Raw genomic sequence first — 144,179 nt, 5'->3', positions numbered from 1 at the left:
TTCATATTTCACTGAACTCAGTACGTCCTAGACTACATGCATGCATAATATTGAGTACTTTTATTGTGTACTTTTTGAGTAATCCTCTGTCAAAATCACATACAGATCACAAATTTAAGGATATTTCATTTAACTTTGACATGGAATAAAAAGATCATTTTCCATAAGTAGTCCATGATTCATATTATGATTAACTTAGCACTTCATAGACTACATGCATGAATAATATTGAGTACTTTTACTGTGTACTTTTTGAGTAATCCTTTGTCAAAATCATATACAGATCACGAATTGTGGATATTTCACCCAACTTTAAAATAAATAGATTATTTTTCATAAGTAGACCATTATTTTTATACTGCTGAAGCAGCAGTTTATCACTTTCATATTGTGCTGGATTTGTGGCAAGAAAACAATAAGCTGATTTAGCTGGCAAACAGGACGAGGGGTATAAACTGTGTCGCTTACAAGACTTGTTGAGAGCAAGCTGGTGCCAAAACTGTTGTTTCTGGCTTTTAATGTTCAACTTACCTGAGGTTGTTTTGGTGTTACAAAACACACACACATACAAGCATCTCTTAAAATGGAATGATCTATTTCACATACAAAATACTATTTACCTATTTTCACATTTTTAAAACAAACAAATAAAAACAATATACAAGTATACTTGAAAGGGGTGTTTTTAAATAAAACAATAAGTTATTTAAATCACACAATTTCTTTAAACATGAAACATTCCAAGTCTATGTCTGACTAAAATTGGTCTTGAAACACAACAGACAAAAATAAAGTCAAATCTGCTTGATGTCTTAAGTCATATGTGTATGAAAACAGACAAAGTAAAAAAATAATATGAAATTTAAAAAAATACAAAATAAATTAAAATAAAGTCCTATGTGCAGGCAGGGCAATTCCAGTCACTTGCCCTGCCGTCTCAGAGTTGGTCCTTACTTATCGCCAGGCACTGCTCATGGAACCACCTATCACAGCTATCACAATGTAACTGCAAAATGAAACAAGTGATTAAATAATCTAATTGATCTTTTTATCTGAAATAATGGAGTAGATGTAAAATAGAGGATAATTTCCCGTTATAAGCGAGGCAATCATTCTTTATGGTAATTTTGTCTTTACACGTCTAAATGGCATATAATGTACATTTTATTACATGTAGCAAATAGTCATTAGCTTACTGCCTCAAAGACTGGTGATGTATATCAAAATATACTAAGCCTCTGTCATTGGTGTAGATCTTTCCGAGGATGTTTTATTTTAGAACTATCAATATTTTATGAATCAATGTTACGCTTTACAATTTAAGTTAATTATTGCAACTAATTATATAATGTTTAATTTTAAAAAGTAAGGCATTTTTGACAATACCATACCATTTACTTACATTATAATACTATCATAAAACGTGAATAAAAAGTGAAATATCCTTAAATTTGTGATTTGTATATGATTTTGACAGAGGATTACTCAAAACGTACACAGTAAAAGTACTCAATATTATGCATGCATGTAGTCTAGGAGTCATCTGGAGCCAGGAGTGATGCCATACCACTTTTCTGCCTGGACGGACCTCCCAGTAGGGCTGCACAATTAATCACATATTTATTGTAATCACAATTTTGGTTGCCAGGATTAAATTAACCTGATCTTTGGCAATATTTACATTTAAAATGTGTGCTCTGCTGTAGGGGTGTCCCGATCCGACATTGATATTGGATATTGGTCCGATATCAACCAGAAAATGAATATTGGATTTTATTGGACTGTATCTAAAATCTCCAATATAAGCGCTCCGATAAGTTTTTGATGTTTTTGTCCCCACCCTCAGTTGTTCCCACCATATACTGACAGTAAAAAATAACTGAAGTGAACTTGAATTGTTGACGATTGTTCTCTGTTTGAGTAACATCACTTGATCAAGCCTTTTCTAACATTCCACACTACAAAATAAGTAATAAAAGTATGTATGATTTGTGCTGATATCATATCGGATCAATATCGGTATCGGCCTTTACACAAGGCAGCAATATCGGTATCGTATTGGAAGTGAAAATGTTGTATTAGGACAGACCTACTCTGCTGCATATTTAATCAGGCACTTTCTCAACCATTAGTTAGTGGCAGCTTTCAGTAATTTTGGTGGATTGATGAGAGCTGTGAGCTGTAATTGTTTCCAATGAGTTGCATTTTGTGAAAGCACTCTGTAATAGTGTATTTATTCAGAAAACCCTTGGTACATTTTAAATACTTGGGTTAATATCTTTTTTATGGTATAATTTTCATGTAAAGCTTCATTTTGCACCGTAAACTGTTCATATATTGTTTGTTTTTTAAAAAAAACAGTAGTTCAAAAGAAATACAGATTTTTCCCTAACACGATGAATAATTGTGATTATAATATTGATCAAAATAATGGTAATTATCATCTTGGTCAATAATCATGCAGCCCGACTCCCCAATCATTCATCGTTTACATTTCTGAGCATCAAATTCCCCCTTCATAAATAACAAAAACAACAACTTTGCAGATCTGCTGAACAGTTGAAAGTTTTTAATCCTTCTGATTAAACACATACAGTACAAACCTTTCAAAACAGCAAAAGTCTCATCATCAGTGAGCAAAATAAGGCACAGCGAACTGTTTGACTTTGAATGTTTTTAACCAATTAATTTCAACATTGTAAAAACTTGGCAATTGTCCTTTCAATTCACTTTTATTGGAACAGGGATTGTAAATCACACCAAGGCCTTGCAGTCACGGTGTCACCTCAGGTGTGATAGAGTGGATACACTCTGATGATGGCCTGTCTGCAGATGGGGCAGAGTGGCTGTGGTAAGCCCTGATATCATGTGTAGCAGCAGCACACATGTCCACAGTCCAACAGGGGACAGTTACGTGACTGGTTGAGGCAGATCACGCAGGTATTGTCTGGTTGGTTTTCCTGTCCATCTTGTCCAGTGGCGTTTAGAGCCTCTGCCATCAGTCTTTCAAATTCCCTTCGTTCCTGCTCCTACCTCCAGAGAGCTTTCAAATGGCGTTAGTGGCGAAAACAAATCCAGGAAATCACTGCCACCCCTGCTAGAGCAAAGAAACCGGATTGAACCTTCCACCAAAAAGTGGAAGACAAAGCTTCATCCTTCACATTGGAAAAGTCTCCAAGGCTGAGGAGGTACTTGGCTCCATTGATAGGAGGTCGGAGGCTCAGGTTTTCATCTCTGTCCATTATTAACTCGCCAATGCCTGTGAGTGTGGTGCCAACCTGGAACAGATAAGTCCAGTACTTTACAACCAAGAATCTATTTGGAAACATTACAATATAAATAACATTAGAATCTGACCTTGAGCATTTTCTCAGTCTCCATGTAACCAAAAGGCTTTACCCCACTGATGTGGTAGGATGAAGGAAAAGCCCAAACTCTGTCGTAGAACTTCTTCTTAATTATCTCCATGTAATCTCCAGAGGCATGGAAAGGGTTCTCGACCCTGACTGTGGTTTCATCTGAGCCCACCAACACAAAGGGTACCATGGAGGCTTCTTCCTGGATAACTTGGTCACTCTTGTCCCTAGAACAGGCATATTGAATCCACAGGATTAGGAAACACATTGTTTTTAAAATGTCTAACAATCCCTTAACTTCAATTCCAAAGCAACACTTTGAGGTTACCAGCAGTTTGAGTTACTTAGTCTACAGACTCAGATTACCTATTTTATTTCCATTTAATTGGCTTTACCTAACTAAATGTCATTACGGACTATTAAGTTCCCTGAAAACAGGCTTAATACGGAAACTGAGTTAATCTATTGTTATTAATTTCATATTTCTCTGCTGTAGTCTTTTAGACTGGTTTGAAATTCGACATATGATGCCACTTTAAACAAGGCACTAAGAACTGGGAGATTGCTTTCTCTTCCTTAGGAATCTGATATAATATTACTTGACCTTTAATTTAATTAAAGCATTTTAGAAATTCATTAAATTTGACTTTTTTGGAAAGCACACCTATTGAGCTACGTCAAACGACTGTGCATTATAACTGGAAAACACAGAAACACACTTGTAGTGTAGTTCATCGACTCAGTTTCTCACCATGGGCATGACCAGCTTCTCCACAGAAGCCTGTACTCATGCAACACGCCTAATGTGTTGTTGTAGAAGTGGCTCCTCAAAGGTTCACCAATTGACTTCACTGTACCTAAAAGAGTGGCAAAAAGGAGGGGAATGGTTAAAACACACTGAAGTGAATTGGTAACCAAACACATCAGCAGAACCACAATGACCTTCAATGACAGCATATTGGAGACGTCGTCCTGGAGTAACCCTAATAAGGTCTTTGAGACTCTCATCTATAGGGAGGTGTGGGGCTTTCTGAAATGACAAAACAAAACACTGAAACACATGCTAAAGTAGACAGTAGATCATTTTGGAATGGATTATTATTCATGGTTTCTTTTTGTGTGTAATACTATAATCATATGTCTTTATACTCAATAATCCTGTTAATAAAATACCTTCTCAGTCAGGCCAGCTTTTTACAAAGAACCAGGACAAACAGTATTAGAACATCTGATTTCAACTTCATCTAAATCTAAACACAACACAACCATGTGCGTAAGCAAAGAGACAAATCAGACATAAACAAGGCAATCAGATTAACACTAAAAGTCAGAATGAGCCAAAGATCACAAAGTCTATATCATTAACAAATAAAAATAATTATAATTTAAAATGAAACTTTATACACATTAAACTAAACTCGTTCATATACTAAATAAATCAAACAGACACCATAGACCCCTAAATTATAAAAATAAGGAATAAATCAATTATCTTATACATAATTTGTATTGCTTTAAATCAACGGTAAAATGTCATCTTTAACTAACGATAGTAACTGATCATTGGATTTGTAAATGTAAAACATCTTCTCATTAAACAAATACTGTTAGATATCAATTTTAACTTTTGAAAATCTGTGCTCTGACCTATATTCTTTGTGCATGTCTTTATCTTTGATGAGCTCATATTTGACCCTGACAATCACAAATGTCTTACGTATTACAACAAAAGAAGACACACATGCAGCCTGCATGTCCCAGCCGAAGGAGGAGAAAACTAGATAACAACATAGAATGAAAATGCTGAGGAATCTACATTTGAGGCCCAGGGAGTGAGCAGGCCCTGACGCCCACAGTTGTGCATTAGATGAGTGCCTGTTCTTCTATTGACTTGATATGACTTATTGATTCATTTTCTGTTCATCGCTAATAAATTGATTGATTCAGCAAAGCAAAACCTTTGACTATGTCTCTCTCTATGCAATACTGAACACGAGAGTCAGCTCAAAAACTCTAAAATTAGAGCTGCCAAGCGTCACCCTTTGAGTGTGACAGTCACGCAATTTGACCCATTCTCACACCACACGCCACACTGGGCATTTCTCACGCTTATATTTTTCCATTCATGATAATGAACTTTGGTCCTCGCTGCTTGCTGTAGTTTGAGTAATTCTGATTGACTGACCGAGATAACCAATCCCAGACCAAGCCATGTCTCATTTGTGCCTGAATCTAACCAACCACAGCAGGCGCCATGCAATAATAAACCAATTAGAAGCAACGAAGGCGGGTCTTGACGAGCCGTCTCTAACTAGTGCCTTCCTCACACGACAAGCGCCGAGTCGTCGACATGCTTTCAGAAAGAAAATTTTTAGTTCACTTGTTTATATTGCTGTGTGTGTGTTATAGTGTTAGTTTACTCGTCTAAAAAACTAACATTTTGTGTGCCTCTCTCTCTCACTCACGTGTGTGTCTGTGCTAGACATGAACTTCAATTAATTAAAACTCTTATTCAGCTACTACCAGTGGTATGAACACTGGTAGTAGTTGAAACAAATGCCTTGTCTAATCTAATGTTCAATTGAACTGAAAAATGTAAAAAGCTCACAGAACAACGCCGTAAAAAGTGGATTTTAAACCTACGTCTGCGGTCGGGAGGAGCAGAGTCTGCTGATGCTGTAGCGACCACTTCATAAAGTGTGTTAGCGAGCTAACTTTGTTTTTGTGGCTGTGTTTATATAGCATTAGGAATCCGTGTACCCTTGGTTCTTTGGGTATTCCGTTTTAAAACCAAATAAAAATAACAAATAAACGGTGTGGTTGTTTTGTTTTTCTGATTTAAAACCAAAACAGAAATACAGAAAAAACAAAAACCAGATACACAGCGTTTTTCTGTTTTTTTTTTTTTTTTAAATTTTAATTCAATTTTTTTTAACTTGTTCTGTTTGTGTGATATTTACGGATAAATTAGAGCGAGAACTGAAGTCCGCTACACCTTGTTTCCCTCCCCAGGTCCTGGACCAGGTCTCCTCACAGGACTGTTTAGGATTATTCAGCAGTTTTCTGGTCCTGCTCATGGTGGCTCGTCTTCTGATCGAGAGGTTGGGGGTTCGATCCCAGTACCTGACTATGGGTCGAAGTGTCCTTGGACAAGACACTGAACCCTAAGTTGCTCCCAGTGGTCGACTAGCGCCTTGCATGGCAGTCCTGTCCCACTGGTGTGTGAATGTGACAGTGACTGGGTGAATGAGCTGATATGTAAAGCGCTTTGAGACTGCTTCAGTGTGGTGATAAAGCGCTACATAAAATCAAGTCCTAAGTCCTTTTCATTCAGTGTGTGGATGTTTTAGCTCATAAAATGCTGATCACGCTGTAGTTTTATTTTGCGGTGTTACGATCCAAATAGATAAACTGGTGACTGACTATTAACTGTGAGGCTGGTGTGAGGAACAATAGATGTTAGAACTTCTACCAATTGACACTTTTGCAAAAAAAGTAGTAAAAAAAAAAACAATTTTGCACGTTATAAATACCGCTAACGGCAGCCGTCAATACACACGGAAGTTGATCATAAGAAATGAGACGCACCAGTAGATTTATTACACCACATATATGCATGTTTTACATAACATCCATTCTTTGGTTTTGATTTATTTATGTAATAATAACGTTTCAATTCACCAGTAATGTGACTTATGCGTTGCTTCTTTTTATGACCGGGAGCAAAAGTCACCAGTTTATCTGGATACTATTTGGATCATAACACTGTTCGGTAAAGTTGGCAGATATTCACAGATTCAGACTTCCAGCATCAATAACTCTTTAACGAAACATCATCGACACACAAATGACACCTCTGCCATCAGTGGAAGGTGGACAGCATGATACAAGATCATTTTTATCAAACGTAGCATAATAAAAGTCTGTCTGTCAGTCGTTCTGTGTGGTGAGATTAAAACATCAAGCTGACGTCTTATTTTCCTTTAAATATCCAAATATCACACAAACAAAACCAGATTTAATTTTAAAACAGAAAAACGCTGCTTGTTTGGTTTTTCAACCAAAAAACCAACCCGTTTTTTTTCAATTTTTTTGGTGGCGGGGGGTGGGGGGGCTTATAGATGCTACTCGAAATGAAGTGTTTTTGTGCCCCCCGCAGTTTTCTTAATGCCCCCCCAGTTAATGCTGCCTGGCGCCGACTCTGAGCCCTGCAATAGCTGTTAAAACAGGATTCCACAAACGTCCACGTGCAACAAATTTGTAGAAAACTGTAGATTAACATTTACAATAAAGAATAAAATCAAAACTGACATCAAGTTGTTCAACAGTGGCTCGACTTCTCCTGTACAGGTAGTAGGAGTATCCTGACAGGGTCAAACAGGTTCCCATACAGAATACAGCTGCAGACGTCACATCCATTTCCTGCACAAACAGACACAGTAAAACACATCAGCACAACTCTGACTTCATGTTCACGCTTTTTATAACTGAAGTTAGTTTAATTAATACAACTTAGCTGCTCATCTGCTCAGGATTCTAGAAAAATCAAAAGTGACCTTTAAAAGTTGAAAAAAAGGCTTAAGCAGAAGCATGGACAGCTGAGGCCAGAAAGCAAGTCGTACATTTCCTGTTAATCCCGTCTAACAGCGTTTGTTGTTTTATCCGGTTCTAAATATCTTGAAGAGAAGTTATACTTCTCATCATGTTGTTTTCCTTCTTCTTTGGGTTTTTCTTGCACCCTCTTTGTTGCACTACCGCCCTCATCTCAGCGGTTAACTCTTACCACCGTTCTTTAACCCCGGAAGTGTTTAAGTGGTGGCCACCATAGACATTATAATAGGTAGACGCCGCATCGACTGCTGCGGCCATAGATATCATATATAAAGGCTAGATGCCTTACGGCGGATTCTGCCATGGCATCACCGGTGGCCATCTGGCCCCGGCAGCTCTCTGACTGAGTCTTGTGGAACCAGAGGGAAGGTGAGTGATCTGCCGAATGTAAATACTTTTATCTAGCTAAAATCTTGACGGATTTGGATACGGTTTGCTTTCTTATAAACGTGGCTCCAATTCTGGATGTTTTCAAATGTTAAGATTGCAGCTTCTCCCTTCAAAAAACAACTTAATCATGGAGCATAGTTGTGTAAGGCTGATACCACCAGATTTCACTTGTTAGGAAAGTTTGTTAAAAAACATCTTACGTTATGTTTCCTTTAGAAAATTGCCAAGTGAAGATTGAAGTGAAGATTCCAGACTTTTGTGCAGCCTATGGATGCTCTAATCGCCGTTCTGTTGGAGCCAGAGTCTGTGGGATCAACTTTCATATGTAAGATACTACAACACTATGACTATATTTAGGATATATTTAGTTACTTAGTGGAAGTATGTACAATACAGGTCTTGTTACAAAGGAACAGTGGGGCTGACATAACAGAATTACAATATTGTTGTTGACACAAGGCTATTTAGAATATGTTTAATTGTTTTATCAATACTATGATACAATATTTTGAATTATTATTTATTTAAACTAAACATGTAATAATTAAAATTATTTTATCTTATTAGTGATATTCCTATAATAAAAGTATACATATATCTCATGTTGCCATTCTGTACGCCGAGTTTTAGTAGCTCATATATTGATTTGACATATTAATAACGTGTGTGTGTTCATTGCACCTATCTGAAGTCCAATGGGGAAATAAGTAAGTCATCCAACACTATTGACCGGAAGTGTAATATAATAATTCACAAGTGCAGTGTTATAACGACACATCTGACCTTTATAAAAAACTAAACCGTTTGAAAATTGGTAGAAAATTGAGCAAGTTATTGTTATTTAAAATTACATGCACAACTACTACACGATTATGGGTGAGAGAGCTGACCCTGACAAGATGGCCGCCAGTGCGGCCGAGACATCTAGCCTTTATATGATATCTATGGGTGCGTCAACGGGGCGGCTATCTTGGACCGGTGGCACTCACTCCTACAGTCATCCCTAGAGGAATGATGTGCTTACACAATTAAAGGTGTCATACATCGCTCAATTCTCAAGCATTTTTTACGGGGTTTGTTTGTAACAAACGTCAGAAATAGATAGATATGTAGACAGATAGACATAAGTAGAATAAAAGGAACATAGAAAACATTCAGATGTGCTCAGGGTTTTATTGACAACGTTGTTATAGGCTATACACTGTATTTGACTATTATTATTATTATTGTATAATTTTATTGCTACTGTAATATTATTATTGCTATTCTTATCATTCTCATTATATTATCATATTATTTATATATTATTATTACATTATTATTAGCAGTAGTATCAATAATAAAAAATATTGTTTATTATTAATATTATTGCTTTTATTATTGTATTGTAGTTACTGGATTCTTATTAGATTATTTTTGTTATTGCTATTATTATTATTATCAATCGTTCATTAATTATTGTAGGGGAATTTAAGTGTTGAGTGGTAAAACCAGCATTTTAAATATATCCAAGCAACTTGTATCATAGCTACATGTATGACGTTTTTAAAAATTTAAACAGTTTGGAAATCGGTTTAAAATTCAGCAAATAATTATACTTCCAGATTGAGAAATACCTTTTTGTGTCGTAATGTCCTTGCACTGATTCCTTTTCCACCACCGGTCCAAGATGGCAGCGCTGTTGACGTGTCCATCCACATTCGATGCCTACGTATATACGGCCATAGGATTATTACGTCACTCAGTGGAACATTGTAGTCAGTAAGTAAAAAAAATAAATAAAAAAAGGATGATTTTTAAAAAAAAAATCCGTTTAATGGAAGGCCGTTTAGGAAAAAACACAGTGAAAATGAAAAAAAAAACCAAAACAAAAAACAATGATAACCACAAAAACACAACGAAAACCATGGGTTTACACAATAGATGGCGCACTTGTACATTGAAATCCTTTCTTTTTTTTAAAAAATGCTTTTTTTGTATTTATTTATTTATTTTTAAATATATCTAAAATTTATATGAGATTTTTTTTTTCTCACATTGATAAAGCTCACCAGATATGTTTTTTCACAATGAAAATGCGTGTCTGAATTAAAATAAATAAATAAATAAATAAATCACATTACAAAAAAAAAGAACAAACAAATATAAAAAAAAAACATTGATGTGTAACCGGACGTTGATTGATGTGCAACCGGAAAGTAGCCGTTGTTGCCATAGATATGAATACTGTTGCCGGAAGGTTGCTAGAAAATAAACGTACTGCTACACGCTATTACAGTGATTCCACTCGCCAATAGCCGTATAGACGTACTGTACTGAACATTTCCTTTAAATTTCTAAATTCAATTAAAATAATACAGTAGCTTCATAAAAAAATAATCATGGACCTGATTAGTGAATGGTGTTCCTCGTAAATGTACCTTTTCAAAGTGAGAACTCATTCTGTGCTTTTCACACTCGGAAATCTCACTTGTCCCATCAATAATAACAATACATTTTATTTATAAGCACTTTTCAAAAACTCAAATACACTTTACAGTTGTTAAAACAACTACAAAAGTCAAAACAAAAAAGACTACCAACAATAAAGGTAAATAGAGAAAATACAGGAGTAGGAAGCAGAGGAGGTCTGTCGCTTTGATACTGCTTCTCATCGGTTTAACAAAAATACTCGGATATGTGCATCATTCCCGGGTAGAGTCTGAATTCTGTCCGCTGGAGACCCAGGTAGTCGGTGTTTTGGTCAACCAGTGTAAAAGTGCTCGATCAGCCGAAAATGACATCAGCGGAAAACCCTGGTCCCCTCCTCGAGTCTGAATCACATATTATAGTCTCAGTCCACGACTCACGCAGTTTGTTCCTTCACATCCACTGAGCTAATGGATGCTAACTCTCCACGTGTACCGACGGTAAACTCTCATGCACTGCTGCCAAACCGACACTTAAGCAGAGAAAGTCTTACCCCTGACCTCGGGCTGAATGTCCATGGGTTTCTCAGATGAAATGCTGTCAGTGTCCCGTTTGCCTGACTCTAAACCAGAATCATAAGAACAGCAGCACCACCTTCACTACCACCTGCACTTTCTCCTCTCTTCATAAAAGCTTCTTCCAAATAAAATACAGGTAAACACATATTCATGATTATAAACATATGTTTTCATGTCAAGTAAGCATCAAACTTACTTTAACTTTTAATGAACAACTTATTAAGACGTTTTCATGATAATAACCTTCAACTGTTAAACATTGTTTTCTTAACCTGGTTATATTTTTTAACCTGGTTACAGTAGATTCACAATATCCATTGATTATTTTTAAAAACAGTACTGTACTGGTTGGGTGTAGAAATGTAACAAATTACTTTACTTCTTTTATAAAGTGCTTCAGTACAAGTACAATTATGATTTAGAAATATACTAAAGAAAAAAGTACAAGTATCCATAAAAGCAACTCAGTTACAGTAATGTGAATACCTTGACTGGATTGTTCACCTACAACCTGAGTTAAATCACTTTGTTTACGGTTACATTATCCCATTGAATCAGGCTGATTTCTATAAACGTTACTAAATGCTCCTCAAGGATGGACAGAAAAAACTAAAAGTATGTTATTAGCTTGTTTCCATTTAAATCTGTGAAAAGCACCAAATAAAATCCAATGCATTTTTATTTTTATTTTATTTATTCAGTTTATTTCCGACATGGTTGCATTCACAGAAGTTTTGTTATTCCTTTTTTTGTTTTGTCCATGCCGAAAAAGGAGACGAGAGAAGCAGTTTGCCAATCATTAATATTATTATTATTATTCACCGGTATCCGTGAAGTTACCGTAGTATTGTAGTTGTTTCTAATGAAATCAACCAGGACTCCAAGCTCTGATATATGCTTTACGACGACTGTGTCCTAGAACTAAAGTATCCTCTTTACCTGTCCGTCACTAATGTTAAAGTTGTGCCGACTGCAAATCCTTAATATCTTTATATTCTAACTCGAAAAGTAAAAATCAATAAATGGATGAATATCCAGCGCTGTGGATGACGCCATTGTGATGAACTCTGACCTGGAACCAGTCTCTGTGTTTAAAAAAATAAAATAAATTAAAAAATTACGAGATAATCCCAACAGGAAAAAAAAAAAAAAAATTCGGAAAACGGATTTAAAAAAAAAAAAAAAAATTCGGAAAACGGATTTAAAAAAAAATTAATTCGGAAAACGGATTGAAAAAAAAAAATAAAAAATTCGGAAAACGGATATTAAAAAAAATATTATTTCGGAAAACAGATTTAAAAAAAAAATTTAATTTGGAAAATGGATTTTTTTTTTTTTTTACTGACCACAATTTTCCATTGTAGCTAAGGAAACTGGAACAGAGTTACATTGATGATTATGACTGGATAAACACGACATGTGAGCTCAATTCTTACCTGTAACAGCAGATGGCAGTAGAGACTACATCACTATGCTGTAATGTATTATTGTCATTGCACTGAGAACAACACAACGAAAACTTGTCGGCAGCAGTCATCATACACCAGAAATGTTAAAATATACTAAAACATATGTGGTTATAACTTGTAGATAGAAGTCAAAAGTAATAAATAAAAAACAATGTATGAAAAGCTGTTTAAGCATACATTTCTTAATAATAATTATATTCTTCTCTGCATTTTACCCATTTCCCCCAGGAGGTAGCAGTGAACTACCAATTGCACGCACCCAGGGAGCAATTGGATTGGAGTAAAGGAAGCTTCTCGACATCCCACAGTGATGGCCCAGGTGAGATTCAAACCGGCATCCCTCCAATTACAAGCCCGCTTCCTTAACCACTAGACCACCACTCCCAAATATCTGTGATATCAACAGGGTTGAGAGAGTTACTTTAAAGGTCCATATGCTATTTTCCCCCCATCTCCAATTCTTCTAAGAACCCCAACAACATAGTTTTTGAGTTTATTTTCCCAAACTCGCCCTTTTTTCTGGAGTTTTATCCCTCTGAAAAGTGACTTTCAGACCGTTCCTAAAAACAGGCTGTTTTTTGGGCCTTCATGCAGCATATTAAAACATTAACAGTGGCTTTCTTCTCCTCCTCACCTCAACTGACCACAGAAATAGTCCATTTAAGATGATAGTCCATTGTTTTGACATAGCGCAGTGTCACATTGGGTCACAAACACGTCAGATCATCCCATAAAAGCAACATAAGGCAGTACGCCTACTAAAAGTGAAACTGGTATTGAGCGCTCACGCTGCTCTTTGGATTATTTCTAAACTGAATGTAAATATATTAACTGTAATATCAACCTGCCCTTGCTACATTTGTTTTACTTGTGGGGTAGTTTGAGGTGATACTGAAACCCGGAAACATTTTGGAGACATACCGGAGACAGAGTAAATGTGGCCCAGTACTGCTACTATCTTTACCAGTCTTCTTAAGCACAGCTAAAAAGCATTTAATCTCCTCATTGGTTTGTTAAATTAATATGAGGTTTAAATTTTTTTATTTTTGTGCTATGTAAATTATGCTGTTTGTATGTACACTGTTCAATGTCACACTTGCTTTGGCAATTTAAATGTTTGTCATGCCTATAAAGCTTTTTTTGAATGTAATTAAAAATTGAGACAGAGCAGACACTCCCACAAACCTATGTACACTTACACCTGTGGTTAGATGCTTGAGAAACCCACCATAGACACAACACCTTAACCAGCTGAGCTGAAGAGAAAGAGAAATACCTGGACACAGGCTGTCACAGACACTCTCCCCCTTTCTTCTTCTGCTTTTTCTGAGAAACATGACCACACTTTCTTTGGATTTGTCATTTTGTAGCACGCCGCGCCTCCCCCGAAGAACTCTGACACTGTTCTAGAGCACAATTATACTTTATGAAACATAATCATTTTCACCTGCACCACACTGACGTTTACAGAAGACAGACGCCCCCACTCCGCAACCAGACCTCTTGCCGTACGGAATTAAATTTGACTTTGAACGCGGCTGGTAGGAAGGAGTCGCCTTGTGCCTCGACGGGTGCTGGTGCAAGGGTGCAGTTTTAATTCACATTGTACTGTGATATTCCTTCCTTTTTGGATCTAAATGAAGAATAACACTGAAGTTTCCATGCAGTAAACGCTCAGTGTTGAAAAAATATCACTATGATAAAGTGTCATCATTAAGCCTTGTATCCTAATAAAGGGGCAGGTAAAAGCAAATTCAGGCCTCCCATTGGCTTTTGAAAATATTTCAACCAATCAGGGAGCTTGATTTGGTTATAATTCCTCCTACTTCATTAGCATTAGGTCTACCAGTACTACTGGTGGATCTTTTGGCTTCATAGTACTAAAAAGTACAGCTTTGAGATTTTACTAGTGATATATTTGAAGTCTACTTGAACTACTAGTGACATAGGTCACAAGTAAGGTCTACTAATGTAGCCTGGGAAAAAAGACAGAAATCTATCTGTATTACAGCTATCTGGTAAAGGGGCTGAGTCAGGAATTGTTCCAGGATACCACTAATGCACTAGTTATCCAAAAACCTTTACAACAATACTGAATTAGCTTTTTCCCGCCCCCTCATTAGTATTTAAGGCTTACTAGTACTCCAAATGTGAGCACCAGTAGAGCTTATAACTATCACTGATCCCAAATGTATGCTCATACGGCTTTCCATAGTAATGTGCAGTATAATGTGAAAATCCACGAGTTAAATGTTATTCTCATTATTTTTCTCAGTCTTTTTCTTTTGATAATTATTTTTGTTATTATTATTCTCATTTCTAATCAGACCACATGTTTGTGTGCCAGCAGTTTTTGATATTTTTTTCTGAAAAGTTACATTCCTGACTCGCCAGATGTATAACATTATTTTACATCGATTTCCCCTCCCTTATAGTAAATGTTTAAAGAAACTAATAAAAAATAGAATTCACTTTAGAGGACATTTGTGAAAGAAACACAGACAGTTCAAGGTGTTTTAAGTGAGCCAGTATGTTAATGTAAATGTAATGTAGGGACACACAGTTGAAGGTAACGACTTTTCAAATCAATGAGGCTGGAATCCAAACAGCTGTGTTGACCTGTAAAGGAAGCATTGATTTTACTGATGGAAATCTTTATGACAAATGAGCTAAAGTTGGATTCAGCTGTGTGATGACCTCAGGCCTGGTTTATAAAGGTTCACTGATGTCCCAGATACTGATGTGAGCTGATAGGGTCATTCAAATGGTTATATAACAATGATTACAGTTCCATAGAATTAGACTGCAAACAATAAGATACACTTTATTCAATGGATAGAAAAACTTTATTGTCCATGGGTCTAAAATTTATCATGTGTTTGAAATATAACCTTTAGACAAGGATCTGGCCCCTCTTAATTGGGCTTGGAGGAGCGCTGGCAAAAAAAACTGCCCTTTTGTTATGGCAGTTTTTAAAGGATTCATTCATGTGAGGTTCACAGAACCTGCAGAGAGCCAGGATTAAGACGATTGAACATGAATTGTCATTTAACCATAACAGTGTTATAACAGTGTTATGGTTACATGACAAAAACAGTAGAACAGCTTTCATAAAACTTGTTTACACCGTAAGGGGAACTTAAACCTGGCTATCTTGAAGATAAATTGGAGAAGTTATCCCTAAGGCTGAGACCTTCAACAACATTAGGTTAAAAACTGTCACTGAAAGTCTTCAGTATTGAAAAAGGCTCTTATTCCAAGAAGGAGGAAACATTGCGTCCTTTTTTTTTTTATTAGCAATTGCCATATAGCCACAGCAAAACCACTGTAAAATGATGAACATCTCAGTGGGCTTCCAGAGGTCCTTATATGGCCACCAGTACAGTATGTTCTGCCTTTTGTTAGGAGTAAATGCACTGAACCTGAGCCAGATCATCAGGAACAGAAGATGGTTCCAATGTATCTTCCACAAGTGAAAGTGATAGTTGGATATCAAAAGACTTTTTTCACACAAACTAAACCTGAGCACTTCCTCGTAATGTTCGTATGGATAGAGGGGTTATGCATTAAAGACACTTTGATTACATGGGACTGAGTAGGTCACTTTATCAAATGTTTATGAAATACAATTAAGTCTATGATTGTGTCAATAGTATAATCAAATGTTAATCAAATCGGGTTTGAGGGATTTTCATTGAGGCGGTTTATTTGGTTTATAGTGTTTTTTGGGGAAGTTGTTCCCAAGTTTTTAGTTTTTCCTCCTACAAGGTACAATTAGTAGCATGATTGGGCACAAACCTATGCCCACTTTTTGGTATTTTGGTATTTACTTCTTCAAAACACATACATTTTTTTCAATCCAACTCAGTATTTTTTTTGTTTTATTTTTATATTCATAATTGATTTTTGCAAAACATTAAGTAATGATGAGAAAAATACAATAATATCCATATCAAATATCTATTAAAATATTGTTCATCGGACTTTAGAGTCTTCGTGCAGAACCTTTATTGCTTTGGCTAGAAGGCTTTCCCTTACCTTAAAAAACTCAACACCAAATCTAAAGTTGTCCAGTTTTATTTCACTGAATTGTTTTGTGCAACTTTCAGCAACCTTTAAAAATTCACTGACAACCTGTTGTTGTTAGTTGTATATTTACTGTTTGCTATGCACTTGACTTTGCATAATTTTTTGCTCAACTCCACATGTCTGTCTGTTTAAAATGCCATCCATCCATCCATCCATCCATCCATCCATCTTCTTCCGCTTAGCCGTTTCCGGGTCGCGGAGGCAGCATCCTCAGTAGGGAGGCCCAGACTTCCCTCTCCCCGGCCACTTCCTCCGGCTCTTCCGAGGGACCCCAAGACGTTCCCAGACCAGCCGAGAGACATAGTCTCTCCAGTGTGTCCTGGGTCTTCCCCGGGGCCTCCTTCCGGAGGGACGTGCCCTGAACGCCTCACTAGGGAGGTGTCCAGGGGGCATCCTAATTAGGTGCCCGAGCCACCTCATCTGGCTCTTCTCAATGCGGAGGAGCAGCGACTCTACTTTGAGCCCCTCCCGGTGACTGAGCTTCTCACCCTATCTCTGAGAGAGAGCCCAGCCACCCTACGGAGGAAACTCATTTCGGCTCATTAAAATGACATGTTATTATAAAAATATTATATATTTTTTAATCATTTATGTATTGTTTAAAAGCAAGTTCTCTCTTGAGAATGAGACCTCATTGTCTAAATGGGTCTGGCTCTATAATAAATAAATAAATGGTTTATTGAAGCTTGTTTTAGCTTGTTAAGCATTTTCGTTGCATGCTTGTTTATAAATGAATGTGAGGATCATTGAATGCATTTGTTGCAGCTTGCTCTGTGAACTAAAAGTGGGCTTGATTTTGGTTATTGATTCAAATCAAAGGAGGAGATCAATAATATAAACCACTACCATGTTCATATTTAAAATGGCGTCGGGCAAATTTGGAAGAATCACTTTGATAAAGAAAGTCTAATTAAAGGCTTTCCCTTTTTCAACAGGATGAGGCTCAAGAGGATTCTATTCCCCAATTCTTAAAAAAAAAAAAGAAGATTTACATTAACCCACATGATATTTATTGCTATCCAACTATGTTTACAGAATACAGTAAATTATATGATATTTGATCCTAACTGCACTTCAAAGATGTGTTTGACTGACCCACAAAGAGGTTTGACCTACAGCTGAACTGATGTTGGCCAGTTGTCTCGCGTTTAATGTCAGCAGCAACAGATGGTAGGATTCATGGGGTCAAAGGTCAACATCAGCAGTCTGTTGTCAAATTTCTATAAATCACAAATAGAATAATAGCAGGTGCATATTAACAAACAGCCGTAACATTTCTGTAACATTTATCATTCCATTGTTGATTGAAAAAAATATATATATATATAAAGCTGCATTTTTTCTCAGATAAAGACATTTAGTGTAGGCGTTATAGATCAATAAATCCAAGATCAGTTTGCTCAAAAAAAAAGATCTAAATGGTAGAAATTGCCGCTGGAAAGATTGTTTTGATCTCCACTGTAAACATCTGGTTTATTGACAATGACTGAAAAGTTACTTGTTTTTACACCGTCCTGTCTTTCTGTTTGGTGTGCAGTGCTCTCTGTCTCTATAGCCCCACCCACCCAGACGGAAATTGTCATGTTGAGATGCATGTGGCTTTAACATTGGGTTTGCTTTTATGCAGCAACTCCAACCTAAATTCAAAGCGGGACATTTCTTGCTTTGTTCAAATGTTTTAGTTATGAATGAATGGATCAGGAACTGTCAACCATGTTCTCCCTCAGTGTCAAATGTCTGTAGGGGAGATGGATGAAGGTTTGCCAGCCTAACCTAACAGCTGAGCAGGCTGTTGGACAGCAGGTGTGGCAACGCGAAACAGCCGGCCAAACTCAGCCAAAGGTAATTAAACTGGACGAAAAAAACCAAACAATAGCCACCAGGCCGTCTATTTCGGGAGCCGTGTTCTGTCTCAGGGTTTCAGTATGAATGAAATGATCAATAGTGTTAATCATAATAACACTAACCAATTAAAATAATGATTACAGTCTTAATTTGGGTTTTAGTTTGATTCGTACTTTTTTTTATTTACATTTTTAATGATTGTAATTTTTTATACAGTCTGAGGCAAGTTAGGTCAAGCACCAGTGAGGTCGTTTCAACATAAGGGGCAGGTTCTTATTGAGAAAGATGAACAGTTCAGCCTCCTCAGCAATCAGCCTGCACCTTGTTTCATCAATAATATAATGGAGACTGGGCTGAAGAGCCTTTGTCTTTCCATAGTTGTTGAAGGCGCACTGAAAAATGTAGTTGCTGTGACCACCAGGGAGGGCAGTCTGAGTTGGTTTAATTTCCAGTACATCAGTGGATTGTCCCAACACAGAATACATTATTTGCCATTTCAATACCTACACTTGTGGGGGTTGACACAGGTGTGCTTTCTTCTCGGACAGTGCTTCCCAATATTTTCTGTCTCGTGTACCCCCTTCACATTTTTGTCAAATCATGTGTGCCCCCTACCCAAATTCAAAACAATGAGTGGAATTTAAAGTGGATATTATGTGATTACTTCAATACTAAGTAAATACAGTCTCTTTAATAAAATTTTGCTAATAATTGTCTCCTATTGTCACAAGTGTGATAAAAAAAAATGCATGAAATAATCCTGTTTCAATAGATTACAAGAAAATATCTTATTTTATTGAGTTATAGTATAGTATAGTATAGTTTGTAGTGAATTTGTCAAAAATCTATCCGAGTACCCACTGCAATGTGCTCCTGTACCCCCAGGGGTTACAAGTACCCCTGTTTGGGAACCACTGCTCTAGGATTTCATCAAAAGTGCTTCCCAGTTTGTTCTGGTTTTCAGCCTCCATCTTTGGTGTCCTCTTTGCTGCCTCTAAGGTTTCTCCTCTGGTCCTCCTCATCACTGACCTCTGTCAGTGATGCATCCCTACCCTTTTGTGAGATTTCTGTATTGGATCAATAACAATAAATATATAGAACATTTAAAGTTTTTAGAAATACAATTACACACTTTAATTAAAAAAGAAACAAACATAAAAGTTGCTGACACACACACACGCACGCACACACACACACACACACACACACACACACACACACACACACACACACACACGCACACACAAACACACACACAAAGCAACAAAGACTTAGACAGAGAACAGGAACACAGAGACACAGAGGGACAAAGACAGATAAAGAGACATAAATGTTACTACATGAATGTTGCTAGTAGTAAAAAGTACATACGGCTTGCACCTCGTTTGCACATCTTGTTGCAGATGTTTGGGGGATATATTTAGCTCCACTTGAATTTCTTACATTAGCCAGTGGTGACTGCCTAAGGTGGCCCACAATTTTCTTGCCGCAAGCCACTGCATCACCTGTCCTACGCTACATTGCGATAGCTGGAGCGTATGAGCGAAACATCCTAAACCTTGAGACATCTCATTGCATTTATCATGTTACTGGCATTGGGCCTCGTGCAGCAATATTCTCTTACTTTTTTCTTATTTTTTTGTTAGGAAAAAAAATAGAGAAATCAACTCTGGATGCATCAAACGTTCTTAACTTCCAAATCTGTTCTGATTAGCATATGTGACGTCCACTAAACACCATATAAGGGCAGGTGTTATGCTGTGTGCAAACAGCTGACAACCAGAGAGATACCACCAAAAAAAGGAAGTAAGAAAAAAGAACTTTAGCAGCAGGGAAATTGTAATACCTTTAAATGATTAAATCAAACACCAGAAAAATGTAATATTTTAGCAAAACCAGCGTACTGGAAAAACAAATGTGATGCTATGGATGCTGTGTCAGCACAGGGATGCACAGTTGTGGATTAAAACCAAATAATTCTATACGAGGTTTTAGTATTAAATTAACCATCTTTAAATGTTTATTTTCACAGAAACATTGTGGCAAATGTTTTTACAGTAAGTGTTGCAAATCTGTCTATGGTCAGGGTTATGTTATATATAATAAGATATAGGTGGATTTTCAATACAATGTATTAAAAATGAAACAATTGTATGACTTAGAATTAATAAAGTGTTTCATGATGAAACCTCAACATCTGCTACCTTTTTAAGATACAGCTAGTCTTCCTTATTATCTTACCCTCTAATTAAAGTGAAACCGTGAAAACGTAGTATTTAAGAAGTGTTTTCTATCTGGTACCCCTTCGGGCTATACATTACCTATGAAGTAGCTCACAGTTTCAGAAAGGTTGGTGACCCCTGCTTTACGGCATGTCATGCAAAGTAATGATAGTGACTAAAGAATCGGATCGTATCGGACTACAGGTACGACTGTTTAAAATATCCAATTCCCTAATTTTGGCTGATACCAATACTAAGTATCAGATCGACGCAACTTTATTATATACAAGTAAATATTTCCTTTATATGAAAATATTCATCATTAACGTTCACATTTATCCAATTATAAACTCTATACTATTCCTCCATCTTGGTTGTGATGTCAGTGTATGGTGCAGTAATTACCCAGCAGCTTTCTACGACTTTAATCACAGTGTGCATGGGTCTGTGGATAGGCTTCATTGCTCCTTTTGCTGTGCAGACCCTGTTGCAGCAGTGACACTGAGAAGGTCTGTCCGACCCAGCGGTCCCCCCCTAATCACCGGCTCCCCATGCATGCCCACATTATAGAGGTAGCCTTCCTTGAACCCTCAGCTCTGTCCAAAACAATGTTTACAGAGGCTCTGCTTGACGCTCATTCATAAAAACATTTGGGCTTTAAAGCTTCCTCCTGTTTAAGCAGCTTTATCTGATGTTTTCTATTGACAAAACTGACGAGGACAGCCGCTGGGTTGGACAGGTCCTCTCTGTCTCAGCATCCCCCTGATTGTTACGGCTTGGAGTTGTGGATGAGGACCCAAGCACAGAGAGAGAATGAGGCAGCAGGCAGGCATAGCGTTCATAATACCAGTCCATTTTTAATGATCAAACTAACAAAAAACCAAATCCAAATAAAAGCCCAAGGAGGCACAAGGAAACCAGCGACCATAGAACAAAATGCAGCACCACGAGGGCTACCTGAAACTAGAATATTTACATTTCCTGAAGAAAATGCAAGTGAGGGTGCAGCTTCTGACTGGCATTGCAGTACGCTGCATGAGGGAATTTAGACGATCCATGCAGAAGATCCATGCATCCAAAATAGGGCCCCACTCACACTCCCATTTTGACCTGCTTGCTGGGTGTCGGAGGTCTGCTGGTGCCTGTGTTCAGCTGTCTTTCGGAGCTAGAAAGTGCTCCACCCTGGACAGGGCACCAGTCACACTCCCATTCACTCCTATTGAGCAATCTAGAGGCAGTCGCCTAGTATTAGCATGATCACTAGCATTAGAATTAGCCTAGCATTAGAATTAACCTAATAATTGCAATAACCAAGCAATACCATTAGAATTAACCTAGTAATTGCAATAACCAAGCAATACCATTAGCTTAGCAATAGCATTAGCCAACCAATAGCCATGATCTAGCAATAGCATTAACCTAGCATTTCCATTACCTTAGCAATAACATTAACATAGCAACTGTGGAACTCTTTGTGACTGTTTTCTCCATAGAGACTAGTAGCAAATGTAGGGACTTTATCTTGTGTTATTTGAGAGTTTTCTGGTGTTTTAAAGACATGAAAGCACATATCACTCGCTGCTTCTCACACAAGCAGCTGCAGCCGAGTCCAGCTGATCAGAGCAGACAGACTCCACACTGCAGATGAATTGTGTCTGTGTCTCCTCCTTAGATAATGTTTCTGTTAGTTTTACAAGCTATTTATCCTGTCTGTTATCACTCTCTCTCTCTGACTCAGTATGTGGGGTAGACTGTGCACACACTGAAAGTGGAATGCGCGCACACTGAGTCAGAGGTACCACCACAGACTCTCTTTCTCCTTAACACGTTTGTGCCTTTATTCTGTTGCTTCTTTACCTCGGTCTTCTTTTTTGTACTTGCTTTGCCATGTAACTGCTGTGCCAAAAACCACGCTAGAGACTTCTGCTGGTATATAATGCCATGGGACTTTCACTACTCTCAGATCGTGACCGTATATTGACTTATGACAAGCAGCTCGAACAGCCAATAGTAATGCTTCAAACAGCTCATGGAATCGCCCTGTTGGTGGAAAGAACTCTGATTGGATGATTGGATGAAGTCCAGCATCACGCTCCTGTATTTCTAAAGCTCATTTTCAGAGCATTTTAGATCACAATATGCTCAAAGATGATTATGGATTTTTGACCAAATTACACCAAAAAAATTAATATTGCAGCTTTAAAGCAGTCAAAGCTACTAAACAAAAAGCATTTGTAGACAGCTCTTTTTAAAGGACCATAGGGCAGGATCTAGAAATCAGACTCCATAGTGACACCACAGTGGTTAGGATAACTGCAGCCATCAGCCAATGCGCCGCGGGCATGTGCATCAACTGTTTATTAAGGGAGCACAGCTGATACAGGATGAATACCCTACCAAACCTGACGGGTCCCTACGGCGCCGAACGGGTCGGGTTTGGACAGATATTAGGAACTGTTGGTCCGATACGGTCACATAGTGTTCTTTGCTCGCATTGATCTTCCTTTCCTGCTGTAGCAGCCACAGCTGATGTAGCCGTAAAGAATGCAGCTTTAACCGCAACCGTGATAGCAGGATCCACTGGGCAGGGAGAATGGAGCAGAGAAGGGCAATTATAAAGGAATACACAGTTGAAACATTCCTTTTTCTGCACAATAACACGGATTATTCTTATCTTTGATACATTGACTGCGATGGACTGGCGCCCTGTCCAGGGTGTACCCCCGCCCAGCGCCCAATGAGAGCCGGAGATTGGCACCGGCAGACCCCCACGACCCTGAACAAGATAAAGTGGGTCTGAAAATGAATGAATGAATGAATGATACATTGATTATGTAAATAGACCCAATGGGTCTCTAGTGTGCACTTCACCTGTTTGTTTCACTTTCGCTTGTTCCTCGTGCACTGATCTGATGTTGACATTTTCAGTTGTTTGTTCGTAAAATTGGTGCTTACCACTAAAAAAATCTAAATATGTCATTTTTTAAGAAGAAAATGAGGTTCTGACAGTCCATACAGACACAGAATGGAGAGGGTACACCCATCCCCAACTTCTGATCCTGTCCCATTCTTGCTACACCACAGCACTGATATTGCATAGATACTGATACAATATTACAAACCTTTTGGTGGGTGACACAAGGAAGAGGGGAACATGAATGACCGGCATCGGCTGGTGCCCACCTTTGATTCCCAATCTAACTGGGGAGGCTTAGGATACCCCGGGCTGGGGGTCTCATCGAGAAAAAAACATTCCTGTACCTAACCCTAACGCTATTGCTAGGTTATTGCTATTGCTAGACTAATGCTACATTATTGCGATTGCTTGGGTAACGCTAAAGCTAAGTTAATTCTAATGCTAGTTTATTGTTTTTGCTAGGCTAATACTTGGTTATTGCTATGTTAATGCTATTGTTAGGCCAATGCTAATGCTATTGCTAGGTTAATATTAACACCAGGTAATGTTAATGTTAGGCTAATGCTATTGCTAGGTTATTGCTATTACTAGGCTATTGCTAGGCTAATGTTAGGTTAATGCTAATGCTAGATTAATGCTATTGTTAGGCTAATGCTAAAGCTAGGTTTATTTTAATCCTATATTATTGCTATTGCGGTAGGTTAATGCTAATGCATGGTTATTGCTATTGCCATGCTAAGGCTAGGTTAATGCTATTGCTAGGTTATTACTATTGGTAAATTATTGCTAGGCAAATGTTAATATTAGAATAATGCTAATGCTAATGTTAATGCTCGTGCTAATTTTAGGCTAATGCTGATGCTAGGCTAATGCCTCTAGATTGCCCAGTAGGAGTGAATCGGAGTGTGAGTGGACCATTTCCTAGTGCCCAATGACAGGTGGATACAGGCACCAGCTGACCCCCGTGACCCTGAAAAGGAGCAAGCGGGTTGAAAAATGGATGGATGATCTTCTCAATTCCCTCATGCAGCGTACTGCGACACGGGTCAGCAGCTGCATCCTAACCCTAACCCTAACCCAATCTAACCTAATCCAATAAACAAATAAAACACTTGTCTGTTTGCTTTGAACACAAAAATAAACAAAAATGAGTTATTATTATTATTTTTTAGCAAAAATTCATTTTTCAGTACTGCAGATGTGAGCGCATGCGCATATACAATCTCAGTACGATACAAAATCAGTACATGACACCGGACGTATGGTTACCATACATGTCATCATTATTTAGTAATGGTTGTGAAAAATGAAAACACTAGTCATTTGGTCACAAGGGGAAGCTTTATAAAGTTTTATTACCTGTGAACATATGGAATTTTGGTGTTGTTTGCCATATCTGCATTGAAAAAGGCACCTTGGGATGAAATATTAATTAGAACATTTTTTCCAAAAAATATCAAAAGAACATTGACTCATTTGAACACATCTGTAACATTTGCACACCGAAAAAAACACAGGGGCACACAATATATTAATACTGTAAATATCGTGTCTGCTATTCAAAACTGTATATTACAATGGTTTGCATATTTGCACACACTTAGCTATAATAGACCTTTTCATCTTCAAACATTTTTTTTGTCGTTCAGCCCCTGTAAACCCTTCTTAGAAACCAAGGGATCACAGTTTGTTGCCTGTTATCTCACGCTACGAGATGACTATTGTTTATTATTGAATTGAATTAATATTCTGTGACCTTAGACAAATAAACAGTGGTTGCAAATATCAAACTACTTATTTGGAACTCTGTGGTCCAGTCTACACATTACAAACTATCTTAGTCATCAAGAATCTGTGCACCGTCAGAAAATCAGCTGGTCACATTATTTTGACCTGAAATTATCTGATTTTCAACCATTTATAATTCTTCCCCAGTCTGTATTTACTTCACCCACCGGAGCGTTGTGTTTAGGGGGAGTAAATGGATCGCTACGAAGAGGTTTACGCAGTTGACGTAGTGCTGTGTTTGCAACTGTTGTCACCTGCGGTCACAGATTTTTTTTCTGGTATAAATATAGAATCAACTGCACTTTTTAAAAAAGACAAACAAACAGAACAATGTAATATGTTGCCATTGTTATTTTGATTTTAAAACCAATCAGAAATACACAGTTTTTTTTGTATTTGGTTTTTCTGTTTTCCTGTTGCTGGTTTTAAATTAACAAAAAAAAAACAATCAGTTTTTTCTATTTTTTTATTTGGTTTTGAAACGAAATAACCAAAGAATGAAAGGTACACGTTAGTTGATAATGTTACTGTGATTATTCAATAGGTTAACTATCCTCTCTTCTGCATTCTTTCACCTCCTCCACCAGCTGAACAGGCACGAAGCTTATTTATTTATGACTGTTAGCTATCAGCTGTTTGCCCCACGAGCATAGCTTAGCAGCTGGTCCATTTGCCTCAAATATTCAGACATGGAAGTCTCAATAATGAAAAACACAAAATCAATGCTTTATCACAAATCCATTTGTCAAAGCACGTTTGTGCTTGATTGGACAGCAAACTGGTCTGACCTGAACCCCATAGAGAATCTATGGGCTATTGTCAAAAAGAAGGTGAGAGACACCAGACCCAACAATGCAGATGACCTCAAGGCTGCTGTCAAATCAACCTGAGCTTCCATTACACCTGAGCAGTCCCACACCTGATCACCTCCATTTCACGCCACATTGATGAATAATTCATGCAAAAGGAGGCACAGCCAACTTTTGAGTACAAGCAAAAAGTGTCATCATACTATTGGTAAGCATTACTTGTTAATAAGAGGACAGGCTTCCTATTGGCTTTCGAAAATATTACAACTAGTGCTGTCAAAATTAACGCTATATTTTTGTCGATTAATTTTAAATGTTTAATTCATTAGAAAAAAATTCACGCAATCAACACAGTTTTGTTTACCGTCGGTGTTAAGTGACCCCTAACCTTTGGTTGGGTGTGCAGCTCGTGAAGCCAAACCCAGAGACATAGAGCAGCCGAATACCGTGCAAGGATGGGGGATGGAATATTAGGTGAAAAGTTTCACTCTAAAAAGTGGCCTGATGGCTCATTAGTGAAAGCAAAAATAATTTGCACAGTTTTCAAAGCCGAACTGAACTACCATAGAAATAACCTGTTCTGTGGCATATAATCTCAGGCTGAGACGCCCGACTGATATTACTGCTACAGGGGCCGCTAGGCTGCACTACAAGAGTGAGTTACTCAATGACATTATTTAGTGACATTTTGTGAATATTTGTGTCAGTGGATATTACAGTATATTATTGAACCTTTCTTCATGTAACAAGTTTAAAGCTTCTTTTCTTGAAATATTTATTTTCAAATTGCTGAGCCTGCACTTTAAAGGGCCCATGTTACGCTAAATTAACCTTTCTGTGCTTTAAACATCATAAAAGTGCTATATGGGCTTCATACACATGCCCAAAGTGTTTTTTCATTGATTTCCTCAATCATTAGTTAGAGGGTGATTTGCTCCTTTCTTACTGCAGGGTGAGGCCAAACACCTCGCTCCAATTTGATGACGCGTTCCCACTTTGATGACAAGAAGCCGCGCCTCCAGAAAGCTCTCTGCCGTGATTGACATGTAAACAGACACGCCCACGAAGGTGAGCATTTCAGCGTCCTTCGCGCAGTGCTATGTATGTATTTTCTAAAGTCTATGTACCAGCGAACGCCCCGCCCCCACACTCTGTCTTGTGTTTATAAAGCAGCATAAGCTCGGCTACAAAATGGGTGGGAGGAGGGCGGGGAGAAGGAAGTCAGTGTCCCCTCTATAGACACGCCCACTCATGAATATGCATAAGTACGCCGCAAATCAGCCTGTTTGTGTAGAGTTGCTCAGAAAGTGACTTTTCAGAGGCTAAAACTCTGGAAAACAGGCGAGTTTGCGAAAATAAACCTCAAATTTAATGTTTTTGGGGTTCTTAGAACAAATGGAGATGGGTGAAAAATAGCATGATATGGGACCTTTAATATAAAGGTCAGGGTTTTGTTGTATTCTGGAAGTGGATAAAAGAAAGATTTTTTCTTCTTCTTTTGGCTAAAGTTGAAAACTGAGTTCATTCAAAGCTGAAAGAAAGTTATTAAAATGGTATTTGAGTTTAAATATGCTTTCTATTAATTCTACATTAATCCATACTTTTCTATAAATAAACAATATCCTTTACAAGTTTCAGTCTTAAAGGAGCATAGGGCAGGATTTGAGAAAAAACAAACATCAGTTTCAAGTTTTTTTTTTTAATGCTAATGGATGATGAAGCGCTCTAAACCAAAGTGAATGAGTCCACACATATTTCTACCTATTGCCTTGAAAAGATCATGTGATACATTTTGTACTGTTTTACGTAGTTTGATTTTCCTGCCCAGGTCTGCGGACGTGGAGTCAAATGACACTGGTGCGCGTTCACAACATTTTCTTGTCCAAGTCCGACCCAACAATGAAAACTTCATTTTTTTCTTAATGAAATTACATATTTACATTTGTTTTAGTGGTAAGCACCAATTTTATTAACAAACAACTGTTAATTATGAACATCAGATCAGCGCACGGGTAAAGCGAAAGTGAACAGCGATGCAGTGCATGCAAGAGACCCATCAGGTCTATTTTCATAATTCAAGTATCAAAATTGAGGATAATCCCTGTTATTGTGCAGAAAAAGGAATGTTTCAACGGTGTATTCCTTTATAATTGCCCTTCTCTGCTCCATTCTAACTGCACCGTGGATCCTGCTATCACTGTTACAGTTAAAGCTGCATTCTTCAGGGCTAAAGCAGCTGTAGCTGCTGCAGCAGGAGAGGAAGAACGCTGTGAGCAAACGACACTATGTGACTGAACCCGACCACCAGTTCTAAATATCTGTCTGAACCCGACCCGTCCGATGCCATCGGACCCTGTCAGTGTTTGGTCGGGTAACCATCCTCTAGTATCAGCTGTGCTCCGGTAATAAACAGTTAATGCGCACGCCCACGGCAGCTTGGCTGATGGCTGCAGTTACACTAACCATCGCGGTGTCACTATGGAGTCTGATTTCTAGATCCTGCCCTATGCTTCTTTAACAATTGGGAAAACTGTAATTAACCACTAGGGGAGGATATGCCTCCCCTGCCCCCGCAAACTCCACGTATGTGTCGACCATCAGCATGTGCAGTAGTCAAACATGTATATTAGCGATATAAAGAGAAAAAGCAACAGGCATGCGCTGACTGGATATTCCATTAGTGTGTGTGACTGAGTGAAGTCATAACTGGAGCACTCTCTACCTCCTTTCCCTCTTTTTCAATGAGTTTGAACAGGGAATGCATACATTCAGAGATTTTAATGATAAAAATGTTTAGATCATAGAGAATACGAATTTATAGAGCAGTCAAGTGGACAGATTAACGTCTCTTATTATTATTAGTATTTTACATGCCATGATGACAGGAGGCTTGCCTGCACGTCACTGGGAATTAACATTTCAAAAGCCAATGGAAAGCCTAAATTTACTTTACTTTACTGTAGTGCACTGGCGCACTAGTAAACCTAAATAGAGTGCATGTACTCCAAATGTGAGCACTAGTAGTAGGGCTGAACTATGGTTGATATCACTATATCAAACAGCTTTCCATGGTGACGGAGCCTTCTCTGTTGATGGTTCCAAGCTGTGGCATATTATATTGTTAGGCCTTTTCCATCAGAATATATACAACCACTGATATATTTAAATAACACCTAAGAACACATATGTTTTCTTTATCCATTTATTCTTGCTAAAATAGCCATGCCATTGCAGGTTTTAATGAGTTGTATCATATTTATTTATTACTTACTATATTGTATTAGCATTTACCTTCTTGTGTGTAATTTTTGTTGTAAAGCACTTTGTTCAACAACTGTTGTTTTTAATGTGCTCTATAAATAAACTGACTGACTGTTTGATGGTGTGTTCTTGCAGGTGTGATGGTGGATCCCATCCTCACACAGAGGCAGAGCTGTCTTTTAACTGTCCCATTGATTCAGCTCCTTGGAAGTCTCTGCACACACACACACACACACACACACACACACACACACACACACACACACACACACACACACGCACACGCACACGCACACACACACACACACACACGCACACACACACACACACACACACACACGCACACACACACACACACACACACACACACACACACACACACACACACACACACACACACACACACACACACAGAGGGGGGAGGGCTGCAGTGAGTGATGCTGAGCCTCTCCAGTGTTTCCAGTACGGGGAGACTGACGTAAGAAACTGGGAGAGGCGGGGCTTACGGTTCATATCACTGACAGAGCCGGTCTGTCTTTCATTCATCACCGGGACCGAGCTCCTCGTGCATCCGCCGTGGTACCGTCATCCATCCTCCGACAGCATCCAGGACTGAAGCGCCGGTCAGCATCCGCGGTAAGAGCCGCAGAGCGGGGGCCGTTAGAGAACAGCCGGTGCTCGGTGGGATGGGAGAGGGAGCACACGGTAACATCCCTGTGTGGGCCCGCCGGGCTCATTGTGCCATATCGGCTCTGATGGCATTGTCTGATCGCCCATATTATGCAACATTATTTAAATGTAGCGAGATAAGGCGAGACCGTGGGATTAATCGGACTCACTCGGTCCTTCCGTGCTCGGTTGTTACGTGGGCATTTCTAATGACGATAGGCCGTCACACTGTGTGCACTTTAAAGCTTTTGTGGGGCTCCTGACTGCAGCCCAGCCTGCACTGCTGTGTGCTCACAGCCACCAAAGGATGGAGGCATGACGGAGACATGACATCAGCAACCACAGCACTAATCCCACATTTATATCACTGTTACATGTGTACATGTGTACATTTGGAAATATCTAGTAAAAATAAGCATAAGCAGTGTTTATTATTATTATTATTATTATACAATGAAACCAATCCATCCATCATTTACACACAGCCTTATTCAGGGTCACAGGGAACCTGAGCACAGCCTACATGACTCAGACACACACACACACACACACACACACACACACACACACACTCACACACACACACACACACACACGGTTGAAAATGTACCTCTAGATATTAAAGTTTGCAGCTTGTAGATCTCCCACAGTAAAAATGTGCACATCAGGTTTATTGGAATGACTAACAGGGATTGTGTGTATACAGTATGTGTTACCTGTATAGATGGATGGAAGAGCTTTACAGTCATATCTAAGGTGTCACCGTGGCATGGAAAAGCTGGAGTGCGGTGAAAAAAGAGAGAACGTCATTGTGTGTGCACTTTATTCTTTCTGACATGGTTTGAGTGAAAATGATTGGATTCATGAACAAATAAAGGACTGAGTGAGAATCGGATGCTATCTGCAGTCAGCTAACCTTATGATGCCATCATCTGCAGAGCATCTCTGATTGTGGAGATCCTCTGTCTGAGGTGTGGAATTCTCTCTAATAAGAGTTGTTAGACTTGCTGGAGTCCTTATGTTCTACATGCATTTTATATTAAAATACTTTTTCTGTCAAAAATGCAAAAAGGCACTTGTCCCATTTACACTGGCACTCAGTTCTCCAGCTTCTCTGAACCTTAAACTTGAATCAATAAATTTACAATTTACTGTAATGTATTTCAGTCATGGTCGACGTGACTGAAGTAGGTCCGCCTTGTGTAAGCCGCTATCATCTACTGAAGCAGGCGGCCACTGTCAACCAGCGGGACAAACTAATTCTACATCATTTAACACCGGCCGGGCCATGCTCGGACATGAGCATTAAGTGTTTAGTTCAGCACGACAAAGATGCAGAAAATGGATACTATGGTATGTGGAGGTGAAACGCTGCTTTTTTCAGCCAGTTTGGGTCCCCGGATTCATCAGTTAGTCTGGTTACAAACTGTGTCACTACAGCCAATGTGGCTCTTTCAAGCAAAATAGTGGCAAATGTGTCTCACAACTGGAAGTGTTAATTTATCTCTTGCTGCTCCAGAAGGACCTTTAAAGAATATAACCCAACAAAATATCTACTGTCATATATGATCTTTGATAGAGCTTGCAATAAAAATTCACTACAGGTACGGTTTACGTCTATTATTGCTGGTTTTTGCACCCACCTGGTGGCAGTTTCACATACAAATATACAAATCAGAACACATGTGACAACAGTATATGTAGCAAAAGTCACAAATATTCCTTCATTGAGAAGATTCTTAAAGGGGAAGTACCATTTATTTTGGGATATATTTTTGTTGTTGTTGTTTATTTATGTATATAATAAAATATATAATGACTAGCAATTTTCCATTCATTTCATATACATTTTAGGAAGAAATACTATATTGGGATATATATCATTATCACGACATAAATACCTACATTGTGTTATAAAATGTTCTCCGTATTGCACAGCACTAATATGTGGTGTATGTTTAAACTTCTTTAGTAGGGGCTCCGACTTTGTGTTTCAAATATTCCCCAATTCCATTTCAGGGTTTACCCATTTCCCATGTCACTTTGCACTTTGAGTTTCAGTTTCATCATTTTTCCCTGTTTAGATGACTTCACTGGCTATTAAAGTTCCTTAAATCATACCAAACATGATGAGTAGGGTTAATAGAGTTGACTACTGTTATTAATTTTACATTTTATAAGCTTTATAGAATTTACAGAAACAAGATAGTCAGTCACAGAATAACATGATCACTTGTCGTACCATGTTGTGCAAGATTTTGAACAGGATTAGTTCATGGAATTGGACATATTTATTCTCCTGTTTTCCAGTAAAAAAAAAGTGTGTAAATGTTTGACATTGTTCCAAAACTTGTTTGTGAGGCATTTCCATGTCATGTCGGGGCCAAATTTTAAATGTATATATAGAGAAAAAACAGGTGAGATTGCTTTTTCTATTTTGGAATGTGAATTCCGTTTTCTCCATCTGTTTTCTGTGACCAAGGAAAATAGGAACAGCTAGTCATTGACAGACTCAAGAGCCCAGCCATGCACATAATCGAATGTGTATTGTTGAATGCCTTCTCACGATCTAGGGATGAACCTAAATGAAGATTCTTAGACCAAAAATGAGAAAACCAAGGCTGAAAACCGAAAGATTGAAAGAAATAATTATAAATGTCCATGTAAACTTATAATACTGTATATATTTACACTATTTAAATCAGAATCAACTTTATTGACCATGTAATGTATGTTATACACACAAGGAATTTGACTTGGTGAACTGTGCTCTCTCCAATAGTGTAAACATAAATAATAACAATCAACTAGAAAAATATAAACATAAATATAAACAGTAGTTAGACTAATATGTGCAAAACTAAATAAGATAATATAACAAGATAACAATAATAATAATAACAACAACAACAAAAACAACAACAACAATAATAATAATGCAGTGATGAGTAGTGCAGGTGAACATTTCAATTAAATAGTATGTACATGAACATTCTCAGATTGATCCAGGGTTGTTATGTTTAGTTCCATGGTTATTTCACAGAAACAGGTCTGACACTCTTTGACTGTTTATAGTTGATCAGAGTGATAGCCTGGGGGAAGAAACGTACAGTGATCTGTAGCATCACCCGGAGGGGAGGAGTTTAAACAGATTGTGTGCAGGGTGGGAGGGGTCTGCAGTGATGCTACCTGCCCGTTTCCTGACCCTGGACAGGTATAAGTCTTGGATGGAGGGCAGATCAACACCAATGATCTTTTCTGCAGTCCTGATTATCCTTTGTAGTCTGTGTCTGTCTAGTTTGGTTGTAGATCCAAACCAGACAGTGATGGAGGTGCACAGAACAGACTGAATGATGGAGGTGTAGAACATGATCAGCAGCTCTTGGGGCAGGTTGAATTTCCTCAGCTGATGCAGGAAGTACATCCTCTGCTGTGCCTTTTTTCTGATTGTGTCTATGTGGGAGGTCCACTTCAGGTTCTGTGAGATTGTGGATCCCAGGAACCTGAAGGAGTCCACGGTAGCCACTGTGCTGTTCAGAATGGTAAGGGGGGGGAGTGGGGGGCCTTATTTGCTGCTTCCTGTCAGTCAGGAAGTTGGAGGCCGGCACTGTGAGATGGGTGAGTTTCTGGTGAAGGATGTCCGGGATGATGGTGTTGAACGCAGAGCTGAAATCCACAAACAGGACCTAGCGTAGGTCCCTGGGGAGTCGAGGAGATGCGGGATGTAGTTCAGTCCCATGTTGACTGCATCATCGACTGACCTGTTTGCTCGATTGGCAAACTGCAGGGGGTCCAGCAGGGGTCCTGTGATGTCCTTCAGGTGGCTCAGCACCAGCCTCCCAAAGGACTTTATGACTACGGACGTCAGGGCAATGGGTCGATACTCAATAGTTAAATAGTCAAATAATCATATAAATATTTATTTGTGAGGCAACGAAATTAAAATTCTTGGCCAAAACTGAAAATGAGAAAACCAAGGCCAAAAACTGAAATAAATTGTTACAATTTCATTTAGCAGACATTATTATCCAAAGACACGTACATCACGAGAAGTTAGGGTTGAACGACTTGCTCAACATTACACAGTGATGAATGGGGTTGGATTTGAACCGGTGACCTTATGATCACAAGCCTGCTTCATTAACTGTTATGCAACCACTGCCAGTCATTAGTACCATTGCATTTATTTTAATCAATTAAAAATATATTAAAAATATATTATGTTTGTATATATATATATATATATATACACACATGTAATGTAACACTTCGTTGTTTTACACACGTGGACAAAAATGTTGGTACCCTCCCGTGAAAGAAAGAAAAAACCCCAATGATCACTGAAATAACCTGAAACTGACAAAAGTGATAATAAATAAGAATTTGCTGAATATGAACAAATGAAAATTAGACATTGGTTTTTAACAGAATTATTTTAAAAAACAAAATAATGGAACTGCTTGAACAGAACTGATGGTACCATTAACTTAATATGTTGTTGCTGAACCTTTTGAGGCAACCACTGCAATCAGTCGATTTCTGTACCTGTCAATGAGACTTCTTCACCTGGTATTTTCACCCACTCCACGTGAGCAAACTGCTCCTACTGTATCAGATTTGAAGGGTATCTTCTCCAGACTGCATGTTTCAGCTCAGACCAGGCCTCATAAAAGGGCCCATGTTAAGCTAAATTGACTTTTCTGTGCTTTAAACATCATAAAAGTTCTATTATGTCTTCATACACATGCATAAAGTGTTTTTTTCATTGATTCGCTCAATTGTTAGTTAGAGGGTGATTTGCTCCTTTCTTACTGCAGGGTGAGCCCAAACACCTCGCTCCAATTTGATGACGCGTTCCCACTTTGATGATGAAAAATTAGACACTGAGCTGGAGAAGCCACGCCTCCAGGAAGCTCTCTGTCGTGATTGACATGTAAACAGACATGCCCACAAAGGTGAGCATTTCCGCGTCCTTTGCGCAGTGCTATGTATGTATTTTCTACAGTCTATGTATGTACCGGCGAACGCCCCGCCCCCACGCTCTGTCTCGTGTTTATAAAGCAGCATGAGCTCGGCTACAGAGTGGGTGGGAGGAGGGCGGGTCATCCTCTGGCCCTACGTCACCATGTGGGGGGTGGAGAAAGTCAGTGTCCCATCTATAGACACGCCCACTCATGAATATGCATAAGTAGGACGCAAATCGGCCTGTTTGTGTAGAATTGCTCTTTTGCCTCTTTTCAGAGGCTAAAACTCTGGAAAACAGGCGAGTTTGGGAAATAAACCTCAAATACTATATTTTTGGGGTTCTTAGAACAAATGGAGATGGGTGAAAAATAGCATGATATAAAATAAAATGTACATGTCAAGAAAGCTTCTCAGGGTAAAGATTTCCCCCTGTGCTTAGTATTGATATAGTTACCTGAGAAAAGATTAGATTAGATTAGAAAAATGTAGTTGGCCACCACAACAGGACATTATCATACAAATACTAAATGCCATTGACATGATTTAGAACTTCAACAGAACAGACATAGTAAGCAACCATTCACAGTAAGCATGTGAATCTCCATCACTGACAACGACTCGATACGCATCTCGATACACTACCAGCAATACGATACATTAGCGATACATTGAATCCCCTGGTGATACGATGCAATACGATTCATCCCTGTTCCCCAGTCGACACGATTTGATATTGATTTGATGGCGATTCAGTTCTACACAATGCGATATAATGCAATTTTGTACAATGCTATTCAACATGATAATGGGCGCTGTATTGATACGAGTGAGACCCTCAGTTTGTGTAAGGTTTAGCAACAGAGCATACAAACTACCTGCATCTTATCAAGTTTACCATCTTTCTACAACGGATTTAAAGTATTTACAGTAGGTGCGTCATGAATCTCATCTATAGCTGCTGCTGCTCTCGCTGACCTCCATGTTGTTCTAAGTTTGTTGCGGTCCCAACGTGCTTCAGTACGTGTTCAAAACAAAACATGAAGCACATTGTGGTTTCAATGTGCCTTGGGAAAACAGGATAGAATCAAATACAACATGAAAAAATTTCCCTGCAACCCTGAAAACAGGAACAAGCGGGTCAGAAAATGGATGGATGGATGAAAAAATTGCTGCAACCATGAATTTTACCGATGCAGGCACGCAGTGACCGATGCATCTCGATTTCACCCGATACACACTGAATGCATCTATACACTTGCATCACGCACGTTTGTATCTAGACACTGATTAATCTCCACATGCTTAATTCACAGGTGTTCATAACAAAACAAAACAATGTATAAGAATGTATTTTGTCCATAACAAAACAAAACTCTGTCTCTGCTATTATCAGAGTAGTCTTTTTAAAACCAGCCAGGAACAGACATCAAAGATGGATTTGCAACACATAAAACTAAATCAGAATGAGATTTATAAGTAATATACAGTACATGGAACAAAATGAGCTAGCTTTCCTATACAGATGACATATAAGGCAAAGTGTATGCTGGACACTGACACAGTAATCTACACTCTATGGTAAGACTGGTAGGCACTTTATGGTCAACTTGTCAGTATTAAATTGCAAAGGCAAATATTCATGAAACAAACTCTAGGATTTGTATAGATAATCTTTCTATCTCGAAACAGATTTTTGTGGTAAAAGGAGGGTCACCATGTGAGTTTCATAAGGCTCACATTGCTCTCATTAACAAAAAACACCAAATAACAATGAACCATTGATGCTTTATGAACATGGTTAATTCAAATCTATCTACTTGTCAATATGTTTCACTTCCCCTTTAAAGGTTGGATGGATAATTCTGGTCTACACTGACTCTTTACTGCTGATACAGGAGAGCTATTTTTGAAAGAGCCAAAACACGACGCTTCTACACTGATACGCTCTGATTGAAGTTGTCATATTTGTGGTCATACTCGTTCCTTTTGACTGAATTTTGAAATAAAGCTGCTGCAAATGGCTTTGTTACATTACCGAACCTCTGTTTTATTTTGTTTTTGGACATTTAGACTAATTCCTTGTTCAAAGTGTTTGTTTAAATAAACACTATTCAAGAGGTCACCCCATCCAGTCAATGTATCTTTGTATTCTTGGGTTGTGTTTAATGACGGATGAGTGAGAATGAAATCAACAAACTCTTTGTTGGAAATGAGGGCAGTCAGATGTCTCAGCTGTGATAGAGTGATATGATTCACTCTCTGTTATTTGTTCTTAATGCTACAAAAAGATCTTTTATAATGATCGTGAACTGGAGGTTTATTGGATTGTTTAGACTCTTGTGGGATAAGTGTGGTCGAGTGAGTTGTGGCGCTGAATGATCAACTTAGTAGACTTTTTAAAGGTAAGAAAACAACAACATTGGCACAGTAATATGAGACAACTGGTTACAAATAGTTAACTGAGTTGAAATAAACTAAAAGAAGCAAATTTAGAAAACATTATTAACTTGTAAGACGAAATACAAAAAGAATGTTACAGTTTTGGATCGTCGGAATCACTACTAGGCTGGAAATTAAAAGAAATGCCTTGTTGTGGGCGGGGCTCGTAGAGTAGTTAAGACAAGTATAGTTTATACTATAAAACATCCAAAAAACAATCTATGCTATGGTATCTACCTTTTCAATACTCACTTTACCTCTCTATTCTCAATTATCTCAATCTAACCTACTCACCACGTATTGCAGCCCACAGGTGTTAGTTTTTATAGGAGGGACGTGGCTATTCTCAGCCAATAGCTAAAATTAATTGTAATTATACATGTACAAATACAAAAGAAACAAATTGAAATGCAGCCTAATTTAACATATTTCAATCAGAAGTTATATGAAAAAGCTTGGTAACAACACAAAAACTGATTCAAAGACAACATAAGGAAAATTAAAGTAGATCGTGACACAATTGAGAGAGTAAAACTTACATGGTTTTTTGATTTTTTTTGCAGAAGCCAAATGTACAGTACATGATGTTTCATTGACTTAATCAACCCTCACAGATACTCACACTATCCCTGAAATTGTATAAAAGTTATTTTTAGCTGGAAAACTCCAGGATGTGGTTTTCTTCAACTGTCAATCATTGGAATTATCCCACATAAAAGCCAGTAAGTAAACTAGCATAACATTGATTCATTATTTAATATTACCTTATATATAGTGCATCATATCACATTTTGCTGGACGCTTATTTATCCTCTTTTAGAGACAATCCCTGAGATCCATTTGCTCTAATTGTAAAAAATAAATAAATAAAAATGAATGGGGTTAAATATAAATCAATCAGTAAACAATAAATAGACAAGTCTTGATGCCTCTTTTACAGGTGAAATAAGACATGAATGTATGTGAGAAAATGTAACAAAACAGCAGACATCAACAGAAGCTGTTTTGCAGGCTTGGGTTGAAGGGAGGACGTGGTGTAGGTGACATTGAGGTAGATTTTTGACAGTATATAGGTGAAGTTACCAATTCTATCTGGCAATGCAGTAAAAACAACTTTTTGGGTGAGATGGCGAGACGTTGTTTGAATGAAAATATCAATTAGCAGGAGACATAACCTTTTCATTCATGAACTTATTAATTTATTTCGTGCTCTGTTGATCAGTTTAAAATGTTTGAAATGCCTCTTGATTGCTCTGTTTTGTAGGCTTTAGTAACTGTTACCAGTGACCTAAGATTATGTTATTAATTTAATGTGACGGACCAAAGTGTTAAGTTAACTAGTTACGTCTGAGGGTTTTCTGCATACCTGTCATGTTTTGGATTTGAAAATAAGGGAAATTTTCTGGTGCCCACTACGAGCTGTCCCACCCGCCCAACCAAGCTCCAGTTTCCCTTATATTTTAAAATAGATCTACAAGAAATCTAAAATGCCCACTTATCAACCACTTATAAATACAATTATGTGATTATAATCTGGTAGGTCGACCTTTATTAACATTGAAATGCTGTGAACATTCCTACTAGGGCTGGGTGATATGGACCAAAACTCATATCTCAATATTTTTCAAATAATGTCTGACCAAAAAGACAATTCTTGGTAAAATTTTCTGATGCAAAATGCTACACAGACACATTTATTAACAAACAGATCCACAATATGTGACACTCAGAAATCCATCTAACTGAGCTATATCTTATAGTTTTCTATATCGCCAAAATAGAAAACTTGATACATCTTGAATCTCGATATATCGCCCAGCCCTAATTCCTAAATTATAAAACAGCCTAAATATAAACATAAATGTTTATATGAAGCACATGTGTTTATTTAATATACTTACAGTTCATATACAAGTCAACACGTTGCATATTTACTGTTAATTTAATATTGCTTGTCTTTAAGTTAGACATTAACATTTTATTTTCATTATATTTTTTCTGATAATTTCTCATGCTCACTCATGTGGTTCTCTGGTATTCACTAATGACTTATTAGACACATTTGTTGCAGACTTTACATTCTTTAACACTTTTTAAAGCAGTGTCTATTTGTGGCGCTTGTGATTGGCTGGTTTTTCATGGTGACATATGTGGTTCCGTGGTAACTGTGTCCCATCCTGCTGCTCTTTAGGAAGGTCAACTCTATGTCCCATTTTAAAACGTATTTACACCAGTTCTTAGTTTTTTTCGCCGGAACGTCTTCATTCATTCATCTCTCTTCCGAGTTATTTTCCCTGTTTGTTGCCGCTGTCAGCACTAATCTCGCGAGAACTGCCACTCAGTCCATTTCAGGTGGTAGTTCTTGCGAGGCTAGTGACGGCGTTCAGTTTAGTAAGGCATTTTTTAATTATTATTATTAATACAGGATATTTATGGGAAAACACTAATACGGGAAGATGGCGGGAAAGAGGGGTAAAATACGGGAGTTTCCTGGTCAAAACGGGATACTTGACAGGTATGGTTATCTGTCTGAAAACACCTGTTATACCTGTATTTTGGGGAATCAATATTTTCACTAAAGGAGATTAAATATAATAACTGGGGGCAAATTATGTTCCACGTTTTGGTTTGCTCAAGACTAGAATGTAATATGGGTTGACATCGGTAGGCTATCGCTTTTTCCATATCTGTGAAAAACCAACATGTGCTGTTCTGCGTCAAACCTTGTGTTACAGTATATCGTATTAATAGTGTTGTAGTGCTATCTAGCGGTAGAAAAAAAATGTTGTTTAAGTTTCTCAATATTCCATGACACATCAAGAACTATTGAAAAGTCTTGTTAACCTCCATTCTTTGTGCTAAGGCAATGTCTGTAAGTGTTTTTATATGGTAGACAGTGCATATGGTGTCTTCAGTTCTTTTACATGGTAATATCTATATTACCATGTTAAATAACTGTAGATTATTGTTTCCTGTTTTGTACATATTTAACTAGCTCATGTCTAACTACTAAGCTAGCGCTAGCTCATTAGCATATTATATAGTATGTCATATTTTTGTTGTCCAACTTGTAAGGTTATTTTATTCTGTATTTTTTTACTGTTTTACAGTAAAACTTGTTTGTAGTTTTTTCAACTTTATAACTGCTTGGACGATTATTCTGGATGACTCCTGAGGCAGACACAGCAGTTGTTTGAGACAACAATATGGCACTTTTTCCATTACTGAAGTTTAATAAGTATTTTATTTTTTTTGCACAAATAATGTTTATTTGCAGAAAACTTCCAGTGGGACATCACATTAAAAATAGGCTTAACCTGTTTTTTCCATGGAGATATATTGTTTATTGTCAAAAAGCTAATATGAACATCTCTACTCAGTTCATCACTGGGTCTAAAGGTAAAAGGATGAAGATGCGTTATCATCCCTATTCACAATGTATGAGCTTTATGCACGCAACAATTTTGCGTTTAGCGTATGAATACTTGGCCACTTTAGGTTCAACTATTGCCCATTGAACTCCCTAAAATAGAGGTGATTTGTCTTCATTTTACACATACTTGTCAAAATACCTGTCTACTCCTTCTTTGTGGGACACACTGATATATATGGAGAGGTCTTTTGAGGCCAAATGCTCCATCCACTGTGTGTGAAGCATCTTTTCTTCCCGCTGCTGTCAGACCACAAGACCCCCACTGACCACACATACACCTCTCTACATACCATTACTATCACTGCTACTATCAGTACTATGAAGTGCTACTATCCCTTATTTGCTGCTGTACAAAAGATAAAAAAGCTTATCTTCTCTTCTCAACAAACTCTGAGTCTATCCATAAACTCTGTGTCAACATACCCCGCGATGGGAAACTTTGAGTGTCCGATTCCATTGAGTAGGCATGCTGGGGAGATGCTGGCATCTGTGCCAGGACCTGGCGGGGTTGCTTGGCCCTTTGGTCTAAGAATTACGTCATCAATATGCGCTGCTTTCAGACAATACAGTAGATAGTATCAACCAGATGTTGGAAATCAGGCATACACAGAAGAAGGTTTGATGCAGGTATTATTCAAACAACATAAGTCGTAGGTTAACTGGCATGGCAAGAAGATTGTTCCCAGAGCAGAAGCTGCCTCGCGCACAAACGTGGGATACGACGACTGGAGGAAAAACTCTGGTGACAGCGAAAGACAAACACACTGTGAAGGTTTCTAACTGCAGACCAACCAACAAAAGACTGTCACTGTAGTGACGGAGTGAACCGACTCTGGGCAGCATCGTTCGCCCATACTTAATAACCTCCAAATCAATCCAAACAAGGAACTGGTGTGCACAGCAGGGCACTGCCCAGCTTTTGGTCCTCCAAGGAAAACAACAACAACAATACCCTGAGCCACCTGTCATCAGCCAAGCTTAGTGCTCTGGAGCAGCGCTGGGCAAGCCAGCTGGCTGCCTTTGATTTCAAGATCCACAGGTAAAAACAACTCAAATGCGGATGCTCTGTCCTGCCTGCACCCAACTGCCTTGAGGCAAGCTTTACAAGCCTCAGGGTTTGAAGTGCATCAGGTCGTTGTAGAGGTTTTCCCCTTGCAACTACCCACCAACATCTGTGCCCTTCAGCAGGCTGACCCGGTGCTTGGTAAAATGTTAGCCTTCTGGTGGAAGAAACTTTACCCAAACCGTGATGAGCATAGTCAGCTGTCCCGGCCCACTCTGACACTTCTCAGACAGTGGAGTCAACTGGCTGAGAAGGCGGGAGTGTTCACAGGCAGGTTTCATGTTCTGATGGTGGGGAACCAGTTTTTCAGATGCATCTGCCTGCTGCCTTGAAATCACAGGTCCTCACTGCGGTCCAACAAAACCAGGGCCCTCAAGGTGTTGATAGGACCGTGTCAAACCTGTGAATAGTGTCATGTTGCAAAGGATGCTGGGCCATCAGCCTGGAGTTTCCTGGGACATTTGTTGGTAATACAGCAAAACAAAATCTTGGCCATTGATTTTACCATGTTTGAACCAACCCGCAATGGGCTGGAGAATGTCCTGATGTTGATGGACGTTTTTAGCAAATACATCCTTGCCTTTCTGACTCAAGATCAAACTGCATGGTTTTCAAAGTTGGACGCCCCGGTGCGGATTAATGCTGACCAGGGTAGGAACTTTGAGAGTGCACTCATTAAGCAGCTCTGCAAACTATATGGGATCGAGAAGTCCCGGACTAGCCCCTTTCATCTCACTGGGAATGGCCAGTCCGAGCGGTTTAACCGCACACTTCACGATCTGCTACGTACTCCCAGAAGCGGAATTGGCACTCTTGTTGCCCACTACCTGGCTTGCGTATTCCCGTTGTTCCCCTGATCGGTAAGCGTGTAATTGCCTTGTCTTCAATGTTTTATTAGTCTTTATCAGCCTGCATGACAGACCCTGAGTGATTTCCCTGTTTTAGTAAACTCTAGACACTGGTGATCGTCAGCCTCCTGAAACTTACCCTGCAGCCGGTACGCATTTCTGTCGCTAACATTTATGCTAACATTAGCCGGTTCGCTGTAGTGGTAAGGTGTCAATGTATTATACAGATCCTGGAAACACTATCAGTGCAGGAAGGAGGCTCCGAAAAGACGGATGACCACCAGCCCTTGGAACACAGGGACATGCTAACAAGCTAAGTACATACAGGCACACTGTTGCTTTGCCTACAGTGAGTGCACGTTAACTGTTGGGCCTGAGGCTGCCTCAGCGTTTTGACTGTCACTCGGCCGCCACTCTGAGAGCATTGGCTTCGGCTCTTGGCACCTGGTTTAGCCTCTCTGCTTGTCTGTGTGAAATGTTTGTGTCCAACTGAATGGGAAGACCTGTTGTATGTTGAATGAGTGAGGATTTGCAAGAAGAAGGGATAACTATTTTATGTCTAAATAGTTTTATATAGTGTTTAAGAAAATAAAGCATTGTACTAATTGAACCTGGAATCACGTCTCTGCTCTCCTTGTACAAACCCACCTATGTGCTTTATTTTTTCCCCTTGAATTGATTACTTTTACATCTGTTTACAACAGTCCAATTTGCAGTGTTATGCATGTGACGCATCTGTAGACACAGAGCTACACACACTTACATATTAACACTTTTAACGATTGTACAACATAAATAAAAGCAACACGGTATTGATGAGGGCAGCTCAGCAACCTGCTCCTCTTTGACTGCACTGGCCATTGCTACAGCAACAAGTCAAGCTAACTACCGGGGCTGAAACGATTCATCAAGTTACTCGATTACAAAAATTCCTCAAGGCAAGAATTGTGCCTCAAAGCATCTTTACATTCTTAAAACGCGCACTATAAGCGCAGGGACCGCATACCACTAGCGCGTCATAAATGCACGACAAACATTCTGCATTTAGTTGGCGCCATGGCGGAAAGTAAGCAACAGAGAACGTCTAAAGTCTGGGATCATTACATCCTCAAAAATGAAGAAAGCAAGGTGCAATCATGTGTTTACTGCAAACAATACTTGGCATACCACAGCAGTATGGCTTCAATGATGCAGCATCTGAACTGAAAGCAATCGCATGCTGTTTCAACAAGCTTCGCTGAAACAACGTAATGTAGCACTAATTTAGTCCTGGGCCAGTGATCAATCAATAAATAAATTAACCGGACAATGAAAATGAACGCGGAAGTTTTCCAGCCACAATATATTGACATATGCGTGTGTATTTGGCTGCGTGCCTGTCAGCTGCTACTGCAAAGGTTAACGTTAGCAACGGATGTAAAACAGCAGATAACTCAGTCAGTTCTAATAATTTCTCAGTGAACCTTCAGCGTAATTACTCTAAAATAGTATGCCACCGCCAGGTAATCTTAGATTTAGGTAAATCAAACAGTTATAGTGCGGTAGATGCTGCAACTCTAGCTTTGGATTGCTACAGTGGCTACACCCAGCGGCTACACCCAGCGGCCTATGTAGCAGTGGAGCTTCGTACCGCCAGCGGAGGAGACGTAAGCGGTGTGATTGTACACAAACCAGGGTAGATGGTCTTTAAATCCTTAAAAAGGTGAGGCATTAAAATTGATGTAGCCAAATTTAAGGCCTTAAAAGCTTTACATTTGAGAAAAAGGGCATTCAATTTGAGAAATTATAGCATTAAATATTGTGGTACGCCTCAGTGCCTGTGCTCTGAAATGTTGTGGATTTTAAACACTGTCTCTGATCATCACAGTGATAATTCTAGTGATGACAGCAGCACAATATTTGATATAGAATAGAAATACTTTATTAAGCCAGAGATAAATTAATTTTCTCAGCTGCTAAAAACATAATTCTAGTGTTTGTCAAACACATACACACAGGTTTCTAGGTTACCATAGCAAATAGGCTCACCCCAGAAATGATATATTATTTGTTAGTAGTTAGTTAGTTGACTTAACTGTATTGTTATTTAATTATTGGCACTGGCACTTATTAACACTACATGGTTAAATTGCAATAAATAAGCTTAGTTTTAGAGCCAAATGTTGTTTTTTTGAAAAATAAAAGCCAAATGCTTGATCATTTTACAGCCACGTCATTTTAGTTTTACATTATCAATCAATCAATCAATCTCAGTGTCTTGAGATACCATTAGTTATGATTGATTGATTGATAAACAGACCTCTACCTCCCACAATGCAGCATTTATTTAAAGCGACAGGTCGGGCCGATGAAAGAAAGTGTCATATCCTGTCCAAAATGGTGGCTCTCAATTTGATGCCCGACGGTATAAAACCATTCTAAAAAAAAAAACCCTTATAATGTGTTTTTTTTTTTTTTAAATAAAAAGATGCACATATTTTGTTCATTGGTAATACATTGAACACATTTTTGGTTTTATACATTTTCACTACATCTACCCATTAAAGAGAACTAAAATTAAATTGCTTTTTCATCTCTGATGTATGGACCTTTGTCAAATTTTACCAAAGCTTTTGTTTCAGAGAAGGAATTCAATTTCTCTCTCTCTCTCTTATTTTATTTTTTTATTGACTTATTTTCATTGCACATATTGATTGTGTAACAAATGTTGACGTAAGAGCAGTGACAGATGTCCATCCGGTAGTGCACAGTTTATTATTCGCAGTCTTTGAAAATCCACTGTGCTGATGAATAAGATAGTAAAACATTAGGCTAATTTTCTAGAAAAAAAAATAGGGGCTTGCAAACCCAAAGTCTAAACTTTGGGAAATATTTAACCAAGAATGGAAAAGATCAATTCCAAATACAATTTATATTTTGCATGAAAATGTAATGTTTTACAAAGGAATCACAAAGACAAGCTGTAAACAAATGTCCATTTAGCACTGGTGCTACGCTTCCTCATAAATGGGCAACCTGCCTAGTGTTAAAGGCTCAGTGAGGAGAAAAAAGGCTTGGATAACAGAAGAACCACTAGGACACCATTACATAACTTTTTAGGATACTTCCATTCTTTAACATTGAATAGAACTGTGTTGTAAGATAAAACACCTCTGCAGGAAATGCATCTTTTATAAATCATGTGTGCATGACTTACGATCCCTACGTCTTAATGCTTGACAACACACGAGGGGATGCTTTGGCCTGATGTAACTATGCCTGGGTTGTTGGCAAAGAATTACAGCATGAGGAATTGTATAAAAGGGGCTCCCCATACAACAAGAGAACATCATGATGCTAACTCTAGCGTATCGTAAAATATAGAGGGGCCTTCATGGTCGTGGGCCTCTTTGCTGTCTTAGATTCTCAAAGAAGCTGTGAGCTGAGGTCCAAATGGTTATTGACCTCAGACACACAAAAGAATGGAGAACCTGAGCCAAAAATCCTCTTGAATGTTCTACAGCTCAGATCAGTAACTAGGTTTTAAGCTGAGATGATCTTACTATTGATAGTTTTTGCTCGTTAAAGAAATGTAATGTTTTACATGTTTGATATTATTGGAGCAACATTGATGAAATGTGTTGGGAAGCATACCTGTCAAGTTTTGGATTTGAAAATATGGGACATTTTCTGGTGCCCGCTCCGAGCCATTCCGCCACCCCAACCAAGCTTCAGTATCCCTTATATTTTAAGACAGTTTCACAAGAAATCTAAAATACCTACTGATGTGTGATTACTGGGGGTGTGATGATACACTCAGCTCACGAGATGAGACGAGACACGATATTGGGTTCACGAGAACAAGAACGACACAAGATTTTAAGAAAACTACAATGATAAAAGATATGACGACCAACAGACCTTTATTTAACCAAATTGCACATGCATTTTGAAATGTTTTATTATAGCTCTTTACATGCATGATGTGAGCACGAGCTTTTAATACACATCTTCTTCCACAAATTGAAACTAAAACTAAAATTTAAAAAACTAAAAAGTTAAACAATATTATGTGCAAAAATAAATCAAAGTGCAAACAGAGCCTGTCATTACCAACATGCTCCAGCCATGTTCTTTTAACTGTTAATAAACTTCTTCAACAAACTGAAACTAGAACTAAAATGTACTCCTCCTCTTCTTTTTTTCCTTCTCCTGCTTTAGGTCCTGGCAGGCTAGATGTAGCAAAGGGGCATTACTGCCCCCACAGGTCACAAATAGAAGTTTGGATAGCTCACAAAAAATTAAATAAAAAAATCTCGCGAAACAGATTTTTAACGCAGTGAGAAATAGCAAGTTTAATCTCGTGAGATCTTGTGGCACGAGATCTCCTCACACCCCGAGTGATTACAGAATCTCTCCTGGTTCGTTCTGGTCAAACTGCCCTAAGCAGGCCAGATACCACCATACGCTGATTCACCAAGGTATCTTCTCAGAGACTTTGTCATTGTTATGACCATTATCAACAACATACAAAACACTGAGAGCACAGGACAACGGCAGATTTATTGAGACACACTGAAAGCCTGTTAACCTCTGAATCCCAGAATGGCCTGCTTCCAAAATCTATTGACCAAATAAACCCTGTGTCAGCATCTGACCAGCAACCCTCAAACATGACTCCGTCTCAATTAATCCAAAACTGCCACAACACCCACTTGTCAACCACTTAATTAATACAATTATGTGATTAGAATCTGGTAGGCCTACCTTTGCTGACATTGAAATGCTGTGAACATTCTCACTAGGACAGGGTGATATGGATCAAAACTCATATCTTAATATTTTTTCTCAAAATGGCGATACATGAAATAATTCTTGATAATTTTATTTCAAATGAAGTCTGACCAGAAAGACAATTCTTGGTTTGCTGATGCAAAATGCCACACAGGCTCATTTATTAACAAACAGCTGCACAATATGTTCCACTTTTGACTTTTTCACCTGTAAGGGACAGCATGTGTGAGTGAGTTCTGTAGTGTGGCTTGTTACGAGGAAGGTTAGGACGGTTAGAAGGTTAGGAAGGTTAGCACTCAGGAATCCATCTAACTGAGCTTTACATGCTGTTCTAAGAAATATAAGCTGTGACTCCTATTATGAGTATTTTGACAAGCTATAAATATATATATATATATCAATATATGCGATATCGTAGTTTTCTATGTCGCCAAAATAGAAAACTTGATATATCTTGAATCTCACAGCACAGCCCTAATTCCTGGGACTAATATACAGACATACAAGCAAGTAGAGCAGAAGTTTTCATATTAAAAGTAATCACCAGAAACCATTATTCATTCACACCAGTCACTCACATCAGTTATACCAGTGGTGGTAAGCTACAATGTATCCACAGCTGCCCTTGGACATACTGACAGAGGTGTGGCCCCTCAGACCACCACCAAACATTCATTTCACAACTCATACCCATCCATACAAGGCAATGTGGCCCAATGACACAACAATGACTTGGATTCGAAACCCCAACCCATCTGTTACTGGACGACCCACTATACTACTGAGCCACGGTCGATTTATTCTTTGAAGCATTAATATTAATTTATTTTATGGTGTTTTGGTCTTTGGCTTTCAATCTTGGTTTCTTCATTTTCACTACTGGCCAATAATTTCAATTTCAATTTATTTCTAATTAATAGTATATCTCTGATGCGCACAAATACTGCACAGGCTCCTGGAAGTGAGGAAGTGATGTGAAGTGTAAAAGGGGTAAAAGTTTAGTTTTACCTCAATTTGGATCTAAATTCACTGTGTTGCGAAACAGTGGTTGTTTATTTAGGCAATGTTGCTTATTAGGTCTTAAATAACACCTTAAAAGGCACACCGCTTCTAGCCCCATATCCTCTACCACCGAGAGTGGTCGACCGTCACTACAATCATGTATCCAGTGACTGTTCATTTGTCACTCATGGACTTATTCATTTTGGCTCTGAACCCTGTCATGTTGTCAGGTGTGGATTGGAGATGCTCGCAGCATGTAGCAGCTAGCACTGTCCGAGTGTCTGTGCTAGCTGCTACAGGTTTAGTATTAAGATTGTAGCAGAGGCTGCAAAGCTCCTGTGATCGGCAAACTCTTTCTTGCACAATTTGCACGCCACTGGGCTTTTGTTTTCCATGCAGTGTTATTATAATCTATACTGTAATCCGTCTCGTATTGTAGTCTCTGCATTAGTATTATGGTTATGCTGGGAACTTGTACAATCGTTGTTTGGACCGCAACAAAAACAAGCGATTAACGATGTTTTTTTTATTTCACTGCGTTATTTTTCTGTAATTAATTAAAGCTGCAGTATGTAAGTTTTTTGGCATCATTAAGTGAAAACTTCATAATCATCTTTGAGCATACTGTAATACAAAGCTTTCTGAGTGAATCTCTTCTCCTTCTCTTGGCCCTGTAAAAGACATTTACAGGACCACACAAGACCACAAATGTATGGACCACACAAGATAAAGTCCATACATTTGTCACTAGTCTCTATTGAAAAAAAAAAGTTGCTTAGACAAGACACTGGTAAGAGAGGTTTCAGTTTCTAAACAGAGCATAGGGAGGATTCTACATACTGCAGCTTTAATCAGAATCATTGCGTTAAAGTCCCAGTCCTTTTTCTAAAAAGAAGTGATAAAAACAACAAAATGAGCATCAACCACGACAAAGCAACCAGGACCTTATTCTGTCACACTCAGAAGTCTTGGCTCTCCAGCAAATAGATCGGCAAACATCAGTCAGTTTGTTTACATGCAGAAAAACTTATAAATTGCTTAATCCAATAGTAAGTGGATTTTTTAAAACTTAGTAAGCAGGTATAACAATAAAGATTGTAATTCAATTCAATGGAGGCAGAGTCTGATGACGTTTGTCTGGAGCTCAGTTTTTCCTCCATCACGTTTACTCAGACAAGACAAGAGGTCCTCCATCAAAAAGCTCGGTATCTGTGTGCATGTAAAGGCATTGAGCAAAAGTGTACCAGAGCCCAAGAAGATGAGGTTCTCAGGACTGTTGGAATGGAGAGCACCAGAACTTAACAACCACTGGTTAGTGGCGAACACTAATGTTGCAGAAGATTATCTCTTTGCACATGACCAATGTTGAATCATTAAGACCACAGCAGCAGAAGACCATAGAGTCACTCGTGTCTGCTAAAAATAATGTATTCCAATGGCCTCCACAGTTGCCTCGTCTCCAGCCACTATACCACATTTGTAATGGAATGAAACGGGAAATTCACATAATTAATGTGGAGCCGACAAATCAGCAGCCACTGTGTGTTGTATGTCAACATGACCAACATCTTTGAGGACGTTTTCAGCACAAAGTTGGAGCAGTGAGAGAAAAAGCTTGTGGTCCTTTCTTATACTTGCAAGCTGTATTTAATAAAGTGGACCATTAATATTAAACCATAAATAATCGTTTTCTTTGACAACATTGAGAGAGAACAAGAGATGAAAGGAAAGAGGGAGAGCAGGCGATGGGAAAATGATTTGATGTCCTTTGACAGTTTGGTATTTGGAATCGAAAGCGGGGAGGCATTCTTGTTTTTATCAAAGAGAGAGACATTGGAAAGAACAATACACCCATTCTGTTTTAGTTTTTTAGTAGTTGAGTGTCTCAGGTCTATCCTCACTGGGAATGAGCAGCTCACCGCAGTGAGGGGTGGATTCACTAAAGGTTTAGGGGTATTAAAATGTGTGCAAACGTCACTCCGCGCGCTATCAAGGGGTACAAAGCCCAGGGAATCAGGACTGCACGTCTTCTGCACGTCACAATGCGCCCACAGTCCATTTAGCGCGTTTCCTTCTGATGAATATGTAAAGTAGGCAGATCTCATAAGGGGAGCAAAAAATGGCAGGAGGAAATGCCAATAAATTAATGCAGTGTTTCCACTGAATTAATGCAATTCATCAAACCTGGACTTGATAGCGCCCCCCCGTTTTTTTTTTTTTTAATAAATTTAGCACGCACCACAACCAGGTGGTAGCTGTCAAAGCTTTTTACGCAGTGATGGCAGCAGTGATATTTGTGAAGAGACGGCGCAGGTGAGAGGAAAGATGACCAAGGGATCACATTTTCAGACCTTGAGTTCACAATTTTAAGAATGTATCGTTTATCAACCCATGCCATTTTGGAGCTATTCGGTGAAGCAGCAGCAGAAACATTGTGGAGCGCACCTTTGGAATGCTGAAAAGCAGGTTCTCTTGTTTGGAACGCACTGGTGGAGCACAGCTCTACAGCCCCTAAAAAGTAGCCCAGATCATTGTGGTCTGCTGCACGCTGCACAACATCGCTAAAGACACGGCTTGGAGGATGATGTCGAAAAATGGCAATGAATGAACCGCTGTTCAGGCTCGAAAGTGGTTCTAAGTATGTAGAAAGTTTGTCACCTGAGGACGCAGCCACTTATTTAAGAAAACTCACTTTAAGTGCAGGTGAACTATTGCGGGACCCATGCAGCATTCCCGAAAACAAATGGTCATCCGATGTGTGCTCCTGGTCCGATGTTCAAACCCAGTGAATATACGAAACAAAACCTAAAAGCATCCAAGTCTCTAGATGCTGTAACTACTTGTTATGAATGGGCAGGTAGGCGGGCTGCTGTACTCCTGTTAACGAAGGTTTCCGTGTATTTCCGCGTTCTGATCAGTTTTAACGGATGAGTTTTCATCTCCACATGAAGTCTCCTCCTCACTGTCCCACGTCTGCATATCAGTCCATTTACAGCTTTTTATGGTCACTTTTTACTGGATCTAGACTGAGATAGAGCTCCGTCCACGATCGCTTCTGAACAAACGTAATGTGGTTATTTGGTAACTTTATGCTGTTTATTTCTATCATAAACCAACTGATATTTACTTTATCCGGAATGTTTCAGCGCTCTCTCTCTTTCTCTCTCTCTCCGTATGTGTGTCAGATACGTCAGCTGTCAGCCTCTGTTTGATAGCACGCAATCATAAGTCTCATCTATTCTTCTGAAAAAGGTGCCCACCAGCCGATATGTTGTAAAATTTAAGTCCTGGATTGTTGGTACTCCTATTTGTGCAATCAGCAACGCAACATTGTGTTGTTTTTATACGAAAACAAAAGTGTTTCAATGGCGTGTCGATGCTAGCACAATGCAGTCCTCTGGTTGTTTTGCACCAAGCCTGCGCGCGCATGCACATAATTTAGTATGCAAATGTCACACGAAATGGGTCTATATGGGGCAACAAAATGAAACGGAACAGCAAACACGAGCCAATCAAATATAAAGCAATTTTTCATGAGCCCGTTTCTAAAGGTATGTATATTTTTTATTGTTTTACTTTTGCATTTAACACAGAAAATGCATTAATCAAAGAAATAAATCCAAGTAATCTTTAATTGTCAATTTTTCAACATGTGCTGGACATACAGAAAAATCGAGAAAAAAATTTATCTCTGAGCTACGGTGTAAATTAACAGTAGAAAGATTTTAAAATATATATAGTATATAAAGGATAAAAATAAAAGGACAGATTATCAAAAATGTTCAGATACTGTGCATTTCAAAAAAGCAACAGCAAATGTGCATGGACTTGTATTAACCGCAAGTAAATTAATATAAGGCACAAAACATAAATCAGAATCAGAATCAGAATCATCTTTATTCGCCAAGTGTATGTTGTACACACGAGGAATTTGACTCGGTCAACTGTGTTCTCTCCAATAGTGAAAACAATTCAATAATAAACAATCAACTAGAAGAGATGATAATAAGTATAAACATAAGTATAAATATAAACAGTAGTTAGACTATAATGTGCAAATAACAAGATGATAATAATAATAATAATAATAATAATAATAATAGTATAAAAAAAATAAATAAATACAAAATAAAAATTAAAAAAAAAATAAGATAAAAAGAAGGGAAAAATAATAGAAAAGAAAGGTAATAATAAAATATAATATTAATAAAAGGAAAATAGGAAAACATTCCACATAACTCAGCCTATTTTGATATCAGATATTTGAATTGAAATAAACGTTTATACTTTTTATTAATGTTTAAATTAAAGTGCCTTGTTTTTTCTTTTGCGGAGGATTCATTTGTGGCCTCTGGATACGGTGTGAACATCTGCGCCCTCGCCGCGTACCGGACGCACCAGGGACCACCGACCTGGAAACCATCGTTCCTTGACAATGCATTGATGAGCATAATTAGTCCAATCAGTCAGTTGATTTCCTATATAGGGTTAGTTGTCAAAATATGTGTCACCTGAAATAGTTTGTTTGGTATGTCACACCTTTCCTCCATTGCTACAGTGAGGACACATATTTTGACAACTTGTCTATTGAAATATCAAAATATTTAAATAAACCAGTTACCTGTGGTTTTCCATGTTAGGACAGATAATCAGTTGTATCATTTCAAATACACAAATAGGCTGCAATAAACTCCATTGGTTTAATCAAACATGACAAGCAGCTAACCAATCAAACTTTAATTTATATTGCACTTTTCAAACAAATCAAATACAATTCAAAGTAGAAGTGACAGACAAAACATAGGATGTAAAAAAAAAAGATTTATAAAACATCAAATAAGACAAAACTACAGTAAATGTTGGGTTGTTAAAATAATAAAGTATAATACAAGCAATAACAATAAACATAGAATAATTAAATATTACTGGCGCCCTGTCCAGGGTGCACACCTGCCCAGCGCCCTATGAGAGCCGGAGATTGGCACTGGCAGACCCCCGCGACCCTGTTAAACGGGAATAAGCGGGTATGAAAATGGATGGATGGATAATTAAATATTAGTAAAAAAACACACATTATAGTAAAACAGTAAAACATGATAATAAAAAATAGAACGTAATGATTATCAACATTAAAATGTTGATAAAACAAAAGAGGATTAAAAAAAAAATGTTTAAGAAAGAATCTATAAATATTAAACTTATACAATTATGTAACAGTAAATTACATGAAGGCCCGAATAAATACATGGGTTTCAAGTTAAAAATATTGATTCTTTTTTTTTCAGCTCCTCTATTATACTTTCCACCGTGAAGACCTTTGTACCTCTGATTGGCTCTGATCGTTTTTCAAGTGACGTTTAAACTGACCAATGCCCGCCACCAAAGTGCCAAAACAACATCACCGAGAGATCACAGAAGTAACAGCGAGCGTACAGACCTAGACGGCGAGAGCGCAGAAAGGCACCGAAAGTGCGCGATGACAGTTTTTATGCGCTTGGGTTTTGGCACTAAATTGACACCATAGAAACCCTCCTCCCTCCTCTCAGCTTTTATAGGAGGGGAGGGGCTAACAGTGACAATTGGTGATGCGCGATGGTCATCCCTCTCAGCCGGCAGCAAAAATAAATTGTAATAGCCGGCGTTCAACCCTTAGAGGCCAGTAACTTGACATTTTACAACTAAATATGCAAAATTTAAATATTTTTACTAAAATGTTAAATCAACAGCACTACCCACATAAATGTGTATTCAGCAGAAAAAGTGGGTTTGAGGTTTGATTATTCTTTAAATAACAAATTGATACTCAAGAGAACTGACAGGTAGGGGTAAAATTTGATATTAAACATAGTTTATTGATTGTAACTAAGTATGTGTAAGCCATAGAACTGTAACATGGTTCCACAGGTTTGCATTTAATTCAATTGTAATTGACAGTTTTTATAGAATTTTCAAAGTGAATTACAATTAAAAACTCCATTATCTGAGCTAAATTGCAATTCAATTATAATTACAGCAGCAACAGATTTTTTCAACGACAACTACAATAATAATTACATCATAATTGTAATTAATTATCAATTACACAATTATAATTATAACTCACCCCAACCCTGGCTGTAGTGAATTTTAATTGCAAGCTCCATCAAAAGATCATATATAACTCTAGAGGTTTGGTTATTTTCTTTAAAAGACCTTGTAGAGCAGCCAGGATGAGAAATCTCAGTTAATAAGCCAATCACAACATGCTAAAGTTTGGCAACGCTGACAGCGTTATTTACTTTTAGCATGGTTAGCAATGAGGAGCAGCGCAGTCTTTAAAGTCAGTGGTGTGGGAACATTTCACTTTCTTTCTTGAGTCTAATGACAAGGAAGAGAAAATGGTGAACAAAAAAGTGTCTGTAAACATTGTTTTACTAGTATCGCCTATTTGAATGGAAACACTTTCAACATGACTTCACATCATGGCGGCGCCATCACCCAGCAATATCATTGTCTGAAGCAGGCCGAACAGGTAACACAGTCAGCGAAAAAGCAATAGCCTTCATTCAGACACACCCCACTTGTTCAGAAAAACCCCAAAGGCAGTAGGTGTTCATCGCCAGGGATCTGCAGCTGTTTTCGGCGGCTGGAGATGTAGAATTTTATCATCTTTTAAGTAGGCTGGATCCATTTGACAAAATAAATGGCCAGTTTAAGTTTCCTGAAGCACAGGTTTATTTATGGAAAGTAATGCATTTTTGTTGATTTTAATTTTGAATGAATATTTGTAAATGGACTGTGTCCTTTAGAAGTTTTATTTTTCTATATGTATTTTATTAAGTTTGGTTTATTTTATGTCATACAATACACCGTATACAGGAATGTGTATGAATTTTGTTTTGCTTCAAAGTAAAATAAAATGCTTTAAAATGAAAAAAAGTAGCACTCTTTCTTAATCCCTTGCTGTTCTTTAAAATTTTCTTTAAACACTGGAAACATTTTAATATACCGGGCCATCGGAACCAAACCGAACCGTAAACCATGACCAAAAAACCGAGGCACGCATTGAAGCGTGGGCTGACTGTATTGTTGCATCCCTACTAAATACACAATACATCCAATAGTGAACCACTCATTTAAAGTCTGGAAACAAGTAAGACATTTCCTATCACTCATAGACATCTCGTTTTCTGGTCGTCTAGTGAAGAAGCATCTATTTACAAGATGAATTATTGATAGAGCTTTTGAAATCTGGGCTGAGGGAGAAGTTACATCATTAAATAAGAGGTATGCCAACAATGTTTTAATGTCTTTTGATCAGCTTGGACAAAAAAAAACTGCATTCCCAGTACGTAATTTCATACCTAACTCCCCTTCGTTCCCATCACAGATCTAGGCTTTACTTAACTCATCTAACCTGAAACCCTAACAAAGAGGATCTTACTGAACACCTAAAGATGAGGTGTGAAAGTCAGCATTAGATAAGATAATTCTTCATTTACGTTTGAGACACACCATCATTCAATTCAAGATTTTGCATCACCTTCACTTGTCCAAAGCCAAGCTAGCAACATTTTTGCTAACTATTGACTTAACTTCCGACCAGTGGAACCAGTCACCAACTGGTCTTGCCCAAAGTTTTTGGGAGGCATTATTTAAAATGTATTTAGATATTCTTAAACCCAGGTGAAAGCCTCTGCCTTTTCGGCAGTATTTGGTGCCGCCCCACTGAGTGTGAGCTTAGCAAGCCAAGGAGAAACTATCATTGCATTCTCCACACTGTTGCCTAAGCGGCTAATTTTACTTAAATGGAAAGACAAATTTCCTCCAACATATCAGTAATGGATAAAAGACATGATCAAATGTCTGGCAACAATGAAGGTATTACACTGTATGGCAACCTTTATTAACATTTCTGGAAAATATGGATCCCACAGCATTAAGATAGGGAAGTCGATGGAATACAGACCCCAGTTTGTATATCTGTGTATGGGTATATAACTTACTGTATACAAGCCTTGGTGTGTGCAGTAGGTTTGGAGCTCTGTTAGAGCAACATAGGGTGGGGGGCGGGAAGGGGTTATTTAGTTTTGTACAAAAAATTCTTTAATGTTAGAGATTATATTTGAAAAAAAAAATCAAAAACAACTTGGAGAAAAAAAAGTGACCGGACAAAATAGCGGCTTCAGAGCCACAATTATGTCTGCACCTGATGAAAAGGGTGGCTCCGGCTCTGGTGGCTTCCACAGATTTGTTGAGTTTGTAGATACAATAACAGAGAGTTGTTATGGACATGTGGCTTTAAAAGAGCAGCCTATAGAGAAACTTGTAGTTTGAGACCCTTGTTTTACAAGATTAGTGTTCATAGATGTAAATGAAGAAACCTTAGTTTATAGGGACGTAGCGGTTTGGTATAATCACGGTAGTAACCTCACGGTACGATAATTATTGCGACACTGTAGGAAAGCTCACGGTTTTAAAGGAAGGCACACAATCTGGAATGTGTTGAGTATGAGGGGTGGATCCATTTTATTCTATGGATCCACCCCCCAATACCCCCCAGACCTGCACGCGCGTACACACCTGCACGCCTATCATATTACAGGATCAATATTACACACATATTACAATGCCGATACACGTGAAACACGCAAAAATCTGCCGATTAAATTGGCCTGCCGATGAATCGGTCCAAAAAACAATCCGACAAAGTGAACCAGTCCAAGTTCCTCTGCCAGATCCACCCAAAATTCCCACAAACACAATAACAGATGTACCTGCAGCAACGATTATGAATTGGAAACTCAACTAAAGCTAACAAAGCTAAGCTAAACCACCAAATTCATAAAAGGAATAGACCAGTGAAAAGTACATGGATTACTGTCATCAAACCACAAAAATTCACCCATCCCAACTTGTGAAATGCATTATTTTTAAATTATATTTCATGTGTTCACAAGACAAAGCTGTAATGTAACTATTATGATTATTACACCAAAATATCCTGAATGAATAAATAATCAAGCTTGATCTGGTTTAATTATAGGAAATATGAGAAATATTTATCAATCATAACGTTATGTTACTCATTATCAGATACAAAAAACAAAACAAGATTCAGCAGCAGTAAAAACACAGAGTTATTTTTGCTTTTCGTGTGCTTTTTTTTTTTTAGAAAATGATTCACATTTTAAGTGAGGAAACAAATTAAATGCATACAATAACACTAATAGAGTCATCCACATGCACAAATATATTGCATAGAAATATCAGCCTGTGAGCTCTTTGAGTCAGCAGTCATTGCCCGATCTTGTTTGATCTCAGAAGCTAAGCAGGTCTGGGCCTGGTTAATAGTTGGATGGGAGACCACTGGGAATTCCAGGTGCCACAGTGGGGTGGCAGTCACCCCAGTGGTATCTGTCATTGTGTCCTTGGGCAAGACACTTCACCCACATTGCCTAGTATGAATGTAGTGCGTGGCGCACTATGGCAGCCTCACTTCTGTCAGTGTGCCTGAGAGCAGCTGTGGCTACAATAGTAGTTTACCACCACTAAGTGTGGAGTAAAAGATTAATCCCTTAATTCTGTAAAGCGACTTTAAGTGTCCAAAAAAAGCGCTATATAAAATTGATGTTTCAATATTGTAACCTTTATTAATATGTCTAGTGTCGATGTATTCAACTTAATTTGTGTTTGTAAGGAACATGTTTACACTTGAGAATGGTGTTATTATTTATTGTTTTTGTGATATATACCAGAAATCTGGATAATTTCTTCAGTCTATATCGCCCATCCCAACTGCACGTGCACACAGACTGCAGCAAAAATGTATGAACACATAGGCACAGATGCAGACACACATACAGATTTAGACTCGTGCACTAATGCACGTGCACACATACACACACACACACACACACGGTCATTGTGTGTCACTCTAAAGAGGCCCTTGAGATTAATGGCTGTGGAGGTGCTGCAGTGCAGAGGGAAGGCCAAGGGAGCAGAACGAGCAAGGAGAGAGAGAGAGAGGAAGGACAGACTGAGGGGAGAGGAAATAAGCAAGTGGAGGGGGATGGGAACACAGGCTGGAGCAGGTGGGGGGCATTTACAAGGATCATGTTCTAAAGGATCATGGGATGCTGCTGGTGCACAAAAGACAGTAAGTATAAGATATGGAATAAACAAGGACCAGGAGGAAGGGAAGAGGAAGAAAAAGTTTGATTAAGGTGAAGAGGAAGAAGGGATCTCACTAGGCAAGAAGTGCTCAGAGGTGAGGACACAAAAACACCATCCTGCTGTTGGTTTAATCATATTTGTTACTGCAGCTGCCCATGGGTGTAATGACATGCTATATCCTTCAGTATCTCCCATGTTGTGACCCCTGTTCACTTTACAGCACGGGTAGGGACAAGAGCATTTTTGTAATTATTTGAAGGCTAATTTGAAAACAAATCAGACCCAAAGCATCTAGAGAATAAATAAAGATTCTGGTTACACTCTCCAACAGGGGTGCACACATTTTTTCGGCACACAAGCTACTTTTTACCACTGACAGCGATCTACTGTGTTGGGGTTTTTTTTGTAAATAATTAGATTGTAATATTTACACTATTACAATTATTATAATTACAATATTATTACTATTACAAGTATTAAATAAGCATTCAATATTTGTATAATATTAGGGCAAGGCAAATGTATTTCTATAGCGCATTTCATACACAAGGCAATTCAATGTGTTAAAAAGTGCATCAGAAAAGATTCAACAGTTAAAATAAATAAGAACATTAAATCAGCAGAAAAAACATTATAAATCTCCCTCTCAGTCATACGCAGTAGAGAAAAAGAGCCTTTGGATTTAAAATTCAGCTCTGCTGGCAGTTTGCGCCACTTCTTTGTATTAAAATATAAAAATAATATTGAAACAGTAACACTTAAAAACTGAGTTTTAATAAAATATATTTTTTAAAATACAATGAAGAAAAAATATTTTGAAAATGCAAAGCACCATACACAGCTGCTCACTTCATCAAAGACCCACAATAAAAAGCACATTTAATGGTGCCAGTCAGTAGCACACAGAGCGTTTCAGTGTTTGTAGCCCACGTTGTTCACAGGAACTTCCATAGCTTCTACACACGTTGGTGTCTGCTGCTAATAAATGTACCTGGTCGTTTTGGTGTGAGCGGGTGTGGAGCGGCTTTGGGTTAGAGGAGGGTCTTCTACTTATTATTAGAGGGAGTCATTGAACACAATCGTGCACTAGTGCTCCCTCAAACTGAGGTCAAAAGCTGAATTGTTGGGTTTCATTTCTGGTAAACCTGACTATGCCATTCTGATTCATTTATGAGGTCTTGCAGCCCACGTGTGCGATCGACACAAAATGCCTCGTATTGTGCACCCCTACTCTACAATGACTTGTTTACTTCACAGAGGTTTTATATGATTTGTAAAAACTGCGATAGTTAATTATTTAAGCCAGACAGACTCTTCTTCATTTTCTTTTTCTTCAGAAGAAATTCTACTTCCCATGCACGAAAAATCACTAAGGGTGCGTTCACACATATAGTCCGGTGGACTCGGTGCGATTCAGGCGGTAAATCTGCAACATTGTTGCATTTTAATTTGGTCTGGTTTGCTTTCACACAGTCTGTTTGCCAAGCGCACCAAACAATGTCACGCAGGCAAAACGGTCGGTCGCCTATTGGACAGAATACTTCAGCCTCCATAGACTTCTGTCAGAAAAATGCATTTTCCAAAGGGAATCCTCAAACCAACGTAATTAATAATGATTGAAAATGACCCATAAACACAACGAGCGTGGAAATGTTTGTGATGTATATGTCTGTGTGTTGCTGCAGAATGAAGGAGCCCTAGGTGTGAGTGTGTTCATGTGTGCGTGCTCTTTGCCGTGATGACAGTTTGTGTGACTTCTCTGTGTCGCTGCTCTGTCACTGACAGTTGCGCCGTCACGTTTTCTATTTGGTCCCTCTTCCTATGTTTTACAAAGGAAATCCTTAAACAAACCCCCCAGAAACGTAATTAATACAATTCTAAATAACCTATAATCACACAATTCAACAACCTGCATTAATGCACAACATAAACCCAGCTGATGCCGCTCCGTCTCACACTTGTCAGCGTTCAGAGGCATCATGTCACCGGTAACTTACCGGTAAGGATGTATAATGTGTGAAGATGTGAATGTATGAGCAGGTGAAACATAGAGCAGTCAGGTGTGCGGTCCTGGCCCACTATGTGAACAGTATGAGGAAGAAAGAGAAGGGAAATACATGAATGATTGAGTAATACTAAAGAGGGCAAGGAAATGTTTGTGACATGTTTGTTTTTTGTACTGACAATGCGGGTCTGAAAATGGAAGGATAGATAGATGGATGGATGGATGGATATTTGTGTGTGTGCTGCCTGCTGGAGTGCAAGGTTGTGAGTGTGTGCGCGTGCTTGTTGTGTGATTGCTGTGCCGCCGCTGCCTTGTCACTGATGGAGTTGCTCCATCACAATTGCGCTTCAACGTAAAGTCCTATACTGTATTTGGTCCTGGTTTTCTTTCTCACATGTAGGGGTGAGTATTGGCAAGGATGTTGCAATACAATACGTATCACATATTACGATTGGGTTACGATTCACAATATTCTTCCTAGTTAATTTCATAATGAAACGTAGAGATGAAAAATCAAGTTGCTGTATATGTTCATCAGAAGATATTGATCATTCAGAGGATAAATTGAGTCAAAACTATTTGCTTCAAACTATCCTATTTATTATTTATTATTAGTGTTTTTGCACATTTTCACTGAAAAAAAGAGAATAAGGTGTTACACACTATAAAATAAAGTGTAACAAGTTTCTTTTCACTGAAACTACTGTGTAGAAGTCTCAATATAACCATGACAACATAATGACGACATTGTAACAACTGTAAGTGAGAACATTAAGGAAAAATCACCCTGAGTTACTGATAATGCACAATAATAAGAAAAAAATAATTTATCCTATTGTCAGTTTAAACACTGATCTGAACAGATTATATGAAAATAAAATAAATACATAAATATTGCAGACATTACACACTGCCATCATAAAATCAAGTGCATCAAGTAACCATAGCAACACATTGAAAGCATTGTAACCACTGAAATATTGCACAAATACACAAAAATGTTGATTAAATATCAAAATAATAAATAAAATAAAATAAAAAAATCTATTTTTTAAATTAAAAAAATCTATTTTTTAAATTAAAAAAATCTATTTTTTAAATTTAAAAAATCTATTTAAAATCGGCACCCAAAAAATTGCTATATATCGTGAAATCGATAGTGCATATCAAAGAGGTATGTGTGAAAGCACCCTAAATTTTACACCAAGGTACAAAATGCCAGATTGCCTCAGCTGCGGAAACAGGAGCAATTGTCATGGTTTTGGCTCAGTTGACACCAAACTTGTTTCTGCACATCTTCCGACTGTCCTACACACTGCAGTGCATCAAAATGTTTGACTGTAAACGGTGACGTAAACACTCTTGCACATTTTTGCTAAATACGTTTTCAATGTTTAATTAAGAAATTATAGAGTCATAGTAGATGATGTTTGGAAAATATCATTATTTTGAATGAATCCAACAGCCATCCGTTTTAAAACCTCCACTACCAGCCCCAACCCTAACCATAGTTGTGTTGCAGTCAATGTAATTCTACCAAGTCCACTAAGCTGCACTGGTGCCATTTACACTGATTGACAACTGAAAATGTGTCCTCACTGAAGTTTCCATGAGACAGACCCAATCATGAACAAGCTTTCCTGCATAATCCATCAAATTAAAAAATTCCACCAATGTATTAGTTTCCTACTCTGGACTTTCCTTTTTGCAACACTAAACACTCTAACCTTAGCATGTTGCAGGTTGATATGGGGGGCCGACTCCTTGGTTGACTTAAATGTGTGAGACCATTCAAGATAATTTTCTTAAGAAAAAAAAAAGTTGAAATTGCTGCTCAAAAGTATGTTTTGATCTCCACTGTAAATACTCAGTTTATTGACATTGTTGGAAAAGTTTTGCTCATTGCATTGTGAGTCCCAGAGACGGATGCACAGAAGGATTTTACTTCATTCTTACTGTGATTGTGATTTTTTTTTTTTTTGTGTTTCAGCACCAGGCAAGGAGGACAGTGATTGGCTTAAAACCATTTTTTTTCTACTTTGTTGCCAGTAGTCCCTGGGATATCACCTCACTTCACCAGAAATTAAGTTTTATTAGACTGACTCAGATCTTTCCGTATAAACACCAGAAATGTGTGGGGAAGTCACTTTGGTATAGAGTTTTACAGTATGCATCTGTCAATGGGACTCCACAACCCACAATGTAATGTAACAAAATTTTCCGACAACTTTGGAGCTGAAATTTTAACCTTTTATTGAGCAAATAATTTTTGATTTATTGATCTATGAGACCTACATTATGGATTTATCTGATAATAAAGGAGGATCCTCTCCAGCAGAAGTTTGTTACTTTTACTGCTTGTATGAGAAGCTTGTCTACCTGATTCAAGACAGAGACCCTCTGTGTTGCTTCGAGTTAACCGAGTGATGATTGCCACCCCCCCAGTTCCTACGCTCTTGGTTTCAGGGACTTCTGAACTCCTGATATTAGTCCTACAATCCTAATAAATGCACAATATTGTAATTTGGAATTGTGCTTTTATGTGGGAAGTCACTACATTACTAAAAAGGCTATCAGTGTCAACATATGATAATTAGTCCAGATTATATTTCTTCAGAAAGAGTCACGTTAAATAGTCAGTGGGTTGCTGCTTTGAGAAAGGAATTTGAGCCACTGGTAAACATATACTTCTCTGTCCTAAATTATGTATACTGCCACATATGCTTTATTCATGAGCTGTAAGGACAAAGCTGTGCAGATGGACGTCTAGAACAAGCCTTTTAAGAGAAATACGCCGATTGATGGAGTGACACTTCCTCAGGTGCTTTGTATAAAGGTAAGAACAATAAAATTCACCACATTTTATCTCATATGCTCCTTTTTTTACACAGTAATGTGTCACACAGGTGTCGCACCTGCAGCATAATGTATGGCATGTTGTTTGTTGTGCTTTCAGGATGAAGATCAGTTCTTGGCTGGCTTTTAACTGAAGATCCAACACCAGTGGACCATTGGACATTTAGTATAGGTTGACTTTGTAATAAAAAAACACAGCCTGGAACCTTTGTTCTAGGTCTATCATAAGACGACCACTGTTATAGAAAGAACTACCTGTGTTAATATTCTGCTGCTCACTACTTGTTTTTTTTAGTCGTGCCTTTGCAAAAAAGTCAGATTACAAGAAAGCCCCTCACATACTGTTTCAAAGTTTCCCAAATACAATGGGATGGAGGTTCTTTATCAAGTCTGCTTGGCCACTAGATAGAAACACTGTTACGTTACAATAAGGCTTATTTGTGTTCTCATTAAGTATAGTGGGTGTGGGTCCCCAGGTTTTCTCCTAAAATCCAAACACATGTGGGTTCATTGGAGTATCTATACTGACCTGAACAGTGAATAGTTGAGTGTCTGTTTCCATGTCCTTCATTAGACTGGGACCTGTCTGAGGGTGGACCTTGTCTCGTGTCATTGTGGAACCCTTGTCTGTATTGGCAGGTGGAGATTGAAATAATGGATTCTTCCTAGATTGGATTTTTCTCTTTTTATAAAGATTACTATAATATATCTAAAAAAAAAAAATAACCTTGTTTTTAGAATAATGATGGAAGCAGTTGTATTTCAACATTTTCTTGTTTGTGTTGATTTATTCTGTTCCTTTCCTATAATGTTTTTCTTCCCTCTAATTCAGCAGTGTTTGAGTGACAGGCGTGGGACTAATGAGACCCAACGTTTTCTAGACGGTGTCAGAAATGTAGGACAATAGTAGCACCACAGCTGCTGCTACTTGATCTAGTTCAACCTGAGCTGTTGATGTAGTTGCTCCACATCCCGTCCCTCAATTTAGGCAGTACAAACTCATCGACAGGAGGATTAGACAGTTGAAAGGAGAAATGTATTGTTGGGTGTTTGTTTTCTTCGGGGGGTTTAATTTACTCTTGTTGATTAATCACTTTTCTGGGCTTCCTGTCTTTGTAACGGACATGTGGGAATAATTAGGTGAATCCTCCATTTCGGAATGGCTGGTCACTATGTGTTTTTTCAGACTTTTCTATTTATCCTCAAGGTTACTGAACCATTTAATGGTCTAATCCAATTTTAAGTCTCATTTTTTCCGAAAGCGATACATAACCCATTACATGAAAGCACTTTAGATCATCCATCTAAAGCTGAAATATAAAGCGAAATTTGTGTCAGAAATGTCTTTGCAAGTAATTTTTGTCAACTTTTAGCCTCAAACGCTCCTAATGTACTTTTGGATATGAGCGTCGCTCTTTTGGAGACGTCAGCCACTCTATAAAGAGTAACCGAAGCCCTGCTTTCTGTTGACCTGCCACTAGAGGGAAATTCAAAAACTGCCTTGATTATGGGCGGTACTTCTGACTCCACGTGGTTTCAGACTCGATCGGAATCGGACGTTATCTCCGGATCAGGACTCAGATATATATGTATATTTATTATCATTATAGGGGTGGGCAGTATACTGGTTCATACCAAATACTGCTATATATTTTTGTTATGATATACATTTTTAATATAGCGCCGTACCCTTATGTTGATTACACAAAGTTCGGAACGCTACGCTGCGCCGCGTCAGACCGGAGCCTTTTCAATGTTGCACTGCGAAGGTAAACAGTAGCACTCTGGTTACCATGGTTACGGTGTAAATGGATAAGAAAGCTCTGAAGCTGCAGAACTAGTAGAACATGATGACACAGTAGAACTTGTGTCAAAAAGAGGAGCCTTGTCTGTTGTTTGGTCAGCAGAACAAGTTGGATGCAGAGCGGAGGTGGAGAGTTAGATTAAAGTTCTCAGATGTTTGTGAATAAAGGAGTTAAACATCAGGTAAATCCTACAACATTTGTTCTGTTTGGAAGAGACCAAATGTATCAATAGCCTTTCTGGTATCTAGCCTGATGCTAGTGGGTGTGCGCACTCCGCACAGATGTTTGAGGGCGTGTTTGTGTGCTTCGCACAAGTGTTTGTTTGCGCGTGCTCGCTCCAGTGTTTGTGTGTGAGAATAGACCATCCTAAGTCAATCTACTGCAGTATTTCCTATATTGAGCGCCTACAACAGGACGTACAGGTGTGTTCTAAATCAGCAATTCTCAAATGGTAGGTCGGGACCCAAAAATGGGTCGCAGACCTGTACTGGGTGGGTCGTGGACGGCTTGTCAAAACAAATACTTAATGTCTCTCATGTTGGACTTATCTTTTATTTTAAAAGAACCTTTTCTTTTGACAAGCATGCTGTGAAATGCATGTTGCTAGGAAAAATATATAGATTTATGTTTTAAAAAATATTATATATAGGACAGGCAGGGATTATTTTACTCTTTTGGCTTACTGCCTCTTAGGTCTGAAATACCCCAGTCATGATGCATGATGAGTCATGCCTTCATCATGGGCATTGGTGACTCGGGGTTTAAAATATATTAGGGTTCTTTGTGGGTCCGAAAATAGTTTTGGAAAAAAAAAAAAAATAAAAAATATATATATAATTTTTTTTTTTTTTTTTTTTTTTTTTTTTTTAATCATCTCACAGCAGGCATGTGCACATTTTGGGGGGCAGGTGCTCAAACCTGAATGAAAGGATGCGATTGCAAAATTATTCATAAAATTATGATTATTATTATTGTTATTATGACAAAAATATATAATGTATACAGTTGTTTTAGTTAACACAACCAATACCAACTCAAATCATCAAATTGAATAAATCAAATGATGGAAGGCAAAAACAGACAAAACAAAGCCACAATGTTCTTTTTTGGTTATGGAATATGTTTCATTTGATAGTGGTTTTGTCTTGTTCAGTCAGGATCACTTTAGTCAAAGAGCTTTGTTTAGCATGCATTTAGATTTGGCGGAAAGGCTCTGTTCTGGGACCTCTCTGCCCTTTCCAGCAGCTGCATGGAAAGCCTGAAGCGAAGGAGCTCCCATTCGTTTTTTCCACGAGCTGCAGGAAGAGGCATAAGCAGAGAGAGTGGTCAGCAGGACCCCCTGGAACAGAAGCACAGATGTTTAGATGCCAACAAAAGACAGAGTTTAATTAGACAGAAGAGGAGGAGCTGGGGTGGGGTGTGTTGCGAGGCGTTTGCAGACGAATGCAGCGCTGAGACCAACTCTTACCAATGGGAAGCATTAGGGTGTAAATCACCAGCTTCATCACAATACGATGTCGATATGTTTGGATGACGATATGATGTTTGCCGATATCACAAAGTCTGTCACGATACAATTTCGATACGACTTGATTCACAAGCCTGTGATTGATATAATGTGATATCATACACCCATCTCACACAATCATTTACATGTATATCAACTCCCAAAAAACAACTGAAATATGATTTGATTATTTCATTTCTAAGGTTTTTCAGGTATCAGGCATTAAATAAACAGTAGTAACACCACTCTGTAACATTTAACGAAGTGTTAGACTTTGAATTGTGAGTGATAAAAATTATCTAGTAGTTTTATTTGAATTACTACGGTACAATACGTTTTTAATAATTCAAAAATATGGCTTTAAAAACAGGTGATTTCACGGTAACAAACTGATAGGGAAAAAAGTGTCACTGGCATGTTATTATTATTATTATTTTAACATTGACATGTTAATGATGCTACACTGTTATATATAACTAAGTATAAAAACTTATTTTAAGGGCAAATGATGAATTCCTGTAAACAAATATAACCACATTGTTTATTTGTTTTGATTTGGTTTTAAAACAGAATAACCAAAGAACGAAGGGTACACGGATAATAATGCTATATATATGGTTTTGATATATATTTTTCTTCTTTAATATAATATATAATGTGTTTTCCTTGAATATATGGAAGAAACTATGTAATATATGCAACAAATTAATGAAGAAATAACCAAATAATGTATTAAACAATCAAAACATACCCTAACTTAACACATCAAAACTTTACAAAAGAATGAGGCTTCCAATATATCGTCAGTTCAGGTGCTTCACAGGAGCATCCTTTTCAGTTCATGTATAAACAGCGTCACACTAATAATTTAACACATACCACAATATACCTCAGCGCACTCAGTAGCTCAAAATTAATCATATCATTTTCATTGAGACAAAACTAGTGAACTGTCTTTAATTTTTCTGCCTGCCTTTCTCTCTTTATTAAACATTAAACATGACAAAGGCCAGTAAACTGCTAGACTAGGCTTTGAGTTTCATTTTTTTTAGGAAACTTTGACCAGTAGCGACGTAAAAGTTAAGCTAAAACACTTTGAAAACAACAGTAACAGTTAGGCTACCTATTATTACCTTTCTGTCTGATGCTGCAGCCCTTGGAGTCATGGGGCAGATTGGCCAAGTTGATGACAGACAGAGTCATTTTTATTATTCAATGAATGACAAAACATTTTGGGCTCTGGCAGAAAGGGCACTTTTCTCATGCAGGGTAAAAGGATGGGTGTATGAGCACCACTAGGGATCTATCTGTGCATGTGCCTGTCTCACAGGAGAAAAATACCTTAATGTGCAGTATATTTGAGTTAATATAAATCCAGTTCATAAAACATGCTGGAATTTACATTTACTTAGAGTTTTGTGTCCTGCGTCGCAGTCCTTTAACTCATGACTTATGTGATGGGTGTATCCTCTACTGGGCACTGTTGCATTACAGCTAGTAACTATTCTGTTGTGTTGTTACATTGTCAGATTAAATGACTACCGTACTAATGTAATACAGTCACAATTATTGTGGGCATAAAGCAACTTGAAATGTAAGTGATGTGAACAATGTGTAGCTATTACTGCAACATGTGGCACATGTAATGTATTTACAGCCCATTGAAAAAAAACCATAGTGTTGCAGTGATTATTAAAGTAACTTAAAAATAGCGTTGCATTGTATTTTATGACAACAAGCACAGAGTGATTATTGACAAATTTTCCAACTAATCATTTTCTGGTGCCTGTGTGTCAATGGTTTGTTCCATGTATAGGCTGTGCAACGCCGGAAAATGGAGCCTATCGCGCAACAGAGTGATAAGCTAATGTGTTTGCGTCAAGAAGGAGCCTACTGGCATGAAGAAGTGGAGCCAAGGATCAACCCAGGAGACATGAATGATTTTGGTGTCCATGTTCTCGTCACTTGACCAACTGGATAATCTACTGAAGACATGGTGTGTTCCTCTGAGTTTTGTATATTTCAGGTGTTTAAGAGACTTTTGTTAGCATGACATTACTATCAGTTCTATGTTTGATTGTTGAAGGATGAAGAAGCTGTTAGTGTACCTAAAACATTCATTTGGTTTGAATAGAGATAAACTAGCTTGTCCAAAGAAATGTGGAAACACTTCAGGTTAAACTAATGTCTGCTGTCAGTGGATGTTTGGAAGACCAATTGGCAGTTTAGCTTGTCCCTATGTTGAGGAGTTGAAAGGAAAAGTACAACTTGTTGGGTTTGTGTGCTGAAAGACGCTGTAGGGCATCTTCTAAACTCTACTCAATCAGGATTACATAGATGGTCATTTTCCACTGATTCATTTAGTGATTTGTGTAAATCGGTTGAGAAAAATTTGGGGCGGGTTACTTTATCTTTATTGGTGCAATTGAAATGATCTTGTGTCAAATCAATCTGCAAACAACAGGATACTTATTACATTTGTTAACGGAATGCTTGAAATGATTTCGACCAATGAGAAGGCTCATAGCATTTTTTTTTCATAAACCCATGGCGGCATAGTGAAATCATTTTTAGTAGAAATATGAGGTTATTAACAAAAGTAATTTTCAGTGCTAGAAATTGAAAAAAAGTGTTAGCTTGAGGGAAAAGCACACTAGAGATCCTGGTAAATCTGCCCTAAGATTGACTTTGACATAATCATATTTGAGGGTTTCTGACAGCAGATGAGTTAAATACACACAATTGGCCACAGTATAGTAGGGTCTATTGGAATAGTGTAACAGTGACACTGAAGACTGCTTCTCTATGCAATCATTCAACCCACCTATCCAAAAAGGAGACAATACATTACTTCTCTGAAATAAATGTGTGTGAATGGGATGGAGGACATTAAACTAACAAGAGTTTAGATTCCTGGGGTGAACCGTCCAAACCTATGCATGTAGAGGCAGAGTGAACTGGATGGAAATGAGCATCAGCAGTGATCAGGGATAGAAAGCTCTCAGCCAGGTTGAAGGGAAAGGTCCACTGGACAATAGTAAGACCATGGGGATGGCTCATGCTGAACAGGTTGGTGGGAAGGTATGAGCGATCAAGCTGAGATGGTCTGCTCACATAAGTAGGAGAGATGAGAACCATGTGCACAATTCTTCAGTGCACGACTTCCAGGCAAGAGGGGAAAAGGAAGGTGAGCGAGGAAGTTCATGGATGGAAGCAGGACAAGCAGGGATTAAAAAGATGATAATAATAATGTTCTCCAATATACTATATCACACAATTAGGCATCATCACCCTCTTTGGACACTCTCGTGGAGCTTGTCCAGGGGTTACGGGTCCTGCTCAGGAAGCCACATTGCTGGTGGTCATGCATGCTGTACATGCTCATTCATTGCTGGATTCAAACACAGAAACTCCAGCCCCCTCCTCTGACCACCAGGCTCCCACTACCCATTAAAAATGTCTGGCTGTAGTGTGTTGAACAATATGTGCAAAGAACAACAATTTGCACATATTAAGAAATCGCATACTTAAATACGGAGGGGGATGATTTTTCAGGATTGGCCCCTTGGTAACCCCAAGGCATTCCTGCAGTCTGTAAAAAGCCATAGACAGCTCTGACTGTAGTAACCAACACAGATTTATTTGTCATGCCATCTGCTCCATTGGGGGGGCTTACTAGTATGCAGTTTTCACCAACTCTTGAAAGTAGAAAAGCAGCAGTACACTTGGTAGAGGAGCGGCGGTGTCACCATGCCACATTGTGTTATTTATTGATGCTTGCCCCCAGGGTGACTTTTTGGACACAATGGGCACAGCCCCTCAATCACGCCTCGTCCTCACTAAATGAATGAGTAGGCCTCACGCTACACTGAGCAAATCAACACTTGCACATAGCTCTACGATCGTTCAGCTGTCTTTGCAAACCTGCTAAATTTGAGTACTTTTAGTACTGCTAGTCAAAGCCATCACTATCCTGTGAGTATGAGAAGGAGGAGAATGAATCAATAAATGTGTGAGACAGAGCAGGAAATAGAAGCACAAAGCGGAGTAGCTTTACTCCCTCTGACAGCAGCAGACTACACAATCAAGCCTGAGAGATCATCTCAAAGCATCAGAGCATAATGGAAAAATACCAGTCCCCAGAGTGAGTCTGTCTGCTGTGACCAGACAGTGTTTTCACTGCAAATGCCCTTACAGCTCACATGGTCCATTGATAGACTGTTGGTACATGTCTGGTATATCTGTGTCAGCCTCAGCAATCCAGTTATTCTTCAGTAAGACTGATGGCATCTAAAGCATCCCCTTAGAAGTGATGAGTGGCCTATATGAGTGAAGCCTTACATTCCCCAAACAGAACAATCATCTATTAGGTTAAATATATCTTTTATTTGTGGACAGATTTCTTTAAAGATCGAAACAAACGCATTGACCTTCATGTTGCTGTACAAACTATTATTAGTTATTCCAGCAAACACACGCAGTAATGAATCTGAAAGCCTGAATCTGTCTTAAACCAATAACTATGGTTTCTTTAGTTTCTTTCTTTCTGCTCGTCGGCACTGGTGGGATGGACTTTCAATGGTTTATTTTTGTTAATTTGTGAAACATGGAAACAATATGAATTGTTCTGTGTGAAAGATTTTTAATTGGGTTGGGCTTACTGGAATTCCAAGTTACAATATAGGGATTTTGGATTAAAAAGATAATTCCACTTGTTCACTGTTTTTCACTAGGTTTTTCCTTATCCCAAAGAAAAAAAACACTGGCTGGCCAAAAGGAAGGTCACCACCTAGATTTTCAAGCAAATAGATAGGAGCCTCTCATTGGATAATTATTGCATGGCTTATTGAGAAGTTATATAACCCTATAACTGATGCTGTGAGGAGCTTCTCATTTGGTAAATGTCAAAAGACACGACTTGTGGTCGTAGAAAAGATATTATCGCGTATCAGAAGCGTCAGAATATTGGCAATCTATATTACTAATTAAGAACTGTCCAATGCATCATTAAATGCTGGAAGGACAGTAGGGAAACATCATTTTCCGGGAAGAATTTAGTGGAATTTTATTTTTTGAAACATCATGATCAGAGATCACTGAAACATTTTTTTGAAATTGTGGCTTTTTTTCTTCAGATGGAATGGACACATTCCATGGCTCAGATTGAGATAGAGTGATTCAGGGAACATGAGGCGTCATTATCACACATGGTTGGTCACCACAGAGTCCAGATCTGAACCCCACTGGGAATCTTTGGGATGTGCTGGAAAAAATCAATACAACATTTTGGCAAAACAATTTGTAATGATGCCACAGTGAATGTTCGCCGTAATCATAGCTAACCAAGGAAAGATTAGTGTGTGACCTTGTTTTGGCTAGTCAGTGTATATCAATATTTTCGTCTTAAAAAACCCAAAAGCAGTGAGAAACTTTTTTTTCATCCACAACGCAGTCGATGGAGGAAGACTACATGTCTAAGAAGTCATTTCATGTATGGTTCAAATTAAGACTTTATGGATCTCTTCACTAAACTTTCTTTTCACCAGTAAGGGAAACAACTCAGAAAATAAAGTAAATTTTCATGGACGCACTGGAGAAAATTACATAAATAAAGTGTCTCCATTTGAATGTCAATCTGTATGACTGCCACAAAACAGGAAAGGGTCCACCCAACAGTGTAGCTAAAGCAGTGATAGAAAATAAAATGTGACCAAAGCTGATGAAAGCTTCAATAAGTCAGCTTTTCCATTGTAAGGAAAAATAGATTTCAGAGACTTTTTCTTAAAAAATACGACCCCTAGTAATGAAACAAGATGATATGCACAGAGACTCTATTTTGGTGACCTAAAGCACAGCTTTGCACTGTGTTTTGATCATAGTGCCTGATTTGTCAGATTAGATTGTCCCCACGCTGTTAAGTGTGTCCCTAAAAGTCAGGCATGGTGTAGAGATTCAGCAGCTCAGTCCAGTTGGAAGACAGCACAGTGCACCATGCGCTATGATAAGGAACTGTAAAATGGACTTTGCTCCATGAAAGGATCGCAGGCAGGGTCCAGTGCAGATTGCAGACAATGCTAGTGTTCACCTGCATAATCCGTGTACTGTTCATTCTTTGGTCATTCTGCTTTAAAACCAAATCAAAATAACAAATAAACAGTGTGCTTATTTTGTGTGACTGACTTAAAACCAAAACAGAAACAACAAAAACCAGATAAGCAGCATTTTTTGGTTTTTATAAATTTAAAATACGAATGGAGAAGTCTTGCTGTTTTTGTGAGATATTTGGATATTTACGGAGAAATTACATCGAGAGCACACACATTGCCATATTTTCCCAGGTCCTGGACCAGGTCTCCACAATAGGACTCTTTAGGATGCATTTCATCAGTTTTCTGCTCCTGCTCAGCTGCTCACGGTTAACTTTGGTTTGGTGGTGTTTCGGTCCAATTAGTATCCCATTATCGACTGTGAGGATTGGACACTTTTACAAAAATAACTACACAAATATTTTTTTGGCATGCTTTAATACCGTGAGCCACTTACGGCAGCCGTCAACACAGACGGAAGTTGATCACAAGTAATGAGGAGCACCAGTAGGTTCATTACACACCTCTGGTTCTTTTAATCACATATCATGTTAATGCTGTTTTGTAACATCAATATTTTATTTATTTATGTATTATTAAGGTTTTAATTCACCAGTTCATCAGCAGCTGAATGTGACTTATGCGTTCCTCCTTTTTTTGTCTGGGAGAAAAAGTCTGCCCCCGTCTGTGGGTCTCCTCTGTGTGGTGAGCTTAAAACATGAACCTCGTGTCCTAGTTTCCCCGTAAATATCCAAATATCACAGAACAAGATTTATTTTTCAATCAGAAAAATGCTGCTTGTCTGGTTTTTTTTCAATTTTCTGTATTTCTGTTTTGGTTTTAAGTCAGTAAAACAAAATAACCAAACCATTTATTTGTTATTTTGATTTGGTTTTAAAACAGAATAACCAAAGAACAAAAGGTAAATAGATTTTACATAATAAACAAGTTTACAAATAGGAGTGAGGTTGTGTATGGCCTTGAAAGTATACAGGAAGATTATGAAGATAAGTCTGGACTTGATGGGGAGCCAGTGGAGCTGCTGAAGGACAGGAGAGATGTGGTGAGAGGAGGGGGTTCCAGTATTGATATGGGCTGCAGAGTTCTGGACCAGTTGAAACTTATGGAGGGATTTGTGAGGGACAATGAATAATGAGAAACTTGGATCAGGCTCAATGAGGTGGGCGCGATCCTGAGTGTAAAGGTACCCTGCCACTCTCCTCCGAGAAATTTCCGACCACAGCTTGAGTCGTTAACACAACTCTGCCTTTAGGTGCTCCTTCCGGGTTGCGTTGCACACTCAAAATAGGGTCCTCTGACTGCAAATGTTGGGCACGACGAACGGAGAACTCCAAGTGAGGTGACACAAGACTCACAGTTAATTCACAGCACAGAACATCACTTCAGGGCAGTGGAAAAGTGTTGCTGAGATGCGTTTATCAAAGATATTGTTTCATAAGCCAGACAAGATAGGTTTAAGAGATAGGGATGATTGAGCTACACTTGCTAACCGAAGCTAAGTGTATGAGCGCTGTATTGTGTAGTAGGCATCACAGCTGACTCACAGTGGGCAAAGGTTTGGTTGGGTTTATTGTCAATGTGGTCCTGCTGTTAACGACCATTTACTGAAAGTGTGAAAAGTCCTAAAACTTTGAGCCTTGTTTGTATAGTTGCAGAAACTACAAGTTAACATCATTCAGATTTGTAAATGTTTGTCAGATACTGACAGATTTAATTGTATGATAAAATATTTGAAAGATTGTAATCTACACTTTCATTAATTGTAAATAATAACTTGCAAGAGTTTTCACCTACTTTGGTCAAAAATGTGGAAACAGGGAGCTTATCCAGTGATTGGGTTCGTTTTTGTGTACAAAAGGCATTTAAAGTTCCAACATGGTAAGAACCTGTCTGATTTGTACAAATATTATCATCAAGTCCCTTTGTTGATCAGAGAGTGGAGGTACACTATGCAGACTGCCCCTTACTCACTGTAATCAAGTTCTAATCCCTGAAGTGATGCAGCACAGAAGGCGAACATGTTGCTGTTTTTACAGTGTGTTGCTGTCATTAATTAGAGAGTAAAGGAAAAATGAGTTTGTCTTGATTTCTTAAATATTGGCTGAAAGGTGTTTCCACTTCAATCCACTGTGTTTGTACTATAACAATGACATTGATATACAGAAGGCATAAAACCTTGACAGTGTCATGTCATAGATGATGAATACCGAGCCCTTTGCTAGCACATCACTTTGATATTTTGTTGTTTCTTCTCATGTATCATTTCTGTATGCTTATGTTACAACACATGTTTTCTTTTGGCAGAATTTTGTTTTGTTGCTGTTTTTTTTTAATGTAACACACCCTGTTTCAAAGCTTTGTATGCAAACCTGATTAAATGAAAAAAAAACAAAAAAAAAAAAAAACATCATAATGAAGAATGAGCTACTGGTTATTGCTTTCTTCATTGCAGAGACACTCGGGCAGATTGTGTCTTGTGTATGATGCTCAACATTTCTGTGCCCACTGCACTGACTTCCCCCCATCCAATCAGAGCACTCACTGAAAACCATGTGGATTGTGCAAACAGTTGTGTACAGAGCATGATGTGCCTTAAAGCTGTCAATGGGGGACACTTCACTGTCTGTCTTTATACACTATTCCACCACTTCTTTTGCCAAGCAATAGAGAAACACCAGAGTGTATATCAGAGATTTTTAGGATTGAATGGGTGCGAATGTGCATGACAACTCTAGGATTATGTTGTTTCCTGTCTTTCTTTAAAGATTTTATATTATCTGTCTTCATTTTGTACTTTTCTCGCTTTCTCTCCCCCCAACCCTGATTCACCAGGTATGTATTGTACCCAAAGTGTTTGGACTAGTTTCCTTGTTTCTTTGTTTTTTGTGTGTGTGAGTGAGTGACAGAGAATAAGTTGTGTGAGCTTATTCATGAAAGTTCAAACAGTGAGATGGGACTCCTGCTCTAAAATGTGTAACACACTGAACCAGTGATAACCCTCCTCCACTTTCTATCCCATCAGTTGTTTGAAGATGAAGATTGATACCAGCCTGACTATACTCCAGGTCCCAGAGGCCCTATCCCAAGCAGGTCTGCAGTTTTCTGTGGCCACTGAGGAGGACTTTGATGAAATCATGGCTATGAGCCAGGATATCTATGGTGGTCTTGACTACCTTCCCACTAGATACACCAGCTGGCTGCAGGAGATCAACCGCATTGTTATACTGGCCCGCAAACATGGAAAAGTGGTACGTTAAATCAGTTTCCTCAGATGTTCAAAGAGTTGTGAATAGGGTTACTAATCTCTTGCTCCTGATTATAAATGATTATATGCTGCTAACAAAACTTTAACATGTTGGAATTATTAAGACCCTTTTTGGGGATCATTGTGGCCAAAACTTTTGATTTAGAAATAAATAGTAATGTACACGTTTAACAAAAAAAGTAAGTAAAAACACTTCCATGCATCTGTCTATGGGACTCCACATTTCACAACGCAATGACAAACTCAGTGTTTTTTACCATGAAGATTAAAACAAACTTTCAAGCAGCAATTTCAGTTTTACTTTTTTTTAGCAAATGATCTTAGATTTATTGATATATGAGGCCTATGTTATGTCTATATTCTGATTAAAAAAAATATCATCTCCAGCAGCTTTAAGTGGGAAAAAGTGTTCAGTATTTTCAACAAAGCACATATGCAAGGTTGTTTTTTGTGTGCTTGAATTGGGTGGCAATTGAGAATCGAGTGCTGAACTTCTCCATTCTTTAAATATTATACCAAAGGAAAACTGATGGAAAAACACCTAATCTGAATTTGCACAGTGCATACAGACGTACTGGGCAGAGAGTAGGATAACTGGGTCGTAGAATACCACCTACTACGACAGCATGAGCTGCCACATCTTAAATAGTGACGTAGGTTAAGACTGAGTTGGTGTGTGGCTGACAGAACCTTCAACATGTTTTGGTTGTGTTGACCATGGTTGAGTGAACAGGTCCATGGAAAAACAAACAGCCTCTAGAGGTGCCTGAGAAACCTCTGCTGGGTCTGTGCGTCTCTACAACCGAGAAAGGGAAGAGCTGGGCTTGAAATCCAGGTGTGAAGGTAGAAAGGATAGTGATGGGGAAACCAGAGGTTCATAGGTATAAAGCATTTAATACAATAAATATTGGAAACATTTGCTATCCAACAGCAACAGTATTTGATTTAATGAGAAGTAAAGACCAAATTTTAGATCTCTAAGGCTATGATAAATATGTGCCAAAAACAGATTTTTCTTTTGTGTATAAACCTTACCTAAACTCCTGTAAAACCTTATTGTCAATCAATGTGATTGTCACATTCATGCACAAAGAAGAAGAAAAAAATATTCACCTTAAATGGTGAAGCAGTTACAGCAAAACAAAGGGAGCAGCCACACCCTAAACAGTGAAGGAGGGTAATCAGGGAGATAAGATACATCAGTGGGAAGGAGGGGCACTCGACTCACATTAATTAAAAAAGGTAGGAAAAACAAGGAGGAGCCCAAAGAAACAGGACTAAAGGTAAACTAAAAAGAGCAAAAGCTCAATACTTAAATCTGCAGAAAACAACAACAGGAACAGTAATGGACTTAAACTCGTTACCTCTGCTGTAACACGACACAATGGCTGGCTGCTGAGAAGCCCAAAAAAGCTCACAGACATATAATTAGAAAACAAAGGCCACAAACACTTGCTTAAACCTCAGAACAAGACCAAATACATGACAAACCAATACCCGATGAATTTCAGGGAAAAACCAATAAACTAGGACAAACCAAGGATGGAACTTCTGAAAGTTAACCCACAAACTCCCCGATCCATACTGCCGCATCTCTAATCGATTATGTTTTTGTGGAAAAGTAAAAATTAAAGTAAAAGTGTGACGGACTGAGCTCAGGCTTTCTCGTCCTCAGTCATTCTTCTGTAAAATTACCTCCAGGTACCTTTAAATCTTTTTCATCTGCTGAGGTTTTTCATGTCCTGTATGTGAGGCTGTGTGTTATTTTCTAACTTTGCTGTCTTGTGTGTATGTGTTGTGTTACACCTACTAGATTGCCCTGGAGTCGGTGTGTGTGATTGATGGTGGAGAAACTGCGCTGGTGGAAGGCCTTCGTGTTGCACCTCAGGAACGTGGCAAAGGTGTTGCAGGTGTTCTGCTTCGTTTCTGCTCTGAGCTGGTTAAATCCAGGTTCCCAGAGGTCAAAGTGTGCCGCCTTACCCGTGATGATCAGCTCGGACCCAAAGATTTTCAGAAATATCGAATTATAACTAAGCAGGTACATGCAACAAGTTAAAGTCCAAAGGGTTTTTTCTTAGCTTTTTCAAAAGGTGCATGAACTGTTTGTGTGTTCATTCTTAATTCACTTTGTGTTTGTCAGGGTATTCTGCTTGTGCGATTCCGAGCTGAGGACCTCAAGCTCCGTCTGTCTGAACTTGGTCAGGCTGATGATATCCAATCCTACTTGTCCACCACCTCCACCAATCCCACAGTGCGCCTCGACCACACAGCCATCCAGCGCCTGTATCTGACCACCGACCTGATGCACGGCGTGCTTCCTAACGCCACCATCATTCAAGACTGGCAGCCTTTTAAACTTTTACCCAGCAACATGTCCATACTTCTAAAGAAAGAGATTGACTGGATGGTGGATGATGAAGCCAATCCCACTGTGGGCAGCCTCTGTACCTTTCCATTCCATGTGCCCATTGGGGAGGATTGGTAAATGTCTCTCTTTTATTCATGAAAAGAAATATACATTATTTCTAAGACAACCAAGATAAGTATTAGTATTAGAGGAACTTTTCACACTGTATTCCAGAAGTTACTATTGCTAATAAGATGTATCTGGTTTCATGTTCTTCCACCCAACAGAGTTATTATTGCAACCACACATTAACAGGAACCATCTCATAATAGTCTTTTTTTTAATAATTAGGCTTTTGAAATGATAGCAGTAAATGTGTGTGGGAGATCGTGTTTGTCTCCAACTGTACCCGCCTTGCAGCTAACGTCAGCGGGAATAAACTTTGTCAGACCCCCATCAACTTTTACAGGAGATGGGGTTAAATGAAGACAAACACTTGTTTAAAAATAGATATAACAAAACATCCAAAATGACTTCAAGATAAACACAACACGTGTGTACAGCAGAATAGAGATGATGATATTGTGTCGGATGATACACGCATCAACTAAAGCCTTTTTTCTAACACAGGTATTACCTGAATATTGACATGTTTGGTAAAGACCTGAACCTGGTCCGGCAGCAGTTCTTGAGCCACCTCCAGCGCCATACTGCCACTTTGAAAGGTCATGTGATGTGCCAGATGTTCCTGGATCCGGCGCTCTGGAAGCCAATGGCCGATTTCTGCCTCCACAGTCTGCACGTGGAGCTGGTGAAAGAATACACTGAGCAATGTGTGGTGGAGTCTGACATGGTTTAGCTGAGGAGGGTGGATAGCAAAGAGCAGAAAATGAAAAACATGAGAAGAGGCACCCCTCTGCAGAGAGGAGCTGACATCCAAGCAAACAACGTGTAGTTTCCACCAAACACAACCTTAACAACACTACCTTCTAATGAGCATGGACTTAAAATCACAAGCACATCATCATATAAAATAAATCATTAGGTACCTCGTTAGTTAAAGTAAAAATCTGCTATGCCAGATGTCTCCAAAACATGCCAAAGCAGTGTAAATAACATCACTAGACATCACATTGATAGAAGATGTGCTCATTACTAGCTTGCATTTAAAAAAGATAGAAATCTGTTTTGTTCTCAAGTTTTATTGAAAACCAATCAAAGTTCCAGCCAACACAATGCTCATGTAATGTTATTGTGGATGTGAGTTTTACTGAATTAATCATTAGTGATTGTGATATTAGGTCCTTGCCATCTATTTCTAAGAAAGGGTAATATGAGCTTGGAGAAGTTTTCTCACGCTGGTTAGGGTGATGCTAATCATATTTACATTACACGAAATGTACGAATTACACAAAAACATGCAATTATTATCGAAAAATCTTAAACCTTTCATTTCTGTTCTTTCTCAAAAGGAGAGCTTCTCACTATGTACAAAAGGCTGAGTTGGGTCACTAAATCTGCACAACTCGAAAGGCACTTTATTAAAACTACAAGAACAGGACATAGTAGAGCAAAAAGGATCAAATTGGGCTAAATTGCCATGAACAGGATAATATTTGATTTATGTTACCTTTGGTATATCAACGTGTGCATACCCAGTGCAATGGCACACAAAATGTCTGACGGTTTGTCCACCTCTTTGGTTGAGCTTATGTTTCAGAATTTTTCCACTTGGAATAATTTGTTGTAAATATATATTTATAATTATATATACAAATATATATGTGTGCTACTGACTTAATATTTCCACCTAAATGCTGCAGATAAATCTTTAACTTAATGTAAAAAAAAAAAAAAAATGTAGGCTTACTTTTGGATTCTTAGTCTAATGCTTAACATGCTAAGCATACTGAAAGCAAAAGATGACATTTGAGTGTCAGTATTAACAGAAGCTCCATAATACCCATTGAATACATCACTAATCTACTCTATGTTGTTTCTGTTATAGTACTGACAGACACTTCTAGTTCATTGTTTAAACATAACACAATGCTGTGGATTATATCATGGTCCAAACCCTCATACATTTTGGCCCTGTTTGCTTTTAATGACAAAAAACTTAAAACATTTAATGTTCTACGTACCTTTCTTCAAAGTTAATCTCAGAGGAGTTTTCAGGACACCAAACATAGATGGACTTCCTCTGTGTTGGTGCCCATATGCATGACCGTTGTTCAATGAGTCCATGCTAACCATTAGCATGCTGTCATTGTGAGCCTGTCAGGACACAGAGAGCATGTTTCACAGAGCAAACACAGAGTCTCACAGGCAGGTGCTACTTTATCTGCCAGTGTGTCTCTTTGGTTTGTGGCCATGGTATAAGCATAGCTACAGACTGTCTGTGGAGAAGGTGCCATCATCGCACGGGGCATATAGCGACTACTATGCAACTTTTAGTGTCCTAGAAGAATGTAAAGAAAGTAGAGGCATGTTAATCCAGGTGGTATTTGCTTATCCTGAGTCTTCTGTCTAAGCCTAAAGACGAATTGAAATGATGCTGCTCATCAGCGTTACTCGTGTGTGTTACCATCTTCCTCACATTGTTTCATCATGTCATTGATTGATATCTCTGCTTTCTACATCTTATTAACATTCAGAGGGTACTTAAGTCATACTTAAGGTCACAATCACTGTCTTATTAATGTTATACAGTATATTATGTGTGGTTGGTTTGGCCTTTAAACTAACAGGCAACACTTATACCAGGAGTCTTAAGGAGGGTGTCCTGCTGTATTTAGTTTGTTTTATTGTCACTGAAACTGTCCCAGCAGAGCTAAAAGTCATTCTCTAAGGATGACATGCCCTGGTGGCATTAAACTGAAATCAGAGGAGCGGCTGGATTTCTTTCTCTAAAAACACCTATACAGAAAGTGAAAACCTTTCTCTTTTTTTCACTTATTTTTACTTTTGTAAATAATACTTTTACCTCCCTTTGCCCTACATTTGTTTTTATTTTGGCCCCATTCACATGGGATTGTTGTCTAATGATAAACTGACTTATATTTATATAGTTTAGCGCTTATATCAGCACTGTAATAGAATAACATAATTTGCTACTTTCACCCATCGATGAAATACTCCCCACTCAGAATGACTGTGAATCCCCAGCCTTGATGCTGCTAAACATTACTTAGTGAAAACTTTAGCTCAAAGTTTGTAGGTAGATAGGAGTGAAGTTTAGAGATTAGTACTAGTTTTAATCAGCTTTGTTTTTTGTTTTGTCTTTGAAATGCAATTTTAAAGTGAAGAGTGCAAAAATCTTTTTCTGTGAATGCATGAGTTTAGGTTAAATAATAGCAATCTTTAGCATGTTCCCTCACCAGTTAGAACTGAACATTTTCTGCTTCAAAATTGTAAAAAACTAAAAAAGCTAAATTTCCAAAATAATAAACAAAAACTGGTGGATATTTTGCCTTTTCACAAAATAGATTGATTTTTTTTAAATGTCTGTAAATCCACAAACAAACAAGACAAAAATCTGCCAAAAACAAAACAAAACTGGTAACCACCTAAATTGGCATCTTTCTCTGAACTTGAAAGTAACTTGAATTGAAAATACAAATTTGCATGGAGTAAAAGTTCAACACAAGGCATCAAGTTCTTCCTCCTAAATGTGTAATCTGTGTCCACTTTTTTTGCACTTAATTTTTTAAAACAAATTTAGGCAAACTTTGTACATTTTTTGGTGTCTGTGTAAAGGCAGGACATTTTAGGATCAATTATACCTTTCAAATGAACAGGATTATTTGATTTGGCAAACACCCTTTCTAACTGCTTCTTTGCTCATATGACTGGATTTTAATTTGTCTTTACAGTCTCTCACGCACGCATAGAATGACCATGGTGTTTGTTACATTTGCCTGTATCTAACCTCAGAAGCATCTATTTTTTTAATCTCCAGCAATAGTCTGAAATAATCTTTGATTTGACTTCATACTGATTTTTAAATTCTCTCTGACTGTACAACAACAAAAAGATGTCAACTGTAAGGTGATAAAGAAAACAAATACAAGTCAAAACAGAAACCGTTTTTCACTGAATATTGGTGTGGTGTAAATTATAATTTCTCATTTGAGTTTTATTAGGAGGTGGTTTCTGACATTGTACTTTCAGGTTGTAACCAAAGAAAGTCACCCACTCATGCCCTTTATGTGCTGCCAGCAGGAATTGTTGGGCTGATTCACTTAGTCTGTTGTCACAATGATTTACCATTTTACTAAAGCTCATTTCTTTTTGAAGCAAAATTTGTTTTATTTGATAAAACGAAAATATCGATTGCCATCAAATCTTTCTACACAAGTGTCTTTGATTTGATTACAAAAGAACCAAATCATATGCGCAGAATGATGCCAGCTGAAATGTATATGATCCCTTTTAAATGTCTTCAACACGACTTGGTTCTCAAAACTGCTTTCTGATCTAAATCACGAGTGCATTGTGCTCAAAATCCTACGCTCACCTTCCGTGTTGTTCATTAATTTGGACAATTAAAGTCAGTCCTCTTCCTCTATGCTCAGCAACAAATCACATCCCTTGTTTTATGTTTGCTTGTTTGTTTTTTAAACCTACTTTCTCTTGCTGAGATGCTGTGTGGTCATGCACTTCTTTTTGCTGCATGACCGAGGCCACTTAAGTAGAAGATTTTAAAGGGTTTCACGTACTTTTTGATGCTATAGTGAGCAGAGAGCACCAGTAACAACATTAGGGGATGAATAGGAAACTATACTAATGCTCCCATTGTTAAGTACCAGCAAATACCAAGACATGAACCTGTTGATGTACTGTAATGTCAGCCAGACATTAAGCTACAACGGTCCCCACTGTTACAGGCTTGACGTTACCACTGATTAGCCACACGGGCTATGGGTCATTCTCTTTGGAGAACAAACTCCAAAAAGGACTAAATGATAAGAATCCTCGGATGCTGTCTTTTTTAATCCAATAAATGTTTAGTTTTCCATCATCGTTCAGTGAGTTCTGCTGCCACTTCACTATCAGCCTCATAATAGAGTGAGATGCATGCGTGAGACCTCACACTAAGTCAGAGTGCTGTTTGTCCACTAATCTGGTGAACAGCACAGTTATCTAGCAATACTCACTGATCAGCCATAACATTATTATAACCTATACCCACATATTGTGTACATGAGCCTTTTACTGCTCCTAACACAACACACACACACACAAATCATGCACACATTTAGTCTTCTGGACTACATAATGTGTTTCTCATCAAATGGATTCCATTTTTAAGGATTGTCAATTTTTTCAGCTATTATACGTCACCTTTGAGAGCCTATTGATCTGCTGTTATCACACATACTAACAGGAGCATTGGTGTGATTCATAATGTTATGGCTGATTGTTCCATCTACTAATGAACGCTGTACATCACACTACATTCAACTCTGGGCCAGAGTAAACCTTTAAAAGAGAAAATACAGGCTCCCAGTATTCAGTGTGTGTAGATGACATACCTGCTGCTAGAGTCAGAGCTTTTATTGACATCAAGGTAAACTTGGTTTGTCCCAAATTTCAACTGGGAAAGCAGGTCCAGAAGACAAGACACAAGGAGTTTAGTCAGGCGAACGGACACGAAAGAAATATTTTGGGTTTATCTCCTAATAATTGGATTGGGATTACCGGTGCATACCAAATCTTTGCTGTTTTTATAATTGATCCTCTGCAGAATGCTGATGCTCTAAATCATGAGTGGTCTGATGGTTTTTGTCAATTCAAGTCTGTCACATCCTAAAGGGAAACAGATTTATTAATAATATAAAATATGCAAGGTTCTCATGTTGAACATCTGAAAATGTAATGAAATAGACCAGCATCTAAATCAGAAAATGACAAGCAAATATGATGAGACATATGAAAAGATATTTTCTTAAAAGTGTGATGCTTGTAAAATATATTGTCATTTGCAAATTAAAATAAAAAATATTTAAAATTTTTGGACTAGAAGTGAATTAACACAAGCCAGAGTCACGAGTTGAGGTCCTAAATCTTCTGTGATTTTTGTCTGTATAAGAACAAGCAGTAAGGGATGACAGGCCTCAACTACAAACGTAGAACTGTTTCCCTGAAACACTGCATATTGTGGGGTGGGGGTCTTAGAGTTCAGAGGCTCTTGGCTTTAGGACCCATGTGTAAAGCTCAGGGATCTCTGCCTGAAACGTGACAGGGGTTTCATCTGTCATTATTTAGTGCAGATAGTCAAACATTCCCATGAATTCATTCTGTACCACTCTGAAGAGTTTTGTGTGTAATGCCATCCAACAGGAAAAGGCCCTAACGTTCTAAAGGAGAAACTGTCTTTGTATCTGCAGATTGTTTGTTATTAATGTGCATGCTCGAGAAGGCTCCTTCATGTTCCAGGTAATAATACCTGGAAGCTTTTGAACTGCATGACGTGAAGTATTACATTTCTTTCTGCCTTGGAGTTCTGCAGATTAATGGAAATCCTAAAAACATTTGTTAAAGTGTGTCAGCGTCTAAACATCCGTAGACAAAGAGCCTTTCTGTGTTGTGTGAAAGAAATGATGGTTTGACAGGTGCACACTCACCTGTGTCACAGTGATCCTACTCTGAGAGGACTTTAACCAGTCACTAATGGCTTTGTGTATGTAAGAATAATACTGTAAATCTAGAGATTTTGCTGTAGATGTTTGGTCTGGGATGGAAACTAAATGCCTACAGGATATTTTTATGAACTAGTAGCTTTTTGGAAAATGTAGTCGCACTAAGGTAAAGATTACAAATTGAAGTTCCCATTCCTATTTTTTAGAATAGAACTGCAGATATTTTGTAATCTTAACTTTACTGACAGACAGAAAAGGGAGAAGGTGTAATTATGTTATTGTTATTTAAGGTAGTTTGCTTTGTGGTTAAATTATTGTAAGCATAACCTTTTAACTGATAGATAATCTCAATTTGGTTTCAAGCATTAAAACACGTGGTAAATGATACTTTAAATGGTTTTAAGGGAAGGAAATGAAAGATACAACATTCTTTTGAGGTCATTAAAACTAAAAGTGAGTGTCAAAGCCAAATTCTTTGGACCAGATTGTATGTCACTTCAAACCCCAAGTGTAAAGAGCCATTAGTCGCTACTTTCACATGTTGGCACCAGCATGTTTTGCAGCTACCAATTAACCCATTGGATGGACATTGTTGAATGAACAATTTTGGATCCAAAGAATAATAAGACCAGTTTGTGTTCAGAAAGGGAGAAATGGGCTGTTAAGGCTCAGTGCTTCCCTCAGCTTTCATCCAGTCTTTAGGGTGCAGATGTGTTTCTGACTAACAATTGATGTCTGTGCTTACAGTTTTGTGTACACAGAAAATCCAGCATGTAGAGCTTTTATAGGGTCACCCAGTGAACTTGGTCTAAGATAACATTTAATTGTATAAATGATATACAATCACAAGCTGTACTTTAGTGATATTTGGCAATAATAGAGTAGCAATCATCTCCTGTAAAGTAGCATCAACTTGTGAACTGATGTTCTGTTTGTGTCCTCACTGTTCCTTCAAAGCCAAACCTCGGACTTTGCCTGCGACACTATTCTAAGGTGTGGACATACAATGCTTGGTGACTGTTCTGAGGAACTAAACCAGCAGAAAAACAAAACTGTCTATCATTAGTGGACCAGTCTGTATCACACTTTTTCTTTTCATTTTGTGAAAGTGTATACTTTTGGATTTTTCTGACAACTTCGCTTTAACAGCTGAAGTGACTTTCTAGCTTAAAGGCTAACACTCAAAATAGAGATAGTTTAAACCAGTGGTTTATGGAACATGTGTCAGCTTCTAAGACGTTAGTGATAATCCATTTACCTCTGTACTTCTATGTGGTTCCTTTGTATTGGCTGCTTTGTTGTGGCTTTATTTGGAAAAGTGTTGGATCTCCATTTTAGGAACCATGAACAAATCCTCATCTGTTGTATTTCAAGTAAAGACAAGCAACGACTCTGCTTTCTTTCTCTCTTTCTTTCTTTCTACTGATTCTCTTCTTTTTGAAAATATTTGATTATCAATACAGTATATAGACTCGGGTTCCTCATATATTACCATATATTACCGTTCTTGGAGCATAGGAAGGCTTGTTTTTATATCTTAATAGAATATAGGTGTTAACATGGTCTAATAGCTACAGAAAATTCTATTGCTTTGCTTCAACAGCTCCATTAATAAGTTTTTTTTTAATGCAGTTTATTCCCCTATGACAGCATTTATCTGCATAGACTGACATAATGAATTAGGAATGCAAAGTGAATATTTAAGCCTTGCACTACTATGAAGGGCCAAGCGCAATCCTGCTTTATATTAAGCCTGAATATATTTAATATTCTGGTTCTGAGTATTCTAATAATTACCCTGGCTCTTATTCAAATAATGTGATTCGGGGAGAAAATTATTTAAAATGAGCTAGTTTTACCTTGTGATATGTGCCCATTTACTGCATCTGTAGCATTGATTATCATCACATCTCACTGGTTTTAAATAGTTTATTCTGCCAGCAGGTGGCAGTGTTGGCTTGGCTGTGTCAGGTATTAATGCCAAGCGATCCTTCTTAAACACAGAGGTAGTAGATGCAATGTAACACAAATCCACATTAATAGTTTGAGGGGCTTGTTCTGGGTTTAAATTTGTTTTATTTTTTTCATTTACAGAGGAGAGTTTTTAGTTACAATCTTTTAACTACAGAAATCACTCGTAATCAACCACAGCGATTTGTCCTCCAATGCTGCGTTTACACTGGATGCGTCACAAAATGTCCGTACGTCCAGATTACATACAAAGTCAATGGATAGATGCTTCCCAGATGTTAATCTTTCCAGTGCGGCAGTGCGGTCTGATCCGTACGTCAAGTGTGTTGGCCGTGCGAGTGCGCTCCCGATTTTCTGCATATTTGCACATTCGCAAGAGTTGAAAATATTGAACTCCTGCGGCTGTTTTGCATGACGAAAGCCAATCAGTCTTTGTTGACAATGACATCAGGCCGTCAACATGGACACCGGTCTGTTCACCCATTGAACCATAGAGTAGAAGCTGTGTGTGACCACCTGGAGCTGTATGATGCGGCCTTTATAACCGGAACCGGACTAGGAAGGATTTGGTGGTAGTAGCAGGTAAAAGTTCTCTCTGTAATTGTCATCTTTGAAAGTCGGCACTGAGCTAGGATGGTATTAGCCGCTAATCACACCAGCTTTTTTCACGGGTGGTTTATGTTTATGAGAGGAGAAAAATGAGCGCAGCTCCTCGCGTCAGCAGGCAGTGAAACTCACCAAGTTGGATGTGTCGCTGGTGGAAGGGGCTTTGCTTCAGACTTGGATATGAAGCGAATCGGGACATTTTTTGACCCTGCGGACCCTGTGGTATGTTTCGTGCGGGAGATGCGTCCGGTGCCGCAGAAGATGCATTCGGTGTGAACGCAGCATAAAATCTCAATATGAGGGCCCTCATTTATCAACCTTGTGTAAAAACGGGTGCGGATTTCATTACCAAAGCTTGAGTGGAATGGAGTGTTTTTCCTATGACTTCAGTATAAATACATGTAAGTCCGTATCTTGTTGGAAATCTAATCTTGTGTCGATCATTTTTTGATTGATGCATATCATTTTAAAGGCTAAAGTTTATATATTATAGAAGTTTGTGGCAATTACCTGTACTCAATATTAATCGCCTCTCAAACGCTACATGTATTTGCTTGCTTGTGTGGGCCAGTGCTACAGGACAACAGGATAGAGATAGTAAAGGAAGATACAGACCAAGGGTCCGGGATTGGGGGGTTACAGCATGTGTAACAGGGTCCTGCTGATGGTGGAGGTGGGATCAGTGAAGATGGGTTTGACAGGCTTTAACATTTTATCAGTGGGGAAGTGTCCAAAGATAAATTAGCACAAATATTCTTGGCACATGCTAGTATTTCAGATCATTCATATGGCTACACATTAGGAAATATTGGATTTTTGGCCGATGTGCCAATAATTTACAACTCATTTGGCTGATAATCAATATTTTTCCCTCACACCTAATTGCAGAGAATTATTCTGCATACTCTTTATCATGTTGGAAAACACAGATATAAGGCAATCTGAAATTGACGTAGCATCAGTAATCATTCCCTGTTTAAAATAAGAAAAATACTTGAACTTACATTGTTATGTAAAACATGTCATATTCATTCACGATTGTTGTTTTTAAACCACACATTGAGATACTTGCTACCTATGCTACTTTAAACAGTTATACCTACTTACCTACTCACATTTTGTATTTGGATGGTAAAACAGCATTTTTTTTTACAAGATCCAAGCATTCTGTGTCAGAGTGATATAGGAGAGGAAAATCAAACTGTTTGGAAATGGGTAAAATCAGTGAATAATTCCACTTTGAGATTGTTGAGTGCCTCTTACTTGGTTTACAAGTACTCCTGCTGTTTGCACACACAAAATGGCAGTGCTTAGTCCCGCCTCTCCTCGGGTGATTGGGCGTCAATGTATATGATGTCTATGGGTTGATCCATGAAGCAAAGGCTGCTATATTAGCTAATTATATCAGTAGAATGGCCGATATCTGATACTTAATTTTAAAGTCGATATCTGTGCATCACTATTACATATCGGTACATAGTATAATATTCCATAGCCTCTTGTTCTCAAGATGATCACTCCCACACTTGCTTTTTTCAGAAGCATCAAAACAAGCATGGACTTACTGAGTGGTTTAGGGTCCAGCAGCTCATCTTCTATCTCTTCTATCATCTGTCACTGGTTTAATGCTTCTAGTGACAGGAACACCACACAAGACATTCTGATGACTTAAGACTCAAACAACACGAGGTCATCATCAGTGAGCCTTTTAACTGACCTTCACATTAAACACTTTCCTGCTCCCAACACATCATCGTGATGCCTGATAAATTCTGCCTGCTAAGAAAAGCCATGATACAGAACACATTAATGCAATTCACTTCTACAGTTTACAGTGTGCATGTTAGAGGGAGCTGACACTGAGTACAATCACAAATGAGAAAGGTCAGAGCATATTGTCTCCTTGGTATATTCAAAGTAAAATCCAATAAACTTTGGTAGAGACCTTTTTACAGAACACCTTATTACCACAGGCAGGCAGATATCACCAACAAATAAAACTGTGCAATGAAAACAAAGCTGATACTGTAACGTAAATAACATTTTTAACACCACTTTTACTTCCAATAAAAACTGCAGGTTTATGAGTTTAGCAACACCGCCTCCTACTGGCTGACAGTGGCACTGTTCTTTGCGTGCTCAGACGTGTCAAAGTCAAGGCCCGTAAAAAGATAAAAGATCATGTGTTATTGTGCAAATGACCAAGTAATTCAGTTGTAGATATCTCAGATTTTCTAAACACACAATTTCAATAAAACTTCAATGCCTGCTGTAATTTTAAATTTCAAATTGTTCAAATAACTCAATTATCCTCAAATTATTTGACATAATTCACCAAATTAATTAAAAGTGAATCACAGAATCAATTACCTTTAACTCATATCTGTCATTGCTTGGGTATTGTCGGTGCATTACTTTATGTAGCATTTATCAAAGTGCAAACTTGGGACAATGTTCATATTGCTCGTTTTCCCACCTAAAAATGGCTTCTCACTTAAAATCAAACCACTTCACATTTGGCCGCTAAACTAATATGAGTTTGACACCCCTGCTTTAACAGCTCTCTTCATCCTGTTTCCTGGAGGCCCATCCTCTTGTCTTAGCCATGTCCTGCATTATTAAGTATTTACAGAGCTAACTGTTCACACATACATTTGATATATTGGTGTTTTGGAAGCAGGAGATTTCTGAAACATGCTGACACAGATTCTTAAGGAACGGGAATTAGAAATCTTGTGATTGGATACAAACCATGTATTAACAATTTAAGCATCACTGTATGTGTGAATTAAAGATGGAATCACTTGTCCATCCACCTTTACCGATCAATGATGTGCTCGTTGAACAATCCAAAGGTGATTCATACCTAAACATTAGAAAGTTTGGAAAACTCAGCATCACATTTCATCCCTGCTCAGTGACAAACTCGTATGTCGTCTATTGGTTGATCCCTTTCTCAGGATCCCAGAACATGTGGTGTTCAAGCGGGACGTGGGTAAAACAAATGTCCTTTAACATTTTTAATATGAAAGAATGGAATGACAGAGAAACCTGGAGCACATTCTGGCCTTTGTTTCAGCCTTTAGCTTCTTTAGTTGTTCATTGTTGGGCTAATTGATTATATTCAAATATATATGTGTGTGTGTGTGTGTATAGGCTTTGTATACACGTGTGCATTTATATTTAATATTATATATATATTTTTATATTCACATTTGCACATACTGAAATCAGTCTACTGAAAATCAAATGTGTCCTTCACACCTCCTCATCAAGTCTGGAAAAAGCACTGGAGGGTTGTTGGTTCTCATCCCAGGACCAGCAGGAGAGATATTTCACAGATCTAAGCCCACAAAGCCGAGGCTGTGACACTGAGGTGCTGGCACTGAGTGCACACTGAGGAAGATTTTTAGAGTATTGTCGAGCTTTGCAGAAACATTTTGGTGTTACTAATGTAAGCAGAGTCCTGCTCTGATAGGCCTTTATTGTGCCTTATTAAAGTCCCTTCTGGGCTTTCTGAGAAAGAAAGATTTACAGTTGTTCCTCCGACTTTTATCATCTAAGTGTTCTGAGGTTCAGCTGACGTACAGCTCATTGAGGTTGTCAATAAAATATTTGAAGAAGCAACAGTAACAGAATATATATATATAGGGTTGACATCAATTACAATTATGTTCTCAATTACTAAAGTGTAATTACAATTAATCACATTTACTGAGCCTAAAATAAATAACGCCATAGAACTTAACAGGTTGGTTTTAACCCATGTCTTAAATAAGCTGTAAAATACACCAAAATATTATCAATCATCCAATTTGTTTTTCATCTCATGTTTTTTTTTTTTTTTTTTTACAAATGGTAAAATGATCCTCAAGAGAACTGACAGGTAGTGGAAAAACTTGATCTGAAACTGTTAACATATGTGTAACTGTAACATGGTTCCACAGTTTTGCATTTAATTAAATTGTAATTGATTTTTATATGACTTCCATGCCAATTACATTACAAAGTCAATTATCTGAACTCAATTAAAATTCAGCTACCTTTACAACAGCAACAACTATTTTAATCACAAATACAATTATGTCATAATTGTAATTACAATTACAATTATAATTGACCCCAACTCTATATATACTATTTTACTCATGATAATATTAAGCATTGATAACAATTCTATAGGTGAGTTCTTCCCACTCAGGGTTCCATTTAAATACTTTACTGTTCTTATGTTGTGAGTGCTAAGTTTAGGATTGATATGTATATTTGCATTTTCTCCATTCGTGATGCACTGCTCATCTCTGTTATGCAAACGAGCTCAGTTCACTGTCATGGACAGGGTATACAGTATTCTGTGGTTAATAACAGCTACTATGCATCAACTGAAAAGAACGTCATAAAAAATATAAGAAAAGTATGAAAAGGGTTTCCACCTAAACAGCATCCATCCAATCACACGTGAATGTCACCATATAACATGCAATGACACAATGCGGTGTTTGAAAAGAGCATGACTGGGTATTGAATGATTTTAATTTGACGGGTTTTGATAATCAAACATACATGAAATACTAAATTATAGTAATTAAAGTAAACAAGTCCACTGCCGTAACATGACAAAAAAGCCCCTAGTTATTGAAAAATCCTGTGGTTACTGCCTCATCTGTGTGAACACCAAATGGATATTGCTGTGATGGACACAGCACAATATGCATAAAAGTATTCATGACAGTTTCATCAAGTGTTTAAAATAAATATACTTTAGTATGGAGGTGTTCAGCCTCCCCTTTTCTTGGAAAGCTTTCTTTAAGTTGTCAAAAATGTTTATGTGGCAATTTGTGCCCATGCATTTTGTAGAGCATTAATGAGGTAAGGCAGTTCATTCCAAAGGTGCTCGATAGGGTCAAGGTCAGTGCGTGTCAGTCAAGTTCTTCCACTCATCAAACCATGTCTTTGTTAGATTTGAATAATGAAGGGCCTTCCCTAAACTAATCCACACATCTGGAAGCATAACATTGTCCAAAAAGTCTTGCTATGGTTTGGCCAAATATATATTTTTAATATGCTGCATTGTTACTTGTATTGGCTTGAGAATAAGCTATATTTTATGAATGTGTTTTTCAATAAAGTTTGATAAAAAAAAAAAAATGAAAAAAAGTCCTTCAGAAGAATCTCTTAAAATTATGTTAACTTTGATCCTTACTCCCACTGCACTCCAGTTAATAACAGGTGAATAAAGAAACTCGGTTCTCAGTATTGAGGCTGAAACCAGGTGCTTTTATTCTGGAGGACTAGACCGGAACAAGGAAGTGGCTGTGTGTTAGTTCAGTTAGCATTCCGTTTACACAGTCAGTGTTACGAAGAAGGACAGAGAAGCTTCAGGCCCAGCAGAAGGTAAGTTTGAATGATTTTAGACATAAGCAGCAGCTCTTTAGACCGTGTGGGCTCTGCTTGGAGCCACTGAGGACGTTTGTGTTGGAGTTAAAGCAGCACCAACACACATGAACTCTGCCCTGCAATGACTCACAGCAGAAGCTCCAAGGTTCACAGAGATTCTAACAACACACACATGTATACTGACAAACTATCAAATATGTTTTAACAACTCTAACTGCAGTCGGTTAGTTAAAAATACAGCCGAAACAAACCTGAAATATTACTTTTTGTCATCTTCCCAAACACACTGTTTTCCATTAGTGAACATCTGTAGCCTTCAGAGCACAGTGGACAGATGTGAAGTAACACGTCCCTTAAGTCAAGATTTAAATACAGATGACGCATTTAACGAGTGGAGACGCACTATATTAGATTTTAGGTTGATATCTGATCATTTGACTCATAATCAATAACGATGTTCCTCCGATCGATTCCGATGTGATTTCTTCTCTTCGCAGAAATTAGGAAAAAATTATAAATACAAAAGTATATTTAGTTATTACATATTATTATACACATTAAAAAGAAGGGGAATATATGCCCCCCACTTTGTGTTTGTACGCACACGCACGCACACACACACACACACACACACACACACACACACACACACACACACACACACACACACACACACACACACACACACACACACACACACACACACACACAAATGGACTGGAGCAATAATCTGATAAGCAAACAAACAGAATGAACAGACTGTTGGACCTTCTACCCACTGTCACCATGGGCTGCTTCCATTCTCCTGTGTTGTTTAAAAGCAGATGCTAAAAGGAATGCAGTGAGAAAACAAAGGCTAGCGCCTTGCAGTAATGGAAGCTAAACTTAATAGTTTCAATGTAGACATCAACTAAATCAAAACATAGCTCAGGTTAGACACATGCTGGTAAAAACAGAGATTTAGTTCTAAATATCCATCAGATGATGTCAAACTGCTTCTTCTTTCTCCAGCTCACGTTGGCTGTCACAGACCAACACACAGAGACACAACCACTCACACACTTATTGAACTGCACACCAAACAATGACACTGACAGCTTTATGAGTTGTGAGAGTATGCTACACAAGCACAGGGAGAACATGCAAACTAAGTAAGTAAGTAGTTTATTTATAAAGCGCTTTTTGCAGATAAAATCACAAAGTGCTGTACAGAGTTGTGGTAAGAGTACAAGTGCAACACAATAGAATAATAAAACAAGAGTGCATAAATATCATAAGAACAGCAACATTAAAGGGCGAATAAAAATTAAAATCCAGTTAACTAAAAGCTTTACTGTAAAGTGTAGTCTTCAGCAGTTTTTTAAAAGTGTCCACACAGTTGACTACACCAAAATATCCCAGGATGTTGTCCTGCCTGGGAGAGACCCTTTCATTTAGATTTTTACAAGTTCAACACTAACGGAGGCATATATATATATATAAAAAACTGCTGGGTGAGAAAGCGAGCTTATTAACTGAATGCTTTGTTCTTCACTGTCAGCTGGCTGTGTCACTGGTAATGGTTCAAATGTTGTTACCCATTGACAGATTTTTTAAAATAATCAAATTTGTCACAAATTCATAGAAATGTTATTTTGTTTCAAACTGACATCACATTACAGCCCTAGTTATATTCTTCCATGCAGTAGAGAAAGTTACTTTTGAACCACGTGTCTGTGCTCAGTGAATCTAAGCCGGATCAGAAGATGTCGTCTGCAGTGCCAGACCTCCCCAGTGGACCGCTGGACATGTACAGGAAGAAAGCCTCCTTCAACTGGAAAGACATGTGCCTTTTCTTAGACGGAGAAGAGATAGTACAGTTCAAGGTAACATTCGTGTCAACCTCTGCATCATGTTTGCATCACACATGTTGCGATGAATTAAAGCTGAAATCCAGAGTTTCTGAGAAATCTATGTTTATGTATCATTCTTTTGAAATGCAAAAAAAAAATATAAATATATATACAGTATATACAGTGAAGAAAATAAGTATTTGAACACCCTGCTATTTTGCAAGTTCTCCCACTTAGAAATCATGGAGGGGTCTGGAATTTTCATGGAAGGTGCATGTCCACTGTATGAGAGATAACCTAAAAAGAAAAATCCAGAAATCACAATCTATGATTTTTTAACAATTTATTCGCGATCACTCAGCCAAAAGGCTTCGACTTCCTGTTTTTGAGACTGTCAATCAAAGTGAATGCAGAACTGTGCACGGAAACAACAGTCACAACAGCAAACAGGTAAAATATGATTTTGACTCTCACCTGACCCACAGACCTATATCAATGTGACCTTGTTATGTTCTGCGATGCGCGTGCAGAAAAGTAGAGGCGTGGCTTCTGGTAGATTGGGAGAGGCAGTGGGAGGAAGTGGAGCGGTTTAGGGCGGGACATCGAGACGTCCTCTCAGAAACTCTGGATATCAGCTTTAACGTAACTAACTAAATTGGATTTATAAAAATAATAAAAATCCACTGTGCTTGATTTGAGTTTTTACTCTTGTGGTGTGGAGACATGAGGCTAGCCTGCTGTTAGCTAAGTAATTGAGTATTTTATAGCATAAGTATTACAGGTATTACATGTTAAACTGCACTATAAAATCACAGCACGAGTTTGCTACGTCTGCCTGCCTGTAGGGGCAGTGTTGTCCACATTTGTTGAAATTTCAGCATGGAATTGAATTTTAAACAAAATCATAGTCTTACGCCAATTTAATGTGGTGAAATATGAAGTGTGTAGAGATTTCTAATATGAGTTTGTTCAAGTTCAACTACTGCTTACATATACTGTACATGTGTATCGCTTGGTAAAGTTTATGTTCCTGTGAAAGGTGTCCCAGTACTTTTGGCAGAGTTGCTTTCACTGATGTAATCCGTCCTGCCTGTGCAATCTTAGTCAAACAGTTGAAGACAAACAAGCAAAATTCCCCGGAGGTTTTAATCCAGGAATCTGAAGAATAAACCCTTCCCAGGTCACTGTGTCATCTTTCTTTATTTTTGCAGCAACATGTGTTCAAGACTCTGGAGAATGATCCAGTGTTTGCACGTCAACCAGGTGAAGACTTGCCTATAGAGACGAGAAGAGAGTTGACCTTCCTCAGGTATCATCATCATCCTTGTCCCCTAAAATAAAGCATCTAGCTTTCTAACATTCTGTTCTAGCAGCTGTGTGTCTGTTTATAATTATAAACCAGTCAGTGTGCTACCTGTGCTGCACACGCTAAGAGATTGCACGCACTATTTGTAGGCCTTTGATTTCAAAAATTCCCAAATTCACTTTCAGGGTCTACCCATTTCCACATAATGTCGGCATCACATTTTTATCATATTTCCCTGTTTAGATGACTTTATAGTCTATAAAAACTTTGTGCCAACCATGCTCAATAGGGTTAATAGAGTCAATATCATAATATTGATTTCACATTTTAGGTCCAAGTACGCTAAAGGATTGTCCATCTGCTTTCCGCCATACTCACCGCATGTAAAAAGACCCAAGTAGTAAGGCTGTGAATGAAGGCGGTCTGATGTGATTCATTTACAAGAAAAATTATTCATTTACATAAAAATGTCTGTGAAATAGTGTTATAGTAGTCGACACCGGTCTTGGTCTCGAGACCAAATTTTAAAGGTCTCAGACTCGACCGTTCGAGACTAGCACTAATTCCTGCTATTTTTAAACTTTTATATAATGTGATAATAACAAGGAGAAGAACGGGATAAAACAATCCTTTATTCATTCTTTAATCCACCCTGTATAATGACCGCAACCTTCGCGTGTGCGTGTGCGTGTGTGCGTGCGTGCGTGCGTGCGCGTGTGCGTGTGTGTGCGCCGCTACGGTTTCATTTTGGAGGACCACGGAGCGGAAGAGAGATAGAAACTAATCACTGGTAAAAAAGCCCAGTAAAACTCTTAAGAATCAACACCAGGAATAAATATTTACTCCCTGGTGAAGACAGTTGCTCTAACAACTGGTAAAACGATAAACTACGGGGACGCATTTACTCCGCCTCTGGCGCCATCTTGCATTATGTCGTCACCAGCGCGTCATCGCCTGGACTCAAATAACTGTAAAGAGGTCTTATATTAGTCTATTTTCTTTTTAAACTGCTGTTTCTTTGTAGCTTTAGACTCCAATTACATACAGTATTTGTATATAATATCTTCTCTACAATATAAACAGGTTCACAATATAACTATTTTTTTTATAGTTTCTGTTTCCACTGTATCCAGAATAATAATAATCTTTCTCAACAACAACTGTTGGAATCAGAATCGTTTAAATCCAAACGATGCCCAACCCTAGCAAAGAGGAAACACTCTGCCGTATGTAGGTGACAACCATGGTATTTTTGGCAGAAATGCTTTTAAACAATTGCTGTACATTCAGCTGACATAAAAATCTTGTTTTCAAATATGTAGAATAATTGTGAATTTTTCAGTAGCAGTAGTAGTTTTAATATTTTAGTTAATTTTTTGCAGGCACCTTTCTTCTTCGTCAAATGTATTTAAAAGAAACTAAAATTAAAGAGAGAATGTTATTTAACTGTCGAACCTTGTCATAATTTTAATTGTTTTTATATTTTTTATGCCAGGTTTTTGTGTTGTGAAAAAATGACACCAAGATAAATAATTTTACAACTTTTTCCACTTTTAATGTGACCTATAACCTGTACAATGTAATTGAAAAACAAACTGAAACCTTTAAATGGGAAAAATAACAAATGAAAAACTTAACCTGGTTGCATAAACATGCAGACCCTTAAACTAATACTTTGTTGCAGCATCTTTGGCTTTTGTTACAACATTCAGTCTTTTTCGGGTAAGAGTCTATCAGTGTGGCACATCTTGATGAGGCAATATTTGCCCACTCTTCTTTACAAAACTGCTCCAAATCTGACAGATTGCGAGGGCATCTCCTGTGCACAGCCCTCTTCAGATCACCCCACAGATGTTCAATCGGATTCAGGTCTGGACTCTGGCTGGGCCATTCCAAAACCTTAATCTTATTCTGGTGAAGCCATTTTTTTGTTGATGTGGCTGTGTGCTTAGGATCATTGAAAGGTAAAGTTCCTTTTCATCTTCAGCTTTCTAATAGAAACCCGAAGGTTTTGTGCCAACACTGCCTGGTATTTGGAACTGTTCATAGGCCTCATTTCCAGCTGAAGAAAAACAGCCCCAAAGCATGATGCTGCCACCACCATGCTTCACTGTAGGTATGGTGTTCTTTTGATGATGAGCAGTGTTTTTTATTGTGCCAAAAAATGTACCTTTTGGAATTATGGCCAAAAAGTTCAACCTTGTTTTAGTCGGACTATAACACATTTCCCCACATGCGTTTGGGAGACTTCAAATGTGTTTTTGCAAAATGAAACCAGGCTTGGATGTTTTTCTTTGTAAGATAAGGCTTCCGTCTTGCCACCCTACCCCATGGCCCAGACATATGAAGAAGATGGGAGATTGTTGTCACATGTACTAAATAGCCAGTACTTGCCAGAAATTCCTGCAGCTCCTTCAATGTTGCTGTCGGCCTCTTGGCAGCCTCCCTGACCACTTTTCTTCTTGTCTTGTCATCAATTTTGGATGGACGTAGTGCCATATTTTCTATGCTTGATGATGACTGTCTTCACTGTGTTCCATGTTATATTTAATTCCTTGGAAATTCTTTTGTACCCTTCACCTGACTGATATCTGTGAACAATGAGATCCATCTGATGCTTTGGAAGCTCTCTGCGGACCATGGCTTGTGCTGGAAGATGTGGCTACAAAAATGTCAGGCAAAGCTACGAGAATAACTGAACTTTATTTGGGGTTAATAAGAGGGACTTTAAATGGTGACAGGTATGTGCTGACTCCAATTTAACGAGTTTGAATGTGATTGGTTAAATCCAAACACAGCCCCGTCCCCAGTTATAAGAGGGTGTGCACACTTTTGCAACCTCATTCTCTCAGTTTTTTATTTTTATTTCACCTTCCTGAAATGTTTCAGTTTGTTTTTCAATTGCATTGTGCAGGTTATAGGTCACATTCAAGGTGGAAAAAGTTGTGAAAAAACCTGGCTTTTGAACAGGGGTGTGTAGACTTTTTATATCCACTGTATGTGCATTTCACTAAGAAGAATATTTGGCTACATTGTTTAGTGTTATTTTCTGATTTAACCTTTCTTCAACCTGATTATTAACTCTTATTTACAACTGTGGGCTGAAAAAGGAAAGAGCTTTTTAAGAGAAGGGAGAAGGGGCTAAATAAGATTAAAATTACACAAACAAGACATAGTAGTTTCCATCAAGAAACAACTGCTTTTAATCATTTTATTACCAATATCATAATATTAAACAAGCTTTTAAGAAGTGTCTTGCATAAAGAAGTAGATTCTGTTTGTCTGCAACTGCTCTGAGCGTCCCTCTGCAGCCGCTCCCGTTCTTCTTTTCTCGCTCTTACTTTTGCGTATTGTCTCCTCTTTCTTTCTCAATTTTAAACCCACTCTGTGTACCCACGGCAAGTTCACACGGGGCGCAACAAAACACTTCAAAATCGCAGCATACAGGGACAGAGTCCACACACATCTGACATATGTACATATGCACAGGCAGAGCATCTCCTTTCTGGCTGGACAGATGACAGTTTATTTCGCTTGTAACGTGATCAGCCCGTGGCTTTTCTTCGTACATAGGATGAAAATAGTTCGGCTTCAGTTTTGTGTCGTTCTCTACCTATAAATGTATGTAATGTATTTCTAATAAATAGTTGCGCAACTATTGATGATACCCACTAAAGTAGCGCCACAGCTCTCTTGTACAAAAATAAAAACACACTGCTTTTTCATCAGGAAGGCAGTCTATGTGGACGCACACACACTTTAACTAACAGTTGCTTTATCTGTACAGGTGTAAACGTAATCTTTCACCTTTGTAGTATGCTGGACTTATTCCAAATTCAGAAGCACATCGGAGGTAAAGCTCTTAATGGATGGTAGAATACATGAAAGGCCAGATTGGACTGGGATTGCCCACATTTCAGGGCTGCTTCGCCCAGAGCGCATATCTGGGATGAAGGCCCACAGTGACAGATTTAAGTGGAGAGGGAGCATCCCACTTTCGCTTAGAGAGAATATGGCCCTAAGTGTGTCATAGCTAACTCAGACAAAAAATTATATTTATTAGAGGCAAAAGCAATAAACAGATTGCTCGTGTTATTTTGCGTGTTTGACACACACATTGGTCTGATGATGAAGTTTGCTGACGTTTTTACGCATCACTCACAGTTAGTAAATCCAACCCTAAATCTGAATATGTGAAACTCCACAGAATGAAGCAACTTTTTCGCTACAACTTCTTAACAAAAGAGGAAGCAATGGCAAACCCTTGGAAATCTGTGGGCCTCCAAGACTGCCTGGGCATGTATGACTGGGCCTTGGTGGCAAAGCACTCTCTTAACGTTGGGGTGAGTTCATGTTGACCAGAATTTTCTTCTTTTTATTCATCACAATTTCATTACCTCCTCCAAGGTAGTAATATTTACACCGACATTTAGATGGATCATCGGTACAATTTACAGGTGAAATCGAGATGCATTGGTCACCGCGTGCCTGCATCCAGGGTTTTTCATTCTATCTTGTATTTCTGGGGCACATCTCATATCGATACGGCCACCGCTGCCCCCCCCCCCCCCCAAAATGTGCACTTTTTCTTGAATTTGCTGCTATAAGGAACACAAAAAATCTTCTGCTTTTAGTACCATACTGAATTTCAGCTACTTATTTACTATTTAAATGTTTGGGATCATTTATGAATTGCATCGTATTGCACGAAATCGCATTGTTTTGCATTGTGTAAAATTGAATCGCCATCAAATCAATATTAAATCGTATCGAATCGGGAACGGGTGAATTGTGTTGTCAGTCAATTCAATGAAATGCTAATGTATTGTAACACTGGTGGTGTATCAAATCCTTAGTGTCGAGATGATACAACAACTTTGTTCTCTGACACAGGCCAACATTGAATTTAACTAAGCAATTGACATTTAATGGATCAAAGTGGGGGGCGCACGGTGGCTTGGTGGTTAGCACAGCAAGAAGGTCCTGGGTTCAAGCCCTGGGGTGGACACTTGGGTCCTTTCTGTGTGGAGTTTGCATGTTCTCCCCGTGCTGCGTGGGTTTCCTCCGGGTACTCCGGCTTCCTCCCACAATCCAAAAAACATGACTGTGAGGTTGATTGGAGTCTCTAAATTGCCCATAGAAGTGAATGAGTGAGTGAGTGGTTGTCTGGCTGTGTTGCCCTGTGATGGACTGGTGCCCTGTCCAGGGTGTACCCCCGCCCAGCGCCCTATGAGAGCCGGAGATTGGCACCGGCAGACCTCCGCGACCCTGATAAACGGGAATAAGCGGGTATGAAGATGGATGGATGGATGGATCAAAGTGGTGGTTATTCTAAATGTCTGACTCCATGTAGGATAATCACTAATTAATGCTCTTTTTCAGATGTTTGGAGCAACTGTTGGCAGCTCGGGTTCCAAAAGACACCATCAGTTTGTGGAAAGCACAGACAACATGATGGTACAACACATGAACAATAGTTTTCTCTTTGGCTTGGTTTAAACCTTTCATTCGAAGCATGTGGGGATTCTTATCTCCTGTCCTTTTTTTAAATGTGTTTGTAGACCTATGGGTGCTTTGCTCTGACTGAGGTGAGCCATGGAAGCAACACTAGAGCCATGAGGACCACTGCCACCTATGACCCCAACACACAAGTCAGTGCTCACACATCAAGCTCACCTGGGCAGCATGAAAGTGTCCATCATAGTGGAAATACTTACCAAGTGGCAGGTTTTACAGTACAGGTTTCTATTCATCCTGTTGTTTGTTTTTGAAGGAGTTTGTCATAAACTCTCCAGACTTTGAGGCTGCCAAGTTTTGGGTGGGCAACCTGGGTAAAACAGCCACACACGCAGTGGTGTTTGCTCAGCTCTACACACCGGACCAGCAGTGCCACGGCCTGCACTCCTTCATTGTCCCGGTAAGATGCTACAGCAGAACTTTAGTTATTGGTGTGATAGTGAAAAACCAGAATGTGGGCCATCAAACCTCTCAAACTGATGAGAGTGAAACATGTGGGGCAAAGTGCAGTTTTTCAACTGAGGGTCAGATTTACTAACATTTCTTGCGTGCATCAATACTCAAATATGTGCACGGGCAGGTTCAGACCTCACTCTTAGTTTTGATTTTACAAAGCCTGGATATGAGATCACATGACTTATTGACTTATTTCCCGCAGGTCAGAGATCCAAACACCCTGCTGGCTCTACCAGGGGTGCTGGTTGGAGATATGGGAAAGAAACTGGGGCAGAACGGTCTGGATAATGGGTGAGTGATAGCAGTGGCGGTTCTGACATGAATGTCTGTATGTATGGACTTTATCTTGTGTTATTGGAAAGTTTTCTGATGTTTTAGAGACTCCGACATGAATGCACGTATCACTCTATAGTTATTCTGAACAGCGGCTGCTGCCGTCAGCTCGTCCATTTTTTCCAATTACATTAAAATTACAATTATTTTTTATCCTCATAAAGTCCATGACAATTATGTTTTCCACAACTCAAGTTCATTTACAATTAATCACAATTACTGATCCTGAAATAAATAACGTAATAAAAGTTAACCTTCCTCTAGTGTTAGCTTTCTGTTAGCATCTCTAATGATAAGAGATCCCAAATCAGCTGTAAAATACACTAAAAACAAATATCTATGATCTAGTTTATTTCCTATTTAGTGATTATCTTGTTAGGCTTCCTAATCAATAAAAATATAGGTTTTAATATTTTTGGTGCGGGCGTCTGAGCCTTTTTTGTGTCAGTATACACCTCAATTTCAGTTGATTTAAAATGGTAAAATGTAGGAAAACTTGATCTGAAACATATTTTAATAATTATTAACTACATATGTGTAGAACTGTAACATGGTTCACCAGTTTTGCGATTTTTATAGAATTTTCATGGCAATTACAATTACATAGTGAATTATCTACTCAATTACAATGTAATTATGATTACAACAGCAACAGATTTTTAAAATTACAATTATAATTACGCCATAATTGTAATTAATCATCAATTACGTGACTACATTTAGAATTGACCCTAACCCTGTAGCAGAATGACAACCATCCAAACTGTAAAAATTAATTGCGTCTGTTTTCTTCACATTGGATAAACTTCTCTTAGGTTTACATGCAATATATCCTACCTGCTCACTCTCTCTCTGAAGCCGGTACATGCGGTGGACCCTGCACAGTCACAGGGATCCGTGAGGACGCAAAGCGGTCCGTTCCACCCATGTTTCTGCCTTTAGATTGTTGCTACTCCACATCGGCCTTGCTTTGCCATGTAATCGTTGTGCCTATCGTCGCAATGCGCTATGACACTTTCTCTACTCTCAGATCGTGAACGGGCCTAGACATTTGACAAGCAGCTTGAGCAGCCAATAGTAACGCCCCAAACAGCTCATGGATCACTCTGTTTGTAGAAAGATCCCTGATTGGCTGACATCCAGCGTCACATAGATACAGTAATTTAGCTCTATGAAAAAATAATGAACCATTTAAAGATAAATACATAGATATTAAATAGAAATAACAGAAACCAATCTGAGTCACAAATAGAAGTAAACATGCAAATGTGCCTTTTACAGCAAACTATAGAGCAAATGAAGCAGGGGATCACAACAAAATCCTGAGTATTTATTAGTTGTCATGTTTCATTTTGGACTCAGCAGCCAATAGGAAACCTTAGTCAGTGCACACTTTTACCAACTTATCATGATTTTTTGTGTTTGTGCTTATTTTCCCTACACTAGTATGTTAGTACACACTTTTACCATCACTAGTTCATTAGTGCTGCTGCTAATGGATTTACTAGTAGATATCTGACTACTAGTTTACTTGTAAACATGTTGGGTCCACCTTGTTTACTAGTACGGGCATTAAAAGGCTGAAACTAGTCAGTATGCTTACTAGTTGACTAGGTTAAGTTTTTGTCAGTGTTTTTCAGCCTCCAAGTAACATACAATTGTATTTCTAGTTAACTAGAGACCTTATAATGATTGACTAGTTAACATGTCAGAGTTTTTGCAGCTCACTAGTGAACTAGTTTGTGTTTTTGACATCCTTGATATCCAGGATACATCGGCTAATAATTACTCTCAGCTTTCCATTCACTGATGAAGGATGTTGACAACTTCATGCTCTGCAGCTTTGCACGTGCTGTCCTCTGATTGGTTATTGCCATAGACATTATATAAGTAGACGCCTCATGACGTGCTGGAACGCATCAAACGTCTCCGCCATATTGGACAGGTCTCCTCACTCTGACCTAGCACTAGAGAGCAACTATGGTGGTGTTTTGTGCAGCTTTTGGTTGCAATAACCGGCGCAGTAATGAAACCAGATCCCATGGAATTACCATTTATAATATTATGTCATCGTAACTAACGTTATTTACATGTATAAGAGCAGGAACTGGTACTATCTCTCATTGTTTTTTGCTGTTTTATTTTTCTTCACATTTTGAAGGTTTCTCAGTGATACAGGCTTGAGGAGGCAATGGGAAGTTGTTTTAAGATAGGAGGGGTTTTTTGCTGCTAATTCATCAGTGCTCTGTAGTGAACACTTCAAACCTGATCATTTTGACAGGACGGGTCAAATTGTCAGGCTTAGAGATGGTGCGACCCCATCTGTCTTCAACTTCCCATGTTATTCCAAAGAGTAGGTGTATTTTTACTCTACATGAAAACAGAGCTATCTATGATTCATATGTAAAACAAAAGTTAACATTACACACATTTTTTTAAGTTAGTTCTTTCTGCATGTTTAGGAATTAGGTTTTTAATAGGAATCAAATGAACAACAACAAAATCTATTGTGAATTTTCACATTTCATTTTTAAAATAAATAACATAACAATGCACATCACATCACATTCAGTCATTCACTGATTTATCATTATTTATTTAGTGATTTATTATTATTTATACTGAAATAAATAAAATAAAATATATTTAAACAAGATGTACAAAAAGACAAATTTGTACATAACTTTTTGAAGTTAGTCACTGAAACTTTTAATGTTCATCAAGCTAGTGCATTGGAGTGTCTAGTTTTTTGTGTAGGAACAGAAGCTGGTCAACAGTTTAGGCTGCTCCAAAAGAGAAGTCACATGACATATTGTAGTGTGAAGATCGGCCTCATTTTTTTGTCTGAGCCACAGTTAAATTATATCTTTTTCCCACTCATACTTGTTTGCGCAAGGTAAATCCCAGCTGCTGAAACTGTTCTTCGTGCTGCAAGTCTTCTTTGTGTTTGCACTCACTTGTTGGTGCATTATTGCCACCCAGTGGTCACACACGAAAATGTGAAAAATACAATTAAAAAAAAAAAAACGATACTGGGAAGCAGAATCAATTATTAAATTCATGCATGCGCACGCATACCTGCTCTAGCTAGTGGCTAAGCCTAAGCGTGAGTGAATATTGTGGAAGTGATAGACATTCCATAATGCTGCTTTTATGTTAAAGCAGCATTTTTGCTAGATCGGTCGGTTGTGTTTATTCCACTCTGACTCTTGTGTTCTCTCTATAAGGTGCTGGGGGTCGTGGTCCCAGCCGCGGCACCGCTAAGTACACGTAACATCGGTGACTAGAGCTGATCCGTTAGTACAGAGGGAGGCAACTTCTATCACAGCGAGGCCACAAAAATGTTTTTGTTTGATCGGAGGGCCAGGACCAACATTCAGCATCTATCTATAGAAGCAAGAAGTGTGCATGCGCGTGTGGAGCGAATATCTCCCCGGCGCGGCGTCTGTTCGACCTGAAACTTTGTCAACGGCTTCCAAATACCACAATGCATTCGTTATTTTGGAGTAATTTGGTGTTGCAAAACGTTCATTTTAATTTTACTTCCGGTTCCGGGTCATCCAGTTCAGACGTCACTGTGTCGCAGTTTGTTTGGGTTTAAAAAAAGGTCAATATTCAAAAATGAATATTAAAAACGTTTTTGTACTGCAAAAAGTTATTTAAGTTAATATTTGATAGTTATTTAAACTTCCTTTAAATCACGGGTCACGGACTCCACTTTCTTCTCCGTCTCCATGACTGTGCTCACAGGAGCTCTCTGAATATATCATTTGAAATGCGCTGTGTCTCATGCATTTCAACACCCTGTGACAACGTATGTGCATGCGCGCTGCTGACGGCAACCAGGAGGACAGATAGCAAGACACACGTACACACACATCTCAAAACAGGCCCTAACCACACATAATGTATTTATAATAAAATGTATTAAATGAGTAAAATAAAACAAAAAGTAAATAATATTTATACAAAAAGTACACAAAATGACAACAGAAATGCACAAAAATATAAAAAAGGCTCCAAAAACACACAAAATGACAAAAAAAACATAAGTTAAAGAAAAATACACCAAACTAACACAAAAATATGAAAATGACTGCCAGCCATCCACTAGTGCAGCTGAGAACAATCCAAAAACAGTGGAGAAAGAAAGGTTGGCTCGTAAAAAATATATGAATCAACAAAGAAAGGTAGCTCTTGAGAGGCTTGCGTGCGCGCGCTCCTGATAAACCCAACACGGTGATTTGACAACTTTATGCCATTTATTGTTTCCTACAATTAAAAACTAGAAGAGATATCTTACCTTTTAAACCTTATACTTTTCATACACTCTTTCCACTGTAAACACATATGAGCCAGCACCGCTCCAAAAATCTCCATTTATTACCGGTGATTTTTATTTAAACAATCAGCAATCTTACTTTCAAGCATACGAAATAAAAACAAGTATTCTACAGATCTATGACTTCTGCTGTCACTCGCTCCCTCCACTCAGTCACCGTCTGCGTACGGTTTACAACGTGTCTGTCCTGATAAAGCTGTGGGAGCTTAACCTTTCCCCACATTGTTTGAAGCTTTGTTTTTGAACGTCCAGTTCACCATGATGTTCAGTGGCTGTTCCATATCATTCATTCCGCTGTAAGGGTGACTGTCAGTAATATTCTCCCTCCCGACACTCGCTTTCACTGGACATGTGTGCGACTGACTTAAAAATTCACGCATAAAGCACGCCGCCGCATTGCCCCTTCCCTCGACTTTAAATGAAAAAAATAGCATCCTGTACGCTGGAAAATACAGTAGTTAAAGTAGAAGACAATGAATCTTCCTGTGACTTACTTTCATTTGGCTTTACCTGAGAGGGATTTCACCATAGTGGAATTAAAATATCTAGGATAACTGGATGATGCCTGAATCAGCCATGCCCTCTCTTACTGTGCTTTGAACTCGGATCAGGCTGAAGAGCACCATGATACATTCTGCTGATAAGGAACAAGATGTTTTAAAGAAATTTACTTTCTTTAAAACATGTACACATCTTCAATTAATGACATAATGAATACCCTCCTGTGTTAATTAAACACTTTATAAATACTTGCACTGCCCTCCCCCTGCCACAAGTATTATGTATATACAGTATATATATATATATATATATATATACTGTATATATATTAGAAAAAATATATTTTTTTTCATGTCAGTGAAAAAATTAAGAGCCAAATGAATCTCTCTATAGTAATGTAGCTTATTACAAAATAAACATGAAACAGAATCCTCCTAATTTTGAAGCTCGCTATAAAGTATCTTTGAGTTCTATAACATTATATCTACATACAGTAGATATATGGTTTTATAAAAACAACTGTAAGTCACTCTGTGAGATCAGTTGAAATGCCACTGAATGAGAAGCAGGACTAGCCTTTACGGAAGGCGTGGCACCTTTTCTTTTGCAAGCATTCTCCTGACCAGGGTAGCAGCACAGAATAAATCTTCATGGCAACGATGTTTTTTTTCTGTAGTAAAACGTTGGTTCTAATTATATCCTGGATAAGCGGCATAAGCTTATACACGTGTATAAGATACACGTGTATAAAATACACAGGCTTTCACCCGTTATCTAGGTGAAAGCCTAGATAACAAGGCTTGTTATTTAGGTTTGGTGAAATAGCCCTCGGACTGTTAGAGAATATTGTTGTGTTTAGGAAATCATAATTGTTTTCTTTCATCTGGTGAACGCTGAATTTACGATCTCTTCAGCTGATGTACTGTGTGATAAAAAGTCTCAAGCAGGACAGATCCTCCAAAGATGATTAATGCCTAATTTGTGTCAAATTTCCGTTTGTAACAGGTTTGCAATGTTCCACAATGTGAGGATCCCTCGGGAGAACCTGCTAAATAAGACGGGAGATGTAACTGCTGACGGTCGCTACGTGACTCCATATAAAGTCAGTGTTTTTTTTTCCCATTGAGGACATAAAATGTTTTACTTTCATCACAATGAGCCTCATTGAGCACAGCAGCAGGTCTGCTCTGTTTCTTACTGGAGCATTTCACTGGCCAGTGAGATTACTAGTGTGGAATTATTCTACAATATTTACTTATCATGACAGTAAAATAGACCATCCTAAGTCAATCTACTGCAGTAAATTCCTATTTCTTATCTTTATCTTTCTTTATCCTCTGTCCTTTATTTATCCCTTATCCTTATATTTATCACTGTTATTTTTTTTGCTGCTGGCTTGTGTTTTTTTTTTCTTCCGCGCACCAACTACCAAGTCAAATTCCATGTTTTTTTTTTTTGTTTTTTTTAAACTGTACTCGACAAAATAAACCTTTCTGATTCTCAACCAGTAGAAAATGCTGTGAACACCTGATTATGCATGAAAAAAAAAAAAATACCGTCATATACCGTGAAACCGTTAGAATTTAGAAAATTACTGTGATAGACATTTTTGTCTATCCGCCCAGCCCTACTGTGTGATTAAGTTTTTTGTAATGTTGTGCTGATACCGTTACTAGTATCAGGAGGGGTCCCGAAACGGCACTAAAAGGCTGGATCAGTATCGTCAAGTACTATTAACACGTCGACACCATTTACAACATCAAACTCTTTAAACTACTGTCAATATCCAGTCCCCAGAATGGAAGAAGAAGCCGCCGAACACCAACAAAGAAGAACCCACCATAATTGGAAGAAAAACATGTTTTTTTTCTTTAAACACTGCGGAATCGGGATGTATCGGCATCGGGAGAAAAAAGGGCAACACTAGTTTTTTGTGGACTAACTTCAGCACCTGCAGTTCAATCGCCTCAATACTAGTTACATTGTACTGTTTAAGGAGTAACTAAACCCCTACTATCTGCTGACCTCCCACTAGGGTGGAAATTGAAAAAATGCCTTGATTATGAGCGTTACTCCTGACGCAGTAAGACACGCCCACTCAGGCAGTTGGTCAGTGCTGAAGTGACAGACCGCTACCTGCTCAACTACTGCCCACAATCATAAACACAGCCCCACAGATGCTATATTACTAACAAACAGTCCCTGCTATACTCCCACCATGAGCCTCAGAACATCACCTCACACACACATAAAGACACACACAGCAATGAGAAGTAAATGCACATTCGCGCACCCGCGGAGACAGACTTGGTTACACACACTATGGGGTGGACTCACTAAGGGTTTAGTGGTATTACAATGTGTGCAAACATTGCTCCACGTGCTAAAAAGCCATACAAACCCTGGGCAATCAGGAGTGCGCTGCTACTGCACGTCGCAATGAACCCTCAATCCATTTAGCGCGTTTCCCTCTAATGAATATGTATAGTAGGCGGAGCTCACAAGGGGAGCAAAAAATGGGAGGACATGCAAATAAATTAATGCAGTGGGCGCAAAGCAATTCATCAAATCTGGAACTGTTTGCACTGATTGTTTTAGCACCGGAAAAAACTACCACTGACAAGCAGGTGCAAACATACACGCAGAGGTCCGCTGCAGTAAATGTTGACACAAAACACATCAAAGGTGGGGAAAAAAGGCTCCAGTTAACCTTTCTAGTATGAGAAAATAATTAAAATAAAACAATAGACAATATTAACAGCCACTGAATGAGAAAATAAAGTGTGTGTGTGTGTGAGAGAGAAAAAGCTTCACACCTGCTGTGGTGCGTTTAGAGTCTGGTGAGGCTGTGGTGGGGAGAGGATGCTGCTGTGCGCTGAGCTCTGTCGCTATGGACGCACCACTCCAGTGATGATTTGACCATCAAACTCTTGTGTCGCGTTGATGGAAGGAGCATCAGACCAGAATCAGCTGATCAGATGCGTAATATACGCAGTGATGGCACAATATACACATATGAGAGTGTGGTGACACAGCGCCACTCAGGAGGCCAAACCTGATGGATGATGGTCGCAGTAGATCATCTCAAAATGATGCTGATCGACTGATTGACAGACTGTGTTGCTGAACCCTCTGATTAGACCAGAATCTGCTTTTTATAGAAGCACAAAGGCAAAAACATCACCGCTGCAGCGGGCTGCTTCAGACAGAGCATTAGACTTCCTCATTGAGGCTGTCAATCAGTGCTCACTAAGGGCTGTGATTGGAGGAAATCCTTCTCCCTCCTCTCAGGTTTTATAGGAGGGGCGGACCCACAGTAAAAGTTGATAACGCAGGGTAATCCCAAGAATCTATCTCAGCCAATTGCAAAATTAAATTGTAATAGCCGGCTTTCAAACCTTAGAGGTCAGAAAGTCTGACATTTTACAACTAAATATGCTGAAATAAAATACCCAACAACACTACTTAATACCCAAATACATATGTATTTACCAGAAAAAAGGTGTGTTTGGGGTTTAGTGACTCTTTAAGCAGTAAGTAGAAGTACAGACAGGTTAGCAAGCTAACAAAGCTTCACATTAACTTATCTTTGTCTGTTTCGGCAAATTTACCTGTAGAGGTTTCTGCAGATTGGACATCAAATCCCTGGATGACGACAACAATTTAACAGCATGCAGACATCATTCACAATTTACTGTGATATTCTTCCTTTTTCGGATTTAAATGAAAAATGACACTGGAGTATCCATGCAGTGAAAACTCTGTGTTCATGCTGATACACACAAAGCCAGGCAGGCAGCGCTGGGGCTTGTTTTATTTGTTGATTTTTTTTGTGGTGAACTGCCTTGAAGTGTTGCAATGCGTGTGTGCGTATTGCGTGTCTGCTGCATGGATGTATATTCCGCTTGCTTTTTTTTGTATTTTTGTTGTTGTTTTGTGTTTTTGTTGTCATTTGCATATTTTTATGTCATCCTGTCTGTTTTTGTTGTTTTGGGTGCTATGAGTCATTTTGTGGTTTCTGGAATCATTTTGGTCATTGTCTTTTTTTTCTATATTTTTTTTCTAGTCATTTTGTGTATTTATTCTGTGTTTTATGTATTCTGTGTTTTTTTTTTGTGTGGATATTTTTTCTGTTTTTGGGGTCACATTTTACGTTTACTTTGGCGGCCATACAAAGCTAGATCAAGGACTGCATGTTGCCCCCTGGCTGCCAGCAGTCCATGTATGCTCTAATCCAATTTAGGGGTTCAAATAAAGCTGTCCACATGTTACTGGTGTCCTATTGACCTTTACTCTGACTTCTCCCAATTTTGCTCTCCATCTTCCTTTTATTTCCAGGACCCGAACAAGCGTTTTGGGGCATCTCTGGGGGCTCTGTCAGGGGGCAGGGTTTACATCAGCAGGATGGCTCTGATCAACCTGAAGCTGGCTCTGACTGTGGCCATACGCTTCTCGGCCACCAGGAAGCAGTTTGGACCCAAAGACACTGAGGAAATCCCTGTGTTGGAGTACCAGTTGCAGGTACAGCTTTACTTTATCCCAGTGTTAATTGAACAGCAAGTTCACATTTAGCCTTAGCTTTAGTCTTTTAACAAATGTAATTTATTGTTTATTTAGTAATCTTTTAAGATGAGTCTTCATTTTCAGTTTACCTTGGTTTTAAAAGAGGAAACCCTTTTGTGCTTAAACGCACATGTTTGTATTTAATGTCTAAGCCTCACATCAAAAGTTATGTATGTAACTACGGTTCTATGAATCCCATATGACCACTAGAGGTGGCGTTTTAACACTGGATATCTACGCCTTACGTTCACACTGGTCGAGCACCTATATCAACAAAGTGACCTGTGACACCCCCGGAGTCTATAAGTTCCAGTGTCACTGGTAGATCTTTTCCTCAGGAATCTTCTTGTGAAACCACAATGATTTCAAGTGACTGAATGCTCTGGCCAGGGGTGGAAATAATGAATGACAAATACTCAAGTTACTGTAATTAAGTAGATTTTTGGGGTACTTTTATGAGTACTTTTTTCAAGTGTGTAATTTTACTATACTTGAGTACAATTGACACCATGTACTCTACTTCGCTACTTTTAAAATCAGAAGTTGCTAATAAGTACGCCCACAGATTTAATTCATATTCAAATCTTTTCTGAAATGTATATATGTTTGGCACCTCCCGGCCACCATACAGGCCGTCCGATCGCGACCGCGCCATTGAATCTCGACGTAACGAAAAGACAACTCCACTACAGCAGCAGGTACAAGTTTCTGGCGGTAGCGTATCTACACAGCGGAGTAGGACGGAAGATTTGGAGACAATGAAGCCAAAATGGAGACAGAAGACAACACTTTCAACACTGAAAAGGAGGAAGAACAGACGGAGGAGTGCTGTTACCATGAACAATTCATTTGAATCAGAGGGAAAAAAGAGATAGCGTCCAGATGCAGTGCAAACTTTGTTGGCTGGGCTATGGATACGCATCCATAGCCCGGGCAACAAAGTTGGCTACTATGGATACTCTATGCATACGCAGCACCCCTCATTGGCCAGTTTAGGTCACGTGATAGGTGCACCACGTGATCTAAAGTTCGTCAGTTGTATTTTAGCTCATCTTTATTTTTAGCTACCCAGCTAACCCTTTTGTTTTAGCCCTAACCCTATTCTTAACCCTATCCCAGGAAATACCCTAAAATGTTTATTTTTTCGTATATGTATTTTTAAAGGTGGAATTTGCCATGTTAAATATGTTAAAATGAAAAAACATATGTGTCAAAAAGTGGGATTTGAACCCACACAGTAGAAGGAAGAATACCTGAGTCAGGCGCCTTAGACCACTCAGTCATCCTGACAACACCAGCACATTACGCTTATGTAGAAAAGGTCCGAAAAAGGTCCAGTAACGTCATCGGTCGTACCCATAGTCCCGTACCCAAGTATCTCTAGACACACTCAACTTTGTTTGACCCCTACGGTGATATCATCTTACAAGACTTCAAAACAAACATTGCGGTAAGAGGTTTTACAGTTTACTTGTATGATATTGCTTTTTTATTTTTCACCTGAGTTAAGGTTATTAGTTTGGGTAAGATATGTCTGCAAAGATATTGTCACTGCCATGGTATTGTCATGCCTGATATTAAAATAATACGGAGCTAGCTAACGTGTGCGTGTGTGCATGCATGATTGAGCTACAATTCTTAGAAATTTAACATTTTACCTTAATATTTGGACATCCACCGTCATTGCAATAAATTAAATCTGCATTGAGCAGGCCTAGATTTTGTGCTAGAGCAGAGGTCTGCAAACTGCGGCTCTGGAGCCTCATGTGGCTCTTTGACTCTTTTGCGATGGCTTCCTATAGCTTTAAAAAAATATTAAAACTATGAATTGTTATTTCTTGCTGAGGGTATTAATGACACCAAATAAAATCATGATATAACAATTTGTCAACCTAAAAATAAATTGCATTGTTGAGATAACTCTGCCACCTCCCCGCTTCACCCCCTAAAACATCTACAGACCATCAACTTTCCTTACACTTGTGGCTATCCTAAGTTTCAAATCTCTGGTAAGATAACTAAACTAACAAAAAGATTATTCTGGAAGAAAATAGAGATTTTATTTGTGTGCGAAAGATATTTAATTAACTGCCAATGTGCCGGCTTAATATGCATGACTGATATGTTGCAAGAAATTAGCAATTAGTACATGTTGACCAACATGATCATGTGTTATCTAATTCAAGTTATTTTTTTGTAGCACTGAAAATATGTCAACTAAAAAAAAACATTGAGTATAGGTATTCTATAGTATAAGGTATTTTTTCCGGCTCCAGAAGGACTTTAATCCAGGTGGAATGAGGCACAATGGCTCCTTTGAGAATAAAGGTTGTAGACCCTGCACTCTAGACTGATATTGATCTATTACAGTGACATGGGTCTTAATCAATATTGCCTTATATGTTACCCGATGTAAGTTTTTTTTTTAACAGAACATAATATGGATTGTTTTTATTTGTTAGTTTGTGTATTTGATCCATTTTCTTAATTTTGTTTTGGTATATACAGTACATATATTGTGCTCACTTTATTTTTTTAGGACCAGACTGATACTTGATTTTTTAAGGCTGATACTGATAAAAGGGAGTTAAAATGTATACAGAAATAGATTTTTTGCAATGACCATTCAACATTGGTTTGCACTTGTGAATAAATACAGGAATACATCTGCAAAGTTTAACCAAATTTACCAATCTTTTATACTATGCTCAACAATCAAAGATTAGCTCAAATTGTTGATATTTTATACAGGTGAATTGAATGCCTACTATTGACACAGCAATAAAACATCTATTGGTGAAAAAGTAATTGATACTCTGAGTAGTTTTTGAGAAGCGTACTTTGTACTTTTACGTAAGTGTAGGAAACAAACCACATCAAGCGTAAAGCCTCCCCCTTTGCTAGCAAGAATTAACCAAGGAGCCTGTTTTTGTGTTATCACGAACTGTGTAAACACAACTGCCCCCGTAACTCTGAGATGCAGGACTAACCCCACTATGTGGTCTGTGAACTCAATACCGGAGCCGCTAAGACTGAACCAGCTATTTGAAGTACGTAGTATGAACCCTTCTTTTACGACTCCCCTTCCGGCCAAACAAAAGGACCAGAGAATCCAAGGACAGTTTTCCCCTATATTACCTCCCTGCGACATTTATGATCAAAAGAAGAACATCCCTCTTCTCCCCCTTTTTAAAACAGATACTGTGGGATGCTATAAGTTCAAAGAACGGTCCCAATGCCCTTTGACCCCCTGTGGTGAGATATCACAGGAAGACGCTTACCAGACCGTCACTGAGAGGTCTCCTAGTGAAGAAAGGAGAACAAAGAAATTGTATTATGTTTGAAAGTTACAAACGAAAACATTTTTGGAATGATTTCTACAGAAATTGAAATTGCAAATATTGTCTGTTCGATCACACTCGTTTCATGCAAGACAATAACCAACAGAATGCTATTTTAAAGTGTTTATCATTTAAAAGTGCTTAAAATTACCAGAAAAACATCACAAAAGTTAGTTTGAGGTATTTACTGCGACCGTATAGTTAAGAGGAGGCATAACATGATTTTTGACATTTATGTTATGAGTAATTACAGGTAAAATGCATTAATTAGTTCCTAAAGTGATTCGAGGCTATTTCCTAGTCGTGTTTGGTATCAAACCCTTTCGTAATTCATGATATTTCAGGATATGATGTTGAAAAGATGTTTTGAAATATGTGGAATTAATTATTAGGCATTCTTTTATGTTTAGAATCATCCCTTGTCGTCTGTCTCTGTCTTACACTTACACACACCCAAGACACACCCACAAGCTGAAAGCAGAGACATTGACCAATCACCGAAATGATCACAGAAGGATCCACCCAGACGCCTCCTCCAAAAGGCGTCGCCAAACGCCCTTTAAAAAAAGACGCGCGACCAGAAACAATGGTTTTGGACGCGGGCGTTCATGCTCACCCGTCTTCCCTCATGTTTCCAGTCCTTCATTTCATTTTTATTTTTAGTTGAAACAGTTAGATTTTGTAATCAACAGCTGCTTGGTTCGGACGAATTCCGCACCCAGTGACGTGCGTAACAGCCGTAAGGAAGCCCGGCCCGCGACCCATTGGGGTTAGCCAAGAGCCATTCTCTAAGCCAGCTGCGAAGGCCTAACCGCCCGGATCGGCTGAAGGGGCTACACTCTGTTGAACCAAAACAGAACCAACGGTGGCACGTCCTGCTGCATTGCTCAAACAGCACCTCCAGGTCCAACCCTGACATCTTCAAGGTACAAGAATGAACTCTCATCAGCAACTTTCATCTACAATAGATCACATACATATTTCCATAACTACAAACTTACACGCATTAACAAAATGCTACACACACAGTACATCTCATTCATGTTTGTTCGTCTCCCCCTTGTCCGTCCTCCTCTCTTTGTTATGAGCTCTCTTTATTTTATTCTTTGATTTTATGATTAAATATTGAATATGTATCCTGCATTTTTTATTCAATATTTAGTAGATTAGCATCCTTCTAGATTAGTGATTTCACTTTATTACGTATAATCCTCACTTTTATTAGCCTAGAAATGCATTTTATCATGATTTAATTATCCCATTTCAATTGATATTTTGACTGTGTTAATTGTTGACTTTTGAATAAAAGGTTAAACATAATATTTGATTCCTCTGATTCATTAAAGCTGTGATGATGGTGTAGATGTCTGGTAGAATTCACTTTTCCCTGGTTTCACATTGATGAGTTTAGTCTAAAAACTTAGACATATTTCTCCTGTTAAAAGGAGTGGCACCCCGCAAATTTGAAGTAATATTAATAATCATAATTAATATTCTCAGTTATATAACCCATTAATAATAACTCATCTCATCTTCCTACATAATTTCTGGCACCTCCAGATGGGACCAGCTGAAGCCATAAACACAGCGTTAATGAATAATCATTGGAATCAAAAGCCGGTCTAAAAACTGAACACTCGTGTTGCCAGATTGGTTCGGAAGCCGCTGCGCCCCGACCAATGTTGTATTCTAAGCAAAGCCGCCGCGCTAATGCTTAGAAACTGAATAAATAAGACCGCCGTGTCTCTGTGTTTAAAGCGCTAATGTTATGAAAGGCCGCCGCGCCAAAAGAAAAAGTTAAAATTAATCACTGCGCCGTCAGTGACTGTGACGTCAGAGGTAAACAGTAAGTTGCCAGAACCGGGAAAACCCCGTATAAAAGGAAAAGATACGCAGACAGTGCAAACTAGGACTTTGCTACCCCGAAGAGCTCTGAAACTCTGGTATCTACCGACGCAAACAAAGAGTAAGTCGTCTGAATCTTCCGTTCCTTAAAACGGACAAGCTATCGTTGTATTAGCTCATGTTAGCTCATTGTGGTTGGAACACATGTGTGTAGCTCCGGAAACCGGAAGCAAGTGTGTCAAGCCACCGCTCATACACAAAGACAGGCCTTCCTGTCCCTTTTTGAGACGCGACTGCCCCTCGTGGCGAGCTCGCGAATAACAGGCTAACGAGAGCCTCAGCATAGCAGCAGAAGCTTGCTATTAAGCGGTTAGCATCCGGCTAACCCAACGAGCCCAGTGAGGCTTTAAACAGATTCAAGTTACAGCGTGTCTTTTAGACACGTTTGGCTTGACAACTGTGCAGCGATACAGCTGTCTTTACCGTCACTTTGCTGAAATCGTGTGGTTTTAAATGTGCTCGATCTGATTTTGTCATCTCTCAGAAACACACACACACACGCACGCACGCACACACAAGGCTCATAACTAAACGGAAGTTAAGCCATTAAAAGGGTAATCTTATTAAAACTAAGGTAACTCATTTAAATACAAGTGACGCACTAAAATCAAGGTTTAACAAGATTTAAACCAATTTGAAAAAAATAATTAAACTAAAACAGTTTAAATAAATAAACTAATGATTAAAGTAAAATACACATTTTACTAAATGATTAATCCAGTGTGATTAAAATTAAATCAATTTGATTAAAAACAATTAAATTGATTAGGAAGTTAATTAAATGAAAGCAACTAATTTAAGAAGGATTTATTAATTAAAATAAGTTTAATAAAAGTTAAACCAGTTTTAATTAAGGTAATTAAATTCAACACAACCGAATTTAAACACAAACCATTCTTAAAAATCAACCTAAAGGAAATTACAACTGAAATAAAAACTGATAAATTAAAACAGAATTTAATTAATTAAAATTAACATTTATTGATTACAATAAATTCAATGGGATTTGAATTTAATTTAAAAAAAAAAAAAAAAAGAATTTATTTTTATTTTTTTTTTTTTTTTTTTTTTTTTCCAATTGATTAAAAACACCTGATTAATCTAAGGAAACTGAATCAAAGTAAAGCTAATTTAAACTAAAGTTTAAATTAATTGAGGAAAACTTTTGTTGATTAAAATAAATTCAATAAGATTTGAATTTAATTTCAATAAAAACGTTTTTTTTTATTGATTAAAATTACCTGTTGATTAATTCAACGAAATTGAATTAAAGTAAGGTTAATTTAAATAAAACTCTTAAATCAGTAAGGACAAGCCTTAAATGAGTAAGAACAATTGTTTAAATTAAACACACCACACCAAACTTTTTCAAGTTTACCACTCAGTTTTATTTACCAAACAGTGAATTGCTAAGAACAAACAAAATAAGATAAAACAATTCACTACCATTGTAATTTTTGAACTTTATTTGAAATTTTTATTTGAAATTTTGAAATTCTTTAGAGTTCTTCGTACGATTTTGATCCACAACAAATCAACATGTCTATCTCCTCAGAAGACCATCCAGCCGAGAACTTAGAATTCCTCCTCACAGAAATTTTAGGTGACGGCAAATCCACAATTGATGCCAAAATCCGAGAATCTCCCCCTCAAGAATTAGGAGACCTTGTGGCCGATTGCGTCACTGCAGCCGTTTCAAAAAAGCTGAAAGATAAGGAGCTGGTTAAACAGCTCGGCTTTGTAATATCAGCATTCTCCGCCCAGTTAAAATACGAACAGGATCGGGTTAAAACCCTCGAGCGCGAACGAGACGCTCAACTCGAAGCCATCGAGGAACGCGAAGCCCGCTGCGCGAACCTCACGGTCCAGTATGAAGAAACACGTGAAGAAAATGGACTGCTCCAAATGCGTGTGACTTACCTAGAAGAAGCGGAAGATCAGGTTAATCAATTAATCACTGAGAATAAAGAATTAGAAAAATCCAAAGTGCTACTCGGTGATAAAATACGCGTTCTCGAACATGATTTCGACACCACCACCCGGGAATTAGACGCACAACTACACGAGTCAAATGATGGGAAGAAACTCCTCCTTGAGGCAGAAGGGGCGATCAAAGCCTCAAAAGCCAAAACTAAACTGCTCTCTAGAGAATTAGACGCAGAACGAGAGAGGGTTAATGACTTATTACAACAAGTAGCTGACGGTAAAGTAGCTACTGCTAAGGTTCAACGACAATTGAACCTCACCAGGAGAGAGCTCCTAGACGCAAGACGTGAGCTCGGGCACGCTCTCTCATCATTGTCAATGTCGGAGGCTGATGGCGATCCTGACTCCGACGGTGAAGACGCAACTCGACAAGTCCTGCGCACCACCGACCCACCGGTACGTCCGCGTCGCTTAAGGAGGCCCCGGGATGCCTCCGCGGACCCTCCTATTGACGGCGGACCGACGCCCGCCAGGCCCCCGAATAGCAATCGACCGTCCAACCGCGACCTGGATAAAATCGCCAGAAACATTCCGAGATTCGAACCAAAGTTCGACGAACCCCAAAATGCTAGAGCATTTTTGAGAGACATTGATTTTTATCTAAAAAGTTATCCAATGGCTAATGTTGAAGATAAAATCTACCTAATCAAAGCAACCTCGAGCAGGCTTGTCAATGATTTCATTGAACGTCAACTACCTCAGATCAGAAATGATTACACAACACTGTGCCGCCTCCTGGTGGATGAATTTTCTGACGCACTTCACCAAACAGGTTTCGACTATGCCCACACCGTTAAACAGGGGAAAAACGAATCACCCCAACAATATTACCACACCTTGCTACAGGCATACTTTGGTAATCGCAACGACCCAGGTATGGAAGAAGAAGAGCAGTTCAAAAAACTGTTCCTCAGAAACCTTCACCACAGCACGAGCACCCATCTCGGCGTCGCGGCAGATCCCTATACCATGTCCAGTAAGAAACTTCGCGATCTTGCAATCAGAGGCTTCCTCTTGTACAAACAAAATTCGGCAAAATCCACACCTCGCGAAATGTTCCCGATAAAGAATAACTCTCACTCGCTGCAATTGGAAGGCACAAAAAAGACACCCGACAGTCCTCAAATGCCTCCACTGCAAGCACCACAGACCCCTCCGCGGTACAACCAGCAACCGTACCATGGAACAAAGCCAAAACGATACCAAGATAACACCGATTATCGAGATTATGCGCCAAAACAAAACTTTCGGCACCAAAATTCTCGCCCTAACTCACACCACCAAGATCGCCGACCGCGACCACCGTGGTATGATTACAACCGTTCTGACCAGTGGAGAAGACACGACAACGACCGCCGAACACCTCCACCCAGAAACGAACACTCAAAACCTTGGTATCACAAAAATAATCAAAGGTCATACGACCAGCAGCCAAACAGATCAAGATCAGACGATGAATCTAATGAAATAGAAAGTTTAGAAATTAGGTTAGCTAACCAAATCACTAAAGAAATGGCATCCATCAAGAAAATGTTCGAACAAATGATAGATGACAAAACCTATGATAAACCAAGACAATCAAAATGCAAAGATGACGATGATTCGCCTAGTGCTGTCTTGTTGGTGCAAACACATGCACCAAACCACCGTTTTTCCAATGGACACCAGTCCATTGAGGGTGAACCACCAATTCACCAATTCTTGTGCGACCTCTACGAAAGAGGAATCGCCCGAAAGTTTTATATATCAGCCACTTTTGAAGGTGTGCTTACCAATGAAGCCTTACTTGACACTGGAGCAGACATATCCCTCATGTCCGCCCAACTGTTCAATGAGCTGCGCAGCCTAGCCAAGGAGACCAACCTAAGGTTGATACTCCAAGACTGCCACATTGACATTGAACCTTATGGCGACAACGCCACCGTTATCACGAAGAAGGCTCTCGTACAAGTCACCATAGGGCACCTGACCCTGGTGCACCCGTTTTACATCTCAGACCACAACCAGATTCCTCTTCTCATAGGTATCGATCTGCTCAACCGATTTGAGCCCCTGATCGACTTTCGGAACCTGAAAATCTGGGCCCAAGTCAGGCAGCCACTGCCGCTGCAGCATGACTCACCCGACGGAGTTCAGTGCTACCAACTGAACCACTCTCGGGCTCTAAAGGAGACCCCAAGCCGGTCTCCGGCCCAAATGCGTCCGGCTACTAAAACCGTAGACCGTACTCTAACGACCAGAAGTACCTCCCTGTGCTCGTTAACCAACAACCCCCTCGCTACCGATGGTCTTGCGTTTCAGAACCGACACATCAACGATGCTCTCGCCAAAGAAAGGGCGCTATCAGGAACACCCTGGTCCTGTGACCCCACCCAGCTCGCTGAGCCCCACCCGTTCTCAGTGAATTCGATTACGAGCTCTCGTGCGGCTGCCGAAACCATCGCCCCATCGTCTTCGCAGGTCATCGCACCGATAAAACCCGCTTTCATCGACAATGGCCCAATGACGTTAAAAGTCTCCTCTGACTCTGCCTCCACACCCAGCCATCTGTTCGCTGCCCGTCGCTCATTACAGACAGTCAAGGGCACCTTGGTCCATGTTTCTGCGGACTCCCAAACGCATGCGTTCGTTGTCCCACAGAACCAAAGGGGGGTGATATTGGCACATGCCCATGACATGCCCTACGCCAGACACAGAGGAGTCAAAACCAAAACCAAGCTGACACCGCTACCGCTTACACCACCCACCAATACACGACCGATCTTGAGAACCACCTTCGAGCTACGTTCGCGTTTGCTCAAAAACACCTCAAAGAGAGCGCGAAGGGCCGTAAAACCTACTACGACCAAAAAGCCTCACAAGAGGAACTACAGGTGGGAGACCGCGTCTGGTATTATAGCATTGCTCCGCCCGCCGGCCAAACCAATCATCATGCAACCAAACTGAAAAAATAAATAAATAAATAGAAGAAATTTCTTCCCAAATGAACAGGACCCTACCTGGTCACCGATAAACTGTCTCCAGTGGTGTACCAAATAAAGATTCCGAGCACAAAAACCAAATCAAAGCTCAAATGGGTCCACCGAAAACCAAATTAAGCTATACAGAACACCAAAATCAACAGACAAGCCATCAACCGCGAGCTGAATAAACCCTACGAGCCAAGAGATAGCATTCCTAATTAACCTACCAGTCGTCACGTTCAATAACATCTACCACCTCAAGGACGACATAAACTCAGACCTAGGAACTAGAATCCACTACGCTATCTGGTCCCACCGAGGACACACCCGAGGGTCAGGATTTAACCGTGCTGGTTGATCCGTAAACTTCCAATCAGCCATCCCATTGATCAGGCCCCAGACATTAGCATATCTAACACCCTGTAACTGAGACCACCAACTCGTCTCATTATATAGGCACAGGCCAAATTTAGTTAGAGCAAAAGAAAGCTCTTCTTTCTCTCTCATTCAGTTTAAGATCCCTTAGGGATTTATTTTTGTGTGTTTAGATTTGATTCTTTTATACCCTGCATGCTTTGTCTTTGTCTTATTGATGTGCACCAGGAGTAACTGACCGATACCACGCTATCTATGTGCTTATGTGTACACTTTTATGTTACCCCACACTGCTGATCCCAAATTACATGTTCGCACCGAGCATTGTTGAGGGACACATAGCAACATATAGTACACACACCTAGTCTGCCTTCCTGGTCTACGGGTGCCCACTGCCAAGCGGCACCTCAGAATCGACTCCATGGTCGCCCAACTCCTACCTCCATGGCCCACGGGCATTAACACCAGGCAATGCTCCAACGCCAGCCACCAGGGGCTCCAGGCTTCAACCTCCGGGGCTCCAGCCTCAAACCTCCGGGGCTCCAGCCTTCAACCTCCAGGGGCTCCAGCCTTCAACCTCCCGGGCTCCAGCCTTCAACCTCCCGGGCTCCAGCCTTCAACCTCCAGGGGCTCCAGCCTTCAACCTCCAGGGGCTCCAGCCTTCAACCTCCAGGGGCTCCAGCCTTCAACCTCCAGGGGCTCCAGTCTTCAACCACCAGGGCTCCAGTCTTCAACCTCCGGGGCTCCAGCCTCAACCACCAGGGGCTCTAGCTTCAACCTCCCAGCGTTGCCTCCAGTATTGACTTCCTGGCAATGCTGCTCATCTCAACGTCAAGGTGAGAGTGATTTCCCTACCCTACAGGGGGAAACACCTCCAAGTTCCAACAAGGACGTTGGACTTTTGTCACTCCTGAACTTTCGTCAGGGTGTGTGAGGACCTCAACACACCTTTACCTGTTTCTAGTTGTCGTCAACTTGAAGGTTCGTTCCCTCTTTTGTTTCCTCAAAAGAACTATTTGATAAGAGCTTCAAAGCATTGAAACCTTATCAACAGGGGGATTATGTAGGAAACAAACCACATCAAGCGTAAAGCCTCCCCCTTTGCTAGCAAGAATTAACCAAGGAGCCTGTTTTTGTGTTATCACGAACTGTGTAAACACAACTGCCCCCGTAACTCTGAGATGCAGGACTAACCCCACTATGTGGTCTGTGAACTCAATACCGGAGCCGCTAAGACTGAACCAGCTATTTGAAGTACGTAGTATGAACCCTTCTTTTACGACTCCCCTTCCGGCCAAACAAAAGGACCAGAGAATCCAAGGACAGTTTTCCCCTATATTACCTCCCTGCGACATTTATGATCAAAAGAAGAACATCCCTCTTCTCCCCCTTTTTAAAACAGATACTGTGGGATGCTATAAGTTCAAAGAACGGTCCCAATGCCCTTTGACCCCCTGTGGTGAGATATCACAGGAAGACGCTTACCAGACCGTCACTGAGAGGTCTCCTAGTGAAGAAAGGAGAACAAAGAAATTGTATTATGTTTGAAAGTTACAAACGAAAACATTTTTGGAATGATTTCTACAGAAATTGAAATTGCAAATATTGTCTGTTCGATCACACTCGTTTCATGCAAGACAATAACCAACAGAATGCTATTTTAAAGTGTTTATCATTTAAAAGTGCTTAAAATTACCAGAAAAACATCACAAAAGTTAGTTTGAGGTATTTACTGCGACCGTATAGTTAAGAGGAGGCATAACATGATTTTTGACATTTATGTTATGAGTAATTACAGGTAAAATGCATTAATTAGTTCCTAAAGTGATTCGAGGCTATTTCCTAGTCGTGTTTGGTATCAAACCCTTTCGTAATTCATGATATTTCAGGATATGATGTTGAAAAGATGTTTTGAAATATGTGGAATTAATTATTAGGCATTCTTTTATGTTTAGAATCATCCCTTGTCGTCTGTCTCTGTCTTACACTTACACACACCCAAGACACACCCACAAGCTGAAAGCAGAGACATTGACCAATCACCGAAATGATCACAGAAGGATCCACCCAGACGCCTCCTCCAAAAGGCGTCGCCAAACGCCCTTTAAAAAAAGACGCGCGACCAGAAACAATGGTTTTGGACGCGGGCGTTCATGCTCACCCGTCTTCCCTCATGTTTCCAGTCCTTCATTTCATTTTTATTTTTAGTTGAAACAGTTAGATTTTGTAATCAACAGCTGCTTGGTTCGGACGAATTCCGCACCCAGTGACGTGCGTAACAGCCGTAAGGAAGCCCGGCCCGCGACCCATTGGGGTTAGCCAAGAGCCATTCTCTAAGCCAGCTGCGAAGGCCTAACCGCCCGGATCGGCTGAAGGGGCTACACTCTGTTGAACCAAAACAGAACCAACGGTGGCACGTCCTGCTGCATTGCTCAAACAGCACCTCCAGGTCCAACCCTGACATCTTCAAGGTACAAGAATGAACTCTCATCAGCAACTTTCATCTACAATAGATCACATACATATTTCCATAACTACAAACTTACACGCATTAACAAAATGCTACACACACAGTACATCTCATTCATGTTTGTTCGTCTCCCCCTTGTCCGTCCTCCTCTCTTTGTTATGAGCTCTCTTTATTTTATTCTTTGATTTTATGATTAAATATTGAATATGTATCCTGCATTTTTTATTCAATATTTAGTAGATTAGCATCCTTCTAGATTAGTGATTTCACTTTATTACGTATAATCCTCACTTTTATTAGCCTAGAAATGCATTTTATCATGATTTAATTATCCCATTTCAATTGATATTTTGACTGTGTTAATTGTTGACTTTTGAATAAAAGGTTAAACATAATATTTGATTCCTCTGATTCATTAAAGCTGTGATGATGGTGTAGATGTCTGGTAGAATTCACTTTTCCCTGGTTTCACATTGATGAGTTTAGTCTAAAAACTTAGACATATTTCTCCTGTTAAAAGGAGTGGCACCCCGCAAATTTGAAGTAATATTAATAATCATAATTAATATTCTCAGTTATATAACCCATTAATAATAACTCATCTCATCTTCCTACATAAGTATTTTTTTAACACCAGTACTTTTACTTGTAATTGAGTACAATTTAAGCAATGTAACAGTACTTGTACTTGAGTACAAATTTCCAGTACTCTTTCCACCTCTGGCTCTGGCGGTCATCTGGGATTCATAGAACCGTAGTTACATACATAGCTTTCATTGTACTTCATCCTTACTCACCGCCAGAGGCGATGCTTTAGCACTGGATAAAGTAATGTCAACTGTGTCATGAGGAATCCGGACACGGGACTAATGTTGCCCACAGAGCTTGTTTAGCATAATTTCCTGCCCTATCAGTTTGTGTTTCTGAGAGCATTTCTTTTAGTTTTTATTCGGTGTGGTAATGACAATTATTATTCAATAAATCGCCACAGCTTTGGTTAGATTCCATAAGAAAAGCCAAGAATAGACAAACGTTGAATCAGACCAATCAGCGACCAATGTGACTTCCCAACTATGGTTGTTGACATGTTGTTTGGATTGTGTTGTAGCAATGGCGTTTAATCCCATACCTAGCTGCTGCATACGCACTTGAGCACTTCACCAAAACCATCTTCATGAACTTTCTGGAGTTCCAGATTGGACAAATGATGAAGAACGACAGTGGAAGACAAGTACGTGTACACACACACACACACACACACACACACACACACACACACACACAGGTCCAGGTGAGAACTTGTCCACCCCATGATGTTGTGTGTGTGTTGTGTGCCAGGCAGAGATGGGGAAAGAGATCCATGCCATCGGCTGCTCCAGTAAACCTCTGGGCTCATGGATTGCTCAGAGGGGCATCCAGGAGTGTCGGGAGGCCTGTGGTGGACACGGATACCTGGCCAGTCAGTCTCACACACACAAACACAAACACATGCGATCAGAAATCTAACCCACTGTGTGTTCCTCAGTGAACCGGTTAGGTGATCTGCGTGACGACAATGATCCAAACTGTACATATGAAGGAGACAACAACGTGCTGCTGCAGCAGACCAGCAGCTACCTTCTGAACTGGCTCCAGGCCAAGCGACAAGGTCTGTCTCTGTCTTTGCTGCTTCCTCTTTCCATCACTGTTCATCATGGCCTCAACCCTCATTAGTGATTAAATAAATAAATGGTTCAACGCTCACATTGTTTACACATCATATGCTGAAAATGATTTCTTGTAGGATCACTGGGAGATGTCATTGTTTGTCATTGGATGTTCTGTCTAATGTTCCTGAAGCTCATGGAGGACTCAGCCTTAGTAAATGGGGTGTATGTGATTTCAGGTGGTGCAAGGATTGAATCCCCACTGCACACAGTGGATTTTCTAGACAATCTTCAGACGATCCTCCAGAGTGGCTTCACAGCAACAACCCTGGAGGAGTGTTTGGACCCTGCTGGTAAACCTAACTTTAAAACTTTTTTCAGGTTCAGGTTTTTATGAACTGCAATTTACAGAGTAAATGGCACACAGCCAATACATGACAAGCTAGCTATGCCTAGTACTTGCCTCACACCATATCCACCAATAGAAAAACGAATGGGGCTCTAAGCTTGCGCATGCACGTGCAGCAGTGCGTTGAATTCAGAGCGCTGATGCAGGGCTAGCTCTGTTTCTACCCCATTGAGTAGAAACAGATGAGCAGCACAGACAAATCCACACAGAACAACATTGCAAACAAGTCCAGAGAAGAAATACACTCTGCAAATGAAATATTCAATGTTTTATTTGGCGAACAAGGTTGAGTTTGCTCACTTTGAGTTTCACTGAAGAACATAGTTGCATCTAACACAGATGAGCATAATTCTCCCCTGCACAACAGCGATATCTGGTGGGCCCGTGCCCCATGGGTCCCTAATGCAAAAATAACGCAGCTCCTTTCATTCTGTTTGATGAATGATTTCTCCTGCTCTTTTGTCCCAGTGTCTGTGGCAGCTTACAAGTGGCTGGTTTGTTTTCTGCTGGAGGAGAGTGAGCAGAGGCTGAGGCAGCAGAGAGCATCAGGCAGGGACGAGTTTGAAGCCCGAAATAACAGCCAGGTTTGACACACACACGCAAGCACACACAGCAATGTATTGTGTATATATACACTGAACAAAAATATGAACGCAACACATGTTTTTACTCCAATTTTTCATGAGCGGAACTCAAAGATCTAAAACATTTTCTATTTCTCACAAATATTGTTCACAAATCTGTCTAAATGTGTGTTAGTGAGCGCTTCTCCTTTGCAGAGATAATCCATCCCACCTCACAGGTGTGGCATATCAAGATGCTGATTAGACAGCATGATTATTGCACAGGTGTGCCTCAGGGTGGCCACAATAAAAGGCCACCCTGAAATGTGAGAGTTGATCAGGTTGTTGATTGTGGCCTGTGGAATGTTGGTCCACTCCTCTTCTATGACTGTGCGAAATTGCTGGATATTGGCGGGAACTGGAACACGCTGTTGTATATGCCGATCCAGAGCATCCCAAACATGCTCAATGGGTGACATGTTTGGTGAGTATGCTGACCATTCAGGAACTGGGATGTTTTCAGTTTTAAGGAATTGTGTACAGGTTCTTGCAACATGGGGCTGTGCATTATCATGCTGCAACATGAAGTGATGGTCGCAGATGAATGACACAACAATGGGCCTGAGGATCTCGTCACGGTATCTCTGTGCATTCAAAATGCCATCAATAAATTGCACCTGTGTTCTTTGGCGATAACATAAACTGCCCATACCATAACCCCACCGCTACCATGGGCCACTCCATCCACAACGTTGACATCAGCAAACCGCTCACCCACACAACACCACACACGCTGTCTGCCATCTGCCCTGAACAGTGAAAACCGGAATTAATTTGTGAAGAGAACACTTCTCCAACGTGCCAGACGCCATTGAATGTAATTATTTGCCTACTCAAGTCAGTTATGACGATGAACTGCAGTCAGGTTGAGAACCCGATGAGAACGACGAGCATGCAGATGAGCTTCCCTGAGACGGTTTCTGTCAGTTTGTTCATGGAGGTGAACATGCTGAATGTGAAGGTCCTGGGCTAGTGTGGTTACATGTGGTCTGTGGATGTGAGGCCGGTTGGATGTACTGCCAAAGTCTCTGAAACGCATTTGGAGATGGCTCATGGTAGAGAAATTAACATTCAATTCACGGGCAACAGCTCTGGTGGACATTCCTGGAGTCAACATGCCAATTGCACGTTCCCTCAGAACTTGCGACATCTGTGGTATTGTGATTAAATTGAACATTTTTAGAGTGGCCCTTTATTGCGGCCAGCCTAAGGCAAACCTGTGCAATAATCGTCCTGTCTAATCAGCATCTGGATATGCCACACCTGTGAGATGGGATGGATTATCTCTGCAAAAGAGAAGTGCTCACTAACACAGATTTAGACACATTTGTGAACAATATTTGAGAGAAATAGGTCTTTTGTGCCTATAGAAAATGTTTTAGATCTCTGAGTGCAGTTCATGAAAAATGGAAGCAAAAACAAAAGTGTTGCGTTTACATTTTTGTTCAGTATATATATATATCATATCAGTATGGTCAAGATTTGAGTTTTCACTAGTAACATATGTGAAGTCTACTTGTAAGGAATACTCATGCACTAGTACGCCAGACGCTAACTTGTAAAACTGAATTTTGTTTACGTAGTTCACTCCAAATTTCACTAGAATTTATGTAAATGTAGTAGGGAGTAGGAGGGATTATAACTAAATTAAACTCCCCGATTGGTTGTATTATTTTCCAAAGCCATTGGCAAGGCTGAATTGGCTTTGCCCTTTGCCCCCTTATTAGCCTTACTAGTACTAGGAGTGATATTTTCTGGTTCACTAGTAATAAGTACATGTGCTCTAGTAAACCAAAATTGAGCACTAGTAGAGAGAAATGTAACAGAATTTTGTGGCACAGAATTTCACGAAAATTAAAAAAAATGGCGATATAAAATTCAAAGGTGCACAAAATAAAATAACCTCCTGAGATGTGGCAATTCATTTCTGTCCTCTGTGGGTGACATCATTCTGCAATCTCTATTTATCAGCTGTCAAGAGGACATCATGGCCTTTCCAATGACCCCTCACTTGTAGGGGTGTGGCTAAATTAACACATGGGCTGTCTTTCCAAAATGGCTGGTATCTCAGCTTCCTAATTTTATGACACCAAGGGGGGTAAATGATCAATTGTTTTGATGACATAATGGTAGTATTGTTAATAATCAAATCGTTTCTTCAATGAGGCTCTTAACTTCAATTGAGTGAGGTTTTTAGAAACACAGATTAATGTTATCCCTTTCAAAACATGACTTTTATTCTATGTCCTTTGTAATAGACAGCAGGACTTGCTAACCCCCCCCGTTTTTCACCAATTTCACCAATACTTCAGTCCATCACAGGGCAACACACACTCAGAGAGACAACCACTCACACTCCCATTCACTCCTACTGGCAATCTACAGACTCCAATCAACAACTAAAAGCAGGATCACCATCTTTGCTTTGAACTCTGGGCTCCACAATCTGACCTGTGTCCATAGATCTGAGCGACCTGCTGGGTTCATACCAGAGGTGGGACCAAGTCCTTGTTTTGCAAGTCAAAGTCAAGTCCCAAGTCTTTGTGCTCGAGTCCCAGGTAGAGTCCCAAGTCTAGACAGTCGAGTCTCGAGTCAAGTCCCAAGTCTATACAGTCAAGTCCAAGTCCTAAACTTTTTTCAAGTCCTAAACAAGTCTTTAGAAAAATTTACAAGTCATAAAATCGGGACTCGAGTCCAAGTTTCCCATCTCTGGTTCATACCTGTAGCTGGAGTAATTTGTTCTGGTTAAGCTGTAGCTGTTTGATGCTCATTTCGGAGGTTTCTGTCAGAAGACCATTACAATAGTCCAGTCTGCTGGGGATAAAAGCATGGACCAGCTTCTGATCTTTCTGAGTCAGGAAACCTTTCACTCTGGAGATGTTCTTTAGGTGGTAGAAGGCGGTTTTTGTAACTGATTTAAACTGACTGCTGAATGTCAGATCTAAGTAGATCAGAGCACCAAGGTTTCGGACTTAGTCTTTAGCTTTTAAAGATCGAGACTCATGGTACTTGCTGACAGCAGTCCTCTTTTCCCTGTTACCAATGACAATCATCTTGTCATGATTTAGTTGAAGGAAGTTTTCACTCATCCAGCAGTTTATCTTTTCTAAGCACAATCCAGTGATGGATATAGTTGTGTGTCGTCTGCGTAGATTTGATAATCAACCTTACAGTTCTGTAGAATTTGTCCTAAAGGAAGCATATAAAGATTAAACAGAAGCCCTGAGGAACCTCACAGGATATTGTTAATCTGCCCGATTCAAAGTTTCCATTGCTTACAAAATAGCTTTGCTCCTCCAAACAGGACTTAAACCATTGCATTACTTTTCCATTTAGTCCAATCCACGTTCTGTGCAACAAATTGTTATGGTCCATGGTGTCAAATGCAGCACTGCGATCCAATAGACTGAGAACAGAAACTTTTCCTGAATCAGAGTTCAACCTTATGTCATTTATTCATCCAGAAATAAGTTCAATTTCTGGATGAATAAATGTTATTCTGCTTTTTTGTAGTTAGTGTTTACGTGTGTACATTATTCTGTATGCTCTTTAAACCTTATGGACAATAACAACTTAATCTACTATATTGTATTTTGCCGTTACTTTGTAGATTCAAGAAAACATTGCGTATCTTTTGATTATGCCAAGTTCTGACCAAGTGTCCTCTTTTTTGGAAATCAAAATATGGTCACCCTAGTTTACCAGCTAGATTACAACCTGTAGATAGTGAATTCTCCATCGACTCATAAGCATGATGCACCGAAAAAACAACAGCGCTGAAACATGGAGTGAGCAAACACCGCGATCAGCGCACGCTTTCCTGGAAATGGATCAATGTGTCTGTGGAGCGGCCTTATTTCAATACATTTGAGCACTAAAGCATCTTCTAAGCAGAGATTGAGACGAAGCATAGTGAAACAGGAAAATGTTCACTCAGATGTGATTTAGGTCTTTTATATAGTATTGTGAGTATTTTGTATCATGAGCCCTATATCATATTTCATATTGTATCGCAAGTTGACTATTTTGTTACACACTTGTAGAGCTTAACTATGGTGGATCTCACTTATCGCAAACATCTGCTCAAACTACTTTCCATAGAGCAGTTCAGGGATTACTTGTATACTACACTCTGCTCATTTCCACCTCATGAATCTTCACTCAGTACAAAAGAAATTTCCCATTTCCACCGAACCAAGGGCGAAGTATAGTGTAGAGCAGAGGCAGGGTTTGCATTACCATGAACTCTGATTGGATGTCTACATAGTGCTCTGGACTTCACCTGACTGTGTGTGTGTGCGTGTGTTTGTGTGTCCAGGTATACTACTGCAGGACTCTAGCCATTGCCTACATTGAATTCAATTGCCTGCAGAGGTTTCATCTTCTGACCGTAGACCAAGACACCCCAGCTGGTCTCAGACCAGTTCTCAGCAGGCTGTGTGCTCTCTATGGGCTATGGAGTCTGAGCAACCACCTGGCCACACTGTACCAGGGTAAACCATCTGCAGTTTAGCACAATCAGGGACTTCGTACCTTTCATTTTGATTGTTGCAGGGAATTACCTGAGTGGAAAGACTCCTGCCGAGCTCATCCAGACGGCCGTGCTCAGGCTCTGCTACGAGGTAGAAATTTACGACATGACTCTGTTAGCATCTGGTGCTATTCGTAACACTTCCTGTCTGTTCTGTCAAAGTCAATCTAAAGATTCTCTTACTGTGTCTCCCTTCCAGCTGAAAGATGATGCAGTTGCTCTGGTGGATGTTTTTGCTCCCACTGATTTCATTCTAAACTCCCCTATTGGCTGTGCTGATGGGCAGGTAAGGGCACCGAAGTCAACATTTCCACCAACATCTGCTTTATGTAGAGCTGTCAGATGACTTTAAATCAGGACTGCTCAGTTGGATTCCATTTTTGTGATTCATTTTCTCTAAAGGTGAAGTTTGGTTAGTGATGAATAGAAGGCCTCCAAATGTTTAAACTTCTGTCAGAGCTAAAGAGGAGAGTTCCTCTGCCTTAATGTGTTTCGGTCCTGCTTTTTAGGCAAATTTAGGATGTGGAGTTCTTCATGGGATCAAAATTGGTTGTCCTTGTTAATCCTTTTCACATCTTTCCTTCTGGTTGTAAAACTTTGAACTAACTATCAAACAGCACAAATAATGTACAAAGCAAAACACAATCATTTGGCAGGAAGCTATCCAACAAATGTTCAGCAAAAAAATGGGACTTCAGAAAACTTCAGAGTATTTTTTACTTCAGAACTAAAATAATGTCAATGACAAGGAAGAGTCTGTGTATTTCTGTGTGTGGGGTGAGGCTGTGGAGCTCAGACAGTTTCAAAACATAAAAGTAACATGATAAAATTTACAGAGAAACTTGAACGTCACATGATCACTTGCATACAGTGCTATTTAATTATTATTTTTAAATCTGCAAAAATATATTTTGTCTATTATTATCACCTACAGGAAGCGCAGAGCGGAAGGTTTGTTTTACTCTCCGTTTATCTGTCTGTCTGTCAATGTGTTAGAAAGATAACTTGAAAAGTTATGAACAGATTTGGATGACATTTACAGGAAAATTGATAAATGGGACAAGGATCAGGTGATTCAATTTTGGTGATGTTCTGGCTACCAAAAGAAAATATATAGATATAAATTACTGGTCAAAAATTTTAGAACACCACACTCTTTCCAGTTTTTTTACTGAAAATTATTCAGTTTATTGTGTCATTACACCCTGAAATAAAAGCATAGAACAAATAATCAATTTGAGTTGAAAAAAGAAATCATGGAATTCATGAACAATACTGTTCATCTGATGCGCATTAGGGTCTGGTACCACAGTGTGTTCCAACACTGCTTTTATGCAGACGGGGTTGTAAGAAACCAAGAAAAGTTAGAACACCTGTAGAAATTAGTAGCACCAGCTTTCAAGGCTGATTCAACCTTCATTGCTGCAGAACAGCTTTGAGTTGTTAATCCACTCTTTGTTCCCCAAAAAAGCCTATTTGTAAAATTCTGAAATGTACATTATTTTTCAGCTACTTTTTTTTTTACAGAATTATTTTATTCAAGAAAGAGGTTTTGCCTCCTTGATGATACTCTTTGTTTATATTTTTGAAAATATATTTTAAAATATATACATAGCTATTAGAGATGATGAATGTTTATTTATTTTAAAACAGGGACAATATATATTAATGAACATATACATGGAAATATGCAAGATGATAGCCAACGGCTAATTTCCATCTTTTGTCCCTTTGGCAGGTTGATGTCAACAACATAATATATTAAAATCAATAAAACAATAGTAACAAGTAAAACAGTTTGCCATCATGGCCAGTATGAGCAGGAGGAGTAATTACAGAGAGAAAAAATGTGTCCTTGAAAACACAATAGGACAGAAAATAAAAAAGAAAGCAAGAACAATGAAACAGTATAGTGGATCATTAAACATACAGACCAAGGGTCAGGGAACCATACGTATTTCACTAGTGTTAAATGCTAAAATTAGATATCGAAGAGCTGATTAAAGTGCGGAGTGCTGAAGTGTTAGTGTTAGGTACGTAAAGAGAACTATTAAGATTTTGAGTTTTGCTAAGAGTAAGATGCAGTGCACTTCACGTTCATGCCATGTAGCCCTGAAGTTGTGGCATTGTTTGAAAAATGTCATTATTTTAATTTTTTCTTCAGGTAAAGTTTTGAGAGAATTTAGTCTCCATTCAAGCCACACAATTTTTATTTTATTTTTTTTAACAAAAGAACAGCTGGCACTTTAATTCATAGTGGTAAATAGCGGTTAATTTTGTTACGCTTGATTAAATCAAATCAAGACTTGTTTTTACACATCGCTGTCATTTGTATTTTTTGTTTTCTTTAATACATTTTAAATCGGGAAAAATCGTAAATCAAATTTATTGTGAGAAAATCTGAGATTTCTTTATGGCCATAACGCCGAGCCCTATGAGGAACTTTGATTTGCTTCAGGAGATGGGGTGGAATTAAAGAAGCATAGACTTCTTCTCTCCTCTTTTTTGAATATGTAAAACTGAAAAAAAAAATGTCTCTGTAATGATTTGATTTAATCATTTGCACAAAATATGGTATTAGGAGTAAACTTGTGATGTGTGATAAAACTTGACATGTCGTGCTTTGGGCATTTCCCTCGTGGGATAAACTTAGTTCTCTTTCAGGATGACTGTAGCAGACCTGCCATGTGACTGAAAACATTCAATTGGGTTAGTAAAAAGTCAGAAGTTTACGAACTACAGCCTGATAAAGTCACTGAAAGGCTCTACTGAGAGCTGATCATAAAGTTATTCTCCAGCCGAGCTTTAAAGTTGAGACATTAAATTGTAATATTGATTGACTTCACTACTTTAAAGCCATGACTTTGCTAGTTGGTAGTGTCAGGTACTGTATCCAGGCCAGTCAACTTTTGACATCCAAGCACAGTGTTAACATCTGAACGTTGGAAAAATTACTATCCACACCACTGTAACAGACCACAGAGTCAAGCAAAAAAGTTCCAACACTTATGGGATGAGACGAGCGTGTCTGCCAAGAGGAAATGCATCCGTCAGTGCTCTGCAATGACCAATTTTGGTGTCTGCTCTGCACTGGATGGAACAGCAGGTAACAAAACCCTGGTCTCTGGTAACTGGTAACTAGAGCTGGATGGAAATACATAAAACCCATTAGTAGTAACAATGTACTAATAGTGGCTTCAGTTTTGCTAATATGCACGATTCTGACTATGGAGGAAAATCTACACACTTATCGGGAGAAACACACACACACACACACACACACACACACACACACACATCATCGGAATGAAGCCTGAAGAAGACATGATGAATTTATTAGTTAATCTGATGTGCTTTCATTGCTCTGATATTTTCCTGCAGCTGTACAAGAACCTGTGGTCGACTGTGATGCAGGGGAGTCGGGTGCTGGAACGTCCATTCTGGTGGAAAGAGTTCTGCTCAAACAAACCTGTGGTCGGATCACTGCGTCCAAAACTGTGAAGCTCAGATATGCTCTGCACATAGACTCAATTCTCTGAAGGTGACATTTCCACAAACACAGATTTCAATCCAAAAAGCACCTTGATCTTAAGATGTCCCAAGTGGAACTGAAAGCTCTTTATCTAATCAGAAAACCATAGAGGTATTTAATAAGTCAAGAAAATAGCAGAAAATAGATAACTAAAGTAATCACTAGCTAACATCACCAGATGTGTGTTCTCTTTTCAGTGCTGCAGCTAACACACACACACACCTCAGCCTACACACTGTAGGAACATACAGAAAGTGTTTGATTAAACAACAAACTGTCAATATGTTAATGGAAGGAGTGTGGTTGAGTGTGTTGGCGGCACAGAAACTATTGTACAACCTGATGTTATTCAAAGTAATTATGCTAAATCATGCAATCATTGGACACAGAACCTTCACTTACAGTAAGTTTACTGTCTATCTAAATAAATAGGGGAAAAAAGTTCTTACAAGAGACTTCTTAACACCCACAGCCTGATTGAAATGGTTAGAGCTGAGCTGTGAGAGATTAAGAGGAACACCTTGATTGAAGATTGTACAATATAAATTCTGTAATTATTTTGGGATTAAATATTTTTAATAAGTTTTTCATTAATTCATTACCTTCACTCTGCACCATCTCTGTGTCACACACACACACACACACACACACACACACACGTTTCACTTCTCCTGCTTACCTTCATTTATCTTCATTTCTCCAGGCTGTCCGAAAGGTCTGTCATTTTTATCATAGGTACACTTAAACTGTGAGACAGAATATTTTTTTAAATCCACAAAAACCATTGTATGATTTTCGAATGATTAATTATCATTTTATTGCATAAAATTAATATATGATACAACAGAAAAATGCAACTTAATATAAGTAGAGAAACCTTTGTTAACAATTACAGATGTTTCCATTACTTCTTGACCAGGTTTGCACATATTCCAGCAGGGACTTTGGCCCACTCTTCCACACAGACCTCCTCAAGATCTCCTTAGGTTGTGGGGCTGTCACTGGGCAACACAGAATTTCAGCTCCTTCCAAAGATTTTTGATTGGGTTGTTCAGATCTGGAGACTGGCTAGGCCACTCCATGACCTTTAAAAGCTTCTTACAGAGCCACTCCTTCGTTCTGCACTGTCCTGTCCTGGCTGTGTGTTTTGGGTCATTGCCATGCTAAAAGACCCAGCCACGACCCATCTTCAATGCTAATTTCTAAGGGAAAGGAGGTTGTTGTACAAAATCTTGCAATACATGGTCCCATCCCTCAATACAATGCAGTTGTCCTGTCCCTTTTGCAGAAACGCACCCCCAAAGTATGATGTTTCCACCCCCACCCCCTTGTTGGAATGGCATACTTGGGGTTTTACTCATTGTTGTTCTTCCTTCAAACACAGCGAGTGGAGTTCAAACTAAAAATATCAATCTTGGTTTGATCTGACCACATGACTTTCCCCTGTCTCCTCTGGTTCATCCCGATGAACATTGGCAAACTTCAGACAGGTCTGGATGTGTGCTGGCTTAAGCAGGGTGACCTACGGTGCAATTTTAATCCCTGACGGCATAATGTGTTACCAATGGTTACATTTGAGAGTGTAGTACCAGCTCTCTTCAGGTCAATGACTGGGTATGCCCGTGTAGTTCTGGGCTGATCCCTGACCTTTCACATGATCAGTGATTTCCCACAAGGCAAGATCTTGCATGGAGCCCCAGACCGAGGAAAACCGACAGTCGTCTTTAGACAGCTCGTTGGTCTTGCTCATGTTTGAAGTCTGATTCATTGAGTGTGTGGACCTTTTATACAGGTAACAAGTTCAAACAGGTACGGTTAATACGGACAATTAATGGAGAATAGGAGGGCTTCTTAAATGGGCCATGTGTAGAATTATGCCTGAAATACCTAAAATCAAAATGTTAAGAAACATATCCTTAGCTGTCACGCCATATGTGATTTTTGGTTTTTTTAGATTACATAGTTATATCTACATTAATAAATATTGCCGACCCGGCCAACCTGTAGTACCTTTTTTTCCACTGGTTGAGTGAGTATTAGCCTATTTACAGCTGTCCCTGAACTACGCCATCTCAGGCGTGAACTCATTTTTCCCAGCCTCTGCTTGGAGCAGGGTTACTTATTGGTACACTTGGAGGTGAAATACTTGAAGATGTCATCTTCTGAAATAACTATACAATTGTATTCGTCCTGTTGACAGCTTGAGAGTGGAGGATTCTTCTTTTTAATATCCGGCAGACTCAAAGGTGTATTGCCTCATGGTGGTGGCAGAAATTGCTTGCAAATTCTACATATGGCCCCTTTAAAGAAAAACTAACAGGTCTGGGAGATCCTGAATTATTGCTTGTTCACACTTTTAATTTTTGAATTTCTTTCAAAACACTTCTCCTGCATTTCAAATGTGTAAAAATAACTACAGAAACAAAAAGGAATGTTCCTCACCTTGGTTTAGCAATATGGTCTAAGGCCCTGTTTACCTAACGTTTTCCTTCTATTTCCGTTTTAGTTTCCAAAAAGTTCCACATTCACTTGGGATGTAACGATTAATCGAAAGGCAGTTAAAAACCGATTCATAGGTATCACGGTTCAAATTGATACCCTGAAAATTGAATCACAGTACTTTTTTTAAACAGCAAAGAGCGCTATCTATTTATCCGTCTCTTCTCCAGAAGCGTAGGCGGCGGGCGGAATCTCCTACTACTCTCTTTCTGGCCGCCTTCCACTCTTAAACATGTTAATAAATTATTCCTTACCCCTTTAGCACCGAAAGAATATCTGTAATATTATGTGAATATCTGTGTGCTAGCACGTAGCATCTCTTCTTCACTGCAAGAATATCTGCATGCCAACCGACCACTGGGTTACCAGCGCCCTCTGCTGGTCCAAACAAATATCTGCTGTAAAGACAGTGCAATGACTTTTTTTTTAAAGTCCAATTGTTAAGGCACAAAATACACTTCCAGTTGCACTTTTAAAAAGAAAAGGAACTATTATGCAGTTTTGCATTATTTACTATAGAACCAGAATTTAAATTAAAAGGCTTCTTCTTTATTTGTATTATTCCTTTATTTATTTCATTCAAGATTTATTTTTAGTAAATTGCATTGTTTTCAATAGTTTATCAAGGGATTCTTTTGACAATGAAAAAGAAAAGGAAAATAGTACAGTAGTTTCTAGTTTTTTCCCGAAAAAAAAAAGGAATATTTTTCAGTCATCATTTGTCTACAGTCCCATTTTGTAAAATAAATTGTGAGAGAATCGTATCGTGAACCCAGTATCGTGAATTGAATCGTATCGGGAGTTGAGTAAATCGTTACATCTCTAACATTCACGACAATGTTTTCAAAACGAGCTCTGTTTACATGAGAACGCGGGAAGCATAAAAAACAATGTTTCTATACATGCTCCGCCGATAGATGGCAGTGTAGTTTTTGTAAAGAACCAAAATTAGTGCATGCGCAGAGACACTTTTCTGAACACAAGTAAGACACACTGAACTTCTTCAACAAAGCGTTGATTTACTTCACCATCACTTGGATCGTATTTCATGCCTGCACCAGATTATGACCACAATCAAAATGCTGTACTCCTATTTGTCTGAACCCAGGGTCGGGCTTAATTTCTATTTTTTTAACACAGACTCTGGTTGGACTTGGCTCAGACACTGAGCGGTGAATGAAAGGTTAGGTGATGTGTATCACGACCAGGCAGAGACAGGCAGTTGGACCCAGATGCAGGGACTCAGACAGACACAAAAAGTGAGTTTATTCAGTCTAATTTTATTAGAGGTCCCCTCCGGAGGGGAGCAACTCCATGTCCGTGTAGGCCTCCTGCTGAGTCGACCTGGGGGAATTTCCTGAAAGTGTTCTTAAAGGGGACATATCATGGTTTTAAATCCTTCCTTTTTACACATAAATCATACAGTTGTGGTCTATATAAAGCGGAACTGCAATGCTTGGGTCTGAATTCCTCATTATTATAGCTCCATGTAGTTGTTTCAACAACTGTACAGTGTCTTTGAGTTTTTTAAAAGGGCTTATAAATAAAATGTATTATTATTATTGATGAGACGAGCAAGGTTTCTGAGTGGCTGAGTGGCTAGCAGTGTGTGGCCAGCGGCCATTAACCAGTGATGGGAATAACAGCGTTTAAGTATAACGGCACTACTAATGGCACTACCTTTTCGGTAACAGAGTAATCTAATTAATTACTTTCCCTGATGTTACAACGCCATTACCGTTACCGACAGTTAAATGTAGCGCGTTGTTTCTATGCACTGATAAGCTGTTATCTGACCCAGCGGCTCACTTAGCCAGGATGAGACAGGCTGCAGTCAGGGGCTTCTCCATTGGTTTAGGACCATGATATTGTCGCCACCTACGGGCCAATCTAAAGAGTCCATCTTTAGTCAGTGTTCTTTATCACCCAACAAATAGGGTGCGGCAAAGGCACAGAACAAAAGGATATAACAGAAGCAACATGTTAATAGCATCACCCTTGGACCCTAAACATTCAAGGATCACATTGTGAAGAAGACAATACCATTTGAACCCCTTCCCTTTGCCAATTTTTTGAAGAAATCTGTCAACCTCACTGAATTGGCAAACAGAAAACAAAACACAAACTATGCTGAGAAAACAGACATATTAGTTACACTTTTTATTATTTAATTTCTATTTACGGATACTGTTAGATCATAGATTATTAGAAAATATTTTTTCCCTTCCATTCTTTTCATACACTGGACCGGTGAGGAAGACCTGCTCAGCTTCCTTTGGTGTAATGTTTTTGACTTCCGATAGTCCAAATGTTATGGCCTGTCAAAAGAAAGATTACTTAACAAACAAAAGGCATCAACACATTCTCAAGCTCCTACAACTGAAGCATTATAGTATGTAATCATTTTAAAGAGGTTTAGAAATACTAAAGTATAACAAGAATAGGGCAGGATCATTCTCACCTCAAGAAAAAGAACTCTACAGCACTGCTGCTGCTGGGCTGAGAGACAAGCGAGGAGGGGCCGACTCAGCACCGGGGGTATGGTGATAGTCTGTGACCAGCGATGAGTAAAGTGTAAGTAAAGTGACAAAAAATAAATAACAGGTGGCATAAAATGGTCCAAAAGTGGTAAAAACGTTGCACGAAATAAATGAAAAGTTACGAAAGCATACGCTTCCGTAAAAAGTGACTAAAATGGGCCAAAATAGTCAAGAGTAGCAAAAAGGGGAAACAGTTGATATGTAATGGCAAAATCTAGCTTAAATGACCAAAATGTGGCAAACAATAGTGAATTGGGGATAGGGATCAGCCTGGCACTGAAGGTGCTCCTGTGATTGACCAGCACATCACCCACTCCATGATGTATCAACCACAGAACGGCACAGGAATCGTTCCTGCCTGTGGCGATCAAACTCTACAATGCATCTCTGTAAGCTGCCAGCTTCGATCGTTGTATATATCTATTATATTTGTATTATTTTTCTTTTTATTATATTTTATTTTTTACTACTGCAATGTGTGCACTTGCATTTAATCCTGTAATGAGCTGTCTTTTACTTAATTATGTATGTCTTTCTTTCTTGCTTTCTTTTTATTTGCAATATTTTTCTGAGCGGCTGTAACACAATGTCCCCCTGGGATAAATAATGTATTTCTGATTCTGATTTGGAAAAGGGCAAAAATGTGCGGGGCGAGCCCCCTGGTGGTCGCGGGGCCCTAAGCAGCCGCTTAATCCGCTAAATGCAGGGGTCTGCAATCTGCGGCTCTGGAGCCTAATGTGGCTTTTTGACTCTTTTGCAATGGCTCCCTATAGCTTAATTAATGATTAATAATAAATTAAATCAAGATATAACAAATTGTTAACCTTAAAATAAATCACATTGTGCAATGACTCAGCACCTTCCTACTTCACAAACTCCTGCAACATCTACAGATCATCAACTTTCCTGCACCTGTGGCTAACCTTAAGTTTTAAATCCCTGGTAAGATAACTAAACCAATAAAAAACACTATTCTAGAAGAAAATAACTATTTTAATTGTGTGGAACCGTTTAATTTAACCGCCAATGTGCTGGTTAAATATGCATGTTTTATGTGTGGCAAGATATTAGCAATTAGCATGTGTTGACCATCATCATGCATTATCAAATTCAAGTTTTTTTTGTATAGCCTTTCAAATACAAACTTAATTTTTTTTTTTTACAACATTGTGTTCATGTAAACTGAGATGAGTATGAATTTGAAAATGCAAGATAGTGTTTTATTTATTGATGTCAATTTATTTTAATATTATTTTAAACCGCTTTTAAGTTGCCATTTACATGATCAGTACAAATGAAGTCAAAATAAATCAGACAATATTCTATATAATTTGAACAGTATAACATTTAATACACTGTATTGTCTTCATTGAGAAGGTATTTTTTCAGCTCCTGGAGGATTTTAATTCAGGTGAGATGATGCAAAATGGCTCCTTTGAGAGTAAAGGTTCCAGACCCCTGGCCTAGTGGTATTGCTCCGTACCACAGACTCCCTCCCACTCTTCAAATCACAACTCAAAACTCACCTCTTCAGACATTCCTTCTGCATCTAGTCACACATTCACCACACCAACACTGTACCCTGTTTTATTCCGTTGTACTTGTTTTTATCTGTTTTATTATGCTGTTTTTATTGTGGTTATTTTAATGACTGCCCTGTACAGTGTCCTTGGGTGTTCTGAAAGGTGCTTTTAAATAAAATGTATTATTATTATTATTATTATTATTATTATTATTGCTGGCTCTGGGTACAGCACTTGGAATAGGGGCCAACTTAGCTAAGAAAGCTTTATAAAATTCAATGGGGAACCCTCCTGCCTTCTTGTTGTGCATTGAGTTTATAACTTCAATGACTTCTCGAGGCATGATAGGAGCATCAAGCTGAGCTTGGGCTTCCCCACTAAACATTGGGGTATTAACATTAGTGAGGAAGTTGCAAACTGAGTTGTTCTCAGAGTTTACCCCAGATGAGTAAAGTAATTCATAAAATTATTTAAACGTTCTGTTAATATCTTGGAGGTGTGTGGAAGTCAAACCAGATGGCAACCGAATGTCAATAATGACCCTGCTAGCTGCTGTTTGTTTGAGTTGGTGGGAAAGTACCGTCCCTGCTTTATCACCATGCTCGTAAAAGGTTTGTCTGGATTTAATCAATAACAGCTCTGTGTGTCTTGCCGACAGATCATCAAATTAAGCTTGTAGCAACAGGCGTTCTTTATATAAAGATGGACTCAAATTGGTAGAAAAATCCCTATAAAGTTATTTTATTTGAGTTGACAATTTTAATTGATGCCTGTGATGTTTTTTTTTCTTTTGAAATTATGAATATTGAATTATCTGTCCTCTCAAATAGCTTTGAGGAATTCCCAAATCATAGCACAGGGCATTCCCGAAGTAGTAGAAAATTCATTTCCAGGAAATCTCCAATCTGATTGTCTAGGAATGTCAGAAATTGATCATTCCTCAGTTACAACGGGTCCATTCTCCACAGGATAATGAAACTGAGTTGGGGAAAGTTATGTCAAGTTGGACTGGGCTGTGATCGAAAATTACTATGCTATGATACTGACAGTTTTTAACATATTGATGAAATTATGTTTATTGATGTTGTCAGCCAGTACAAAGGGAATGCTTTTTAATCAACCCGTCTTTGAATTTTGAGCTGAAAATCTGTCCTATTCAACTCTTTTTGAGCATTGAACGAAGATGGGTCTCCTGTAAATAAACGATTCCTGACCCCAACGATTTTAAATGTGTGAAAAAGCGACTACATTTTACTGCCATTCCAGACCTTTGTAATGCATAAAGGTCTGCCCGTGTGTGTGTTTGTGGAGCGAATTACTAGTGTGTGCATGCGTCATTTTGGACTTATTTGGTGATTTCAAGTTATGAATTGTGCGAAGCTTAA

At 38.8% G+C, this 144,179-nt stretch overlaps 3 protein-coding genes across 5 annotated transcripts; 2 read left to right on the top strand and 1 right to left on the bottom strand.

The window, feature by feature from the left end:
• Nucleotides 1-2,713: 2,713 nt before the first annotated feature.
• On the bottom strand, nucleotides 2,714-11,458 carry LOC114480651 (mitochondrial ubiquitin ligase activator of nfkb 1-A-like). The gene is made up of 7 exons (XM_028474970.1): nucleotides 11,320-11,458; nucleotides 9,974-10,064; nucleotides 7,668-7,778; nucleotides 4,299-4,386; nucleotides 4,108-4,213; nucleotides 3,358-3,583; nucleotides 2,714-3,278 (listed from the first exon to the last, which is right to left on the bottom strand). Exons 2-7 carry the CDS (start codon nucleotides 10,055-10,057, stop codon nucleotides 3,057-3,059), a joined length of 837 nt encoding a protein of 278 aa, XP_028330771.1. The 5' UTR covers nucleotides 10,058-10,064; nucleotides 11,320-11,458; the 3' UTR covers nucleotides 2,714-3,056.
• Nucleotides 11,459-30,212: 18,754 nt separating this feature from the next.
• Nucleotides 30,213-87,022, top strand: nat16 (N-acetyltransferase 16). Of its 3 annotated transcripts, none has more exons than XM_028474967.1 (6): nucleotides 30,213-30,380; nucleotides 69,081-69,260; nucleotides 76,394-76,619; nucleotides 78,450-78,674; nucleotides 78,777-79,117; nucleotides 79,614-87,022. In XM_028474967.1, the coding sequence occupies exons 2-6, from the start codon at nucleotides 69,202-69,204 to the stop codon at nucleotides 79,840-79,842; spliced, it is 1,080 nt and encodes a 359-aa protein (XP_028330768.1). In that variant the 5' UTR covers nucleotides 30,213-30,380; nucleotides 69,081-69,201; the 3' UTR covers nucleotides 79,843-87,022. The 3 variants fall into 3 exon arrangements, with proteins under 3 accessions (XP_028330768.1, XP_028330770.1, XP_028330769.1); XM_028474968.1 differs by lacking the exon at nucleotides 30,213-30,380 and adding an exon at nucleotides 59,142-59,185; XM_028474969.1 differs by lacking the exon at nucleotides 69,081-69,260.
• A 5,054-nt stretch (nucleotides 87,023-92,076) lies between these two features.
• On the top strand, nucleotides 92,077-136,817 carry acox3 (acyl-CoA oxidase 3, pristanoyl). Its single transcript, XM_028474036.1, has 19 exons — nucleotides 92,077-93,598; nucleotides 95,325-95,466; nucleotides 96,645-96,742; nucleotides 100,947-101,082; nucleotides 102,122-102,196; nucleotides 102,301-102,390; nucleotides 102,513-102,656; nucleotides 102,915-103,003; nucleotides 108,894-108,990; nucleotides 112,227-112,409; nucleotides 126,600-126,722; nucleotides 126,830-126,950; nucleotides 127,017-127,139; nucleotides 127,377-127,490; nucleotides 128,015-128,130; nucleotides 132,488-132,662; nucleotides 132,724-132,791; nucleotides 132,900-132,986; nucleotides 136,082-136,817. The coding sequence occupies exons 2-19, from the start codon at nucleotides 95,347-95,349 to the stop codon at nucleotides 136,199-136,201; spliced, it is 2,079 nt and encodes a 692-aa protein (XP_028329837.1). The 5' UTR covers nucleotides 92,077-93,598; nucleotides 95,325-95,346; the 3' UTR covers nucleotides 136,202-136,817.
• The last annotated feature ends 7,362 nt before the right edge of the window (nucleotides 136,818-144,179 follow it).

Source organism: Gouania willdenowi, chromosome 18 (genome assembly GCF_900634775.1).
Source record: "Gouania willdenowi chromosome 18, fGouWil2.1, whole genome shotgun sequence".
In the NCBI taxonomy this organism is placed as follows: domain Eukaryota; kingdom Metazoa; phylum Chordata; class Actinopteri; order Blenniiformes; family Gobiesocidae; genus Gouania; species Gouania willdenowi.
Note: the sequence above shows the minus strand (reverse complement) of the source record. Positions and strands in the feature narration are given on the sequence as shown.

Excerpts from the sequence above, each read along its gene's own strand:
- nat16 (XM_028474967.1), top strand. The coding sequence starts at position 69,202 with ATGATTTTGGTGTCCATGTTCTCGTCACTTGACCAACTGGATAATCTA. Across the intron at positions 76,620-78,449 it reads CCCGCAAACATGGAAAAGTG|ATTGCCCTGGAGTCGGTGTG; the intron begins GTACGTTAAATC and ends TACACCTACTAG. Across the intron at positions 78,675-78,776 it reads ATCGAATTATAACTAAGCAG|GGTATTCTGCTTGTGCGATT; the intron begins GTACATGCAACA and ends TGTGTTTGTCAG.
- LOC114480651 (XM_028474970.1), bottom strand. The coding sequence starts at position 10,057 with ATGTGGATGGACACGTCAACAGCGCTGCCATCTTGGACCGGTGGTGGA. Across the intron at positions 4,387-7,667 it reads CCACTGTTGAACAACTTGAT|AAAGCCCCACACCTCCCTAT; the intron begins GTCAGTTTTGAT and ends TTGTCATTTCAG. Across the intron at positions 3,279-3,357 it reads AGACTGAGAAAATGCTCAAG|GTTGGCACCACACTCACAGG; the intron begins GTCAGATTCTAA and ends TATCTGTTCCAG.
- acox3 (XM_028474036.1), top strand. The coding sequence starts at position 95,347 with ATGTCGTCTGCAGTGCCAGACCTCCCCAGTGGACCGCTGGACATGTAC. Across the intron at positions 101,083-102,121 it reads AGCACTCTCTTAACGTTGGG|ATGTTTGGAGCAACTGTTGG; the intron begins GTGAGTTCATGT and ends GCTCTTTTTCAG. Across the intron at positions 126,951-127,016 it reads TGGACACGGATACCTGGCCA|TGAACCGGTTAGGTGATCTG; the intron begins GTCAGTCTCACA and ends TGTGTTCCTCAG.